At 43.3% G+C, this 144,179-nt stretch overlaps 1 protein-coding gene across 1 annotated transcript; it reads left to right on the top strand.

The window, feature by feature from the left end:
• The first annotated feature begins 32,728 nt into the window (after nt 1-32,728).
• LOC124790774 (tensin-4-like) lies at nt 32,729-122,853 on the top strand. The gene is made up of 6 exons (XM_047257813.1): nt 32,729-32,749; nt 32,804-32,935; nt 33,002-33,204; nt 84,605-84,721; nt 113,506-113,677; nt 121,737-122,853. The coding sequence occupies exons 1-6, from the start codon at nt 32,729-32,731 to the stop codon at nt 121,944-121,946; spliced, it is 855 nt and encodes a 284-aa protein (XP_047113769.1). The 3' UTR covers nt 121,947-122,853.
• The last annotated feature ends 21,326 nt before the right edge of the window (nt 122,854-144,179 follow it).

Raw genomic sequence — 144,179 nt, 5'->3', positions numbered from 1 at the left:
ACACGTACATCTCAAGAGGTGAGATAGACTTAAGACCAACAATGGAGAGAGGTCACAATATATCCTCATGTAGTTCCGACTGGCTCTATAAACCATGAAAGTGTATCACTGAAATGCACTTGCTTCTACGGTAATTAACGCTGTAAGTGGGTGGAGGTGTATGATAATCTAGATTAAACTATCTCTGCGCAACGTGCCTGAGATTTACTGGATCAGTTCTACAAAAGCTGTTCCTATAATATTAAGAATGTGTCCCTCAGTTTTAATTCCCAAAATATTACGATCATATCCCTTAGACCTTCTGACCAGGATGAAGGGAGTATACTGCTTGTTTCGAAGAAGTCACACGGAAAGTAGGATAGAAATGTTCGGGCAAAGTTCAGAAGCCAAGAAGGAAATCACTTCATGTAAAAAGCATGGCAGAGATGCAGGGACAATAGAACTCAGAATGAGATTTGCACTCTGCAGCGGGGTGTGCGCTGATATGAAACTTCCTGGCAGATTAAAACTGTGTGCCCGACCGAGACTCGAACTCGGGACCTTTGCCTTTCGCGGGCAAGTGCTCTACCATCTTTTTATTTTTTTTATTGCATTTTGTTCGTTTTCTTTCGTTGTATATGATCGGGGCGGACGTCGTAAGACACCCTTTTAAGTTCGTTGTTGATCCATTAACTCAGTTTTCTTATTACAGAGGGCGGCTAACCCTCTGACCGAGCACGCTGGGCTACCGTGCCGGCAACCATCTGAGCTACCGAAGCACGACTCAGACCCGGCACTCACAGCTTTACTTCTGCCAGTATCTCGTCTCCTACCTTCCAAAACTTTACATATCAGCGCACACTCCGCTGCAGAGTGAAAATCTCATTCTGGAAACATCCCCCAGGCTGTGGCTAAGCCATGTCTCCGCAATATCTTTTCTTTCAGGAGTGCTAGTTCTGCATGGTTCGCAGGAGAGCTTCTGTAAAGTTTGGAAGGTAGGAGACGATATACTGGCAGAAGTAAAGCAGTGAGTACCGGGCGTGAGTCGTGCTTCGGTAGATCAGATGGTAGAGCACTTGCCCGCGAAAGGCAAAGGTCTCGAGTTCGAGTCTCGGTCGGGCACACAGTTTTAATCAGCCAGGAAGTTTAACAATAGAACTGTTTGATTTTTTTCCTACTGTGAGGGAAAAACTTCAAATGATGTACATCCCACCTACGATGCGTATGATCCATTTTATTAGAAGACGTCAACAGAATAGGACGTCGTCTTAATGGTGATCCTATTGTTCAGCACTGTATTGATTTCACAGGCGTCAGCTATTATTTCTGCTGAAATAATAGATGAAACAGCATACAACATACTGGACGGATAAAAGTGGTGTATATTATACAACACGAAAGAGACTGCGTCCAGGAGATATTTGGAACACTATCTCCAAAGACAAGAGAGGAATAACACTAACACCCAATAAAGAAATCTATATAGGTGAGGATCGCATTCTGGACGTATTTTGAGCCGCATGTGGCGATGTGAATAGGGATGGAGTGTGGCCTGAGTTACTTCTGCGGCCTCCGGAGTAGCCATTCTCGATTTGTTGCTGTACAGCGACTAAAGGAAAACAAGATGGGAGCACTCACCACTGTTGCAACAAACGCCATTACTGGAGTCATGGGGGCAACTGCAGCCACGGAGGACTACGGAGTTGATAGCAGCACAAAACGTTTCACGTATCCTAGGAAACTTTTAAAAGTGCAGAGGTTGCCACATTTGATTCAGCCTGATCTTGACTTACGTCCTACCAGATTGCAGAAAATCTTTACTAGTGCCACCGGGCGTAAACCTGCTGGTATCTATTTTTGAATTACGGGAGGGGTCAAATGAAAACCAAATACCCGCCACGAAGGGATCGTGAAAGCGTTCTAGTCAAACGCAATCACCATAATGTTTAAGATATGCACCCCACTAGGAGACTAGATCAATGCCTGTTTCCTAGAACGTGGTCACTGGCTGTTCCACAACTGCACCCATTTTTACACGCCTTCATCCGACTGAAACCGACGTCAGCGACTTATTTTCTTCAGATCGCCGTAAATGTGAAACCCACACCTTGAAATATGGTGGATGAACAGAGGAGGTTGCAGTGTTTCCGAACGAGATCGCTGAAGCGTAGCCTTCGTGCTACTGGCAGCGTGGGGGCGGGCGTCATCGTGCAACAGGATGCTTCCTCTGCTCGTTGAGTTCCTCGTGCGTGGAACTACAATCAAAGCAGCGCGCTATGAAGACACTTCGCAGAAACGGTGACGCGCCATAGAGCAAAACGCCCAGGAATGATGCCGGATGGACTTGAAGGCAGACACACGTAGGCGCCGGGTTTCAATCGGACGATGAAGTGCAGGACTGGGTGTGGATGTGGGTTCGTCAGCGGCCGACGGCTTTCTACGAAACAGGAACCGATCGTATCGTCTCCCGGTGTAATAAGTGTCTTAATGCATGTGGTGGTTACTTTTGAACGGAACCGTTCGATGATACCACTGTGGCGGGAGTTCGGTATTCATCTGACTACCCACTATAATTGCTGTTCAGGTAGGACCGAAACTTACACCTGAGATGAAAAAGGTCGTGGGATACCTCTCAATATCGTGACGAATCTCCTTTTGCCACGCGTAGTGTAGCAACTGAACAAGTCGTCGGAAGTCCTCTGCAGAAATATTGAGCCATGATTCCTCTATAGCTATCCATAATTACGAAAGTATTGCCGGTGCAGGGTGTAGTCCACGATCTGAACTCTCGATTATGTCCCATAAATGTTCGAGTGGACATCCGGGTACCTGGATGACTACATCATTCGCTCGTATTGTTCAGACTGTTCCACAGATCAATCACGAACATGTTTGGGAACATGAAGTCCAGGAATGGCGGCAAATGGTCTCCATATAGCCGGACACAACGATTTAAATGATCGGTTGAATCTGACCAGAGAACCCAGTCCATTTCCTGGAAACACAGCCTACACCATCATGGAGGCAGCACTAACCTGCATAACGCCTTGTTGACAACTTGGGTCTATGGTTTCCCGAGGTCTGTCCCACCCTCGAACCCTATTACCAACTCTTACAAACTGAAATTGGTGCTCATCTGACCAGCTCACGGTTTTCCAGTCGTCTAGGACCCAACCGATACGATCACAAGCCCAGGAGAAGCGCTGCAGGCGATTTCGTGCTGTTAGCAAAGGGACTCGATTCGGTCGTCTAATGCGATAGCCCATTAACGGCAAATTTCGCCGCACTGTCCTAACCGATACGTTCGTTGTTCGTCCCACATTGATTTCTGCGTTTATTTCACTCAGTTTTGCTGGTCTATTAGTACTGGCAACTCTATGCGAGTGCCGCCGATCTCTGTCGTTAAGTAAAGGCCGCCTACCAGTGCGTTGTCGGTGGCTGAATAAAATGCCTAAAATTTGGTATTCTCGGCACACTTCGACGCTGCATCTTGGAGTACTGAATTTCTTAACGACATCCGAAATGGAAAGTTCCATGCGTCTAGCTCCAACTACCATTTCGTGTTCAAAGTCTGTTAATTACCGTCGTGCGGCAATGCTCTCACCGGAAACCTTTACACCTGTATGGCCTTACTGCAAATAACAGCTCACCCGCCCGGCTATCCGCGCAGTGTAACGCGCTGCTTCCCGAGCGCGAAGACGCGCCGGTCGCTGGCACGAATCCGCCCGGCGGATTAGTGCCGAGGTCCGGTGTGCTGCGCAGCCTGTAAATGATTATTAAGGAGGTCTTCCATCTACTTCGACGAATGCGGCCTGATTCCACTTATTCCGCGTCAGTTACACTATGTCGGTGATTATTGCGCAAACACTGTCGTGACGTACGCGTACATCATACTTATTCTACCACGCAAACATATGGGGCTACACTCGTCTGGTATGAGACGTTCCCTGGGGGAGGGGGGGCGGGTGGGCGTTCTACTGGGGCCGAACCGCGTAATAACCCTGGGTTCGGGGTGGGGCGGCGGTGGGGTAAGTGGACTGCTGGGGTCTGTTGTGGGGTTGTGAACTACTGAGGGCTACGGCGGGACGAAGCCTCTCTGTCGTTTCTAGGTTTAATACACAAATGATAGGTCTGCCTACGGACTGCCTTTAATACCTTCTGTAAGTGATACCACCGCCATCTGTATATGTGGACATTGCTGTGTAATGAATAGTGAATCAGAATTTACACTACAGCCATTAAAATTGCTACACCAAGAAGAAATGCAGGTGATAGACGGGTATTCATTGCACAAATATATTAAACTAGAACTGACATATGATTACATTTTCACGCAATTTGGGTGCATAGATCCTGACAAATCAGTGACCCAGAACAACCACCTCTGGCCGTAATAACGGCCTTGATGCGCCTCGGCATTGAATCAAACAGAGCTTGGATGGCGTGTACAGGTACAGCTGCCCATGCAGCTTCAACACGATACCACAGTTCATCAAGGGTAGTGACCGGCGTATTGTGACACGCCAGATGCTCGGCCCCCATTGACCAGACGTTTTCTATTGGTGAGAGATCTGGAGAATGTGCTGGCCAGGGCAGCAGCTGAACATTTTCTGTATCCAGAAAGGCCCGTACAGGACCTACATGCGGTCGTGCATTATCCTCCTGAAATGTAGGGTTTCGCAGGGATCGAATGAAGTGTAGAGCCACAGGCCGTAACACATCTGAAATGCAACGTACACTGTTCACAGTGCCGTCAATGCGAATAATAGGAGACCGAGATGTGTAGCCAATGGCAGCCCATAACATCACGCCGGGTGATACGCCAGTATGGCGATGACGAATACACGCTTCCAACGTGCGTTCACCGCGATGTCGCCAAAAACGGATGCCACCATCATGATGCTGTAAACAGAACCTGGACTCATCAGAAAAAATGACGTTTTGCCATTCGTGCATCCAGGTTCGTCGTTGAGTACACCATCGCATGCGCTCCTGTCTGTGATGCTGCGTCAAGGGTAACCGCAGCCATGGTCACCGAGCTGATAGTTCATACTACTGTAAACGTCGTCGAGCTGTTCGTGCAGATGGTTGTTGTCTTGCAAACGTCCCCATCTGTTGGCTCAGGGATCGAGACGTGGCTGCAAGATCCGTTACAGCCATGCGGATAAGATGCCTGTCATCTCGACTGCTAGTGATACGAGGCCGTTAGGATCCAGCACGGCGTTCCGTATTACCCTCCTGAACCCACAGATTCCATATTCTGCTAACAGTCATTGGATCTCGACCAACGCGAGCGGCAATGTCGCGATACGATAAATCGCAATCGCGATAGGCTACAATCCGACCTTTACCAAGTCGGAAACGTGATGGTATGCGTTTCTGCTCCTTGCACGAGGCATCACAACAACGTTTCACCAGGCAACACTGGTCAATTGCTGTTTGTGTATGAGAAATCGGTTGGAAACTTTCCTCGTGTCAGCACGTTGTAGGTGTCGCCACCGGCGCTAACCTTGCGTGAATGCTCTGAAAAGCTAGTCATTTGCTTATCACAGCATCTTCTTCCTGTCGGTTAAATTTCGCGTCTGTAGCACGTCATCTTCGTGGTGTAGCAATTTTTATGGCCAGTAGTTTAGAAAGTAAGGATTGTTGTCTTAGTAATTAATGCTCATTTTTTTCCGATACCAAACGAAATAATAGTCATTAAACAAAATTAAATGTTACAGCCTTGCTTAGGTTTCAGGTAACAGATTTACACGTAGATCAGTTGTAAATAAAGTAGAGCAGGTCAGATGCGCAGTAATGTAAAGAGAGTAAAAAGGAATCTTTCGCGGAGTACCATTCTAGCGCGGCCACTGTTCGCCGCGTGAGCTGTTGTCCCGTACAGAGCAGGGCACTGGTGGCGGATCAGCTGTGAGCGACAGTCGGCTGTCACCCTCTTTCTGCGCATGCGCGCCCCGCCGCCGCCACGTGGTGGCAGCCCCGCGGGTTCGCGGCCACGTCAGTAGCGCCCCAGCGCCCGCCGACGCCGGACGTCGTCTGCGAGAGCAGCGCAGCGTCTACGTCACGCGTCGTCGGCGCTCGCTGACGTCATGTAGTGCTTCAGTACCTATGTGACGGGTAGCTGTGGCGAGGGTATTTTGATTCGGGGCCAAGAGAATAGCAGGAAGCAACAACTTGCCTGTTATCAGCTTCGTGAATTACCGTAGTTGTCAGGAGAATCTGTTGCGTGAATGTACTGAAATCGACGTCGGGTGCAGAGAAGCTTTTAACCTTTCACCGGTCGCAGTGATTGCCCCGTATAAGATGCGCTAAAGTGGTAAGTATAAATGCTGTCACTAATAACAAATATTTACACGGGTACAGTTCTGTTTTATGTGAAAAATCTCGCTAAGAAAATAGACACATTTCATAACTTACTCGATATCTCCTACCTTATTTTCAGAATGTAATTCCCGTGTTTAAGGGAATGAACCAAGTTTATCACATATAAATAATGACTGAAATATTTGTGAGGTGATGCCCGATAAATGCTACTCATCACTTAAATTTAGTATGGTTGTGAAGAGCATTCAACGCACAGCAAACGTGCACACGAAATGTTTACGATAAAATATATTTTCATGGGCAGTTGCCATCGATACCGAATGTTCAAAGCAGTTTACGCGAATATCTGTGAAGTACGTACCGTTACGTTGCCATGAGCAATGTATGATGAAAGAAAACTCAACATCACCTCGTGGCACATAAGATTTTCGCCGGCCGCGGTGGTCTAGGCGCTCAGTCCGGAACCACGCGACTGCTACGGTTGCAGGTTCGAATCCTGCCTCGGGCATGGATGTTTGTGATGTCCTTAGGTTAGTTAGGTTTAAGTAGTTCTAGGTTCTAGGGGACTGATGACCACAGATGTTAAGTCCCATAGTGCTCAGAGCCATTTGAACCATAAGATTTTCACTAACAATTTTTGAATGAGGGACTCGCAGACACTTGTTGATATCCGTCATGTATAGTCCAGCATTACTAGAGTTTTAGTAATACACGCACCACTGCTCCGTGCGAAAAACGCACAGAGGAAATTCGAGGAATGAACAGTTATCACTGGACAATGGAAGGGTTTGTAATTTACGCTACCGCCTAATACGTGCACGTGTACCTGTATCGACGTATGAGCGGCGCATGACTTTACTATCAACAAACACTGTGCGTATTATTTGTTTTTACGACTTTCGTTGTAATTATTCGCAACTGTGCACGTATGACCTATCGTTTTGCTCCTTGATGCTGAAATATATTCGTGGATTTTGTCCCTTTGCCCTAAGAGTTGTATGTATAGGCCGGTCTTTATTGGGCGTTTAAGATTATACCAAAAGAAATACGGGTCGATGTGCAGAACTCATTTGTTACCAATTTCACTTTCATGACTCTATTGGTCGTAGGAGAGTGCTTTTAAATTACGTCACCGTCTTTCATGTATCGTCTCATAAATTATGTTGACAGCAGCCAAGCACAAATGTCCTGCTCGTGGTAGCTGCTAGAGATTCGAAGATTGCACCCAGCGCTGATCTGAACGTAGTAAAAACATTTGAAGCAACTGAATGCTCCACTGAGAGCCGACAACATCAAACGAATTGTCTGCATGTGTACCGTTAGTATGTCACGAGATCTGTTTGATATGTTCTTAACAGATTTAAGTGACTTGTTAAATCACTTTTAAGGAACACTGGGGTGTCAATATACCAACACCGCCTAAGACAATTCTCTTGTATCATTAGCAAATGAGAACTGACAGTTAATCGCTGTCTAAGTAAGTTTAGCTTTAGGATTAGCGTAATGACTGTTGCATTAATAAATACAACTTTAAAACTGCCGTCACTAAGAAACGACCTGATAGTAAGATTCTCTTATCAGACATCTTCATAGTAGATGTACAGAAATTATTCGCATTGTTATGCATACTGCTACAATAGAAAGCATCACGCTCTGCTCAACGTCGATACCTAAAGTTCTACCGCCTTCGAGAATACAAGTGAGACTGTAAGGAAACAGTAATGATAAATTTGAAGTCCCAAAACGTGCAATGTCTAGCTTTTATTCGAGAAATCAGGCATTGCATTGTGGGCGCCGTTTAAGTGTAGAAAGTACCTATCGACAAAGGTTAATGATACTCTACTAAGTGGGTTGCACGCATGTTGAACCTCTCGCTTCATATTCAAGGGGTCGGGTTTCGTACCTGGCCAGAGATTCTGTTAAAGTTGTCTCTGGTTACGCCGGATCACCCTTTAACAACGTTCAGGCGTTTGCCCATATTTTCAATGTTTACTTGTACAATAACGACTCTCCTGTTCCATCATTGCAACAGACACTAACCTTCCTTCGCTCGTTCCTGTCTTGAAAGGGTTTGCGATAAGTCTATAAGAAACAAAAAATAAAACCCGAATAATTCAGCAATAAGTCACCAATTACCGCGAACAATTAATGTATACATATTTGCAATACGATAATCTTAAAACAATTCATGATTTTTATATGCTAAGACTCCCATCTGATGAAGGTTTTTTTTTTTTATCTCACGCTGTAATGAGACGATAATTTACGATACTTACAGAAATCAGTAGATAACCTACACCACACTTTAATGATAATAATATAGTTCTACTGAAAAGAACGCGAAAGGAGCAGAGACAACTGTGAATACCCATTCGAAACCCTCGTAATTAATGCGAATTTGCCGCTCCGGAAGACAAAAAGTGGCTGTGATCATGCGCCAGAAAAGCGGCTGGTAACGCAATAACGGGGCCTATTTGCAGGTAGTTTGTCGATTATGGAAATTACGAGCAATTGAACTCTAATTTCGCTCGCAACGCAGCGAATTAAAAGCTAATCGCGTTCGGGGACAGTGATCTTCATCATGTAACGCGGTCATTACTTTGTACTCATCTGGTACCGACACCACGTCATTATTATTCAGTGCTCTCGTTTTTAAAAGAAATATCTAACTTTACAATAAATTTGACTTTAATTGTGAAGAAAATTTACATTTTCTCTGAGAATAGTGATTTTACAATTCCTTTTGATAACAAGCAGCAACAGTAAATGTGTAGTAGCTACGTGTGTGTGTGTGTGTGTGTGTGTGTGTGTGTGAGAGAGAGAGAGAGAGAGAGACAGACAGACAGACAGACAGTAGCCGCAATGATAAATCACAATTACATTTCATTGCCTTCTTCAGTATGTCATTATGATCGTGAAAGAAACGTTGTCGGATCACAGGCAAGCGATTTTTTCTTTAGTCATGTGGTGCTGAATACTAGTAACAACGTCACCTGAAGGGCCCTTCAAAGTGTTTCCGTTTGAGGGCGTGCCTGCAGCATATATGCAGGGTAGCGCGACACTGATACGGGTATATAAGCACCGACATGTAGGCAAGGAATTAGGGTGACATTCGTGTCTTTCCGAAGTGCGGTAAATGCTGAAACGTGAAGACGACGTTGTTACCAGATGTGTCCAAAGGGAACCAACGAGATGTTCTTCTTTTCTCGGTAGTCGAAGGACAAACACCGGCAGATAATTGGGTAATGAAGAATGTGTATGGGGTACACAACTGTCGAAAACCACCGTTGTGCAGTGGTGCGCTACAAGGGGTTCTACCGCTTCATGGTAACGCACGTCCCCATGTCGCAAACGTTTTAACCCAGAAGTTGCGTCATCTAAAGGAGGAGACATTCGAGCACTCGCCCTATGACTGTTTCCCCATGCGATCGTCACGTCTTACAGCACTTAATTAGCACTTGGAAGGGTTGACGAATCCTGTCGGGGTAGGACAGGCAGCAGGCAGTAATGGACTTCCTCTCGCAGCATGACATGGTATTTTACCAAAAGAAAATCTTCAATTTGGTGCGTCAATGGGATGAGTGCCTCAGCGCTCACGGCAGATTTACCTGATTCGCGTACCAATTCTCGACTGTATTACTTTCGAACGGAAATTTTGTCGCCCCGTTATATTTTTAGGGCAGCGGTTACAAATGTTATTCTTCACATTACTCGACGTAGTTGGAACCCGACTGCTGAACTGAACGCATATGATAGGGAGAAATGTGATACGGGCGTATTACAGAACCACCATGTGGAGCAGACTATAACCTGCTCTGTCCATCTGTTCTTACTCAAAAGCGAAGCTTTAAGCTATTCTTTCTTCAAGACGCGGTTTCAGTGTAATAGTGAATAAAAAATTTCTTGAGAACACAAACCTAGTCATTCAGTTGCAGTGAGCTATTTATTCTGCTAGTAACTGCAGTGTCACTATGCTTAATTTTTTCGCTTTCTTAATTAGTAAAACATGATGGCGCACTTTCTACAGCAGAGCGGTAACCAATCAAGTGACATGACAATGGGATTCTAGGCATTTTGTTACCACTGTTTACATAATTGAATACGGAAGCTGGGAACAGAAAATGTTTTATGCGAAATTAACGTGTTTAGATTACCTTCACAGTCAAATTGACCTTCCAGTTACATACACTGATGAGCAGCTCAAGACTGCATGCCATATGACGACGTTTCCTGCATACGTCACGATAAGGAAAGAACATTGGCGGAGTACAGACGAATGAGGAATCAGTCTAGCTACTAAACCGACCGCAAATGAGGAAGTACACTATTGGTCATTAAAATTGCTACACCACGAAGATGACATGCTACAGACGTGAAATTTAACCGACAGGAAGAAGATGCTGTGCTATGCAAACTATTAGCTTTTCAGAGCATTCACACAAGGTTGGCGCCGGTGGTGACACCTACAACGTGCTGCCATGAGGAAACTTTCCAACCCATTTCTCATACACAAACAACGTTTGACCAGCGTTGCCTGGTGAAACGTTGATGTGATGCCTCGTGTAAAGAGGAGAAATGCGTACCATCACGTTTCCGACTTTGATAAAGGTCGGATAGTAGCCTATCGCGATTGCGGTTTATCGTATCGCGACATTGCTGCACGCGTTGGTCGAGATCCAATGACTGTTAGCAGAATATGGAATCGGTGGGTGCAGGAGGGTAATACGGAACGCCGTGCTGGATCCCAACGGCCTCGTATCACTAGCAGTTGAGATGACAGGCATCTTATCCGCATGGCTGTAACGGATCGTGCAGCCACGTCTCGATCCCTGAGTCAACAGATGGGGACGTTTGCAAGACAAGAACCATCTGCACCAACAGTTCGACGACGTTTGCAGCAGCATGGACTATCAGCTCGGAGACCATGGCTACGGTTACCCTTGAAGCTGCATCACAGACAGGAGCACCTGCGATGGTGTACTCAACGACGAACCTGGGCGCACGAATGGCAAAACGTCATTTTTTCGGATGAATTCAGGTTCTTTTTACAGCGTCATGATGGTTGCATCCGTGTTTGGCGACATCGCGGTGAACGCACATTGGAAGCGTGTATTCGTCATCACCATACTGGTGTATCACCAAGCATGATGGTATGGGGTGCCATTGGTTACACGTCTCGGTCTTCTCTTGTTCGCTTTGACGCCACTTTGGACGTTACATTTCAGATGTGCTACGACCCGTGGCTCTACCCTTCATTCGATCCCTGCGAAACCCTACATTTCAGCAGGATAATTCACGACCGCATGTTGCAGGTCCTGTACGGGCCTTTCTGGATACAGAAAATGTTCGACTGCTGCCCTGGCCAGCGCATTCTCCAGATCTCTCACCAATTGAAAATGTCTGGTCTATGATAGCCGAGCAACTGGCTCGCCACAATACGCCAGTCACTACTCATGATGAACTGTTGTATCGCGCTGAAGCTGCATGGGCAGCTGTAGCTGTACACGCCATCCAAGCTCTGTTTGACTCAATGCCCGTTATTACGGCCAGAGGTGGTTGTTCTGGGTACTGATTTCTCAGGATCTATGCACCAAAAGTGCGTGAAAATGTAATCACATGTCAGTTCTAGTATAATATATCTGTCCAATAATACCCATTTATAATCTGCATTTCTTCTTGGTGTAGCAATTTTGATGGCCAGTAGTGTATAATGACGCAGGCTACTTTCACAAACGGCGGAGTCTTATGGCCTGGGCAACAGAAAATAAGCATGTCGAGAAGGACGAAGATATTAATGTGTTCACGCACAGTTATTGTGAGCATCTGTGGAAAGTGGTAGGGGGATACTGAAACCACGAGTAGGCAACAAGGTGTTAGAGTTCCACGCCTCATCATGGAAAGTCGAAGTTAGTGGCTTGCCCGCTCTATAAAGGAGGATAAGCGGCAATCTGTCGCACATATGACTACAGAGCACAGTAATGGTGCAAGCAGAACTGTTCCGCGATAGATAACCCCTACGTGTTCACTTGCTGACCGGACAGCATCTTCAGTTGTAATGGGCAAGGGATGATCAAAATTTAAGAAGGAGCAAGGGAAACATGTCACCTGGCAGGGTGAATCATGCTTTTGTTACATCACGTCCACGATACTATTTGGATACGCTGTCATCGGGGCGGTCACAAAACACACGCAACGCCACGGACGAAGGCTTCTTGGAGCAGTATTATGAGATGCGTCTAGGGTCCTATGTAATCCTGTTGTAGTAAATGAAGGCACTACAACACTTGTGGCCTACGTGAACTTCATTACGGATCACGTACATCCCTTCATGATTAATGTTTTCCCCAACGGTGATGGAATCTTCGAGCAGGATATTTGCCCGAGTAAAAAGACTAGTTTGGTGTTACATTGGTTTGAAGATCATGATGAAGAACTCAAGGTGATGTCCTGACCAGAAATTTTGCCTGATATGACCTCGCCTTCTACTAATTTAAGGGAACTGCCTGACCTGTACGTAGACATGTAGTGGCACATATCACTGGACGCCTACTCAGAACTTATAGAAACCGTGCGATGCAGAATCCCTATTGTATTCCATTGTAATGGAAGCACGGAGACAAATAATTTTGCCTCATCAATGAGACAATGAGAGAGTTGGAGAGTAAGGGAGAGTGAGACAGATATGAGGAATGCAAATTATGAGTCAAACAGATCTCACATTTACTTCAGAAATTTTCTCTACCTACCTTTCGTTGTCTCGTAACGAGAAGTTAAGAGTGCTGCGTGAACATATCTCTTGTTTTGGTGTAACAATTGCAGTTTTTCCCGGTTTTGCTGTAAATGAACGTCTTCCTAAAGACTGGAAAGTAGCACAGGTCACACCAATATTTGAGAAAGGAAATAGGAGTAACCCATTGAATTACAGACCCATATCACTGACCTCAATTTGCAGTAGGACTTTGGAGCATGCGGCCAGGTCACGATAGACATAATATCGCAGCCTTTCAGAAGGAACAGTTCCCCCTCGAGCAATTTAAGTAAAACCCCGAAATTTACGGTATCCTTAAAAAGTATGAACCCAGATCATCTCCAACACGAGCACACTCTAGTTCTCTCTTGTTTTTGCCGTCGAAAACATAAATAAACGTGGATCCTCTTAGGGCCAAGAGGTATCCAGCTGAAGCAGATTGATTTATTGAACGAGAAGTTCTTTAACTAACTTGGCAGCAGTTGAACTACTTCCGACCAGTGTCATTCTGTCAATATGCACTGGAATTTCCGCTTGAAGTCGAAGAGGAGAAATACTGTACGCACGTCACATTGTCACTTCATATGCAGGATATCTGCTGCGATACAGTCCTCGCCGTCGTACTTTAGAGGTTAGTGGTAGTCACGCAGCGATTACTCCGGAGGCGGAAGTTTCGCGTTATTTCTGTCGGAAATTCGAAAACGCTCCGATTTAATATGGAGTGTGGGTATTTCAAACAGCATGTCTCCCTGGGTCTGGGGTAGCACCTCTTCCTCGAATATACTGCTTAGAGTGAGGCATCACCTTCTGTTTAGTTTTTTGATATGCCTAAGATGTGGATAATTCACGAGTATTTTAACTTTGACAGCTGCTTCGACGTCATAATATATCGAACATCGTATTATCGTACCTTATTAACCACACAAGTACACGTACCTTTTTCGTAATAGTAGTTTTCCTTGAATTTTTTTTTTTTTTTTTTTTTTTTTTTTTTTTGTTTATGCATTCTACATATGTTCGTACATTCTACATTTACAGAAAGAGCATAAGGCGTTTCCCTGATTCCAAAAATTATTTCGAAGGAACTAATCTCAACACATTTATGCGATTTGATGGATATGATAGCTTAACTTGTAAAAGCTTTTTATAGATACACTTCTACATGTGCTCCGTGTGTTGTCTATGATGACGATACTCGATTTCTCCCCATGTGCTTGCCAACATCTCTGCCGTTGCCATCTGTAGAGCGTCTCGTATTCGTGGAGCAAGAGCTTTACCATCACGAACTGCTGAACCGAGCATTTTATCCGTTACGTAACCACACACAAAAATCGAGAGGGGTATGTCTGGTGAACGTGGTGACCACGTTTGTCCGGAAAGTTTTCAACCAAGAACTGGCGAACAGATAACTCTAGTGTGGTGGCGCACTATATTGTTGAAAGTCTATCCATAGTCAAACTTGCCGTGAATGAGATTCAACGTAATGTTCCAGCATGTTCGGGTGAAATATAGCCTTAATGGTAAGCTCGGTTAAAATTAATTGTCCAATAGTTGTGTTGTTCATTAAGCTGTCCATCTTCTGTAACACGATACGTAGTTTCTCCGTTACTCATATTTCGACATTATGCCTGTTTACCTTCTAGGAGATGTGAAAACTCGCTTCATTGGAAAAAAAAAATACTTGATAAAATTGGTCATTACCTGCATACATACGTTACGGCAGGTCCCTGGCAATCTCAGCAGGTTCAAAATGGTTCAAATGGCTCTGAGCACTATGGGACTTAACTGCTGTGGTCATCAGTCCCCTAGAACTTAGAACTACTTAAACCTAACTAACCTAAGGACATCACACACATCCATGCCCGAGGCTCCAGACTGTAGCGCCCAGAACCGCACGGCCACTCCGGCCGGCAATCTCAGCAGGTCTGGGCATATTGTTCGGCTGCAAACCCCGCAGGAGCTGCATTTTGTACGCATGCAAAAGCAACCGTTTATGTAAAATTTACACTTGAGTGTTCTGAGGTATGGGTGTTTCTCTCAAAACTATGGGAGAAAGGCCGAATCCCCACCTTACGTCCTTTTCTAATCATTTCTCTTTTGTTATCACATTTGTTTCCTCTCAGTTCTTATACATATTTCATTATATCCGTCTTTTCCTACAGCTCGTACCTATTTTTCTCACAATTTAATTCATTTTGCTCAACTGTACTCATTTTAAAAGAGCCCAAATATCTAATCAGTCGATGATATTCATACACGATGCGTAAAATTGATTATCTGTGATCAAAACTAAAGGTCTGGCTTGAAGTGGACAGGGATATCGGTCTTTCTGAAGTGAATATGCCAGAATTTCGTTTAAGCGATTTACAGCACCGGCTGACACGCAAAGAAAATATTCCAGATAGAGGTTTGAATCGCAATGCTCTCATTGTGTGCAGCACCATACGCGGTATCATTCACGTGTTGCGCACTGTTTTCCAAGATCGTCTCTGGTAAGCCTGTAAGAATGAAGCTGCATTTTGAAAAAGTGAAGCAGATGCAGCGGTATCTCTCTCATGAGACTACACAGCTTACGGGTCACGCTTTTTCACACGAGCAAGGTGGCGCTGAGAGGGATGTTTTCCATTTTTGTTGTTGTCCGAAGTTTGGTACTAACAGATAATTCTCGTAAGGGGAAAATCATCTCAGGATCATTCCTCATAAATCTCCGACGAGGGTACAGGAGATTTTTTTTATTTTAAATGAAATGTATTCTGAGATTGAATATGCAGATTGTCACGTCGTAATCATAATAAAATACGAGAGCAGGATTGTCAGTGGAGCGCTAACAGCACGTTTATTACGAACACCAGCGTATGTGTGGAAGAGAACTGATCTCCCAGACGGACCGTGCTGCAATTTGTACAGACATCGTATTTTCCAGAATACACAAACATAATAAATATCGATAACTTTAAAGATTACTGAATAACCAATAACTGCTCGTGGTTGGGTTTCAACTGGCGACAGCCAGCAATCTAGTCGCTACGCCACGTTCCCGTGCAGCACAGTTTGCAGCAATAGTATTGACGCGGGGTCGCTTTTATCTTGAATGTTGCGAAGTTTCATAGGGAACTCGTGTTCGCCAGAAAACATGAGCGCAAAAAGCGACAGACACCTGGTGGTAGCGAAATTTTAAGTTGCGACGCCACCAGTTGTGCGTGTAGCTCCTACACCTATGTGGATAGATAAGTGGGTGACGTTAGCGTAGCGAGAGTGATGTCACACAGGTTATCCGTTGGCTATGCCCGCTTAGTTCCCGCCCCTAGCACGTGTGTGGGGGTCGTCACACCCTTGTTAGTCCTTCATTCACCCCACAATTCCTTTAAATGCGAACTCTTTTCGTATTCAATAATGCCTTTGAAGTGTTCCCACCATGGTGGAGTATTTTTACGATGGTTGGTTGGTTTGGGGAAGGAGACCAGACAGCGTGGTCATCGGTCTCATCGGATTAGGGAAGGATTGGGAAGGAAGTCGGCCGTGCGCTTTCAGAGGAACCATCCCGGCATTTGCCTGGAGTGATTTAGGGAAATCACGGAAAACCTAAATCAGGATGGCCGGACGCGGGATTGAACCGTCGTCCTCCCGATTGCGAGTCCAGTGTCTAACCACTGCGCCACCCCGCTCGGTTTTTTACGGTGCAGTTAATGCTTTGTCTTCCAAAGGTATCAAACAATAATAAAGATAATCTGGCGATAATAGATTAGAACACAGGCAATTCTCTGCCATTAGAAGGAGTGTTGTCCCTCAGAAAATCCACACCAACTTTATCTCTACTTCATATCCTCTTGGGAGTTTCTAGAAGATCCTAGAACGCCAAATTCCCCTTCCAATCATTCCTAGAGGGCTGCATTGTGAAAAGAATTAGTTGCCTTGTCGGCAACTGCAAGACGATGTATGAGAGATATTAGTGAAGCAACGGCATTCTTTAATATGGTAGTGTAGTTCGAGTAAATAAATGGCTCAGAACCATGTAATTACCATTGGAAAAGGAAACATGTATATGGCCACGGAAATTATATCTGTGTGAAGTGCAAAGGATATCATTGCGAGGGATCACTTACAGAACGAAGAACTGAGAGGTGAGTAACGGATTTACAAGACACAAGGTGGTAAATGGCTAGAACATAGTGGTCGGATGTTAAAAGCTAGTGGCCCGAGCTCCATGTAAGCTAAATGGCCAATACGTGTATTTTGATTTTTGAACACTTACTTAAGGTGAATAATAACTGATTGTCCAGCTCGTGTCATCATTCGTTGCAGTCTGAATGGATCCGAACTACTATACAGTCGTATATTCCTGATCCTCCGATAGCTTATGCAGGCTGCATTTTCTTTAAATGTATCAAAGCAGTCAGTCGAGTATTGTTGTATCTGTTGCAGAGCAAATCAAAGTATATCTTAAACTTAGTGCTACTCACGAGAAGATGAGAAATTAGACAGTGTGCTTCACCTGTTGATGAACTAAGCAAAATTTTTTTACGATGACGAGATTGACAAATGTATCTCCTAATTGACTGAATGGCCTTACGTCACCGTTAAAAGATGGCACTTTCACGGTAGGCAGTTTGATGCTGGATTTCGATGCATTTGTCAGCTGCCTTGTCGTGATTCATCTGAAACGCTGATATTTATTTTATTTTCGTAATTATTTATTTATTTTTTGAGCGCTCGGAAACCATATTTTTGAAGGATTTGTCCTCACCATACATGTCTACACCTTCAAGCAATTCGGGTTGTGGCTGCACGTCCTCATACTTCTCCACGATCTTTTGCAACTTACAGTAACATCCAGAGTGACCGATTTACTTGCTACGCCGAATTCCTTTGCAAACTTTAACAACTGCGTGATACTTACTTTCGCCACCGAGCTTATAGTAACAAGTTTCTTTCTCAAAACTTCGGCCATCCTGGAAAGCTGTCGGTGGCAGGCAACAGCAGAAACATCATTACAATGAGAGGGAAGTACAGGAAGCAGGATAGTCGGACCAGGTACCTAGCTTTTAAATTAGTCGTGACTAAAACATAACCAGCTTTCTTGGATACATTTCAAATACTTAACTTGCTAATAATCGTCGACTTTGAGTAAGGTGAGTATCTCAGCTTTGTTGCATTTCCTCGACTTCAAACAGTATCCGAGTTCACTCAAAATATGCCAGGCTGCCTATGTCGCGTCAAATAAATGATTTATGCGTTAGTGCTTAAAACATGACGTAGGACTACGGTACCAGGGCTATTGCTGTTGCTGCTTATTTAGTATCCAACAATAGCAAAAATCTGTTGTGCACTATTTCAAGCAGTTATTTAAGTGTACTGCTAAAATTTCAAAACTTTTACGAAACTGATTATGGAATCTGGCTTTACAAATAGTTGCGAAGTTTTTTAATTAGTTACAATGTGGAAATATTACATTATTCAGAAAAAAATTACTTGAAATATGTATTCATAACAGTTTTTTAATTACTTTCATTAAACGTTCTATAAATACGTACTGGGTTTTGTTCTTAACGTAGATGCTGTGACTTCACAGTAGCTGTATCATAATTACTATTATTTTTCTTCTTACGAATTTTGTTGACGATTAATTGGACTTTTACTTACTTTACATTGATTTTGGCGTATTCTGAATTTGTGGTTCGATATATTTATAAATTAATTAAAATTCATCTTATTTGTCCTCGGTATATCTCAAGTTGACTTAATTTCGCTAATACAGTAATCTAATAATGTCACAATAAAAGCTCTTCCAATTACGTAATTTCGCGTAAACTTTACGACCTAGTATCGGGTTCATCGGAATCTTACTTTTCATTAAATATTGTCCTATTCTGCGACATTACATGTCGATGCTGTTCCTTGTGTATCCAGGGTGCTGGTTTGTTGTAATTCGTCGCTGCCGTTCCGCCGATGGATGGTTGCCACTGCACGTTACTTCATCAGACTCATCACAGTTCAGCCGGAAAACTAAAATTTTTGTGTCCACAGACGAAAATGGCGTGCGGGACATTAGCTAACGATTACTCACCATTATTCTGCCTCGCAGCGGCGAGAGTAGCCTTAGGCACCCTTAGAGGTGTAGTGTGCTAAGCATTGTCCCTCCGGTACAAATGGTTCAACAGACGGTAGTCTACAGTCTGGAACCGCACGACCGCTACGGTCGAAGGTTCGAATCCTGCCTCGGGCATGGATGTGTGTGATGTCCATAGGTTAGTTAGGTTTAAGTAGTTCTACGTTCTAGGGGACTTATGACCACAGCAGTTGAGTCCCATAGTGCTCAGAGCCATTTGAACCAGACGGTAGTCTTGTCCAGTGACTTGACTGAATGTTGCGAACAGACGAGGTGTTAGGACTGACAGAAGACAGGCTAACGAAACAGGTTTTAGTAGCGTAATACAAACAACAAAAAAATGATAGAGGTACCTATTGCTTAAAGTCTAGACGTTGAAAATATATATTTCTCATCATTTTCAAGCAATTAGATTAGACGCGTAATTGTTCGGCGTTAACGCCTGTGAGTTCATTTCAGCCGTCCTCATGACGCCGCCACGATGGAGATCAAAATAGCGACGCCCTGCTTTGATATCAGGCGGTTTTCCTCGGCTACTCATAAGAAAACAGCGTGATTGAAACGCCAGACGTCGAGGTCCTGACCTGCGTCACGGAGGTGTCAGAACAAGAGCTTAAATGTGAGTCGGAGTTAGTGTGGCGACATTCCCAACACCACCATGGCTTTGAGCGGAGCTGTGGAGCAGTTAGGGTACAATATGACATAATTAACCCACTACATGAACTACTAAACTCCGGCCTTTTTCTTTCGCGTGTAACGACACTTTGCTCTTTGAAGGGTCTTCACGCCCGACGATGACATCGTAGAACCCCAACCATTTCCAACATTGTACAGGACGACTGTAAGCACCTTTGAGCCACGTTTCAAACCTCGGCCACTCAATGGGAGACAATTACAGGGGTTTGGGAAATGTGATCCTTAACCCTTGCGACTAACAATTTTACTTCAAAAACGATGTGTGGTTACTTTAATTAATGACTCAGCCAGAAGTAACAATATGAAAAGAATACTTCCCGTCGTTTCGCTTTCCGAGGGCGATAGGGGCTCAGGACATAAAGGCCTATTCAGAAGTACCTCCAGCGTTTAAGGAAGATGACTACGCAGAAACTACAAGACATATTGAAAACAGACATACATCGAAGGGTAAAGCATGTCTCCAAGTATGTAAAACACGCTACAGGTACTCAATATGGGCTTCGTTTGTGGTATGGCAAGCGTCAATTCGTGGGTCCAAGTCATTGACGCGGTGTGTCCGGTAAGGCGCAAAGGCAACCCGCTTTGCGAGTCCGGTAATTGAGTTGCTTATCTGCAGCTGTGAACTACACTGTAGCACCAAAGAAACTGGTAGGCCTGCGTATTCAAATACAGAGATATGTAAACAGGTTGAACACAGAGCTGCGGTCGGCAACGCCTATATAAAGTAAGTGTGCGGGGCAGTTGCTAGATTGGTTACTGCTGCTACAATGGCTGGTTATCAACATTTGATTTGAATATGGTGTTACAGTCGGAGCACGCGCTATGGGACACAGCATCTCCTAAGTAGCGATGAAATGGGGATTTTCCCGTACGACCAATTCATCTCAGGAATCCGCTAAAACATCAAATCTCCGACATCGCAGCGACCCGAAAAAGATTATGGAAGAACGGGACCGACAATGACTGAAGAGAATCGTTCAGCGTGACAGAAGTGCAACTCTTACGCAAATTGCTGCAGACTTCAGTGGTGGCCCATCAGCAAGTGTCAGCGTGCAAACCATTCAACGAAACATCATCGATATGGGCTTTGAGAGCGGAAGGCCCACTAGTGGATCCTTGATGACTGCACGATACAAAGGTTTACGCTTCGCATGGGCCCGTCAACACCGACATTGGACTATTGATGACTGGAAACATGTTGTCTGGCCGGACGAGTCCTGTTTCAAACCGTATCGAGCGTATGGACGTGTACGGGTATGGAGACAACCTCATGAATCCATGGACTCTGCTTGTCAGCAGGGGAGTGTTCAAGCTGTTGGAGTCTCTGTAATAGTGTGGGGAATGTGTAGTTGCAGTGATATGGGGCTCCTGATACGTCTAGATACCACTCTGACAGGTGAAACGTGCGTAAGCATCCTGTCTGACCACCTGCATCCATTCACGTCCATTGAGCACTCCAATGGACTTGGGAAATTCCAGCAGGACACTGCGACACCCCAGACGTCCAAACCTGCTACAGGGTGGCTCCAGGAACTCTCTTCTGACTTTAAAGACTTCCGCTGTCCACCATACGCACCAGACATAAACGTTATTGAACATATCTGGGATGCTGTTCAAAAGAGATCTCCAGCCCATCGTACTATTACGGATTCGTGGATAGCCCTGCAGGGTTCATGGTGTCAGTTCCTTCCAGGACTATTTCTGACATTACTCGTGTCAAGGTCACGTCGTGTTGCGGCACTTCTGCGTGCCCCCCCCCCCCTGGGGGGGGGGGAAGGGGGATATTAGGCAGGTGTACCAGTTCCTTTGGCTCTTCAGTGTAATTGTATGTGGCAATACGCAGACGAGGGTTATCAATGGAGCTTGAGGAGAGTGATGCAGTCTTCTGCCAACCATTAGCGGGCTTCCATTTACCAGCGGGACAACGATACGTAGTAATAACATACAACGAATTCTCTGATGACCTACCGTTGGACACATACGTCGTTGTGGTAGTCACGGGGTTAATTCTGTTGTACAGTATACGTCTACAGTGTAAACTTTCGCGCATTGCTGCAGAATCTTCTGTGAGGTCTAGCGGGACCTGTGACGCTTTACGTGTGTGTGGCGCATACAACGAACAGTTGTCGCAGTTTCTCCCGCATTGAGTTAACGCAGCCGGGTGGCACATGCGCGCGTGTATACTTTGCTCACTGGCGCGTCGCTTTGCTGGCTCAGACGGCGACGAGCGGCCGCTAACTTCAAGCCCGAGTATCAACTGCAGGAGCCGCGTGGCTCTCAAGCAGACGCGGCCGCTGTGTGAGGGTCGCTCCCCTTTAAGCGGCAGAGGAGTTCGCGAACAGTCCGCGTGACTGCGCTGCCGAGCACCCGGCCCACAGCAACCGCCGCGAAAACATTCGTCAGCACAGCCGCGCCGGTGCGCTAGCGAATGCGACTTCGCCTGCGACGGCTGCAACCCGCGCAGCAAACTCAACCTGGTGTCTCGAGTATAAAGCAGAGAAGAATGACGGCGAAGGGCACCTCCACCCGTCGGATATGGTTTCACCGCCGCCCCCGAGATACGGTTTCACTCGGCCGAGAGAAACGAAGCCATTAGAATAAAGTATCCTCGGGCAAAGGCCTAATTAAGTCGCAACCATAAAGTGCAAGCCAAGTACGTCGTTAAATTAAGTAACGCTCAATTAAACGTCTGGTGTTTAATTAGCGCTAATGACTACAAATAAAGGAGTGTCGTGTTGTTTCTGGAAGCCCATGCCGCGTCCTGGTTTAAACTGGTAATCAAGTTGCCGTTGCTTGTAAACTCTGGCGAAACTTTGTGTTAGACGGCGATGATACTTTCAGGAGTTTAAGTTGGCGAAGCTCAGCATCAGGTTTGATTTGAGATACAACCGAAGATATTGATTCTCTTAATGCCCATTGATTTTAATTCAATCAACGGTACGCCCAGATTAAAGAGAAGTAATTAAGCATTATAGAGAGCTAAACCTCTGAAATTCAGGTGGCATAAATGATCTTCCTTACAATGTCCGGTATGTCATACTGATGTCTTGTTTACAACTGTAAATATTCTTCCTCAATTCATTCTACATAATAGACTAGTAGCAGTTATTGAGCATTGACTAAGAAAATACCAGGTCGATGGACTGTTTCTAGTCCACTTTTATTTATAAGGCCCTAATAATCACTTGCAACTGAGCAAAGATTGTAAATTTAAGTTTTGATTGGATATTGAAACTGTATTCTTTATTTCTTCATAGTCAGTAAAAAGTATACACGTTAATTACCTTTATTGGTATTTCTTATTTAATCATTCGCAAAACATCTTTTGTTGGCTTCAGTTTGTGACATCTGTGGGAACAGACACCAAAAACAATGCAGTTCTGGATTGCTTAAAGTAAAAGTGAGCTTCAGCTGAAACAATTTAATACGTGAATTTTCTATCCACAACACGAGTATTTCCAAGACGATACTAGTTACACGCACACACACACACACACACACACACACACACACACACACACACACACATATATATATATATATATATATATATATATATATATATATATATATATAATGATTAATTACAGAACTTCAACAATATATACAAAATATTACACCACTCCAAAATCCAACACAAAGGGGGCTCTTAAAACTCTCGTAAAATCCTCCAAAGAACAAGGAAGCGAGAGATGCCCCAATCAGACCCTTGGCCTGCAGCCAAGGCATCACAGATCGATAAAACCAAATCACAGTCGACTGAAAACCATCCAATGACATCACAATGAAAATTTCTAATGAATCTACATGCTTATTCATGCGGCCTCAATTCCACTTACAAAGCTTTTTTGCTTTTTTTTTTTTTTCTCGGCTCAGTTTCTTCCACTCTGAAAACAGCGCTTATAGCTTACACTCAAATAATCAAAATTAATCACATAATAATCAGAATAAATTATTTGCTTCATGTGTTACAGTCTGTGTCGTCCCTTTCAATTTTAGCAGTAGTACCAGGAAGTTGTCTGTCCCACAACCTCATTATTATTTTCTACATATCTGTTTAATCGCAGTTTCTGTGAAATGCCTGATTCCTTACCTTTCAAGTTAACTTAACTTTTAACACCCTTCGCATGCAGATCGATTCCCTTTTTTTCCAGTGTTATCACGGTTTATAATCCACTTCCATTCAGTGCTGTGCTCAGAGCGTAGCTTCGCAGAAATTTCTCAAATTAAGGCAGTTTGGCGATCAATTATGCTGCTACTCAGCAATTCCTCTTTCTTCTTTTTATAATTTTTTATGGTGACTGGAGCCGCCATCACAGTAAATTGTTTAAATGATACTGCCGCCACTTGACTGTAATAACTTAAGTTTTATTGTTGTATAATCCATATCTCACCTTAGGCCACTTTCAAATAAATAACTTAGTTATGAGTCCTTGTATGTCATACTAGTATGATGTCTTTTGTCGTATTACTAAGTTTTTGTACTTGGAAATGGTCTAAGGCCGAAATTTGATGGTAAAACAATAAAATAAGAGCTATTACAGTCAAATGGCGGCAGCATCATTATTCTAAACATTTCTTAGTTTTGCTCTCCGTGCACGTTTTACACTCAGTAGACATTTTATTCCATTCTTCCACTGATCGTATGACTATCACCGTCATATTTTATTACAGATATTCTTATACCCTAATCTTTAGTAACACTTCTGAACCATTATTAATTTCCTTCACTATTTTTTAAATGGACAAGTCCAACTGTAGGTGCAAAGGACCTTTGCCATACGCCATTTTTCATTGGAGCACCTCTTTCTTGGTCTTCCATTCTTACTGTTCGCTCTTGGTTCTTGTACGTGCTGTGTGTTACCTTTCATCAATATGGTGATAAATAAACTGCTCTGAAAACTGTTTGTAATCAACAGGATAACCAGTTCTTCAGAAGTAGTTGAATGTAATTAGCAAGCCCGAGGCTCCAAAACGTTTGTTGTCAATTACTTCATATTGCCTCCAACAAAGATTTGACCCTTTCACCAATATCTATTCCCGGTTAATAACTGAGCAAAGGTTGTAGTTGCAACAATCCACATGTTGACTAGATTTGAATTGTAAAGCAAGTAAATGCTAATTAACCGTGTGCTAACTTGCTCAGTCTGAAAGTGCGCCATGTGGAATGTAACATACTCGGTGTTACTTTTTCGTCAGTTGTATATATAAGATACTCGTTTCAGTAGATTCATCGCCTGAAGATCTTTTCTTTAAGTTGTACGTCTACTTGATCATAAAGTGTAGTTTTCCTGTTATTATTGATTTCTAACATACGTTTCATTCTGCTGGCACAAAACATGGTTTCAAAAATGTTGGTGTAAAATTATAGATTTTCATGTAGCGAACAAGTCCATCATACGTGACTATGACGTGTGTCATAATAACAATAATAATGATAACGAAAATAATTTTCTTTTCTGTGGATCAATGGCAGAGCTCAACTGTTTAAACTGCACGCTAATTGGGAAACTCGCTTGTTCCTAATCCAACACAGTTATCCAACCGAGGAAAGAGGACCTACGGTTTAACGTGGGATCCGAAACAAGTGTCATTCCTGGAGACTCTTCACATCATCGAGAGGTGAAGACTATTTTAAAGACGGACTGAAAGCTTCTGTGGTCCTACTGGGATTAGATCCCACGGCCTCTCCATCTCTCGACGTGCTCTTTACCACTAGAACACCAACCCGGTCTGCCAGTGCGTATCTAGGGCATATCACGCTGATTGAAATGTCGTTACTGAGATGATCTCGACTAAATATTAGTGTTCAGTCTATGGAACTGAGATTAACAATTTATCCTCTCCTGTCATTCAGTTTTAGCCCGCACTGTTTTTTTCTTGCGTGAGTAGATAGTGTCGGAAGTTCCATGCGGCTTTTCGCGGATGATGCTGTAGTATACAGAGAAATTGCAGCATTAGAAAATTGTAGCGAAATGCAGGAAGATCTGCAGCGGATAGGTACTTGGTGCAGGGAGTGGCAACTGACCCTTAACATAGACAAATGTAATGTATTGCGAATACATAGAAAGAAGGATCCTTTATTGTATGATTATATGATAGCGGAACAAACACTGGTAGCAGTTACTTCTGTAAAATATCTGGGAGTATGCGTGCGGAACGATTTGAAGTGGAATGATCATATAAAATTAATTGTTGGTAAGGCGGTTACCAGGTTGAGATTCATTGGCAGAGTGCTTAGAAAATGTAGTCCATCAACAAAGGAGGTGGCTTACAAAACACTCGTTCGACTTATACTTGAGTATTGCTCATCAGTGTGGGATCCGTACCAGATCGGTCTGACGGAGGAGATAGAGAAGATCCAAAGAAGAGCGGCGCGTTTCGTCACAGGGTTATTTGGTAACCGTGATAGCGTTACGGAGATGTTTAATAAACTCAAGTGGCAGACTCTGCAAGAGAGGCGCTCTGCATCGCGGTGTAGCTTGCTCGCCAGGTTTCGAGAGGGTGCGTTTCTGGATGAGGTATCGAATATATTGCTTCCCCCTACTTATACCTCCCGAGGAGATCACGAATGTAAAATTAGAGAGATTAGAGCGCGCACGGAGGCTTTCAGACAGTCGTTCTTCCCGCGAACCATACGCGGCTGGAACAGGAGAGGGAGGTAATGACAGTGGCACGTAAAGTGCCCTCCGCCACACACCGTTGGGTGGCTTGCGGAGTGTCAATGTAGATGTAGATGTAGAATATCTGACTCAGTGCATCTCAATTGAAAAATTGGCTGTTTCGCTAGAAATAATTACGATCACAGTAGCTGAGCGTTAACTATGAAGCTCATAAACTCTTGGTCTCATTTTGTTTTCATCGTAGTAAATAAACAGCACTTTTCTTGCCATGCGGATTGTCCAGACTGTTACCTACTGTAGGTTCATGACGCACACACAGAGTGGCCAGAGTTCATGGGATGGTAGTGGATCTGATTTCGGCCGTCGGTTGATGAAGCCTAAGCAGTGCATGTTTCTCCGTACCCTCGTGATGAAAGTAGGACTCTGATTTCCCACGTTCCAACCGGCGGCGATCTGCAGACTGTCATTCGCCCAATAAGGCTTTGCTTGAGGCTACGTGACTTCCATCCATCCATCTATCCATCCATCAATCACTCAAGGTCGTCCTGTTAATTGGTTGGTTACGTGTTACATATATAATTTGAAAGATTCTGTGTCAGTTTACAGGTCTATACACGATTGGTGTCAATGAAAATTTTATTTTTTGTCCTACTCATGCCATTAAACTTTCCCTTTTCTAAAAAGGCTAACAATTTTACACAGAAATTTGTTCAGGGGATAGGAGTTGTCCAAGAGGAATGATTTTACGTTAGATTTAAAACTTGCTTTGTCACCTGTCATACATTTTATAGTATGAGACAAATGACATAAAATTAAAACTTTAATAATAGGTCTATAGGTCATTTTTCCTGTAATGTTGTACGTATGGATACCACTTTTCTTCTCAAATTATATTGAGTTGATTATTATGGATTTTATCAGGGAAACGCGTGTTGACGTGGTGCAGTAAAAATGCTCAACTCATCGAAGAGGTACCTAAATGACGACCGCGGGTGAACATCACACATTTGTTCAATCGAACATGAATGCTGAGTTGCAGCAGAAACTTATTCCGCAAAAATTTAACGAGTCGAAACCCGCAAAATATGTCATGTGGTTGGTTAGTTTCTTTCAAAGGCTGTGTATTACACGAAGAGCAAAAACAACTGGGCTTAACTGTTTGAGCAGCTTAGTAATGTTTTTTTTTTCAGTTCAAGTTTTCATTTATACACCACGCAAAAATTTGGAGCATTCTGCCGTATTTATCGACTCTTGTTCATGTACCAAATCAGTTGTTGGTCTGACTATATTTGTGGGACAAAACTGAATATAACTTATTTCTCAAACTTTGGGTTAGTACATTTACAGAGAACCAGTTAACAGTTCTTTGTAAACTATTGTTAATAGTTTCTTCTCTTGCATCCTCTCTAACTATGACACAAGCATTGTCTGCAAAAAGTAGCAAATTTGTTTGTTGAATTTTAGGTGGAATGTTATTCACATATACATGAGACAGGACTGGACACAAAACTGAAGCCTGTTGGACTTCCCTAGTAATTCCCCCCCCCCCCCCACCCGCCCCCCACCCCCACCCAAAATTTATTACCTTTCCGACATTGTGGGAATTATTCAGCACCACTTTTCACATTCTTTTTCTTAAGTAAAAAGGCACTTTACGATGTGCTGACGCCGTCTGCGATAAACATTGTTGGCATTGGAATTCTCGTGGAAATTCTGATACGCTATAAGCCATGTGTCTTGCAGATTACTTTCGCACCTCTCATTAATATGGGGTGGGGTGATTATGGGAATGTCAGAGAAAGGGGGTGGAGGAAGTGGAGAGAGGGAAGGGGGTGGGACGGACGGATAGAAGGGGAGGAAGGAACGGACAGAGAAACGGAGGAGGAGACGGACGTAGAGAGAGGAGAGAGGGGCAGGACTAACAGAAGGTTGGAATAAATAAATATCTGGACAACGCCGGTTTCGTCAGCTCCAGTGCTTCACAGGCCAGGGTCATTATATCACAGGTCATGGTGTTTCAGTTTTCACGCTTCTGCAGCACTGTGATCGTTAGTTTGAGACGTCGTGAGAGACTGAAACTGTGTGCCTGATTAGGATTCGAATCTGCAACATCGCCAGTCCCACAAAGCACACAGGAAAATTACTGTGAAGTTCGGAAAGTAGGAGAGCTATATCCCAGAAGAAAATATGTGAGGTCGGATCGTGAGTCCGTACCTGGATAGCTAAGCGTGAACTTTAGTCTGCTAGGCTGTTTCATAAGAGACCACTTGCTGCTACAGAGTGAAATATTCATTCTGGCCGCTGCTTTCGGATGAGTTCCAGCCTGGAGAGTGGTTTGTGACATATGTCCATTGACATGTTCCAGTGACACAATTATTTCGACATCCTGGAACGGTACTGGTATACATCCGCATTTATGATTGTGTAGGCGTCATGTTAGTAATATATACGCTGCTACATACGTTATCTGAGGACCGTGTGACAACCGCAACCTATCGGGAGCTGCCCATTTATCATGATGCATATTGGCTGATCAATTTTAACGCTTGACAACACGATGCTAAGCAGGTCGACCAGTATATGTTGCATTAATCGTTGAGAACTTGAACTGACTCATCAGACACTCAGGACAGTATACTTCGCATACTGTTTCCGGAAAACTAAAGCCCTACCACTGCATTCATAAATCACTGATGTCGTACAGCGAGTGCCTGTAGGTTAATATGTGGCTTTTCCGCTTGATGTGATTCATGGCCTGATCCACAGATTGCGAAGCCGGTATGTTACTCGCACCAGATCCGGCAAACCATGCTTGCTGACTTGGAAGGTCACTAAATGAAAACAAAGTATATATTAGTCGCTTTAATTCATTTTTGTGTTTCTATATAACCAAACAGTTCAAACTGCATGTCTTGAAAAAATGATACTGGGGAAATTACGTACTTATTATTTCGAACACGGCGATAGATATGCGGGATATTCCTTATGAATATTCTCCTTCAAATTTGTAAAGTTCCTTGAACGATGGTGTCAACAATTAATATTCGATGTCCGTATAAAATTTGGTTGGATGAGGCTAAATAGGGCACGGAATATTTCCCCTCAAGGACATCGGTAACAAGTCGAAGTTTCCCGCCATCGTGGCGCTCTAGCGCTAAAGCTACACAACCTCTACATTAGTATGTTGAAAATCAGACAAAAAAAAGTTATCGGAATCCCCAGTTACAGGATGTTAGTTTCCCTGAAGAAAGAAAAGAAAGAAAGAAGCAATGCTCCTCACTCCAGACCATGTGGAATATGCACCAAACAGTTACACGTTCTGAATAAGGGGGAGGGGGCCGCGCTCACGCAGTTCTGTTTCTTGAAATAAGACAGTCTTGGTTACAAATTGTTTTATCAATTTATTGGCAATGATGCGTTTCGCCCTTGTGAGGCATCTTCAGAGTAACATAAGAAGTAATGTGGTGACTCAATATCCATTTTTTAATGCCAGCTTACGGCATTAAGATAAAAATGACAAAGAAACATAGCCATATCGTCATTAGGCAAATTAAAGCGCAAGGGACTTAAGCCAACCTGCGTACAGAGAATGGAGTGTTGCATACAGCGGACAAACTGTAAATATAATGAAGTGGAGAATCCAAAATACATCAGACATCGCAGCCGGCAGGTTCGCTTATTTACGCACTCAGGCAGATGAAGCTGTACCTCGTCACTAAACATCAGCGTGTCGTGTGGCAAGTGTCCAAGCAATACAAATCAGTTTTGGCGACCAACAAAGGTGCTGAACCGTGAATTTACATTCAACATCTTTTCTTAAGGAACTTACTTTATTTACTAGCTATTCATCAAGAATATTAACACATTTAATCACACTATGTGAGCGTTGAAGTAGTTGCCAGTGGTAACTGATGGAAACAAATTGCTTTCAACAAATGGAAATTTGATTCCTAATAACCATTTCCTTCCGTTAAAAAAGAAAAAAAAACAGATTTAAAATTATAATCAGAAAGCACCCTCTAAATATCAAGTTACAATTTATTCAGAGGCAGAAATAACAATTTTTTTTTTTTTTTGACAGTATGAGCTTCCGGGCTGAGAGCATTGCCGCTCCCTTTTAACACGGCGGTAGTCACGATCGCTCACAACAACCTGTGAAAGACTACACTGGTGCAAATCTGCAACACACCAGGTTACTTTAAACTAAAAATTTTAACAACTCACGCAAACATGTAAAACATGCACCCCGTAGGAGTGATGGAAATGGTACAAAACACTCACATAAAAAAAAAACTTGCCACCGAAAGTGCAACTTGTTTTTAAAGAAAACTCTTACGGTGGAAGGGTGGCAACTTTATATACTAAAATGACCATTTAAATAAAACCCATTAAATGTAGTCTTACGTAAAATGTACAAACATGTTCTACATTACACATATACCGCCTCTCCAGATGATAGGCAAGATAAAAACATATTTCAGGAATTCAGCCTTTACATCTTAAGCAATAAATTCATTAACACCGAATCCGACAGACATGACAGAGGCAGATATTAACGTATGGCAGATTGACAGGGGGATAACTGAACAACCCGAACCGCAGATTGCTCTAACCCGCCCCTACACCACAAGGGAAAAACGGACCACCCAATTCATAAATAAACACCTTCCCGCGGGTGGACAAACGGATTAGAATGGTGGGACGACCCCAAAACAAAGCGGCTGGTGACCTCACCAAGAAAACAAGTAGAATTTAACAAGTAAATGAAACAACATATCTCCAATCATTTACCTTCTAATAAACTGCGATTTCTGAAGAAGACCTGGCGCAGCACCCCCAACGCTCTCCCGAACCGTCCGCTGCCAGCCGCTTCAACGGACGCAGGAAGTCGCGCCCATCTCCCGTCTCACGGCGTCGCAGCTCGCACCGGCCAGCCCGATGTCGTGGTTTGACTCCTGTTGCTCTCGTGTCGACCGCGAAGCCACTACCCTTTTTCTATACGGCGCGGCCCTCTGGACTCACGTGGGGACCTCACATGCGCCGACGCTCTAGGCGGACAAGTCATCTTGTATCTCAGTAACCAACCGATGGATCCAACCGCCAATGACCATTGCCTGAACAAACTCGAGCAGACTGGCGGCCTAACGCGCACTAGCACTCCGGACGACAGCAGACACTGACTACTCCACACTGACCCGGCTGACCAACTGACCAGACTCGCCCCGACTGACCAACCGCCGAGCTCATAGCACCCCTTAAATTCACGTGAACAGGCAACCTTTCCCCTTTCCCACCAGAGAGAGACACCAAAGCTGCGATTTCCACAGCGGCGCCACCGCCAGAAACGGGGGGCTAATGCTTCACACAACGCGCTGCGGCGCGCTCTTCAAAACAGCAATTTTTACCACAGCTCAGGTGCATTCACGAGTTCTTGGATCGTATGTAGTGTTGGTGGAACGGAGGTCATCACGAAGAATTTGCGTCACACATCGATCAGAACTGTGAAGGGACAGACAACGATTTGAGATGTTACTTTCGTAGGAAGGCACTGGTTCTGTTGAGTAATTAGTGAGAACGGTTAATTGTCATAACACCACAAAGTATTATGAAGATTTTCGTGGATAAGATTATTTTTCTAATAGATCGTTAATTTCAGTTTGGCAATGTCATATTATACGGAATACGTAACTTGCGGCATCACGTATCGATACTCCCGCCTCCCTGTGCGTCGTTATATTGGTAACGCAGTTGCAAGTTTCCGTTCTACGCCGACAGCGGTCGCGCAGGTTCTGTCGGAACGAACGGTGCGCGCCGGCTGAGCCACGCCTCCTCCAGCGGCTCGGTACCTCGAGCGCTCTCTGCCCCCGCGACATAGGGAGGACCGGTGGCAGTGACTCAGCCCATTCGCGGTTCGAGCCACCTCACTAGGGGACACAATGCATACGCCGCCTAGTTCCGGCTCCGTCGCCATCGTTTTTGCCATTGTTTGAACTAGCGTCTGTTTCTTACTGTAATATTTCTAATGCCTTGTTTCGTTTGGATAAATGCAGGCAAAACTTCTCTTTCGGGTGTTACCTTCTGCTCCCGCCCAGCTTTCCTATGACGACAGTTGCCGCACCCCTCTCTAGCCCACCTGTCCTTACATTTGTACACAACGTAACTGAACAACCAGGTCACTGTATGCTACTGTATCGCTCGCACTTGTCCGACTGGAGACGTGTTGTGTTGTGTTGTCAGATCGGTCGACGCCCCATGGAGGCCCCCCAGCCGCAGGTGCAGCCGCAGGCGCAGGTGCCGCGGCCGGCGCACATGCCCGCGCCGCTGGAGCACGGCGCCGCCAGCAGCGACGAGGACAACTCGCCCACCGAGCTCAACTCTTGCCGCCGCCTCGCCGACAAGCCGCCGCTCGTCAAGCGCCTCGACTGCCTGCCCACCCCCAACGACGGCGGAGGCGGGGACGCGCCGGGGGGCGGCGGGGGCGACGTGGGCGGCGTGGTGGGCGGCGGACCGCTCATCTCGCGCAAGCTACCACTCGACGACGACCCGCCCTGCTGGAACGCCGCGCCTCACCCCGCGCCGCCCTCCGCCCCCGCGCCCGCCTCTCCCGCATTGCCGACTGCGCCCCCCGCCCCACACGACACGAGTCAGCCGCCCCTGCCTCCGCTACCTCAGTCGCCACCGCCTCAACCGCCACCGCGAACCGGCACGCCACCTGTTGACAAGACGGGGTAAGTCGCAGCACTTTCGTAACACGCTTTACACTGGCGAGCCAATTTTGACTGCCTATACGACATACCTATACCAGCTGTAGGAGTATGAAACCGGAATTTCCCTATAAATCGCGCTATCCAGTGCAGGGCCCGTTACACCGCGCCTGCAGCGCTATCTGCTTCCTATAACGGCTGATGGCGAATTTCAACACACTGTAATCGAAGTTCCGCGCATCAGTATGTTTCAAACCCGTAGACAAGTCGTGTTTTTGTCTACGAACTACAATTTGCGGGCAGCTTTGGCTTTTTTAACTGCTGCAGAATCACATCGAATGCTTGTCCAAGCTTTCGGCGAACATGGTCTTGGGGAAACAAGTGTTTCGAGTGCTTCAAAAAATTCAAAGTGGTGATTTTGACGTGAGAAAAAGACGAGCGCGGGAAACTACGTATAAAGTTTGAAGGCAACGTACTGCAGGCCTTATTGGATGAAGATGATACTCAAACTCAACAGGAACTCGGACAAATGACATGACGAAAAAGCTATGGGAAAGGTGCAGAAAGTGGGAAAAAGGATTCCGCATGAACGGAATGAAAGACAGAAAACAAATTGAAAGACCACTTGTGAAATGCTGCTCACCAGATACAAAGGAAAGACATTTCTTCATCTAATAGTGACAGGTGATGGAAAATGGATATCTTTTGAGAATCCTAAGCGTTGTAAATCATGGCTGAATGCAGGCAAACCATCGACATCCACCGCAAGGCCAAATCGCTAAGGAAAGAAAACAATGCTCTGTCTGATGGGATCAGAAGGGTGCTAAAACCTGGTGAAACCGTTAATAGTCAACGCTACCAACAACAAATGATCGATTTAAATCGTTCATAACACGAAAAACGACCCTAATATGGAAAAAGGCAACACAGTCACATTCTCCATGATAACGTCCTACCACACACAGCAATAAGGGTCAGGGAAACGATCGATGCATTCAGTTGGAAGATACTAGGGCATATGGCTTATTCTCCAGACTTGGCTCCGTCCGATTATCATCTGTTAATACTAAGTCCGCCGCGTAATGGCGGCCAATTGTTGCCAGTTAGCGATCACTGTTTTCGTCTTCTTGATAGCTGAAAAATACTAATTATTCTCTTTTTTCAATTAAAACGTTGCGGTTAGTGGGTGGCATGTTCTTGAAATAATACAATGAACTCACTTTTACACATATATTTCCATCAATAACCTGATACGTACCTTTTTTATCGTGTAGTCGAAAGAACAAAGAGAACATCTGCTCGCGTTCAACGCCACATACAATATCTATCTAATAATAATAACATGAGAATCAGAAACAACAGAACAGCGAGTAATAACTTTCCTTTTCCATCTTCTATAGTTATACAAAGATATAAATGTTTTATTTCACCCTATTCATTACTGCTATATTCTTTATCATCGATATTGGTTTTCCCTACCGTAGTATCGACGTTATATTTTTTGTAAATAATTGTATATTTTTTTTACAATTGACTTTCAGTCTGGCCTGTTTGGTCTTATTCATTATTTTTATGCACACTTCACACGAATTATTCTTAAACATCGCAAAAGGGACACTACACCTCGGGAATAGAAAGGAGTCGCAGGGAGGCATGTACGGCTGTGCGGTTTCTGAGGCAACACACCAAGCTTTGCTTTTTGCCAAAAAAATCAGGACAAGGATTCAGGTGTGAGCGCTAACATTGACGTGATGTAATTCAACGAGTAATTGTCTGATCGTTTTCTTCGAATTGCTTCATGCAGATGGCGCATGCCTTCCAGATGGTATTCCTTACCGACGGTCGACCGTAAGGCAGGAACTCATCGTGCACAATCCCATTCTGATCGAAGAAAACAATGAGAAGAACCTTCAATGTGATCGAACTTGAAGATTTCCTTTTCGCTTTTGGTCCTTCAGGCAGTTTCCGTTGGGATGATTGGGACTTCGTTTCGACATGATACCCGCATTCCCTAGTTTCGTCACCTGTTATAACCGTCTTCGGACGTTCTCGAACGTTATTGACTCGATTCAGATATTCCTGAATGATGTCTACGCGACGTCGTTTTTGGTCGAAATTCAACAATTTTAGAACAAACTGCTACAAGTTTAATGAGCAATACATCCGAAAAAATTCGTAGGCATGAGCCAGAGTATATGCCGACTTCATCAGCAACCTCTCTGGCGGTGATTCGACGACTTTCCAGTACCATTTTCTTTTCTTCTTCCATATTGTCGTCAGAAAATGATCTAGGTAGTCCAGGGTCGACGTTGTCCCCTTCAGCGTTTTTGCGGCCCTCTTGGAAACGTTTAAACCACTCGTAAACTCTTGTCTTACGCATAGTAGATTCGTTACAAGCCACAGCCTACATTTCGAATGCAGTGCTGCAATTTATTCTACTTTTCAAGCGAAATTTAATGGAAATTCTTCGATTCGTCTTTCTCAAAAGTAAAAATTCGCCTAGCACTCGGAAGCACGTATAACCATTTCGACAATCAACAATAAACTAAATAATCACTCAGCTGAAAATGCAAACATACAGTAGGAACGTGTATACCAAAAAGAAAGGGAAAGTTTGAAAATGAGATGATTAAAGCCAGTAAAATTAAAAAAATTTCCTTACGTTTGTGTCTCACCTCGTATATGGCATTGGGGAGGCTCTTTCACGGGACTTTATAAATTTTTATAATCCTAAAAAACTGGATAGAGGGGATGTTAAGGACACTGAAGAGCAAAGTGGACTCTGAAACGGAAGAACTTGTACCGCCAAAAATTTTGTATTATGATAACTAATGGCAAAGACATTGGAAAGGAATATGAGTAGCCATTCAGAGCTCATAGATCTCGAGAAGTATGACAGTGCCATTGAAGAACCTGTTCGAAGTCTTGAGGGAAGAGGAAGACGTATGTTAAATGTATCTGCAATCTATACGAGTCTGTAGAGTTTCCAGTCGAAGAGGGGAATAAAATTTCTTCTCAGCCTTGCAAAATTACAGAAGGATTGAAGCTGCTTGCCTCATACATTGTTTAATATATACATCCAGGAAACCTTAGCCTTATGGAGTACGAAATGCGCAGGAGTGGGCATTCAGATAACAAAGGATCAACGAACGTTCGCCTTGCTGTTCCCTGATGATCAGGTGTAGGTGGCTAGTTAAAAGCAAGATATCTGCTTTATGGTAACAAAATTATTATAAGAATGTGATAAGTGACAACTGAGAGTAAATTTTCAAAAGAGTGAATACCTATGCATTGGAGAAAATGTAGCAGAGATAATACACAAAAGAAATTTTGAATCACCTCGGTTCCGAGGCTTCCGGAACCTGTACAGAAAATTGGACTAGAGATCAACAAAAACATCATTTCCGCCCTTTCTATTGCTCATGAAAACCACACATTGCATGTTGTACCACCATACAGCGAGACCTTCAGAGGTGGTGGTCCAGACTGCTGTACACACCGGTACCTCTAACACCCAGTAGCACGTCTTCTTGCATTGATGCATGCCTGTATTCATCGTGGCATACTAACCACAAGTTCATCAAGGCATTGTTGGCCTAGATTGTCCCGCTCCTCAACGGCGATTCGGCGTAGAACCCTCAATGGTTGGTGGGTCACGTCGTCCATAAACAGCTCTTTTCAATCTATCCCAGGCATGTTCGATAGGGTTGATGTCTGGAGAACATACTGGCTACTCTAATCGAGTTATCCTAAAGGAAGTTATTCACGAGGTGTGTACGATGGGGGCGCGAATTGTCGTCCTTGAAGACGAATGCTCGCCAATATGCTGCCGACATGGTTGCACTATCGGTCGGCGGACGGCATTCACGTATCGTAGAGCCGTTACGGCGCCTTCCATGACCACCAGCGGCGTATGTCGGCCCCACACAATGCCACCCCAAAACAGCAAGGAACCTCCACCTTGATGTACTCCCTGGACACAGTGTCTAAAGCTTTCAGCCTGACTAGGTTTCCTCCAAACACGTCTCCGACGATTGTCTGCTTGAAGGCGTACACGACACTCATCGGTGAAGAGAACGTGATGCCAATCCTGAGCGGACCATTCGACATGTTGTTGGGCCAATCTGTACCACACTGCATGGTGTCGTGGTTGCAAGGATGGTCCTCGCCATGGTCGTCGGGAGTGAAGTTGCGCGTCATGCAGCCTATTGGAGTCGTAAAAGACGTCCTGTGGCAGCACGAAAAGCATTATTCGACATGGTGGCGTTGCTGCCAGGGTTCCTCCTAGCCATAATCCTTAGGTAGCCATCATCCACTGCAGTAGTAGCCCTTGGGCGGCCTGGGTGAGGCATGTCATCGATAGTTCCTGCCTCTATGTATCTCCTCCATACCTGAACAACATGGATTTGGTTCACTCCTAGACGCCTGGACACTTCCCTTAATGAGAGCCCTTCCTGGCACAAAGTAACAATGCGGACGCGATCGAACCGCGATAATGATCGTCTAGACATGGCAGACAAGACGATCCATGAACCTCCTTTCTGGTGGAATGACTGGAACTGATCGGCTGTCGAACCGCCTCCATCTCAGAGGCGCTGCTCAATCATGGTTATTTACATCTTTGGGCTGCTTTAGTGACATCTCTGAACAGTCAAAGGGACTGTGTCTGAGATACAGTATACACAGTCAACTTCAGAAGTTATGGCAACCGGGGTAATGCAAAACTTTTTTTGATGTGCGAAAACATCAAACGATAAGCTATATATTCAGTTATGGTCTTCTAAGATAAGGGGGTATGTGAAGAGAATGCTCGATAGAAGTGCTGTAGAACCTATAACAACCTAGGGATCAGAGTTCTGGAAGCTTACTGTAAAAATAAAAAAGATAACATGAAATAAAATGATAGTTTTAGAAATGTACTGTCTCATGATACAGTGCAGAATACAGGATGTATCATAAAGAAGCACCCTATTTAAAAAAGAAATCGTAACTATTATGTGCGTGAACAACGTACTGTTGGAAACAGCAAACGCTTGAGTTTTACATGATTTTGGCTAGGTAGCAGCAGTAAGCGCCCACTTCAGTTCGAGAAAAATGGTGACGGGACAACAGAAAGCGTTTTGTGTTCTACGTTTTGCCTAGTGCGGGTCAGTAATAATTGTTCGGTGTGACTTTTGTAATGGGTATGGTTTGGAACTTCCTACAGCAGAGAGCATTAGAGGACGATGATGATGTTTGGTTTGTGGGGCGCTCAACCGCGCGGTCATCAGCGCCTGTACAAAGTCCCAATTCTTTCACAGTCCAGTTTTTTCACAATCCATTCGAGCCACCGTCAAGAATGATGTCGACGAGGATGAAATGACGAGGACAACACGAACACGCAGTCCCCGGGCTGAGAAACTCCCCAACCCGGCTGGGAATCGAACCCAGGACCCCGTGATCGGCATTAGACGATGGCATGAACAATTCCGAGAAACAGGTTGTTTGTGTAATGGCAAATCGCGGGGCCTTCTCGTCCCTGAGTGTCTCAATCAGACGTCTAACGGATCCGCCATAGTTTCACAAGGAGTCCGCAGAAATCCGTGTGCCGTGCAACGCGACAGCTCAACAGGCCTCTGACACCGTCTGGAGTGTCTTGCGTCGAACTTTACACATGGAACCATACAAAAATCCAGCTACTGAAAGCTCTTCGTGAAGGTGACAAACAACAGTGCGTGGTGGTCTGTAATTTCGATCGTAGCTAGATGGAAGATGACAGTTTTCTTCCACGCTTAGTGTTTAGTGATGAGGCAACATTCCATTTAAATGCGAAGGTGAACCGTCATAATGTGAGAATATGGGATACGGAACAACCACATGAAGTTGTACAACTTGAGAGGGACTCTCCAAAATTTAATATGTTTTGTGCAGTTTCACTGGAAAAGGTGATTGGTCCATTTTTCTTTGCCGATAACACTGTAACAGGAAACGCATATCTCGATATGCCACCACACTGACATCTGGAAGCGCGCGAATTTTTGAATCAAAGGGTTACTGAACGATGGATAGGTCGCACTGGATCAACTGATTGAGCGTTATATTACTGGCCGCCAAGGTCACTGGCCTGACTGTATGTAATTACTTCTTGTAGGGTTTTATCAAAGTGTCTTTATGTGCCTCCGTTACTAACAACTATGAATGAACTGAGACATCGCATATCAGCCGCTGTGAACGCTGTAACTCAAGACAGTCTCGGTGCACTGTGAAACAGTTTGAATACCGCATTGACATATGCCGTGCATCTCAAGGGAGTCATATTGAACAGCTTTGAAAAGCCAAGAAAAAAGCTTTGTGAGTTTCCTGTTCGTCAACAATAAAATTCATTGTATATGTGTTTTATAGTTGAATTCTTTTATCTTGGCGGCTCGCGCATGCCCGGCCAGACGCGGGAGAGTGCTGCGTTGCCAGTTGCACACGACGCACGCGCCAATAGAAGCAGCGCCATAGTATAGCTAGTTTGCAAGCTTACGTTCAGGTGGGAGCGCGCAGTTCATGAAGTAAAGCCACCGCGGCCGCATTAACCCTTTCGCCGTTACAAAGACGTGCTCCCTGCATTCCGCGCCGTGCGCGATTTTGTCACTGCACTGCTCGCCTGTGCAGACACATTGTGTTCCCACTGCTTTGACACTCTTTATCATTCGATTCCACAAAAACTATTTGGCCCAAAAATTAGATTTTTACATGTCTTCTTGACTGATACCTTCCCCCCATAAATGATTTAATTTTGTTTCGATGTTCAACGCAGTTATTATGCAGCATTAAATGTAGTAAACCACTGCATGAAATTTTGAAGAGTTTGCAGAGGTAGAAGTCCATAGCGTATATTTCCGTATGGTCGATTTTAGTTGCCACAATGTTGAGAGTGAAATGTGGACAAGATACCTAAATTTCATATAAAATTTACTGTATAACAATATCTCATTTAATTCTTTAGTGCGAAGAAGCAGTTCGTGAGATTGATACAAACACCTTTCCTTCCTATCGCCTGAATTACGAGTCGTATTGCTTGTTTGGTTTAATTAATTAATAGAATATGAAGCAATTGGTATAAAGAACGCTTTTTCCAAACTTTCTATAAAAGAAAGTCTGCTATCAAGACATTGCTTTTGTTCTATTACTTTATTTATGACTGAACGTTTCTAATACTGAAGACACTCGTCCATGCTATGCACTGGAGTCGAGATCTGGCAACGTCGTTCTCTGTTCATTGGCTGACTGTGTTTTGTGACGTCAGATGCGCAGAACGAACCTAAACTCGGCCGCCAACATAAATGACGCGCACTTTAGTTTCTGAAATATGGACGTGCCAAATCGAATGCTTCTTTTTGATACAGCCTATGTATTTCGTAGAGACCACGTAACAAATGACAAAAACCTAAGAAAGTTTCATAGATGGAATAGGAAAACGGCAGCTTGCCTGGTATGGACATGTAATGTGACTGATGACAGGTGGTCATAGATCTTGATGTATCATTCCCATCGAAGAAGGACAAGAGGGAATTGGAGGTCGCCTGGTTAGATGGTAAAGGAGGTCATAAGGAAAAAGAAATACAAGAACACGAGGTAGCATTGGAAGACAGGTACCTAAGGCGACCAGTACAGGTAGGTTGTTCACTACAGCCTGCTAAAATGAGTGCGTTCTCGTGCCACAGATCGTACTGACTGGGTGACGTGACGGCTGAAGAGTGTGCAGAGCGGCTGAAGCGAGACTATTAATCACTCAACTCGGGTCACCCTAACGACCTTCCACATTCGAGAGAAGGCGACATTTGTAGCTGAATAAGGAACTGTTACCACAAAATATTAAATTTACATCTTTTATCCGTATTTCATGTGTTGACAGGACACCTGCCTCTCGAGATGGCGAGATGTAGCGCAAGTAATCCCGGCTGGAAAAAAAAGGGCCGAAGCCGACCTGAACTGCACTTCCAGAAACCTTAATTTAGAATAATAGATTCAGCTTCGTTTTACAAAATATCGTATCCAATTTTGTTTTCACTGTAGGTGATCGATATCTAATTCTTGCCAGCCGAAGTGGCCGTGCGGTTAAAGGCGCTGCAGTCTGGAACCGCAAGACCGCTACCGTCACAGGTTCGAATCCTGCCTCGGGCATGGTTGTTTGTGATGTCCTTAGGTTAGTTAGGTTTAACTAGTTCTAAGTTCTAGGGGACTAATGACCTCAGCAGTTGAGTCCCATAGTGCTCAGAGCTATTTGAACCATTTTTTTGAACCATCTAATTCTTAACATATTTTATCGTTAGACGTTGCTAATAGCTCAGATACAAAAAAACACACAATAAAATGTAGTAAAGCCTTGAACTCATGTATTCCGAGCTTCGAACAGTTTCTCCAAATCTATCCAGTTAGTTACGTTAGTAGCTTCAACTAACCTACTGTGTTTTGCTAAACAGAATATGTACGAGGTGCTCCTATAAAGTAATGAGACTGATTTTCTTTCCAAGATGTGGCAACCCTGCAGGCTTGTGTAGGCACAATATCTTTGACCTTGGGCTATAAGCTGCTTCTAGTCCAAGCGGCACATCGACGCAACTGCTCAGTGGTGAGTTGTGCTGTAATAATTTAACACGTGTTTGTGTCTCTCTCGTCTTGGAAATGGTTCAAATGGCTCTGAGCACTATGGGACTTAACATCTATGGTCATCAGTCCCCAAGAACTTAGAAGTACTGAAACCTAACTAACCTAAGGACAGCACACAACACCCAGTCATCACAAGGCAGAGAAAATCCCTGACCCCGCCGGGAATCGAACCCGGGAACCCGGGCGTGGGAAGCGAGACCGCTACCGCACGACCACGAGCTACGGACTCTTGGAAATGGAACCGCATAATATTGCGCAACGGTATGCCATTTCTTTTTGAGTTAAATTGGGTGAAAACTTTGCGACGACTTACAGTAAGCTTCAGAAGGCTTTTGGAGAGGATATTAAGGCAAGATGTCAAATTTTTCGATAGCATAAAATGTTTCGTGAAGGCAGAACGAATGTTGAAGATGAAGACCACAGTGGATGACCATCAACCTCACGGACGGATGCCAGCTTGGCCAGGGTGCGTGAAGTACGATTTGATCGAATATTATCCATGAAAATGATTTCAGAAGAACTGTACATCAATCGAGAAATGATTCGTCTAATAATAACTGAAGATCTTTGTATGAGAAAGATTTGTGCAAAAATGGTCCCAAAAAGTCTCACTTCACAACAGCGAGAAACACGGAAAAATGTGGCAGCCGATCTGGTAGAACTAACTGAAATCAACCCAGAATTGTTGAGCGATGTTATCACTGGTGATGAAAGTTGATTTTTTCAGTACGATACAGAGACAAAACGCCAAAGTCCGCAATGGTGCTCAAAGGGATCACCCAGAACGAAAAAGGCTCGCATGTCAAAGTCAAAAGTGAAATGCATGCTTGTGTGCTCCTTTGATTCCAAGGGAATTGTTCATAAAGAGTGGGTGCTTCTTGAGCAAACAGTTAACCAATAGTACTACAAAGAAATTTTAGAAAGACTTCGTAAAAGAGTTCTCCGGGTCCTTGCCAACATTGCTGATAATTGGATTCTGTATCATGATAATGCGCCGTCCAATACTACTGTCGGTACAGCAATTTTTAACCTCAAAACAAATTTCAGTACTACCACAGCCTCCATATTCACCAGATATCGCTCCGTGCTCCTTTTTTCTATTACCAAGAGTCAAAACGGCGGTCAAGAGACACCATTTTCAAACAACACAAGATGTCCAAAAAACCGTGACGAGCGTCTTGGAGGATTTTACAGAAGATGAGTTCCAGAAATGTTACCATCAATGGCAGAAACGCTGGAAAATGTGTGTGCAATGAGAAGGGAAGTACTTTGAAGGGGACAACACTAAACTTCACTAAAACGGTAAGAAAATTTTTTTTCACATTAGTCTCATTACTTTATTATCGCACCTAGTTTATCGGCTCTTTCCAGTACACATACGCCATAGAGCAGAAGTAGAATTTTAACAACAAGAACCGGCTATCTAATAATTAATAGCGGTATTATGATTTTCAATCGGCCCTTGTGGCTCAAAAAGTTCTTGTTAGCATAAAGACAAATACAGAAGTAAAGTGAGTGAGCACTTTGTGTTTCTAAACATGAAATATGAGAGATGCAAAAGAACAAACGTGATGCATAAGCTTGCCGGGAAGTTCGGAAGTTAAGAACCTATAAGATGAGAACACCAGTCGTATAAATGAAATTAAAGGCACCAAACAAAGACGGAGATTAAAAACATCTACAAAGTTGTCGAAGTTGTTGGTGTTAACCTGATGCTGTTCATTTCATTTAATAAACGAAAAGATATTCAGTTTGCTAGGAAAAAGTGGCATTTTTGACGCAGTACATGCTACTGCTGTGAATGTTGTTTTTACAGCAATGAAGACGAGCCTATTTTATCAGTCAGTGTCTGGCTTTGAAAAAACTGAAAAACAAATTATAGTGCATGTCTCTTAAATATGTAGCCTTAGCGTTTTGATCCTAATTTGACATAAGAACTAAAAATGACAGTGTCGTTAACTTCTTTGACGACGTCAAATTTGTAACTTTAAGGGAGGAATTTCGAACACCTGCTCTAAGAACTGTGATTTGAGAAAGAAAGTGTTTCAAATTTATTTACGATTTCTCTTACATCATTTTTTCCAGTGATGCTCTCTCTACAATAGGAGAGGTTAATTTAAAAGCCTCATGTTTCAATTTATGCTAAAGTACAGAGGGCACGAATGACCTTTTATTCTAACATGCATAGTGGAACAGTAAACATCAGCTCGGACTACAGTGAGAAAGAAAAATTAAACTGTTTCTACAGTTGAACTTGTTATCTTAACAAATTAACTGCATTACGCTGCTTTTAACGTAGTTGAATTAATAATCAAACATCACAGGAAATTCACGTCTAACGTAACCAGCCATGGACAGGAATGTAAAGTTTGCCCACCTTTGACCGTTCTGCTCAAACCAGCTAATTTGATAAGTGACTATGCTCTTTAGCATATCTGGTAATGGCCAGGGCGAGATAGCTTAACTGCACATACTTCCACACGCCCGTCTCTGAGAGTCGTTTTGCCACCGTAGTTCCAAATGTGCACTTGTTTTTTACCTAAGGTTATCTGGAAAATTAGGCTCATTCAGACGACGTGCACCGTGCTCTCACACTGTCTCGTATTGCGGAAATACGATGTGTGGAAAAAGAGGCATCCAGAAAAAGAAGAAAAAATGAAGTGAAACTTCACAGGTCCAGACAGTGATGTTACACTACTGGCCATTAAAATTGCCACACCAAGAAGATGACGTGTTAAAGACGCGAAATTTAACCGACAGGAAGAAGATGCTGTGATATGCAAATGATTAGCTTTTCAGGGCATTCACACAAGGCTGGCGCCGGTGGCGACACCTATAACGTGCTGACATGAAGAAAGTTTCGAGCCGATTTCTCATACACAAACAGCAGTTGACCGGCATTGCCGGGTGAAACGTTGTTGTGATTCCTCGTGTAAGGGAGAGAAATGCGTACCATCACGTTTCCGATGTAGCCTATCGCGATTGCGGTTTATTGTATCGCGACATTGCCGCTCGCCTTGGTCGAGATCCAATGACTGTTAGCAGAATATGGAATCGGTGGGTTCAGGAGCGTAATACGGAACGCCGTGCTGGATCCCAACGGCCTCGTATCACTAGCAGTCGAAGTGACAGGCATCTTACCCGCATGGCTGTAACGGATCGTGCAGCCACGTCTCGATCCCTGAGCCAACAGATAGGAAAGTTTGGAAGACGACAACCATCTGCATGAACAGTCCGACGACGTTTGCAGCAGCATGGACTATCAGCTCTGAGACCATGGCTGCGGTTACCTTTGACGTTGCATCACAGACAGGAGCGCCTGCGATGGTGTACTAAACGACGAATCTGGGTCCACGAATGGCAAAACGTCATTTTTTCGGATGAATTAATTTACGTCATCATGATGGTCGCATCCTTGTTTGGCGACATCGCGGTGAACCCACATTGGAAGTGTGTATCCGTCATCGCCATATTGGCATATCACCCGGCGTGACTGTATGGGGTGCCATTGGTTACACGCCTCAGTGACCTCTTGTTCGCTTTGACGGCACTTTGAACAGTGGACGTTACATTTCAGATGTGTTACGACATTTGACTTTACCCTTCATTCAACCTTTGTGAAACCCTACATTTCAGCAGGATAATGCACGACGACATGTTGCAGGTCTTGTACGGGCCTTTCTGGATACGGGAAATGTTCGACTGCTGCCCTGGCCAGTACATTCTCCAGATCCCTCACCAACTGAAAACGTCTGGTCAATGGTGGCCGAGCAACTGGCTCGTCACAGAACGCCAGTCACTACTCTTGATGAACTGAGGTATAGTGTTGAAGCTGCATGGGCAGCTGTACCTGTGCACGCCATCCAAGCTCTGCTTGACTCAATGCCCAGGCGTATCAAGGCCGTTATTACGGCCAGAGGTGGTTGTTCTGGGTACTGATTTCTCAGGATCTATGCACCCAAATTGCGTGAAAATGTAATCACATGACAGTTTTAGTATAATATATTTGTCCAATGAATACCCGTTTATCATCTGCATTTCTTCTTGGTCTAGCAATTTTAAAGGCCGGTAGTGTATTTCAATATCGACTTGAAGTTACAAAAAATTTGATTGTTTGAGCCTACATATCGGAATGGCACTGCACCCCTTCTGGCCTGGATGGATGCGCTGGTGATATTCTGACGTAACCACAAGCGCCGGAACGAGGAGGTAGAATGAAAGACCAGAGGAGGCGGTACGGCGACGTCAGCCGATAGCCCACTGACAAGGACCGCGCCACGGCAGGAGCGACCTCTGCAAGAAGTGAATACTCGTATAAGCTCCGCTCCTGCCAGCCTCGGCCGGACATTAGTGGAGTATTAGCACGGCCTGGCAGTGTTGCTACGATATCAGTTTTTTGTGATCCATATCCACTGCATGTTTGGATTTTGTCTATAGCAAAGTATTGTCAATCTGCTTTACTGAAGTAAAACTAATCACATTATTTGCTTGAACTGTTGTATAGCATTCCAAGAACGCAGCATCCATGAGGCACGCTATACGAGACGAGTGGGCAAGACCGCCACAGATAAAGTTTGGAAGTAAGTCGTTGTGTTCTCTCTTGATGCAGTCTCGTCCTACGCCTGCCCCATCTGGAATCTTGCTGGAAGTGGAAATACCTCAAATTCATGCAGACAGCTCAAAGTCACGTGTCCTATGTGAACGAGCACTGTCCAGTTGAATAAGGGGTAGCACGTTGGCAGACTTCCTGCACTAAACTTGGGATCCACTTAGCAACTAATAAATACACGAAACACTCCGTTGCCAAATTTACCTTTATTGTAATTTTAATGAACGTGGAAGGCATAATAACACAAAACATGGTGGCAAAATACCCGCATATAAGGGCTACTTCAAAAAGGAATAAAATCACTTAAATTTGTTTCCACAAGAGGGGATTACAATGTCGCAATTCGGACCTCGCTAACACTTACATTTTACTGACATCAAATATAACAAGATAAAGAAAAATACATGTGACGAGAACAAATGAATAACACTATCAATCTTTACAGATGAGAATACGACTATATCCACGAGGGGAGATACTTAACTTCAACATATAAGGTGATTACAGTAAGCCCTAATTCCACTCGACAAACGTAGTAACGATATAAGCGAGACAAATGTACTGAAGGAGGATAGCCGGATGTGCCGTAGTAAAAAGGGCCTCTATCAACCCCGTCAGGACGCGACCCCCGTGAACACGTCAGTTTCAGCTACCTGCAACATACAACGAGTCATTTGTAGCTTCTTAAAAACAATTAACATGAAAAGGCACAACGCGTATCACACTAACAAAATATAAACGACTACTTCACAGAACTATCTAACCTATTACAAACTAAGGTACCACGTAATAGAATATCGTCTTGAGCTCATAGAATACTCAGTTGGACTTACCTGTTTATAGGTCTTACAACTCAACAGTGTCAGCTTAAGCAAACCCGCGAATACAAAACTCGAAATACGACAGGGATAATGATAGAAGCCCCTGACAATGCTAGGTTACCACACAGAGGAGAGAATAGTAATTTACAGCGGCACACAACCGACCTTACATCTCCAGTTTAGTACAATCAGAATAAACAATTTTGTCTATAATAATTACTTACAGTACCATGACAACCTCAGAATAACACTTATTACCCAAGGTAGGTGCTGGTATCGAAAGGCACCTTTAGTAATACAGAGTTCGAATGTATTCACTTATCGGAAGGGTTTCAACTTTACATCCCTTTCCACATAGTTCTCTGTTTACACACTTCTATAACTTCTGCAACTAAAAAAAGGGCATACAAATGTACATATAACTGACACAGATTTAAGCAGAATAAAACAGTACCTTAGTTTGGCGCAAATGGCTTCATTTGCTTCACACGTGGGATATCTTCACCATTCAGTAATTCCGAAATATATTCAACAACGCGTGAGAGCAAGACGTCGCCGTGGTATCAGCTATTTCCTGCAGAGACACAAGCCAGACGAAGCGTTTTCACATTCAACAGCGGCGAGCATCACACATTTCCTCCGTCACGCCATAGACACATCTCAATTTCAATGGCCAGTAACAAGAACCTATACATGCCCTCGCATCAGAAAAACCCCAAAACACAACAGTGCACCACCGCGATACCAAACCCGAGGTCCCATCAAGTCACTGCCGGGATCTCTTGCTGACCCTGCGCATAGCGTACAGGCGTCGTACCATAGCCTCACGGTAAAGTTTCAATAATCCACCTCTGACCCTGCGAATATCGACTCCGCTGTCTCTGTTCTCTCCTCGTTAACCACCCGACCACCGGCCTTAATCGCGGAAGGCAAAGATTGTGACCCTATAATCGATGGCAGCGATGCCATTCTAAGTGCGAGAACACTGGCGCCAGTCACGCCACGGCTCACACGTGATGAGTCAGAATATCCGTGACATACCACTATCCCGTCAGAGTTTCCTTAATCAATTCCTGCCGTAACATCAAGTAATACCCGATGGGTACCCACTCTATGACGCCAGGAGTAACACTACGGTGCCTCTCCAAAACATTCAAACACTTGGAACTCTCCCGGGGTCACTGCCATACTGATCAACGATGCTAATCCAGAACTGTGGTTCATTGCTGAACACAATACTTTGCCACCTGTCAGCAGTCCACGCCTCCCAGTATCGGTACTACTCCAAACCCAGCCGACTGTGTTCTCGTGTTAACGGCAGCGTACGCATGGGACGGTGATTGCCTGGTGCAGCTGTTGCTAGTCTCAGACTAATGATCTGCGATGACACAGGACGTAGCAGGAAGTCCATTACTTGTTCTCAGCTGACAGCTGTAAATGTGAATGGGTTCCGAAGTGCTTGGTGCACAATATGGTGATGCTCCCTGATAAGGTCGGCCAGAAGCTTGATGCTGAGTAGACCTGGCTTCACATTATCGAGCAGTACGGTATCAGGCCACTGCACATTCAAATGCCGCACAAATTTGGATACTGCACGCATCTGCTAGCGAGCCAAATGCGGACCCACTATGACGTCCCTTGTAAACACAGTTGACAACGTTGTCTCAACAAGTGCGAGGTGCTATCCAAAATTTTTGGGACTGGTGCTGCCATCTGTTGAAAATCTTACCTTTGGACTAATGGTCACCATCACCCTCGAAGGAGTTCCCATCCGCACATACACACCGGTCCCACCGCTTCTGCCACTGGTCAAACGTTTGCTGGAAGTTCTGTTCTTTGAGGGAGTTTATCACCACCAACGATACTTCTTGAATCGTCTCTAGAGTGTCGAACCGACGGCCTTTCAACTTAAGTTTCAGTTTTTGGAAGTCACAAGGTGACAAATCTGACAAGTACAGTGGGTGGGGTACAGCCGCCATGTTTTTTTGCCAAAAAGGTCCTGGTGAGCAAGGACATGTGAGAGGGCGCGTTGTCGTGATGCAGCAGCCTGTTCCCTTGACGCCAAAGTTCGGGCCGTCGTCGCCTCACGTTTTCAGGGAGGCGTCACAAAAGTCACAGTAGTACGTGGAATTCACTGTCTGGTTGGGTGGGAGGAATTCTTTGTGCTCAATTCCCATGGTATCAAAGAAAACGATGATCATGCTCTTCACTTTGCTCTTCACCTGTCTCGCTTTTTTGGGTCTTGGAGAGTCCAGGCTCTTCCACTGGGACGATTGTTGCTTTGTCTCTGCGTCATAACCGTAAATCCAGCTCTTGACAAGAAGGTTGGTTCATCAGATGTGGTCTGACGAAGGTCGGTGCACAATTCATTACGCTGTGCCTTCTGATCGGCAGTCACGATCCTTGGTACAAATTTTGCGGCGACATGATGCATGCCGAATTCGTCAACATTCGTTGACATGTCCCATAACCAATACCCACTTCATCTGCAAGGTCTTGAATGGTTCGTCGATCCGCACGAACCAATTGTTGAAGTTTGGCGACAATGTGCGGCTAATGGGCCTTCTAGTGTGAGCATCATCTTTGACATCTGTACGGCTGGCCCTGAACCGAGCATGCCACTCAAACATACGTGTGCGTCGCACACTTGTTGAATCATTGCAACGGTCTCGGTAGCACTTTTCCCGAGATGCGCACAGAATTTGATATACACGCACTGTTCTGTTCGCGGCTCCATGATAAAAACGCCACACACGTAACACAGAGTATTACGGAAATCACTGTGGACACGCAACACATCCTCCCAGCTGAATGCCACTCCGCACTCCGCATATGCAGCTCTCGCCACCTACCGGTGCAAAGATCTACTACTCCTACTTTCCAGATGGCAGCACCAGTCCCGAAAATTTTGGAATCCACCTTGTATGTGGCGTCTCCATGTCCTCCACTGTGCTCACTCAATATCTCACGCTGTTAACGCCTCTTGTGTACCCTGCCAGGCCTGGTAACAAAGCTAATGTCATCTGGTGGCAATTCTACCTGCCGATGGTATCTACATGTGAGATGTTACATTGACATGCGACCTTGTCTTCAGCGTGCTTCGCTTTTCTTTATGGGGCACTGTATATAGGGTCAGTCACGTAAATTGTAAATTGGACACCAAAAGAACTTCGTTAATTTTAGAATGGACAGTAATGGCAGGAGGAAGGGGGTGGAATACTGTAGAGGTATAACTAGGCTTGTTACTAGTAAACAGGGTCCAACGAATGTATATTGGTATACGTATGCAGTTACGGAAACGCATGTTGACAGTAGCAGAAAAACAGTCTTCATACTGATAACAACAACGACGACGATGTTGTTACAAAAATACGATTAGTAATAATGTACCATTTGCTGCTGTAAACGTATTGGAGTATGAGGTCGTGATCCACAAAACTCATCTGTTTCGAACGTTTCGTACAGAAATACGCTGGACATCTTCAGAGACGTTACTATTCCGTTACGTCTTGTCGATTAACTAGTTGGCAACGCCTCTGAAGATACCCATCGCGGTTCTGGACGAAACGTTAGGAAAAGGAGAGTTTCGTGGACCACAGTCTTATACCCCGAAAGATTTACCAGCAGTTGTATCATCCGGTCGTAAAAGCCTTCTTTCTCTAATCTACCCTTTTTTTTACCAACCGTATGTTACTACTTCTGCGTCATCCTCTTTGGGTGTTATTTACTCAGTAACATGTAAAAATTGTAGATGTTGTTTTTCAGATGTGTTACGCCTTAAGTACTTACTTAACTGTACCTTTTTCGTTTTGATACAATTAATTGTAGCAGTGTTACACCTGTTGTCAAATTCGTGTTGCACCGCAGCATATAGTCGTCAAGTACACGTATTTATTGAAGAAACTTTGAAGGGAAGATTGCCAAATCAACATATCAGGGAAAAAGTAAATTTCGACATACCAGGAAATCTGTCACCCATTATCTGTGAAAAGGAGTAAGTGAGGAGAAAATCTTAGATAGTTAAAAGTTATCCGGCCGATGTGGCCGAGTGGTTCTAGGCGCTTCAGTCCGGAACCGCGCGAATGCTACGGTCGCAGGTTCGAATCCTGCCTCGGGCATGGATGTGTGTGATGTCATTAGGTTGGTTAGGTTTAAGTAGTTCTAAGTTCTAGGGGACTGATGACCTCAGCAGTTAAGTTCCACAGTGCTCAGAGCCATTTGAACCATTTTTGAAAGTTACTAATGCCTTGTTTGAGTAAAAAGATGATTTGTTAAATCCTGGTTTGTCAGTTTCCATACTTGTATTGTTTACCGTTTAGCTGGATCAATTCAGTTCTTTAATTTTCTTTGAAGCCTTCGAATTTTCTTTCAAACCACCTTCTGAAACCACCATCTCTTTACCTCAGTATTAATGTCATTTAGAATTCAGACAGAAATCACGACGTAGCGTACTAGAAGAAATCAGTTTTCACATTATAAGTACTGTCTTTTTAATAAAAGATTCTCATTTGTTTATTGTGCTGGTCGATTTAACAATGACGATAAACTTGTTTGTAGTAACTACTATTACCAAGAAGAGGGGGTCCTTAAAATAGTTACTCGTGGAATGACAGTAACACACAGCTCAGAAGGCTGTTTGAGGTCGTTGTGTCTCGATGATATTCTCCCATGCAGTTTCCTCTTTCGCAGCATGAGCGTCCTAAGTGATGGATAACGATTCCTAGGAATCTTAACACTGGAAGACGGCGGTGTGACCGCAATTCGCGGAGAGTTCTGTGAATTATTGCAGAATGGAGCAGCTCCCGGTAGGCCCACATCTTAAGGCGAAGCGGAAAGGAATGGCTACTGAATCAGCTGCATTCACAATGCCTGTCTGCACTCTGATGGATGGACTGTGGCGAGGTAGGCTCCTTTCCTGTCAGTGAGTTGCGAAATAAATGGCACTCAAGCCGTCTGCGAGTAAATCGCGAGGAGGTAGCCCTTCAAATAAAAGTACATACTGAAGGATCGCTGTCAACAGCTCGCAGAAGTATGAGTGCTGTGCTTTGAAATAACCTCTATTAGTATGATTTTTCGCGGCTTCTATACTCAAAACGTAGGCGGTTTATTTAAGTGAATTTCAATGCCAATCAAGCTTATTTACATCAATAGAGGACGTTTCAAGCTCTGAAGTGGCATACAAAATTAAGTTCAAGGGGTTAAAATTACCTGTAAGTCAAGGAACTCGTCCCCAGCTTACATGATGAAAGGAAATAATATAAATTTCCCTCAACATAAACAGAGCGAAGTGGTACATATACCAGAGAGAGAGAGAAAGAGGGGATGGAAAAACTGACAAAAGTCATAGGGTAGCGATTTCTACGTGTACAGGAGGCGGTGTAGGGCGTAGCTTAACATTTATCCACGATTACTCTCCTTTACACTGCTAATTGCTCTCCTCACCTCAACCAGTCCTTCTCCATCAGTAGGCTAATGACACCGCTTTCCTCGCTCTTTATCCTACTCTCCAGACATCCCAGCGATCCCTCCAAATCCACCTCAGTCAGTTTACCCCCTGGTGCAACCAATGGCTCCTGAAGGTCTTTACTTCTAAAACTCAGGCGATATTTATGGGACGCACCACCATCACGTTCCGCTCTATGACTTCTTCCTCGCCATTTACAATCGTGTTCAGTAAACTGAACCATCTCAGCATTCGTATTAAACGATCTTTGGAAATCACTTAAAAACTACACGGCCCAGTTACATTAATGTGATCACAGCCTATGTACGATAACAACGTACAATAACCATTGACTAACGGTAAATGGCAGCACTAGCAGTGGACGGAATATAGAGCGTGCCAAGGGAACGCGATCAACCGTGCAGTCATGGTCGTAGTGCGGAAACGGAGCTATTTATCTGGCGTCCATATCATTGCCTTTCGGGCCAAGGGTGGAACCATTTCCAAACCCGCTAAGTTTGTAATCTGTTGGCGTGACACCGTAGTTAAAGGATACCTTGCAAGGCGATGACGCTATCCAAAACCGGCTCTGAGGCAACTGTTGTGCACCACAGGCCATAGATGACAGGAGTGAACAACGGCGGTGGAGATGTCTACGGGCGAATAGAAGTGCGACTGTTGACCAACTGACCACCCAGATAAACAATGAGCCTACCAACAGTGTCTATTCAACGACCATATTGCGAGCGTTGCGGCGTATGGGCTTCTGTAGCAGGCGCGTTGTTCATACACCCACACTGACTGCTGTTCATAAGCGACGAAGGCTGGAGTTTGCATGCCAGTACCACAACTGCACGCCCACTTAGTGACGACAGGTGGGCTTTTCATAAGAATTACGTTTTATGCTCCATCGGCCTGAAATGTCTGAATGCAAACACCCTGCAACGATCGCCGGAAGGTTCTAGGACGGAACAGGCGGAAAAGCATGGGGAGCTGACGGGTCACGGTTCCTCCCGTTTTATAGGGTATTTGTTAGATCACGCCTAGACTACGGCAGTGTGGTCGACGGATCGGCCCGTCCTTCCTACCTCCGGATGTTAGATGCTGTCCACGATGAGGGCATTCGGATATCGACTGGAGCCTTTCGGACCAACCCAGTTCAGCGTGCAGAGGCTGGTGAATCACCCCTCTGGATGCGGCGACGTATCCTTTTGGCTCGACAAGCGCTGAAAATCTCAGCGTCACCACAGTCATTGGCATTTAGTTAAGTGATCAAACCCACCTTTCAACGACTGTTCAGGAATGGGTCCCAAGCGACCCAGCCATTTGGTATACGTGCTATAGACTGTCTCAAGGATCTGGATCTCTCGGGCATAAAAATACACGCCCACGGATGGAATGCACTGCCGCCTCGTTGTCTTCAGAGGCCCAAAGTGATTTTAAGCTTGATGCAGTACACGAAAAATTGTACTCCAGAAGTGGTTTTTACGACATTGTTTTCGTCTATTTTAAGTATGTACTATAGTTTTATGGTTATTGATACAGATGGATCCCAACAGGAGAATGCTCTCGGTTGTTCTGTGCGTCTTCCCGAACAATTTACAAATTATGATGTGGAGTTATATGGAATTCTGATGGCACTGTAGAGGGTTCACAGACATCACCATAGGAGTTCTCTTGTCTGTTAGTACTCTCTTAGTGCACTGCAAGCACTTCACCAGATGTATCCGGTAGACCCGCTAATTCAGCTCATCCATAACTCCCTACAGCGGCTCCAACACCGTGGCAAGGAGGTGATCTCTGGCTGGGTACCTGACCACGTTGGGATACAGGGTAACGACATGGCTGACAAGGCTGCCAAGGAAGCATGTTGAGGTGGTGCTGTTCATCAATGTCCCATCGCGTTGCACCCCATTATTATTATTTTTTTTATTTACTTATTGTTCCGTGGGACCAAATTAAGGAGAAGTCTCCATGGTCATGGAACGAGTCAATACATGGAATTATAACACGATAGTAGAAACAGATAAAATGAAATATAAAAAACATGTTCAGGCGATAAGTCTTAAGTTTAAATAAAGAAAATCAACAATGTAACACTGGAACCCGCTTAATTTTTAGCTCTTCCAGGAGCTCCTAGACAGAATAGATGGAGTGAGCCATGAGGAAACTCTTCAGTTTAGACTTAAAAGAGTTTGGGCTACTGCTAAAATTTTTGAGTTCTTGTGGTTGCTTATTGAAAATGGATGCAACAGAATACTGCACTCCTTTCTGCACAAGAGTCATGGAAGTGCATTCCACATGCAGATTTGATTTCTGTCTAGTATTAACTGAGTGAAAGCTGCTAACTCTTGGGAATAGGCTAATATTGCTAACAGCAAACGACATTAAAGAAAATATATACTGTGAGGGCAGTGTCAGAATTCCCAGGCTATTGAATAGGGGTCGACAAGAGGTTCTCGAACTTGTACCACATATAGCTCGAAAATCCCGTTTTTGAGCCAAAAATAACCTTTTTGAATCAGAAGAATTACTCCAAAAAATAATACCATACAAGTCCCCTCCCCCCCCCCCCCCACCCCCCCATGAACCATGGACCTTGCCGTCGGTGGGGCGGCTTGCGTACCTCAACGATACAGATAGCCGTACCGTAGGTGCAACCACAACGGAGGGGTATCTGTTGAGAGGCGAGACAAACGTGTGGTTCCTGAAGAGGGGTAGCAGCCTTTTCAGTAGTTGCAGGGGCAACAGTCTGGATGATTGACTGATCTGGCCTTGTAACACTAACCAAAATGGTCTTGCTGTGCTGGTACTGCGAACGGCTGAAAGCAAGGGGAAACTACAGCCGTAATTTTTCCCGAGAGCATGCAGCTTTACTGTATGATTAAATGATGATGGCTTCCTCTTGGGTAAAATATTCCGGAGGTAAAATAGTCCCCCATTCGGATCTCCGGGCGCGGACTACTCAAGAGGACGTCGTTATCAGGAAAAAGAAAACTGGCGTTCTAAGGATCGGAGCGTGGAACGTCAGATCCCTTAATCGGGCAGGTAGGTTAGAAAATTTAAAAAGGGAAATGGATAGGTTAAAGTTAGATATAGTGGGAATTAGTGAAGTTCGGTGGCAGGAGGAACAAGCCTTGGGCAGGTGAATACAGGGTTATAAATACAAGATCAAATAGGGGTAATGCAGGAGTAGGTTTAATGATGAATAAAAAAATAGGTGTAAGGGTAAGCTACTACAAACAGCATAGTGAACGCATTATTGTGGTCAAGATAGACACGAAGTCCACGCCTACTACAGTAGTACAAGTTTATATGCCAACTAGCTCTGCAGCTGGTGAAGAAATTGATAAAATGTATGATGAGATAAAAGAAACTATTCAGGTAGTGAAGGGAGATGAAAATTTAATAGTCATGGGTGACTGGAATTCGGTAGTAGGAAAAGGGAGAGAAGGAAACATAGTAGGTAAATATGGATTGGGGCTAAGAAATGAAAGAGGAAGCCGCCTGGTAGAATTTTTCACAGAGCATAACTTAATCATAGCTAATACATGGTTTAAGAATCATGAAAGAAGCAGGCAGAAAGGAATACAAACGCCTCAAAAATGATATCGACAGGAAGTGCAAAATGGCTAAGCAGGGATGGCTAGAGGACAAATGTAAGGATGTAGAGGCTAATCTCACTAGGGGTAAGATAGATACTGCCTACAGGAAAATTAAAGAGACCTTTGGAGAAAGGAGAACCACTTGCATGAATATCAAGAGCTTTGATGGAAACCCAGTTCTAAGCAAAGAAGGGAAAGCAGAAAGGTGGAAGGAGTTTATAGAGGGCCTATACAAGGGCGATGTACTTGAGGACAATATTATGGAAATGGAAGAGGATGTAGATGTAGATGAAATGAGAGATATGATATTGCGTGAAGACTTTGACAGAGCAGTGAAAGTCGAGCACTGAAAGTCGAAACAAGGCCCCCTGAGTAGACAACATTCCATTAGAACTACTGACAACCTTGGGAGAGGCGGTCCTGACAAAACTCTACCATCTGGTGAGCAAGATGTATGAGACAGGCGAAATACCCTCAGACTTCAAGAAGAATATAATAATCACAATCCCAAAGAAAGCAGGTGTTGACAGATGTGAAAATTACCGAACTATCAGTTTAATGAGTCACAGCTGGAAAATACTAACGCGAATTGTTTACACAAGAATGGAAAAAACTGATAGAAGCCAACCACGGGGAAGATCAGTTTGGATTCCGTAGAAATTTTGGAACACGTGAGGCAATACTGACCCTACGACTTATCTTAGAAGAAAGATTAAGGAAAGTCAAACCTACGTTTCTAGCATTTGTAGACTTAGAAAAAGCTTTTGACAATGTTGACTGGAATACTCTCTTTCAAATTCTGAACGTGGCAGGGGTAAAATACAGAGACCGAAAGGCTATTTACAATTTGTACAGAAAGCAGATGGCAATTATAAGAGTCGAGGGGTATGAAAGGGAAACAGTGGTTAGGAAGGGAGTGAGACAGGGTTGTAGCCTATCCCCGATGTTATTCAATCTGTATATTTAGCAAGCAATAAAGGAAACAAAAGAAAAGTTCGGAGTAGGTATTAAAATCCATGGAGAAAAATTAAAAACTTTGAGGTTCGCCGATGACATTGTAATTCTGTCAGAGACAGTAAAGGACTTGGAAGAGCAGTTGAACGGAATGGGCAGTGTCTTGAAAGGAGGGTATAAGATGAACATCAACAAAAGCAAAACGAGGATAATGGAATGTAGTCGAATTAAGTCGGGTGATGCTGAGGGAATTAGATTAGGAAATGAGACACTTAAAGTAGTAAAGGAGTTTTGCTATTTGGGGAGCAAAATAACTGATGATGGTCGAAGTAGAGAGGATATAAAATGTAGACTGTCAATGGCAAGGAAATCGTTTCTTAAGAAGAGAAATTTGTTAACATCGAGTATTGATTTAAGTGTCAGGAAGTCGTTTCTCAAAGTATTTGTATGGAGTGTAGCCATGTATGGAAGTGAAACGTGGACGATAAATAGTTTAGACAAGAAGAGAATAGAAGCTTTCGAAATGTGGTGCTGCAGAAGAATGCTGAAGATTGGATGGGTTGATCACATAACTAATGAGGAGATATTGAATAGAATTGAGGAGAAGAGGAGCTTGTGGTACAACTTGGCTAGAAGAAGGGATCGGTTGGTAGGACATGTTCTGAGACATCGAGGGCAGCGTGGAGGGTAAAAATCGTAGAGGGAGACCAAGAGATGAATACACTAAGCAGATTCAGAAGGATGTAGGTTGCAGCAGGTACTGGGAGATGAAGAAGCTTGCACAGGATAGGGTAGCATGGAGAGCTGCATCAAACCAGTCTCAGGACTGAAGACCACAACAACAACAACAACGACATAAGTGTATTAAAATATGCGAAGTAGACTACTTTTAGTGTTGAACTGTCACTTACTTCAGATACTGTTCTTATGGTAAATAAAGCAGAATTTAGTTTCTGAACAAGATCCTGGACATGGGCTTTCCACAACAGCTTACTATCTATCCGAACGCCCAGGAACTTGAACTGTTCCGTTCGCTTATAATTTGCCCATTCTGTCTGATCAAAATATCGGTTCTTGTTGAATTGTGAGTTAGAGACTGTAAAAACTGAGTCTTACTGTGATTTGGCATCAAATTATTTTCCCACAAGCCACGAACTTATTTCATGAACTACATTATTTGATACTGTTTCAGTATTACACACAAGACCCTTCACTACCAAGCTGGTGTCATCAGCAAACACAAATATTTTTGAATCACCTGTAATACTAGAAGGCATATCATTTATATAAATAAGAAACGGCAGTGGCCCCAGCACCGACCCTTGGGGAACGCCCCACTTAACAGTGCCCCATTGGGACTGAACATCACTACCACTCTCAATATTGCGGAGAATTACCTTCTCCTTTCTGTTCTTAAAGTAAGAGGCGAACCAATTATAAGCTACTCCCCTTACTCCATAATGGTCCATTTTCTGCAGTAATATTTTGTGATACACAGTCTCATTTTCTGACAGATATATCATGCGTCAGTGGGAGACTGAATGGTTGCAGGTTTCAAACCGCGTTCGCTCAAATCGACCATAAAGCCTTGGCGGACTTCGTTTCAGCCTCGCCGCTGGAAGGAGGTTTTTCTTATCAGACTGTGCATCGGGGATAGCCCTTTCACACACGGCTTCCTCCTCCGGCGGGGGGATCCACCATTCTGTGAAATTTGTGGCGTGTTGCTTTCAGATCAGCATATTGTGGCTCTGTATGTCCTGTATACTGATATTAGGGCAGCCCTCGGTCTCGCTGGAGATCTGCCCACCATCCTCGCAGTTACTGATACCAGTGTTACAGTAGTGATGAAATTTCGTGAACTATCAGGCCTCATCCCTAAACTGGTAGGAAACGGCGGCAGACTTTAGTGCGTTATAAACTGCTCCGCATGTGGGGACAGGCTTCGTCCCCACGCATGAGAGTTCATGTTGACTTTCGTCAGGACGCTGATAACCATGATGTCGAGCGCCCCCTCAACTAAATCATCATCATCATCTAGGACGGAAGATGAAATGTTTTCCTGACGTTTCCTGGGTGATTTCGTCATTCTGAAAGGCACAGTAGATCGAAAGATGTATGTATCGATCCTTAGGAACCATGTCCGGCCCTACATGCAATTTATATTTCCTCGGCAGAAGGATACTACCAACGTCAACGCATCGTGTAACTCAGCCCACAGTGTACATACGTGGTTCGAAGCGCACCAGAAAGAACTTACTGTACCCCTTGGCCACCTAACTCCTCGAATCTAAATCCAATCAAGATTATCCCCACGGATCCTCAACTGATAAACCTAGAACTCCTGGCCACGGCACTAGAGCCGGCATATTCAAAGCAGCACCATCCAGAACCTCACTGACTTCCTTCTTGCACGTATCGCGGCGGTCCGCGCTGCAAAAGGTGGTTATTAAGGCTTGTGGCAGGGAATCACATTAATGTGATGGGACAGTGTATGTCTGGGTCGTCGAAAGGGCATTTGAAACGCCGCCCATCCGTACTTGGCTCCGCTAAGTAGATTCGATGCAATTCCCTACGCTGTGGGGGGCGAAATTTTTCCTCTCCAGACAACAACTGCGCAGTCCATTTTTTTACCATTTTTCCGTAAAACCACATATCAACAGCTTACGTTCTCTTGTAGACTGATTTATTTATAGTTACAGTTTCACGTCACAACAAAAGTCCTCTTCTCCCAAAAATCTTCATAAAAGTGCTACTAACACCTAAATTTTTATTCGATGGTAACCATTTCTCTTTTTCAGAAACGCTTATCTCGCTATTGCAAATCTGCATTTTGTATCCTCTATTCTTCGGCCTTCGTCATTTATTTTGCTGCCCAGACAGCAACACATCTATTACTCTTAGGATCTCATTCCATAGTCTCATTCCCTCAGCACCACATAAAATCCGAATACATTCCATTACCCTTCTTTTACTTTTACCTATCTTCATCTTATTGTTTCTTCCAGAACACTGTGAATTTCACGTAACTGCTCTTCCAGGACCTTTTCAGTCTTAGACAGAACTGCAATGTAATCTTCAGATTTTAGGCGTATTCCAGTCAACAGTGTCAGAAGGTTCCTCTTAATCGACAAAATAATTCTACAGGGGTTGTATAAAAATTTGGAAAGACCAAAAAAATAATACATTACCTTGTCTAATACATTGTAGGAAGCCCGTTGGCATTCAGAACATCTTCCAGTCGTCTCTGAATGGATAATACAGATCCTGTAGGGTTTTCAAGGGAATTTTATAGCGTTCTGCCTGCTGTATAGTGATAAATTCACGTAACGATGATTGAGGTGAATAGCGATGACGCACTCTTCTCTACAGCGTAGATCAGGAAAGCTCAATAATATTGTAATCTAGTGACTGTGGCTGCCAGGGGAGAAGTCATCGTGCTCACAAAACCACTCGTGGACTGTGCGAACTCTGTGAACAGTACCTGTGACCATTGGGGAAAAATATTATACTCTTGGATGGACCTGGTCAACCACAAAGAGTCGCATAATCCTTGGTAGTAATGCGGCCTTACAAAGCAACTGTGGGGCCCACGGAATATGGCTGTCCAAATAGTCACAGGACACCCACCATACTCACTCTTGTGACGTCAGATAGTTAGTAACAGTGTGAAACAAGACTCAAATGATTTTCTTCCATTTCTCCATAGCTCATGTTTATCGCACGACGTTTCCTATCACTGGTTTATGCATCAGTGATAAGTGTTTCGGAAATCCAGCTCACCCTACTCTTCCCTGCTTACTGAACTCCCTTCGTTTTGTTTAGGTGGTGATAGGGTTCGCGAGTGCGACATTCACTTCAGCAGTGACCTTAGCAGCTGTCGTCCTCTCATTTTTCGTCACAATACTATACAATGACCGTCTGTCACGGTCAACCGACAAACACTTTGGTCCTCCTCGTGACTTAGCGGATGATACTTTTTCGCCTTCGTGTATGTGGTATAAATCTTCTATACCGTGCTCTCTTGAATCACAGACGGGTGTCCTTGGTTACGGATTAACTAACCATAAGAGCACCATCAATTTGATGATATTCGAATGCACTTGCCTTCGACATGTCCATCCCAACTGTCTGAATGGTCAGCGCAACGGAATGTCATAAGTAACGGCCCGGGTTCGATTCCCGGCTGGGTCGGAGAGTTTCTCCGCTCAGGGACTAGGAGTTGTGTTGTCCTTATTATCATCATCATTTCGTCCCCATCGACACGCAAGTCGCCGAAGTGCCGCCAGCTCGAAAGACTTGCACCAGGCGAACGATCTACCCGACGGGAGGCCCTAGCCACACGGCATTTCCATTTTTACCTCCGACATAACTACACAGAACATGTTGTGACCACGACCGACACTTTCCACATACTGAGGACGCTGCTAAGTTTCTGCTCGTGGTCAGATAAAACAGCGCAACATGCGGACTTGGCTACCATATGCTTTTATGTTCAAGCATGCATTTCTCGCAATATTTTCATATTTCTGTCTAACTCCTGTGTAAGTCCAGGTCTGCATTTCTTCTGCCCATTGCCAGAATTTCCTTGTGTATTATTACTTTTTTTCAGAATTCAAAGTGATCTTTTCAGAGGTCGGCTTCTAACAACCTTTCCATTCTTATGTACATAATTTGTGTTAGTATGTATATTACCAGCTATAAATTGACAATATCAGTAATTTGGTGAATCCAGTTTGTTACTGCGCGGGGTAGCCGAGCTCTCTGTGGCGCCTTGCCACGGTAGGAGCGGGTCCACCCGTCGGAGATTCGAGTCCTCCTTGGACATGGGTGTGTGTGTGTTGTCCTTAGCGTAAGTTAAAGTTAGATTAAGTAGTGACCCCAGCAATTTGATCCCGTAGGAACATTTTTTTCCAGTTTCTCGTTTGGCGACGTATGAAAATTTAAAATTCTATGCATCTTTCACTTTCACCTAGACCGTAAAATTTTGCTTCAAAAACTTTGTTTCAGGGTGCGTGTAGGGTTGAGTGATTGTATTACGTTTTCTTTCAGTGGAATTATAAGGCTGAACATAAAGCATATTACGGCTACTGCCTTCACCCATTCCCTGCTCTTATTTTTTGTAACAGTTTTTTTTCTTTTCAGTCCCATACGATTAGGTAGGAAGTGAGAAAAACTGGTTCCCAAGTACAGGGTGTACATAAAGTCCGGGAACACCTTCAATTATTTATTGCACAAGAACTAAACATTATATGGATGTCATACATATTGCGCTACAGTCTGGAACCGCGCGACGGCAACGGTCGCAGGTTCGAATCCTGCCTCGGGCATGGATGTGTGTGTGATCTCATTAGGTTAGTTAGGTTTAAGTAGTTCTAAGTTCTAGGGGACTGATGACCTCAGCAGTTAAGTCCCATAGTGCTCAGAGCCATTTGAACCAATCTGACAATTAGAATAACACTTCAGATCATTCAAGTAAAATTTAAGATTTTACTCGCGTGAGCTTTTTATATTTCATAAAGAAAAAGAAAATGAATATTAAGGAAGTTTACAATTTACAAAATAATAAATCACAAAAGAGCTGAGAACGAAAGTATTTGATTAGTAATGGACTGTTGACATAAGGCTACCAGGTTGACTGTAGCTCAAACATCCCTTGCTTCCTTCAGATCTAAAACATACGCAGGGTAATCATTAAAAGTGCATAACAACAAATCACACGCCAGAAGATCTTACAAAACCCTGTGAAACTTTCACTAAAAAACGCAATTTTGCATACTTTGGCACAGTAAGCCTGAATTTAATAAAAATTATAGCAACGTGAAAGGAAACAAACAATTTAAATATTATTACGCTACACAGTAAGAGTTATAGCTTGTGATATCATTGCCTTCACAAAAGACTCCAAAACCGCACAGGCATATTCCGGTAGAGCGAACTGCTGACGCACGTAGAGGACTAAAACAAAAATGAGGAGAGCAGGCAGCGATGTACACAAGCAAAATTCAGTTTCGGTCAACGAACAAGGGCTGTCATGAATGACAACCAGCCCTTTAGTTAATGTAACAAAATATGCTCACAGTGGTCTGGGTTAGCCCATCTTTGACTATAAATACCAACTTCATAACACCCACAGCGAAAGCAGCCGACAAGAGAAGCGTGTTAAACCTGAAGACGCAAACCTCCGCGGAGGCAGACACATGCAATAATTCTTCAGTTGTCAATGCGCACCATTTTGTTTATAGGCTAATCCTTACGCGCAAGTTAATATCGGCACCACGACATCCACAACCGTGGCAGAAAAATAAAAAAATACTGACGCTGAAGATGCAAATCTGTGACCGTGAAGCCAGAGGGAAGAGTGTTTCTTCAGATATGATAGCTAAAATTTGCACAGCCATCGACAGAATGACGAACGGAATCTGTCAGTGGTGAGCGACGCCAGTTATTGTGCAGGAGAGAAGGTTAACATTCACATCAGGAAGTAGAACGCATGGGGTTAATTCAGATCGATGAGTGCCTATGCTCCCACTCACGAGATGCCCACTAACCCTTGGCTAGGAAACGAGTAGCTCAGAGTTTTAATGAGGGGCATATTGTGTGCTCAGTGTACTGGGTATTATAAACGAAATATTTACTGTATACTCAAATCCGAAGACGACTGTAGGGTCCGAGGAAAAGTATGAGGCTGTTTTCGGAAATAGTAATTCTGTACAGGCAAGCAGCTAAGGAAGGCCACCAAAAATTGATCCAGAACGAATAAATAAATGGAGCACAGGGTTTTTCCAAGTTATAGAAGACAATAACACGAGTTTTCTGATGCGCACAAGTGATTTTTAGCATTTGTTGCTGAAACTGACATCTCTTTAAATGAACATAGATATCTTTTGTTATAGCATTACATAGAACCTGCTAGGTGGACTTCAAGACACATGTCCGGAACTAAATAAAACTGTAACAAGACAACATCAAAATCGTTGTTCTGCCCTTGGGAGAAATGGTTTGGTGGACGTATTTTCTGCTTCGCACTTATGGTTCTTGTTTTCGCGCCTGCACTCACATGAAGTCCGAAGTACTTTAAATTGGTATAAGCGACGTGCGTAAGTAAATGCTATATATCTACATGATGCTTCATCTAAGGGTGCTTGCCTGAAGTATGCATCTGAGGCAACAGAAGTTATATATTTGACACCATAGAATGTTTATATTTGTTCTTCAGTATACTCTGGTAATATTGTCAAAGATGTAACTAGCTAGTTAAGAGCCCTAGCGTCTATCACCAGTCGGATGTTGCCTGCAGCTGTCGTTGGAGCTAACAGTGGGCTGTAATGTGGACTCATAGATGGTTCTATAATGGGGTAAGATGGGTGGCCAAACAGATCATGAGGAGTTACTTTTAGGTGGCATTTCTATCCTTCTATTACTCCTATTTTATCCTCAGACACGTAGTTGTACTGTAGCAAAATACATACTTAACAAATCTGCGTGTTGATTCTCATTTAAATAATAGGTTTCTGCTACATTGTTTGTAATTTTCATGTCTAAATTAAGGCCAGTTGCTGTGACTTTTTTTTATGATCCTCCTTCCCTATGAATTCAGTTCTTCCTGCCCAAACTTTGTTTTGACAATTTCACGTACTACCTTTCTTCTATCAGTTGTACTGTTTCCTCTGGAGAGGTCTATTTGTGTCTTACCAAGCACAATATCAAATCCGAGAGTACAGTCCACAATCAAGGAATTAGCTATTATGAATGTGCAAAATGTTGCTATACTTCATATTATCAGAGGTATATGGACCTGCTATTCACGTTCCTTGGTCTGATGCCAGTTGTTCTCAACAGGTGGCAATTACTGATAAGTAGGATGGACACGTCTATAGTGTCACATACCTTACTGTACAGGCTATTAGATATCATGCTCACTGCATTCCCTGTGTCTAAAATAACGACAGTGGAAATATTTCCTATTTATGTATTCACTGTGTTTGGTGATACAATACTGTTCATGTTCTGAAAGTTCGAGGTGTTGGAGCATAGCATTCCTCCCTAATGCCGCACCCATTGTCATATCTTACTAACTGAACTAATTGTTGTCGGATCCTACCCCATTCCTCGACAACTCGTTTGGGGCTGTGTGCAGCTGAAATCAGATTTTCTGGTTATAAACGGTCTGTCGAATTCCATTGTTCGTCGCTTTCATATCCTCACTCACACCTTGGCACTTCAAGTTGGAATTAAATCCCTTGGGTTGATTTTGCCACCGAAGATTGTTATCCAGGTTCAAATGACATGGTGATCGTACCTTGTATACTTTCTACGGTTAAATGATTTTTGTTGTGATTCCTATTGCTATTATCACTGCTACAGGCTTCCCCATTCATACTCTGCTGACCGTGGTGTTTCGCTTGATATGTATTGCTACAATTGTGATCCTTACGAATTGTGTTATTATATTTCTCATTCTGCGGCGACACTTTTGCATCTTTTCATATTAGAACAAATCAATTTAAGACAGAATGAATTACTTTGTTGGATTCAGAAATGTTTTCGCAGTTTGTCGTGAATATGACTAGGCAGTTTTACTTTTAAGATCCTCATAACGTTGTGTTGTGACACCGGATTGTCCCAACTCCTAGTGCTACTGAAATATTTTTCGAGGTATTTCTGGAGACTCCTCTCGTATAACTGGAATTGTTTGCCATTGAAAACTTTTTTGTGTAATCGTTCTTGCACACCCACCAACCAGTATTTGACCAATAATGCTTCTCAAACTTGCCATACGTTCAAGCAATATTCAGCTACTTCCATTGCCCATAGGACACCTTCTCGTCGGATGAAGCCTATTACGAATACAAATATCTGTACATACGATCACGGTATATGTCGAAATAACAGGATGCACATTTTTCTCATCTGTCTCGAAAACTGGAAACTGTGGATGTTTTATTAGGTTTTCCTTCATCATCCTCATTGTAAAGAGTAGCGCCAGTCCCGCATTATATGGCGAACTGCATGATACAACACCTGGCGCATTTGTTGGCACATTCAACATTTTGCTCTGTGTCAGCTAGGAAAGATCATCTACTTGCGAACGTGGTGTCCCCGATCTGTCATCCTGCATGATATCCTTCAGTTTGGCTAGTTCTTTAATCATTTCTCCAAACTGTTCACAGCCGGTACTATACCATAGCTAAAGGTCATTATTTTGCCTCTCATTTCCTTTTCGCAGCTTACTATAGACTTCCTTTTCTCTGGTCTCTGTCTTCTTGTCCTATGTCGTCTGTCGTCTTTGTCATTGTTCCTTTTTATTCTGTGTGGGTGTTTGAAATTTTGGAACAAGGGACCGATGACCGTAGCAGTCTGATCCCTTTAATCCCCCCAAACCAACCAACCATATAAGTCTAAAATGGTTTTGTGATTCTCAGCATCAGTGATGTGAAATTTGTTCATCTTTGGTCGATGTCTAAGCAGCAAATTCGTCCGCTGGCAAATTTCTCTTTAATATAAATTGATCGTTTATCATATCTTTATCAGCAGCAGATAATTTACTTACACTGACAACTCGTGAACTCTCTCCAACAACTCCGTCTGTTTCTGTTTAACTTCTTCTTCTTCTCCTTCTTCTTCTTCTAAGTCGTCAGTAGGTAGTCTTAGTACCGTTTTTGGTATACCACAAAGTGGCTATCTCATCCAATAGCTCCTTACCTAATGTTCGTGTTTAGATGAAAGTTCGTTAATGCCAGATGCAATAGCGTCTTGCTTGTTCGATATTTCATTATGCCAAATTATCGTGTATTTTCGTAAATTTCCCAACACCTATAAGTACCGTGGACATCATTGCGGATACCGTTTCTAGCTTTCTACATAAGGAGGCTAACGAACTGGACGGCTGACTAGTAAATGCCACATTTCCGTTTGTCTGTCGGATTGTTTCTGCTATCAGATCAATGTTGGGATCCGTGTTTAACTTCTGAGTTCTGGTCTTTACCATCTCCTAATCTGATTAAAATTCCCAAAATCAGCACTTATTCTCAAATGAACAATTAATTATAGCACTGAAATACTATTTATCGTCTCTGAGTAATAACTGGTATGTCAGTAATTGATTCAGAAAAAAATCTTGGATCGCTTAGCATGTTTGTTACGCTACACCATGTTACAGTCTCAAACTATTCAAAATCCTAACTACAGCGACACTACTAGCAAACTCATTTAAAATTACAGTATAGAACTGTGAGATATTCTAACTGAACTAGGCACAAGTAACCCTTTCAATTACATGGAACTGCTCCACTGACAGAATCTCCTTTTCTTGGCGTCCGGTTATTGGACTTTTAACAACTTTCCCTCTCCGCCTGGGTTGAAATTATTGCGTTTTCGTGAAACATAAATTACATGCACTTAGTACACATACAGTAAGCGATATATCAATGTTTCACGTTCGCGAGTGGGAACCAGTTATAGTGTGCATTTGCGTTAGCAGAACAGGATATGTGTATAACATTGTATGCTGTTAGTCCTTTGTGTAGGATTTCCTTAGTAAATACGATCACCGACGAAAACTCTTATCCAAAGTACAGGTTCTACGTTGCTTAAAGAAAGTTATAATTAATGACTGTCAAAACTAAATATCCCCAGATAGAATTATAATACACAACAGACTTCAAGGTTACCTCTGTTTTCTCTTTAGATCTTTAACTATGTAGAACTCATCACATGATAAGTTGAATAACATCAGTATGAGTTTCGTCAATTTATTTTCATGGACACTACAAGTTCACTTCAGTGATATTTTGTCACCTCGTAACAAATAAAGTATTCGTATCTTATTGAGACAAGCAGTAAAGATAAAATGAAACATGATCAAAATGGGCTTTTTCATACGTGTTTCTCCACTTTATTAATTCACGAAGTCAGTGAGTGGATACGAGAAGTGACAAAGAGCCCTCAAAACCACTGAACATAACAAATTTGGATCTGGTAAGTGCGCAAAATACGCACTCGTAAACGATCCATTCCACAAATATTGTAACACTCGTGACAACGTAGTTTCATGAGGCGGCATTCCTGAATGAATATCTCCGAGTTCATTCCGCGTCAGATTTGTGTTCAGTCTAAACGTTTCTACTACTTACTCTGTCGTCGTCTTCAGATGATTTTAGTAATCTTTAGTTACTTCATTTATTTTTTAATGAACACACCGCCATTTGACTATATTGTTGTTTATTTAATTACGAGATGGGTTTAGGCCTTCTACGCAATTTTCAACTGATTGTGTTTATGTCATTAACATATATCGTAGAACATCAAGCTCAAAATTGGCCACAAATTAAGAAAAATATTTGCTCTCCACGAAATTCCAGATGTAAAATCATCATTTTGAAAAAGGTCAATAAATAATAGTGGGAGAACGTCATATTTAGTAAAAACAGGTTTACGTAGTATATAAAAGATCAACACACGTTCTTGAGTCGTAACGACAGTGAAATCAAAGAGTGTTATCGGAACACATGTCCTTGAGTCGTAATGATAGTGAAATCAGAGAGTACATACTTTTTCATTTCACCATCAATGCGACTCAGGGACATGTGTTCCTCTTTTATATACTAAAGAAATCTGTTTTTACTAAATATACCGTGATTGGACAAGTATTTATTGATATTTTTACAAGATGATAATTTTACATCTGGCATTTCGTGGGGTGCCAATATGTGTCTTAATTTATGGCCAATTTTGAGCTTGATATCCTGCAATGTATGTTACTGACATAAACTCACTCACCTGACACTAGCACAAACCTAAGTCGTAATTAAATAAACAATAATACAGTCAAATGACTGCGTGATCATTTAAAAATACTTCTCTGTCTGTTGCTCAACAACAACAAAAATTGTTTATTTACTTCATTTAGCTGGTCAATTGGTTCTTCAGTCATACACATCAACATAATATCTGGTAGCATGTGGAACCTTCGTGACGGAGGTAAATAGAGTACCTAACGGCTTACTGTAATCTCGTGACGATGGCGACAGAGGAAGTCGTTGAATTTGAATACAAAGCTGACGGGGAAATACCTTCTGGAAGCCTTTATTCAAGATGGAATAAGTTCCGAAAACGAACAATATCAGATACACAACAATCAGCCAATAATCGTAAACTCCTTTGAAGTCTTGTCACGCAAGAGAACAATAAACAGTTAGAAAAAGAAAAAAGGACAGTGTTTTGGCATAATTTTTCAGCTATAAACGTTAAATATTACTTGTACACGACAGAAAATACGTGATATTTTCTAAATCTTTGCGAAAACCACACCTAGACTCTTTTGCTTATCCTAAATGTACTTGGGACGAGATAATTTAGCATAAGGAATGATGCTGGACGCATAACATACGGTAATTTCAATATGCAACAAAAGTGTGAGGTACAATTTGTAAAAAAAAAAAAAAAAAGCCATTGGAACCTGATGTACGAAATACCGATTTTACTCTGAATGGCGGCGTGAGATGTCAGTATTCTTAATGAAGCGAGATCCAATGCAGAAGTACAACAGTAGTTTTGCGCTGTTGTTACCTGATGATAGCCGTATGGAAAACGTGGAGATTACGTTTTGCGCCAGTCGCACAACTGCATGTAATACGACGTTACTGACTGTGAGAGCCATTATATTGTATTGTATGGTATTGAACTGGGGACCTAGAAACGACGGAAAGGCTTCGTTCCCGACCTACCCCCCTACCCCCCTCCATGGAACGTCACACACCAAACGAGTGTAACCCCAACGTTTGCGTGGTGGAGTAATTATGGTGTAAGTGTACGTGGAGAAAGTGTTTGCGCAGCAATCGCCGACATACTGTAACTGATGCGGAATAAGGGGAACCAGACCGCATTCGCCTAGACAGATGAAAAACCGCCTTAAAAACCAACTAAAGACTGGCCGGCACACCGGACCTCGACACTAATCCGCCGGGCGGATTCGTGCCGGGGACCGGCACGCCTACCCGTCCGGAAAGCAGTGCGTTCAACCGCACGGCTAATCAGGCGGGCGTGGGAGCCATAGTGTTCACTCCCATACCTCGCTTAGTAATTAATAAAGCTTAATTTTAGCTGATGGAACGAGGTAGGGACAGTTCTCATTTATTAACATTCTTTCATATCTAAATTTTTATTTAACTGACAACCAACATAGTGACACTCAATTTTTTATTGTAAGAGTTCATACGCAACATTCGAATTCTTTGCATTACATTGTTGTAATTACGGTAGCACTATGACGCAATGCAAAGTAATTCATGCACACACGGTGCGCTAACAGCAAGAACCGAACGAAGCATTTCGGGTTGTGATAGGTGAAGTTGAGTGTGGGACGTGAACGGGTGAGCGAGCCGTCAGCAACGGCTACGCGTTTCAGTGTAGGCAGTGCCGCAGAGATAAGATGGTATTTGCTCATAAACTATATAAATATTAATGTACCGCGACTCTGCATACAATGAAGAGCAGATTGCGTGGGTAGGAGTTGTTTGGTTATATGCTGTATATAAATATTTGTGAAATGTATCAGAATTGTTAACTGTGAACAATACAACATGTGAGTCTGTAGTCGAACATTTGTTATTTTGGTAGTAAGACACATTTAGCTATGTCCGCTAATTGATTCCGTTGTGTTAAAGCTGTTGGCATCCCTGAATTTTAAGCTCGTCTTGTAATGCGATAGTGTCTCAGCCCACCACCTAGTACCTTTCGTTACATCCTCACATCAAGAGAGCAGGAGACTACGACCTGAGTTCTGCTTCTGCACTGTGACGTCATAATCATCATCATCAAGTCACCAGGTTAGGGAAGGTTTAGAACTTCCGTGTGCCCCACCTTCACGCGGTAACACAAAATTACGGCCCATTACACGCTTTGCACTGAAAGTAAAAATATGAAAACACTCGTGAAATCTTAGGAAATCAGACTAGGGAATAAGAAGCACTTTAATTGTACAGAACGTTAACAGTTGTTCCTGTGAGGCTGCAAAGGTTAATAAGTTTCCAAAACAATTAGTGCCCAGCACAATAGCTGCTCCCTGTCACTATTGTTCTGCTGTAGTAATGTCAGCACGTGATAAATCTGTGCATACACGTTGCACACTGTTCCAGTATGGATGCTCTGTCAGCCTTCCTAGGGATCCACAGTAGTGGTGTTTTCATGGAATGATAGGAGAGACGAGGGTTCTGCAGGAGCTGCGAGGAAAGGAATACATTGCAAAACGCAAGTGGATCATGGAATAGGATACATGATAAGAGATCAGAAAGTAGCTTTCGCGATACTAGACGACGCTGTAGACGGCAAATATTGAGGGGGAGCAGACTGATTAGAATACGAGTATACACGAGGGCGAGTCAAATGAAAACTTTAAATATTTTTTTAAATATTATTTATTGTGCAGAAGTGGTACAAAGCTGTATCACTTTTCAACATTACCTCCCCCACGCTCAATGCAAGTCCTCCAGCGCTTACAAAGTGCATAAATTCCATTAAAAAAATTCTTTTGGTAGTCCGCGCAACCACTCATGCACCGCGTGGCGTACCTCTTCATCAGAACGGAACTTCTTTCCTCCCATTTCGTCTTTGAGTGGTCCAAACATATGGAAATCACTCGGGGCAAGGTCTGGTGAGTATGGTGCATGAGGAAGACACTCAAAATGCAGGTCTGTGATTTTGCAACAGTTGTACGGGCAGTGTGAAGCCTTGCGTTGTCATGTTGCAAAAGGACACCTGCTGACAGCAATCCACGTCGCTTTGATTTGATTACAGGCCGCAGATGATTTTTTAGGAGATCTGTGTATGATGCACTGGTGACAGTGGTCCAAATGACGCATTTTTCGTTCCAAAAGAGAGTCAGCATAACCTTCCCTGCTGATGGTTCTGTTAGAAACTTCTTTGGTTTTGGTGATGAGGAATGGCGCCATTCCTTGCTAGCTCTCTTCGTTTCCGATTGGTGGAAGTGAACCCAGGTTTCGTCCCTAATAAAGATTCTTGCAAGGAAGCCAACACCTTCTCGTTCAAAGGGCGAAGAAGTTCTTCACAAGCATCAACACGTCGTTCTCTCCTTTCAGGAGTCAGCTGCTGTGGCACCCATCTTGCAGACACTTTGTGAAACTGGAGCACATCATGCACAGTGTGGTGTGCTGACCCATGACCAGTCTGTAAACATGCTACAATGTCATTCAGTGTCACTCAGTGGTTTTCCTTCACTATGGCTTCAGCTGCTGCAATATTCTGTGGAGTCATCTCGTTGTGCCTGACCTGGACGAGGACAATGTTCAGCTGGAGTCACACCATTTGCGAAGTTCATACTCCATTCGTAGACTTGCTGCTGTGACAAACATGTATCACCGTACTGAACCTTGATTCGTCGATGAATTTCCATAGGTTTCACACCTTCACTACGCAAAAACCGAATAACAGGACGCTGTTCTTCCCTGGTGTAAGTCGAAAGTTGGGCGGCCATCTTTATACTGATACTGCGACGGTCTGTGTGTATCTGCACTATGCTGGCACCTACAGTACATTCTGCACGCTGTTTGTAGCACGCTTACCAACTTACAGGATATCGGCGCGAAATTTTGATTTGTTATTACAAATTTAAGGTTTTCATTTGACTCATCCTCGTACTACAACTAACTGCCTACTTAGAGTGTATGTGCTACTCCACGACTGGTTCGAGAGGATAAATAGTGTCGGGTTGTATCAAAAGGTGATTGTTGTTAGGCTTCCGTGTGAACTCAAATCTTTTTAATTTTGTCCTCATGGTCTTTTTTTAAGATAAACGCAGAAGGAAGCAATATGTTGTTTTGTTGTTTGATTCTGCTTAGAACGTACGCTCTCGGAATTTCAACAGTAGCAGAAACCAAGTTTCACGATACTTCACACGCAGTCAGCGTCTGCCACTGCAAATGGGAGAGTATTTCCGCCACGTGTTGGCACTTAGTAGACGAACCTATGATGAAAATTGCTGCTCTTCTCTTGATATTCTCTATTCCCTCTATCAGTCTGACCTAGGTAATAATCTGATCAGCCCCCTTAAATGTTTGCAGAGGGTGCTGTAATTTACCGTCTAGTAGAATCTTCAGACGATGAAATCCAATTGCAAAAAGATCTAGAGAGAATTTATGTATGGTGCGAAAAGTGGCAATTGGCACCACACAAAGAGAAGTGCGAGGTCATCCACACGGGTACTAAAAGAAATCCGATAAATTTTGGGTATACGATAAATCGCACAAATCTAAGGGCTGTCAATTCGACTAAATACCTAGGAATTACAATTACGACCATCTTAAATTAGAAACACCACATAGATAATATTGTGGGGAAGAACAAAGAAAGACTGCGTTTTGTTGGCAGAACACTTAGAAGATGAGACAAACCCACTAAAGAGACAGCCTACATTACACTTGTCCGTCCTCTGCTGGAATATTGGAGCGCGGTGTGGGATCCTTACCAGGTAGGGTTGACGCAGGACATCGAAAAAGTGCAAAGAAGGGCAGCTCGTTTCGTGTTATCGCGAAATAGGGGTGAGAGTGTCACTGATATGATACGCGATTTGGGGTGGCAGTCACTGAAACAAAGGCGGTTTTCTTTGCGGCGAGATATGTTTACGAAATTTCAGTCACCACCTTTCTCTTCCGAATACGAAAATATTTTGTTGACACCCACCTACGTAGGGACAAATGATCATTATAATAAAATAAGAGAAATCAGAGCTCGAACGGAAAGATTTAAGTGTTCCCTTTTCCCACGCGCCATTCTAGAGTGGAATGGTAGAGAAGTATTACGAAAATGTTTCGATGAAACCTCTGCCACGCACTTACGTGTGAATTCCATAGTAATCACATAGATGGTTCACGTCCCAGACTATCGAGGATCTCTCAAGTATCGGTAAAACGATGGCTCTAAGCACTATGGGACTTAACATCTGAGGTTATCAGTCCCCTAGACTTAGAATTATTAAAACCTAAGGACATGACACACATCCATGACCGAGGCAGGGTTCGAACCTGTGACCGTAGCAACAGCGCGGTTCCGGACTGAAGCGCCTAGAACCGCTGGGCCGCAACGGCCGGCGAAGGTTTTGGAAGTAACCTTTCAAATGAATATATCTTCTTCCTTCCCTACAAATTGTTTTGTTTGTACGATAGTTTCACAGTAAATCGCCCTGTAGGTATAAACCCAGTTTTATGAATGGGAATGTCATTGCATTTATTTGGCAATCTCGTAATCAGACAATAACGTTTCTTTCTCAATATTTACATGCGATACGTTACATAAGGGGGATAGTCACAAATTCCTAATTATCCCCTCGACAAGAAAATAAATAAATGATAAATGAAAAGCACTAGTTTGCTTTTGTTCTACAATATTACTTTTATTGTTAACCGGTTTCCGGCTTACAAGGCCATCTTCAGACATTTACTGAGTATTATTACCAAAGAAGTTAAATGTTAGCAGACAACATTGGAAGAGAAGTAACGCATCTAGACTGAAGTAGAAACACACAGTAAGTAACATCTTTGCAATGAAAGAGTAAAAACTTAACAGTACATAAGTAACAATGGAGTAGACAGGAAAACCTTTAGCACAAAATAGGAATAGCATGCCTACATAACAGTTTCTTTTAATAAACAAAACTAATAAAATAAAATAAAATTAGTACTAGATAAGGCTGCATCAGGAGGTATGACACATGGAGAGTGATACACAACCAATTAAAAGAAGAGACAGTTATCAATGTAAATACAGAATACATAAGGAACTTAAGCAATACCAATAAGAAAAACAGAAATTAATAAATGCAGGAAAATGGAGGTGTTTGAGGGAACATACAGTTTGAGAGTGTGGTGGTACTGCAATTTAACATTAACATTATAATCAAAGCAGCGGCTGTGTACCAGTTTTCATTAAATAAATGAGCAAAGTAAAATATGAACAGTATTTGATGAGACAACTATAAGGGGTGTTAAACATGGATAGTAATACAAGTACCAGATAAAAGAAAGCCTTAACTATTGAAACTACAGTCTATGAGAAATACAAAGACAACTTCAACAAACAAAACAACTTAATGAATACAGGAAAGGGGAAGTGTTGAGCTGTGTCTGGTCATTTAGGATGAGATCTGGACTGTGAGCAAGATATTTGTTAATTTCCAGGGCTTCCAGCAGGTTGAGTTTATGGCCTTTGTTTGCTAAGTGAAGTACATGGGACACTGGCTGGTAGGTGTGACCCTCACTCAGTACATGCTCAGCAAATGCGGAGTCTGAATTCTGCAACCTCCAGCTGCTTTCATGTTCAGCCAGCCTGGTTGATATGTCTCTGCCTGACTGACCAATGTAAACTTTGTCACAAACAGAACAGGTGATTTTGTATACCCCACTGTTGGCTAATAACTGGATCTTGTCTTTACTATTAAAAAAACACTGGGCTGTCGTGTTCCTGACGTAGTAGGAAACCCCATACTTGCAGGATTTCAGTGCTTTGGCTACAATCTGTGACATCTGACCTAGAAATGGTAGTGTACATCATTTCTTGCAGACAGTGGATGGGGAAGCAGGTGGGGCATAGAGGAGGGGTATAATTTTCCGCTTTTGTTTCCTGTGCAAGATGTGGTCAATAAGAACTGGATTGTAGCCATTGGCTGTGGCAATAAATTTAATTGTCTCTCACTCTGCTTTAAAATCATCTCTGGACATGGGGATGGATATGAGACGGTGTACCATTCAATGAAAAGCTGCATGTTTGTGAGCTATGGGGTGTTATGAGCATGAAGGTATTACTGTGTCTGTAGTTGTTGTTTTTCTGTAAATTTTGAAACAATGTGTGTGTATACTGATGTCAATGGTGAGATCTAAGAAGTTTATCGATTTGTTGCCAATTTCCATAGTGAAATGGATATTTTTATGTTGACTATTCAGGTTTTTCAAGAATGTGTTGAGTTCTCTTGTAGTACCAGTAATGAATAAATAAAACTTCGCGATTGTTAGTCCTTCCCAACATATTCATCCTTCAATGCGATACATTTTTTTTACAAAGAGGTATTATTTGGTGGAGACCTTGATTGCGGATGACTGCATTTTGAACCTTTACGAAAAGTTCCACCGCGAAAATCATCTTGTCGCCATTCAGGAAATGCCTGCCATGCAAACTGAGGAACATGTGATGTCATGTCATCTCCTGTGAATACAGATGGACAGGCAAAACGTCATAGTCCAAGGAAGCAGCACTTGTGACGATGTTCTGTTCAAAATGAGAGTGAAAGCACCTCCCGTGAAGGGCTTTTCATGACACTTTGGCGTACCGTATCTATGTCTGGAGATTTTGGTAGTCTGGCCCCGTGATAATTTGCCTTTCATGAGCATGAACTGTTTGCGCTCACCTAGGAAGTCCCAAAAATCTTTTAACATCAGTTTTCCCAGTGATGGTTGGAACATACGTGGGCTATTGCGTTTCCAGCTTCGGATCCGTCGCGAAATTGAGGCCACGGTGAAAATCTGGTGAAACTTTGCGTAAGTGTGTTGCACAATGTCTCTAATCTGTCTGTTTAACACTTCAGGTGGCATTTTTCAGTTCTGAGCGCGCAGTGAGCACATAAAGATGCCTTGAACAATAAAGTCTCTCTCCAAATGCGAAGTGCCAGCTGAGGAGTTCCGTCTGATCTTATGCAGCCCACATAACATAACTGTAAAGCACTTCCTTCTTTGTAAATATCAGGAAGGGGCTCCTGCAGCGTTTTTGATGGAAACTGTTTCATCACCCAGCATACATACCGGAAATGGTCCTCTCCGATTTCCAAACCTTTGCTCACATGACCGGCTGGCTGTGACGTCGGCATTTTACCACAGATAAGGAGCTGCAGATAAGTGTAGGGAATGGGTGGAAATTGCAAGTGGCTGCTTCCTACGGTGAGGGTATTGAAAAGGTTGTACCTCGCCACTATAAATGTCAAAGTCGGAGCGGCGACTATGTACAAAAGTAGTTGGAAGATGCACGTAAACGTCACAAATAAAATATTTTTAATATTTTTTATTTTCACTGTGGTTTCCATTCGGCGACCGACGGGAGGTTGGAATAAAAACCTTCATATTTCGGCTACTTGCCATAAACTTTTGTCTCGGAGTCATAGAAGTACAGCTGTTTGTGGTAACTAGGTGGCCAAAGAAGACACCTGATTTGGCTTGAGACAGCTTCAGCTATTGCACTGCTCCTTCTGTTCGGTAGTATTTCTGAACAGCTGTGAGCGGTCACGGAACTCAGCGGGCTAAGACATCTCTCACTTTTAAAATGTTGTGCAAGATGTTGAAAACTGATTCATACTTTTCACCAACGCCTCTGTTGTTGTACACCGATCTGAGTGCGCCAAGGCTCCCATTCTTCATGCGATTCCCGATTCTTGATGGAGAGACGGACTGCCACATGGCCCTTCGTCATTGAGTTTTATCTGACCGTAATGGAGGCGTCTGCGCCACTTGTGTCATATGACAGCGCAGCTCTGGTTGTTGTTGCGTTGGTTTCGTTGGAACGAAGAGGACAAATTACCACATCATACTCCTTCTTATCAAATGAATTGCCGTTTCGACTATTCCTGTAGTCGCTAGGCGCTTATCTGGCAGAGATTTTTGCTCGGAATGTGTGCAGGGTAAACATTAGACTATTATTCCTGCTGAATCTGGACGTGCTGTTTATCTGACTTCCTGGCTTGGCATGAGGTGATGTGCATCTGCTTGTTCTCCAGCTGCTGTAGAGAAAATCATTGTAACAACAAGGTTGGCTTCTGGTAATGTGGAGGTGGGTTGTCCTAGGTTCCTGCAGGGAATATTATTCTCGCAGCAGGTCCGGCCAATGTGTTCTCGGGCAGCGGTGTTGTTGGTGGCCTAGTTTCAGGACGAGCAGATTGCGGGGTTGACTAGACTTCTCGTAGAGGGCGCGAGCGGTCAGCCGAATTCTGCCCCACAGGTGCGGGATGCACGTCTCTTTGAGTAGCAGACGAGGTGAATACAAATTCAGGAACCGCAGAGCTAGTTTCATAACTTGCTTATGAACTCTCTGCAGCAGCCTTTCCGAACACCACAGCCGCGTATTCTGGCACTGGTCTGACCGGTGTCATGTAGCGCGTACGGGTATAGAGCGCGGAGACGCCTTACTCTGCTTCTACTGTCACTTATATGCTTAAACAATGTCAGCCTCTGGTCGAGGGTCACACCGAGGTGTTTTGCGGTCTTCCTCCAAGGGATGAGGGCTCCCATGATGTTGACAGGCAGCAGATATGGCGGCAGCGTCCTTCGGGTAAAGACTACTGCTTGGCTCTTTGGGGCACTGTATTTATGTCGCCACTTCGTCGCCCAGGCCCCCAGTGCGTCGCACCCGAGTTGTAACCGGCGCCTCATTGTCTCCACGTTCATGCTGTGGCTGAACATACACTACGTGATCAAAAGTATCCGGACACCCCTAATACATCTGCCACCTGCTGCCAGGTACTCCATATCAACGACCTCAGTAGTCATTAGACATCGTGAGGGAGCAGAATGAGGCGCTCCGCGGAACTAATGGACTTCGAACGTGGTCAGGTGATTGCAAGTCACTTGTGTCATACGTCTATACGCGAGATTTCCACAGTCCTAAACATCACTAGGTCCACAGATTCCGATGTGATAGTGAAGTGGAAACGTGAAGCGACACGTACAGCACAAAAGTGTACAGGCCGACCTCGTCTGTTGACCGACAGACTGCCGATAGTTGAAGAGGGTCGTAATGTGTAATAGGCAGACATCTAACCAGACGATCAGACAGGAATTTCAAACTACATCACGATCCGCTGCAAGTACTGTGACAGTTAAACGGGAGGATTTCATGGTCGAGCGGCTGCTCATAAGCCACCCGCCGGTAAATGCCAAACGAAGCCTCGCTTGGTGTAAGTAGCGTAACATTGGATGATCGAACAGTGGAAAAACGTTGTGTGGAGTGACGAATTCACGATACACAATGTATCGATCCGATGGCAGGGTGTGGATGTGGCGAATGACCGGTGAAAGTCGTCTGCCAACATGTGTAGTGCCAACAGTAAAATTCGGAAACGATGGTGTAATGGTGTGGTCGTGTTTATCATGGCGGGGCCCTTCACCCCTTGTTGTTTTGCGTGGCACTATCACAGCACAGGCCTACACTGCTGTATTAAGCACCTCTTTGCTTCCCATTGTTTAAGAGAAATTCGGGCTATTGTATCAATCTACACGATCGAGCACCTATTCATAATGCACGGCCTGTGGCTAAGTGGTTACACGACAATAACATATCTGTAATGGACAGGACTGCACAGAGTCCCGATCTGTATCCTACAGAACACCTTTAGGGTGTTTCGGAACGCTGAGTTCGTGCCAGATCTCACCGAAGCCGGCCGAAGTGGCCGTGCGGTTCTAGGCGCTGCAGTCTGGAACCGCGAGACCGCTACGGCCGCAGGTTCGAGTCCTGCCTCGGGCATGGATGTGTGTGATGTCCTTAGGTTAGTTAGGTTTAGCTAGTTCTAAGTTCTAGGGGACTAATGATCTCAGAAGTTGACTCCCATAGTGCTCAGAGCCATTTGAACCATATTGAACCTCACCGACCGACATCGATACCTCTCCTCAGTGCAGCACTCCGTGAAGAATGGGCTGCCATTCCCCAAGAAACCTTCCAGCTCCTGATTGAACGTATGCCTGTGAGAGTGGAAGCTGTTATCAAGGCTAAGACTAGGCCAACACAATATTGAAATCCAGCGTTATCGAAGGAGAGTGGCACGAAGCTGTAAGTTGTTTACAGCCAGGCGTCCGGATGTTTTTGATCACATAGTGTAGCAGTATCGTTGGCGTAAGGCGCCAATTCTACGCTCGCCACACGTGGTGCATCTTCAGTGTACAGGGAGTACAGCAAGGGGCCGTGCACCGACCCTTGCGGCACCCCTGCGAGTATCCCCCGCTATGTGGACGACGTGTCGTCGGCTCTCGTACGGAAGCTCCTCCAAGCGAGGTAGAAGCGAAATATGTCCCCCGTGTGATATTGGTATCTTGAGTACAAACAGCTCACGAGGTCATCGTTCCACACGGAGTCAAATGCCCTGGTCACGTCGAGATTCACCGCTTCTTCTTTCGCAGCAGCTGGCGAGAGGTGTAGTGGCCGCTCCGCACTCCAAATTGTTCGTCTTGTATGACACTTAATTAAGGGACATGTTGCATCAGCATCTTCACGTACAGCCCCTCGAACACCTTCGATAGGGACAGCCAACAAGCTGATGGGCCTATAGTTGACTGCCTGACGTGGGTCCTTTCCGATTTCCGGGATAACCACCATTTCCGCATGTTTCCATGCGGAGGAATAGACCTCCGACCGAAGTATCTGATTGAAGATATCGGCTAGTGGACGATGGGGACCTGTGGTACGTTCTTCAGCTTGTGGTTGTTGATCCCATCACTGCTTACTGCTCACTTGGCGTCCAGAGACGGGATTTTCGCAGCTACTTCTTCATCTGCAATCGGTTGAATATCTTCTTCTGACCTGGCTGCCAGGTCATCCTCTGCAGTCGATTGAATATCCTCTTCTGATCTGGCTGCCAGGAATGTGGGCAGGTGCTTTTAGAATCGGCAGATGCGATTCTCGTCCACAGTGTGGGTCTCCGGCGTGAAGTTGACCACGGTGTGTCGGCCAGCACGTTTGTCTTGGCATCTGGCTCGCGAATGCTGGCCGACGTGCAACGACAGGATGCGATGCCGGCGGCGATGCAGGAAGCTTTTGAGAACCCTCTAGGCACTGCCGTCTTCGAGAAAGACAGGCTATTTACATCTTGTACAGAAACCAGACGACTATTGTTAGTCGAGGAACTTGAAAGGGAAGCAGTGGTAAAGAAGAGAGTGAGACAGGGTTCGCAGGCTGTCACCGATGTTACTCAATCTGTACACTGAGCTAGCAATGAAGGAAGGCAAAGAAAAATTTATTGTAGGATCTAAAATGCAGGGAGAAGAAATGGAAACTTTGAGGCTTCTGATCACATTGGAATTCTGTCAGAGACAGCAAATGACGAAAAAGTAGTTGAACGGAACGACAGCTTCCTGAACTAATGATGTAAGATGAACATCGACAAAACCAAAACAAGAATAATGGAATGTAATCTCATTAAATCAGGTGACGCTGACGGAATCATTTTATAAAACGAGACACTTAAAGTAGTAGATGAGTTTCCTTGTCTGAGCAGCAAAATGTGTGATGATGGCCAAAGTAGAGAGGGTATAAAAGGTAGGTTGCCAATAACAAGAAAACGTTTCTGAAGAAAAGAAATTTCTTAACATCGAATATAGATTTAAGTATTAGTAAGTTTTTCCTGAAAATATTTGTATGGAGTGTAACCATTTATGGAAGTGAAACATGGTTAATAAACAGTTTAGAGACAAAAGGAGAATAGAAACTATCGAAATGTGGCGCTGGAAATTAGGTGTGTAGATCACGTAACTAATGAAGAGTAATGAATACAATTAGGGAGAAAAAAATTGTGGCTGCAAGAAGGACACGTCAAGGGGTCGCCAGTGTACTAGAGGGGGGGAGAGGGGTAAAAATTGTAGGGGGAGACCAAGAGAGGAATACAGTAAGCAGATTCAGAAGGGTTTAAGTTGCAGCAGCTATTCGGAGATACAGGCTCGCACAGGATAGAGCAGCATGGAGAGCTGCATCAAACCAGCCTTCGGAATGACGACTCAACAGCAACGAGCAAGGTTTACCGGGAATCACACTATCTGCCTCAAACAAAGGGTGAGCCGGAACCACACCGACGAACTCTCATAGGTTGCTCAGGTACATCATCTTAGTATTTTCATATAAGGGCAGCTCGTTACAGAGATATGCCATTTCGTTTGGTTTCTTGCCCCGCTTAGTTTCGTATCTACTACACTGAAAAAGAGGCCAATATTGAAAATGTCTACCGTATTTATTGTTTGTTTTCATTCTCTCTCGGTATCTGCTGTCGACAACAGTAATATCCTCTTGAATTCATTACCCTCAGGTTTGCGTTTCTTGCTGCTCGGTTCTGTCTGAGTTTGTTTTCCAGATTACAGTGGATAGGTTTACTTACGAAGATTTGGCCGATATGCAGCGCCTGTGTGGCTTCACAGAAAGTAATGGAAGAGGTGCGGAATGGCACTGTGCTGACCATTCCCCGCACAGACAGTAACCACATCACAGTATTTATTCAACTGATGGATTTTGTATTACTCTGTTCGTTGAGTTGTATATTTTCATTATTGCATATTACAGGGCTCTTCACTGTTGTGAAGGTATTTTCACAGAAACAAGAGTGATTGCGGTAACAAACTGAATGATTCTTAATTCATCATTAATCTGTAACCAGTCGCTGATGACCAAGTTTCCCTTACACCAAACTACTAGAGGTATCAGTTAACAACCTCTAGAAGTTTCTCGTTGAAGTTCTGGTTCATTTTGTATACCAGATTTTATCAGGTAGCCTGTGTGATAGGTTATTCTTATATTTAATATTTCATTAATCATTTTATTGACGTTACACGTAATTTAATAAAATCCTTAAGAGCTTTACATGTCACTGCAGATGTCAGAAACTATATGAGGTATAGATTGGCATTCTGTAACTGTCCATTGACGTAAGCTGTTTGCGACATATGAAAATTTGTGGTGGACCAGGTCTCGAACCCGAATTGCCCGCTTATCGCGAGCTGTCACACAATCACTTTGGCTATCTGAGGATGCCTGCAGTCCCGATCCAGAACTCCTTGTGTCACGTATTCACAACCCTTATGCTCGGACAATTTGTGATTCTCGCACAGGGAGCATTTTAGCCCGTCGAGGTATAGATTCGTCATTGACCGCTACATTATCTTCGAATCTGCTGCAATCGTCAGTGACAATCCATGTTCCTTCAGATACACATGCATGTCCAAAGGACATTGCACTGTAAAGACACATACAATGTATAAACACATTGTAAACATCAGTGGTGTATACAACACATATTGAAATGTACAACAATCAATAATGTAAATGTCTCCAGTTGTTGATAAATAGACTTTGAAAGCTATGTTGATCGTCAGTAATTAATATTCTGCTTTTAAATTTCTTCCTCACTTATAATGAGAAGCAGAGAAAAGAGTCAGCCGCTAAATATTAAAAATTTCGCAGTAATGCTAAAGAAACCAGGAGTTGTAATTCGGTGCTAAGTGCATGTCACGCTGAACATACGAATCCAGACACTCGAATTCTTAGTTTTCTACGTCATTTTGCCAACTTTGTCAAAAATAGCGCACTCACCACGTAAACTAATCCTATCAAAATATCGAAATTTTGTATCGTAGCTGTAACGGGCAGTTAAATGAAAACGAGACAAATGTAAAAAGGTATGTTAACTCTTTATTATTTCGAAAGCAGTCACCATGACTGTGACACAAGACGCTCGATGCATGGGAAAATTTTGCGGTTGCCTACAGAACCACGGTTTTTCGCTGGCGTGCACCTCTTCGTCCGAGGCAAATCGGTAACCATGGATGTCTTTTTTCAGGGCTTCAAAAATATGGAAATCGCATTGGGAGACAACCTACCCTCAAAATAGTGGCTCATATTTTGCTATGGATGTTTCGAATGAGCTACAGAAGTTTCACTGGGACGCCCCCTATACATCCTCCATACAATTCCGATCTCTCCCCGTGTGATTTTCATATTTTTGGAGCCCTGAAGAAACACATTCGTAGCTGTCGGTTTACTTCGGACGAAGAGATGCACGCCTGAGTTGAATCGTGGTTCCGTAGGCATCTGCAAACATTTTTTCAACAGTGCACTGACCATGTTGTCTCACAGTTGAATGAATGTATTAGGAGTTCTGGAGACTGCTTAAGAATTAATAGAGAGTGTACTTCCTTGTGACTCGTTTTCATTCGACTGCCCCTTATATATGTGTTGTATCCTGGGTGCCGATCATTAGCGGCAAAAGACAGTAACTTAGACTCCATAGGCTACGCTATTTGTCCCGTTTCACTTCCGTTGCTCTAGCGTGCACGCGTGCTCGTAGACACAAGCAAGTGGTAGTCAGCATTGTCGAATTGTCTGCGAATGCCCGTTCGCTTGTGTCGGTTTCCATTCGCTCCAGTTTAAGCCAGATTTAAAAGATATATGACTGCAAGCAAACAAATAATCGATTACATAGCTTTATTTCTTTGACGTGATAATCAAAACTTTGATTCTTCGTGGTAGTGAGAGCACTACGCGCCCGCTAACTGCAGTACTCCACCTTTCACAGCGTGACGTCTTCGCCGAAGCGACCGTGTGCGACTTCCCGCAGCGGTAGCGTCTGCCCCTGCCATGCAGACTGCACGCCGGACAAGGGGACGCCCGCCACCTCGCCGCGCCACCAGCCCCTGGAGATGAGGGAGCCCTGGTTCCGCACCGGCATGCCCAGGTAAGACTTTCTCGCAATATTCTCTCACTTCACACCAAATCGGTACATACATCTCTGGTGAAGAACTATCTTAAACTACACAACTAACCCTCATCTCTTGACTCAAGTGCTCAAAAAATATTTTCAAGGAAAGGAAAAGTCCTGTGGTAAAACTGCTTGAATTGAAAAATTCGGTGACAATGGATAAAATTTCGAGTGCAACGAAAATTTCACTGACGTATTTTTGAGGGAAACAATCGGACATCAGACATCAAATGCAGACTAACACGGGCAAAAAGGGCATTCGTGGGCAAGAGGAACCTACTAGTATCAAACGCTGGCCTTAATTTGAGGAAGAAATTTCTGAGACTGCACGTCTGGAGCACGGCATTGTATGATAGTGAAACATGAACTATGGGAAAACCGAAACAGAAGAGAATCGTAGCATTTGAGATGTGGTGCTACAGACGAAAATTAGGTGGGCTGATAAGGTAAGAAATGAAGAGGTTCTGCACAGAATCGGAGAGGAAAGGGATATGTGGAAAACACTGACAAGGACAAGGATGATAGAACATGTTAAGACATGATGGAATGAAAAAAAAGGAAAGACATCCGTGGTATTATAGGGAGCTCTAGAGGCTAACAACTGTAGAGGAAGACAGAGATTGGATCCAGCACATACTTGAGGACGTACGTTGCAACTCCTACTCTGAGATGACGTATTAGCACAGAGAGGAATTCGTGCTGGATCGCATCAAATCAGTCAGAGGACTTATGACACCCCTCCCCCAAAAAAATTTATTATTCTTGTTAGATTAGCAAGTAATTCTACAAAGCTAATGAATAGTTGATGTAGTGCCGCCCGTCTTGTAGATGAACACTCACGTGATGTATGGTACATGTACGTCATTTTTACGATATGAAGCTAAGCATCCGAAAAAATAGAATTTTGAACCCCTCTGATAAAAAGGCAGAATTACATAGAACAGTGTTCTGAAGATGTTGCTGGCGGCGGGACTGGATTCAGTCTTCAACCCCGACGTCAATGGTTACTGTGAGGCAGAAAAAAGTACGTAAGACAAAAGAATAATGTATGATGGTACAAAGTGATTGCATTGCTTGATGAACTGGGCCCTTAAATTGGCTAAAGATTCATGAGGTGTTGAGTAGTAGTCAGATATATGCACGATCACGTGGGTACGTGAACACACAATGAAATTTTAATATTATGAATTGTCACATGCTCATACTTTCGTAAGAGTGATCCAATATTCAAGAAAGAGAGAGAGGGGACAGATGGAGTGGCCGGGAGGGACAGAGAAAAAGAGGGTGATACTCTTTGATCTTCTCCATATTGGCAATTGTATTCAGTGCCTGGACATCAATTTCTCAAATTACAATAACCAACTGCCATAAAAAAGAGAAATATTCTCTGATGGTCGGATTTTCGATCGCTTTTAAGTTTATCATCGGTTCATATTTTAGTTGCTAATATTTTAATAAAAATAACATCTTTTTGATTTCAGTTACTATCAGCTTTAAAAATTATATTTCAGTATAATTACGGTAACTTTCCTGTTTATCAAGAAACAATGAATTTAAATGAAAGGAAAAAGAACCGGACAAGTCTGTGACTCACGTTCTGAGGTTTACGTGCAAACATGATTAGGGGGACAGATACTTCATCCACAGGTGTTAGTGTGTTTGTGGGTATCGAATTATAAGACTTAAATGTATCTATTGACTGAACTGAATTAGAAGTGATCATAAACCTTACTGCTTGACATAAATATCAATACCTGCACGTATTCCTGGGAAAGGGTCTTAACAGACGGACTGACAGACAGCTAGACAGAGAATATATTTTAATGGTTCCGTTTTTACCAATTGATATACAGAACCTTAAAAAACGTTGGTAGTGGACAGAATCAAACCGGAACTTTTAATTATCAGACTTGCACCCCTGTCATTAGCTACTAACACGCATGAGAGTAAATTTGTTGTTGTTGTCTTCAGTCCTGAGACTGGTTTGATGCAGCTCTCCATGCTACTCTATCCTGTGCAAGCTTCTTCATCTCCCAGTACCTACTGCAACCTACATCCTTCTGAATCTGCTTCGTGTATTTATCTCCTGGTCTTCCTCTACGATTTTTACCCTCCACGCTGCCCTCCAATGTTAAATTTGTGATCCCTCGATGCCTCAGAACATGTCCTACCAACCGGTCCCTTCTTCTTGTCAAGTTGTGCCACAAACTCCTCTTCTACCCAATTCTATTCAATACCTCCTCATTATTTACGTGATCTACCCATCTAATCTTCAGCATTCTTCTGTAGCACCACATTTCGAAAGCTTCTATTCTCTTCTTGTCTAAACTATTTATCGTCAATGTTTCACTTCCATACATGGCTTCACTCCATTACCCCTATTTGATTTTGTATTTATAACCCTGTATTCACCTGACTAAAAGTCTTGTTCCTCCTGCCACCGAACTTCACTAATTCCCACTATATCTAACTTCAACCTACCCATTTCCCTTTTTAAATTTTCTAACCTACCCGCCGATTAAGGGATCTGACATTTCACGCTCCGATCCGTAGAACAGCAATTTTCCTTCTCCTGATAATGACGTCCTCTTGAGTAGTCCCCGCCCGGAGATCGGAATGGGGGACTATTTCACCTCCGGAATATTTTACTGAAAAGGTCGCCGTCGTCATTAAACCATACAGTAAAGCTGCATGTCCTCGGGAAAAATTATGGCTGTAGTTTCCCCTTGCTTTCAGCCGTTCGCAGTACACTGAAAAGCTTTTCAGACACACATTTTCCATCGCAGAAACTCAGAAGGAAGCAGACAGTAGACGCATGTGTGATAAAATCCAATGGGCGCTCTGTCATCAGTAAGGGAAAGGACGGCAGTCTAAAAGCAGGAACTTGGCCCCCTATGAAACATATGAGTGGGAGTGAGGTATACTATATTGTGGAACACCACAGGGCTGCGTGCTAGGTCCAATATTTTCCTGCATATACAACTAGATATACTTCCCCCGTGGTGTTTAAAACAAATGTTCAGCATACTAAGAAATAGTGCTGGCCAAAGCTAGAGAAAATGCTATAAACATATATACAGAAATAAATAACGAGTTATGGGCCATGCTGTCTTACGATGTACATTTGTCTATTAAGACTACAGTTGTTGTTCAACTTCGTTAACACTCTGTATTACACATCACACAGAACTTCAGCTGTATAACGAACTTGTGTGAATACACTGGCGGCTCTCTGGTTGCTCACATGCCCTTCACATGCTCTTGTAAACTGTACATGTTATATATGAGTGTAGAATACACCAATTCTGTGACATATCCATGGCCAGAAATGTAACTGATCGATGGCAGCTGCGTTAACCACCTACAGGGGATAGGCAAAATAATGTGAACACCTGTACTTACTTGTGAATGGTTTATTAACAAGGGGTTGAACCCCAATTTGCCCGTAATAAAGCGGCGATTACTCTCGGAATACTGCCATATACCATATGGTGCCCTTGATCTCCTAAAACGTTCACACAATCGTCGGCTGTAACAGGGCCTCTGAGAGTAATGATGGGATCATCAGAATACCATGATGTGGCTGCTCGTACAATCACACTTCCACCTCCATGATTAACTGTTGGAATCAAGTAATCAGTATTGTAAGCTTCTTTTGGCGTTCTCCAGATGTAAACCTGGCCCGATGTTGACTCGCACCATATGGGGTGTTCCCATTGATCAGCCGTCCCGGATTTACGCTCCTGACACCATGTTTTAAGCCTTTTTTGCGTTGGTTGTCATCAAGAATGGTTTCGGAATATCAGCTCGTCCATGAATAGTCGCTTTATGGAGTTCTAGGCGGACTGTCGATAGGAATGGGATCTCGAAGATGCAGCAGCCAATTTAGCTGCTGTAGTTTTGTGTTGTTTTGACACAGTTCGTGTCAGCATACAATCCCTGTCACTTGGTTTTGACTTTCGCCCACTATTACGTTTACACGATGATGTCTTTCCATGTTTTGTGTAGGCTGTCACGACTATTGAAACAGTTGCTTTTGAAACATTCAGTAAGTGGGATGTCTCGGTTACTGATGCTCCTCCTAATCGAGTCCCCACAATCTACCCTCTTCGCAACTGTGTTAGGTCTTTCATTGCACGTCGACCTCGGTCTCTGAACGCAAATACGAAGTGTGCACTACTCGTAAACAAACTGCACTGACGCCTAGTCTATACTGAACACGCACAGTCCAGCGCGACACCTGCCTTACCTGCGTTATTGATCGTGAAAAACAACCATCCCATTACTACCACAGTTCACATTATTTTACCTATCCACAGCACTTTTCTGCAACGATAACATTTTCATATAGCACAGTTCATTTGTCATGCAGGCATTGATGATAACCGGCTCGTGATGGGTCGTTGGGTAAAATATTTCGCCCTATAAATCACCCAGAATTCCTGCCCAGACACTGACACTAAAACAAACTTTTTTATATGCAAAGCGTACATGACTGATCTATCGACCTGTCCATGTATCTCACAGTGCAATGCGCTATTCTACGAGGCGGAGAAGTGAGCCAGACCCGGATCGAACTCGTGGGGCGAATTAATGACAATTATTCTAGTACATTGACTAGTCTACTTGGGGGTTTTAAGCGTTTTTTCATCTTTGTGTAGCCATTTACCTCGTTGTTCCCCCATTTATTGCTTCAAGGTATACGTTCCAGAGTTAAAATTGATAACACAAAGCGAAGTATGCACCATTCAAAGTCATAAGCTGCACACAGCATCCCTCCCTTAGATTAACTGATGACTGATATAAAGTGAAACACAGACCTCGAGAGACTAGTAGAGTGCAAAATCATCTTCGGGTTGTTTGGACAAGCATGTGGTCGATGTCAATGCTTGCTTGGAAACAAACAGATTTCTGAAGATATCGCCTTTTCCTAAATATAGTGCTCAAGATAATCTCCCACATTAACACACACACCATGTACATACTGTTGGAAAAAAGTTAATAAACGCTTTTAGAGGTTCCCAAATCGCTGAACATTTATTATTGCAAGAGTGCATATCAGGTACATGAAATGATTATATTTACAGATAAATAGCAAAAGTAGTTCTGAGGTACCACGTATCACTTCATGCTGAAATACACGTATTTGTACGTGGTGTAGCCTCCATAGCTGGCAATGCTGGCTCTGACTTCGGCATCCAGTCGATCGTACCGATGGTGAATACTGTCCTGGGTACGTTACGCCACGCTTGCTCGACTTTTCAAGTAGTTCTGTAGGAGTTGTTGGTTGACGAGTCGCCCGAATCACTTCTCTTCCGATCAAATCCCACACGTGGTACATTAGAGGAAAGTACTAGGATCGTGCTGGCCAGGGAAACCGTTACACGTCTTGGAGACCACGTTGAGTTTCACCGGCGGTATGTGGGCGAGCGTTATTCTATTGCAACAACACATCGTTTTCCTGTTACAAGAACTCCTAAACAACGGGTCTAACAACATTCTGCACATACCGAGCGCTGGTTAGCGTCCACTCCAGAAACACCAGAGTCGAACGAGAGCTGTAGCTTATGGCAGCTCAGACTGTAAGTCCTGAGATGGGACCAATGCGTCTCGGGCGAATGAACTCTTCGAGACAGGGCCCACAAGGTATCTATCGTATGCACAAACGATGTAGGCTGCATCTGCTTTCATCGCTGAAGACCAGGGCTTGCCACTGAATCTTCCAAGTGATGTCAAGCGGAAATGATTTGACTGTACTAATGTTTTAGCTTCACCCTAAAGAGGCGGTTTCGAATAATTCCCGTCAACATTGTGGCTGAAACGGTGCTGATGAGCTGCTGTCACCATGCCTTGAGGATTCTCTGTAGCCCACAGGTGTATGTTGTGAAGGTTCACTATACCGCCGCTCTTGAAGGTAGCTTCATCTGTGAGTAGGAGAGATGACAGAAATTCCAGCATCGTGATGGCCTGTGCGTTGAACCATCGACAAATCCGTCGTTGCGGAGGAAGGTGCGTGGATAATAAGGCGTTGTAAGTTACGGACATCGTGGCAGTTGTGGAGAATGTTCCACACGATTGTCTTCGTGGCAGGCCATCAGGGTCAAGTAATAAAATGTTCAACACATTGTATCCAACTTCAAGTGGTTTTTAATTTTAAAAAACTGTCATTTCTTAGTTTGTCACTGAAAAATATGTGTGAAACACAGAAACGTGCACGGAAATATAATGAAATTTACTGAAACAATACTTACTTTATATTAAAAGGTAGCTTATACTATTTCAATAAAAGCATTTTACAATTATTTAAGTCGCGTTTTCTGAAGTTTTTCTCTTTTCAGTTGAGTCCTGTACTTTTCTGGTCGCTATATGACACTTTTTGCTCCTTACAATTTGAGACATGTAGTTTGTTCACATCTAGCAAACTCACGCCGTGTATTTGAAACCAATTCAGAACACTGCAACGAAACTGCACCTAAGAATTCATAATGCACACGCTCTACAAATTATACAAAGCTCCACGTAGGCAGCACAATTACAACAGTAAAAGAGAAAAAAATATTGGGATGAATTCTTGTCTTGCCTCTACTTGGAGAACAGAAATCTCATATTCAGTACTGAAAAACACAAAGTGCACATAGTCGTAGTATACTGGAGACACTACAGGTTCGTGTTTGTCATTGACAAAAAAGCGGTCTTGTTTTGCTCAAGGTCATGATGGAAAAAAATATTCGAGTTAAGAAAACTCGATCGATATGAAAACTATATAATTTTAAAATCCGTTACACAGATAAAGCATCAAATGAACGTGTAATCGAAAGAATTTAGGAAGAATAAGTATGTTGGCAACTCTTATCACATGTAATGACGCCTATGTCACGATATACTATGAAACGCATTTACTATCAGGAACAACAGTGAAAGCAGCAAAAGAAAAGAAACATTGATGCAAGGAAATAGCTGCAAATGATTAATAGAAGGGATACATGACCATTTTACTGTAGAGCTACTTGGAGGAGACGAAATCATAGTTCTCTAAATGTTGTTGATTTGCATGGTCTTAAAATGGGCTACTGCGTTATTCAAACATTCCATTCTCTTTAAATCACACATGTTTAGGTTTTCTTATCCCTGCGCAGTTTGCTGTAATGGAAAGCCAGAAACCGATGTATACTACTGGCCATTAAAATAGCTACACCAAGAAGAAATGCAGATGATAAACGGGTATTCATTGGACAAATATATTATACTAGAACTGACATGTGATTACGTTTTCACGCAATCTGGGTGCATAGATCCTGAGAAATCAGTACCCAGAACAACCACCTCTGGCCGTAATAACGGCCTTGATACTGCTGGGCATTGAGTCAAACAGAGCTTGGATGGAGTGTACAGGTACAGCTGCCCATACAGCTTCAACACGATGCCACAGTTCATCAAGATTAGTGACTGTCGTATTGTGACGAGCCAGTTGCTCGGCTACCATTGACCAGACTTTTTCAATTGGTGAGAGATCTGGAGAATGTACTGGCCAGGGCAGCAGTCGAACATTTTATGTATCCAGAAAGGCCCGTACAGGATCTGCAACATACGGACATGAATTATCCTGCTGAAATGAATGGTTTCGCAGGGATCGAATGAAGGGTAGAGCCACAGGTCATAACACATCTGAAATGTAACGTCCGCTGTTCAAAGTGCTGTCAATGCGAACAAGAGGTGACCGAGACGTGTAACCAATAACACCTCATACCATCACGCCGGGTGATACGCCAGTATGGCGATGAAGAATACACGCTTCCAATGTGCGTTCACCGCCTTGTCGCCAAACACGTCAAGGGTAAACGCAGCCATGGTCTCAGAGCTGATAGTCCATGCTGCTGCAAACGTCGTCGAACTGTTCGTGCAAATGGTTGTTGTCTTGCAAACGTCCCCATCTGTTGACTCACGGATCGAGACGTGGCTGCACGATCCGTTACAGCCATGCAGATAAGACGCCTGTCATCTCGACTGCTAGTGATACGAGGCCGTTGGGATCCAGCAAGGCGTTCGGTATTACCCTCCTGAACCCACCGATTCCATATTCTGCTAACAGTGATTGGATCTCGACCAATGCGAGCAGCAATATCGCGATAAGATAAACCGCAATCGTGATGGGCTACAATCCGACCTTTTATCAAAGTCGGAAACATGAGGATACGCGTTTCTCCTCCTTACACGAGGCATCACAACAACGTTTCACCGGGTAACGCCGGTCAACTGCTGTTTGTGTATGAGAAATCTGTTGGAAACTTTCCTCATGTCAGCACGTTGTAGGTGTCGCTTCCGGCGCCAACCTTGTGTGAATGCTAATCATTTGCATATCACAGCATCTTCTTCCTGTCGGTTAAATTTCGCGTCTGTAACACGTAATCTTCGTGGCGTAGGAATGTTAATGGCCAGTAGTGTACTTTATGTAGCTCTGAAAAATGTGTTCGGAACCAAACTATTATCATATTTTTTCCCTAGAATCTTGTTTCTTCCGAATTCGCGATTAAAGTTGGAGAGCTCTCTAACTTGCGAAAGAACTGTCAGTATTTACGTTCGCCTTTCGCGTTTTGTCTTACACCGCAAAGACGTAAACGGTAGAGGTTGGAAACGAAGAAGTTATATTGACATTGTGTTACGATGGAAGCACGCCCTTTTCAAGATTGCATCCTGGCAATGAAGACCTTGTTTCGCCACCAAATTTAAAACCAGCGTACAACTTCGACACTGCGTGCGGCCGGCAAGTGCGAGCACATTCGTGTCCTGACCTGAGGTACCCCTACACGCGACCGACTCCGCACTGCCTCGGGTGCGCCGGTTTTATTTACGCCCTTTGCTCACGCCGTGCACCGCACGCCACTCCCCTCACAGCCGCGCTGCATTATTCCGGCGGTATAACACCGCGTCTCTCGCCATGTTGTATGTCATGCGTTATGCAGGCTGCATCAGCTAGTCTGGTCTTGGCCATCGTGTGTAGCGCCCAGAACAGCACTGCGCTGCAGTGCCGAAGTTGCATCTCGCTTTCAACCTTCGGTAATTGCAGTGACCGAATACCACGCCATATAGGAGACAACTCGACACCATATTCAACATTGCCTACAAATCACTCGCATGTGTAACATGCGAGGCTTAAAGTTAGTAAAGAGAAGGGACTTACGTCAATAAAAACCTCATACATTTTAGAGATGATACAGTTATCTATACACAAGTACTGTCTGAAAAAGGCTAAACGAACTACAAAATTTTTTGCAGTTGTTTCAAAGGAAATGCCTTTTTTGCATGCTGCACATCGAAATTTTAATTTTTATTTATGCAACCAGACGCGTTTCGCCTTTTTTACAAGTCATCTTCAGTGGGTGTCCTGAAATATTCCATGATTTGTCCTTTTTACACATATATAGTGGTTTCACATCTAGGTTATAGATTTAAAAAGAGTTCCTTAACTTTTTTTATGAAATGGAAAGGTACTTACAGGTAACTTCTAATTCACTGCCTCTAAGCAAACTGATCTTTCTCATCTGGCAACCAGGTGGACATCTGAGAGTTCACTTTCAGTCCACTGTTTACGTTACACATCACCGTAACTGCCATCTTTTTAATACTGAGATTCATTTGTTTTTCTAAGTGTTACCAACATTCTCAGTTTTCTGCATTCAACTGTTTTATGAATTGTGTGTGTGTGTGTGTGTGTGTGTGTGTGTGTGTGTGTGTGTATTAGAGGGAGAGAGAGATTTCTTTCTTTCTTATTTTTGAATAAAATTTATTTATTTTACTTTTATTACTATTTTTATTCATTTATTTATTCTTAATAGTAATAATAATGTTTTCCTGTATATACTTATGAGAGGAATCAGATGTGTAATCATTTGTTGGGATTTCTACATCTACATCTACATCTACGTCCATACTCCGCAAGCCACCTGACGGTGTGTGGCGGAGGGTACCTTCAGTACCTCTATCGGTTCTCCCTTCTATTCCAGTCTCGTATTGTTCGTGGAAAGAAGGACTGTCGGTATGCCTCTGTGTGGGCTCTAATCTCTCTGGTTTTATCCTCATGGTCTCTTCGCGAGATATACGTAGGAGGGAGCAATATACTGCTTGACTCTTCGGTGAAGGTATGTTCTCGAAACTTCAATAAAAGCCCGTACCGAGCTACTGAGCGTCTCTCCTGCAGAGTCTTCCACTGGAGTTTATCTATCATCTCCGTAACGCTTTCGCGATTACTAAATGATCCTGTAACGAAGCGCGCTGCTCTCCGTTGGATCTTCTCTATCTCTTCTATCAACCCTATCTGGTACGGATCCCACACTGCTGAGCAGTATTCAAGCAGTGGGCGAACAAGCGTACTGTAACCTACTTCCTTTGTTTCCGGATTGCATTTCCTTAGGATTCTTCCAATGAATCTCAGTCTGGCATCTGCTTTACCGACGATCAACATTATATGATCATTCCATTTTAAATCACTCCTAATGCGTACTCCCAGATAATTTATGGTATTAACTGCTTCCAGTTGCTGACCTGCTATTTTGTAGCTAAATGATAAAGGATCTATCTTTCTGTATATTCGCAGCACATTACACTTGCCTACATTGAGATTCAATTGCCATTCCCTGCACCATGCGTCAATTCGCTGCAGATCCTCCTGCATTTCAATACAATTTTCCATTGTTACAACCTCTCGGTACACCACAGCATCATCTGCAAAAAGCCTCAGTGAACTTCCGATGTCATCCACCAGGTCATTTATGTATATTGTGAATAGCAACGGTCCTATGACACTCCCCTGCGGCACACCTGAAATCACTCTTACTTCGGAAGACTTCTCTCCACTGAGAATAACATGCTGCGTCCTGTTATCTAGGAACTCCTCAATCCAATCACACAATTGGTCTGATAGTCCATATGCTCTTACTTTGTTCATTAAACGACTGTGGGGAACTGTATCGAACGCCTTGCGGAAGTCAAGAAACACGGCATCTACCTGTGAACCCGTGTCTATGGCCCTCTGAGTCTCGTGGACGAATAGCGCGAGCTGGGTTTCACATGACCGTCTTTTTCGAAACCCATGCTGATTCCTACAGAGTAGATTTCTATTCTCCAGAAAAGTCATTATACTCGAACACAATACGTGTTCCAAAATTCTGCAACTGATCGACGTTAGAGATATAGGTCTATAGTTCTGCACATCTGTTCGACGTCCCTTCTTGAAAACGGGGATGACGTGTGCCCTTTTCCAATCCTTTGGAACGCTACGCTCTTCTAGAGACCTACGGTACACCGCTGCAAGAAGGGGGGCAAGTTCCTTCGCGTACTCTGTGTAAAATTGAACTGGTCTATTATATGATCAATCTTTGTAAACAGTGAGTTGTTAGTCATATTTACTTGGTCATTCAGTAGTTGTTCCTTTTCAACCTTTGTTGATAATTTTCCTGTTGTGTTAGGAACATGCAAATATTGTATGAGCCGCTCAACTTTTGCAGAACATTTGAAAGAAAATAACCACAAAATCTAAAAGACATCTAACAGTACAGGAAAATTATCATACATACAAAACAAAGGCTGAAAAGAAACAACTACTGAATGACCAAGTAAATATGACTAACAACTCACTGTTTACACTGATTGATCATATAATAGACAGAAATCCCAATAAATTATTACACATCTGATTCCTCTCAGAAGTATATACAGGAAAATAATAATGATAATAACAATATTAATAATAAAACCCGTGGAGTCCTGGGAAAAGAATAGGCCTCCGGTATATTCTGCCAGTCGTAAAAGGCGACGAAAAGAACAAACCACTAATACGGCTAACCCCCCTTTTAGTGTGATTAGTAGGTTCAGGACAGAACTAATGAAGCCTCGGACAAGCACTGTCATGGTTGGGGACGACGCTTGAGCCCTATGCCCCTCCACAATGGAAACGACACTGCTAGCCACACGGAAAAGGATTTAAATCCAAATAGAGGTGGTTTGCAGGATATGCTTCCTGCAACCGCTCTATAAGGAAAACAAAGACAGAGGATGAGATGGTCAGATGAAGTTAACCGACACCTAATGTTCTGTTATTACCAAGCAACAAACTTAGGAACCAACACAACTGGATACAGATCATAAGTATGCACAACATTCATTACCAGATACCCAGAATCAAAATTTTTAACAGAACAGCGACTAGCTGATCAGATCCGTGTAATAATCAAAAATAACAGGATAATCCAGTCAGAATTAGAAAACATCAAACAACAAGTACAACAAATACTGGAACAAAATAATGAAGAAGAAGAAAATACAGTAATGGACTCACACATCCCAGAGCAAACAAACAAAGAACAACACGCATCAATTAAACAATCAGAGGAAAACGAAATCTTAAGACAGCCACCAGAAAAACTACAAATAGAACACGAAGTGACACACATGTTAGATATAGAAGAAAAATTTCAGCTGACATACATTGAATACAAAGACACAAATACAGACATTAAACCATTCTTGCATAGACCACCAAATAACCCACAAGTCGAAACAACAATAACAACTATCAGCACAATCATACACAACAAAATAAATGAAAATACAACTATGGAAGAGTTAGAATTACTGGTTTCTATAGGAGCACTCACTACGCTAAATATACGCACTAGGCAGAGATCAGAACCAACCAACACACAGAAGAAACCCACAAAACCATCATGGCAACACAGGCTACAGATCAGAATAGAAAAACTGTGAAAAGACATCAGACAGCTAACACAATTTATAAGAAATGAAATATCGGACAAAAAACGAAAAAGGTTAGGTAAAATCTCACAACAAGAAGCGATTGAGCAATTAGATGAAAAGAAGCAGAAATTACAAGCATTGGCCAAACGACTTAGAAGATACAAAAAGTGAAAATAGAAGGAAACAAAACCAAACATTCAACATAAACCAAAAGAAATTTTACCAGACAATAGATAACACACACATTAAAATAGACAATTCACCAAACATAACAGACATAGAACACTTCTGGAGCAACATATGGTCAAACCCGGTACAACATAACAGGCATTCACGACGGATACAAGCAGAAACAGACACATACAAGATGATACCACAAATCCCTGAAGTGATAATTTTGCAACATGAAGTCACTCAAGCAATTAATTCTACTCACAATTGGAATGCCCCTGGAAAAGATAAAATAGCAAATTTCTGGCTAAAGAAGTTCACCTGAACACATTCACATCTAACTAAATTATTTAACAGTTACTTTGCAGACCCATACACGTTCCCTGATACACTTACACATGGAATAACTTAGCTGAAACCTAAAGATCAAGCAGACACAGCAAACCCAGCTAAATGTCGCCCCATGACATGCCTACCAACAATATACAAAATATTAACTTCAGTCGTTACACAGAAACTAATGACACATACAACACAGAACAAAATTATAAATGAAGAACCAAAAGGCTGTTGCAAAGGAGCACGAGGATGTAAAGAGCAACTGATAATAGATGCAGAGGTGACATATAAAGCTAGAACTAAACAAAGGTCGCTACACTACACATTCATTGATTGCCAAAAACCTTTTGATAGTGTACCCCACTCAGGGTTACTACAAATATTGGAAATATACAAAGTAGATCCTAAATTGATACAGTTCCTAAACATAGTAATGAAGAATTGGAAAACCACACTTAATATCCAAACTGATTCAAATAATATCACATCACATCATATCCAATACAGATTAAGTGTGGAATATACCAAGGAGACTCATTAAGTCCTTTCTGGTTCTGCCTTCCTCTGAACCCTTTATCCAACATGCTAAATAATACAAATTATGGATACAATATTACTGGAACATACCAACACAAAATCACACATTTGCTATACACGGATGATCTAAAACTACTGGCAGCAACAAATCAACAACTCAACCAATTACTAAAGACAACAGAAGTATTCAGCAATGATATAAATATGGCCTTTGTAACAGACAAATGTAAGAAAAATTGTATAGTCAACGGAAAACACACTAAACAAGAAGATTACATATTGGATAACCACAGCGACTGCATAGAAGCGATGGAAAAATCAGATGCCTATAAATATCTAGGATACAGACAAAAAATAGGAATAGATAATACAAATATTAAAGAAGAACTAAAAGAAAAATATAGACAAAGACTAACAATAATACTGAAAACAGAATTGACAGCAAGAAACAAGACAAAAGCTATAAATACTTATGCTATACCAATATTGACCTACTCATTTGGAGTAGTGAAACGGAGTAACACAGACTTAGAAGCACTCAATACACTTACACGATCACAATGCACAAATATAGAACACATCACATACATTCAGCAACGGAAAGATTCACATTAAGCAGAAAGGAAGGAGGAAGGGGATTTATCGACGTAAAAGACCTACATTATGGACAGGTAGACAATTTAAGAAAATTCTTTATAGAACGAGCAGAAACTAGCAAAATACACAAAGCAATCACTCATATAAATACATCGGCTACATCAATGCAATTTCATAACCACTTCTACAACTCTTTAGATCACATAACATCAACAGAGACAAAGAAAGTAAATTGGAAAAAGAAAACACTACATGGCAAGCACCCATATCATCTAACACAACCACACATCGACCAAGACGCATCCAACACATGGCTAAGAAAAGGCAATATATACAGTGAGACAGAAGGATTCATTATTGCAATACAGGATCAAACAATAAACACCAGATATTACAGCAAGCATATTATTAAAGATCCCAATACCACAGCAGATAAATGCAGACTTTGCAAACAACAAATAGAAACAGTAGATCACATCACAAGCGGATGTACAATACTAGCAAATAGAGAATACCCCAGAAGACATGACAATGTAGCAAAAATAATACATCAACAACTTGCCATACAACATAAACTAATAAAACAACACTTTCCCACATATAAGTATGGACCACAAAATGTACTGGAGAGTGATGAATACAAATTATACTGGAACAGAACCATTATAACAGATAAAAAACAGCACACAACAAACCTGACATCATACTCACCAATAAAAAGAAGAAATTAACACAACTAATCGAAATATACATACCCCATACAACAAATATACAGAAGAAATCAGGAGAAAACATTGAAAAATACATTCAACTGGCTGAGGAAGTCAAGCACATGTGGCATCAGGATAAAGTTGACATTATACCAGTTATACTATCAACTACAGGAGTCATACCACACAATATCCACCAGTCCATCAAAGCAATACAGCTACATCCAAACTTATATATACAACTACAGAAATCTGTAATTATTGATACATGTTCAATTACCCAAAAGTTCCTAAATGCAATGTAACATATACCATACAGTTAAAAGGAAGTCACAGTTAATCAAGGTCTGCATCACTTTCCATTGTTAACCAGACATAAAGTCTGAGAAAGGAAAGAAATAATAATAATAATAATAATGATAATAATAATTATTATTAAGAATAAATAAATGAAAAAATAGTAATAAAAGTAAAATAATAAATTTTATTAAAAAAAGGAAAGAAATCTCTCTCCGCCTCTCATACACAAGCACGCGCGCGCGCGCACACACACACACACACACACACACACACACACACACACACACACACAATTCACAAAACACTCGAATGCAGAAAACTGAGAATGTTGGTAACATTTAGAAAAACAAATGAATCTCTGTATTAAAAAGATGGCAGTTACAGTGATGTGTAACGTAAACATTGAACTGAATGTGAACTGTAAGATGTCCAACTGGTTGCCAGATGAGAAAAAGCAGTTTACTTAGATGCAGTGAATTACAAGTTACCTGTAAGTATCTTTCCATTTCATAAAAAAACGTTAGGGAACTGTTTTTAAATCTATAACCTAGATGTGAAACCATAACCAATAAAAGGACAAATAATGTAACATTTCAGGACACCCACTGAAGATGGATTGTAAAAAGGCGAAGCGCGTCTGGGTGCATAAATAAAAATAAAAATTTCTATGTGCAGCATGCAGTTGTTTCTTTGAAACAACTGCAATTTATATACAGCTGCTGCGAAAATGGCCACTACAAGAAACGCGTTACAAAATTTTTGCATGTTAACGGACATTAGTCATTTCTTGGTAGCACAACGTCATATTCAGAGTGACTGACCTGTCGCTACTGCTATGTTTCATGCAACCTTCACTACTGTCAAAGGCCACATGCCAGATTTTCACGTTCTGTTACTCATTATGTGCAAACTGTTAGTCCTACAGAAAAAGTAATCAGGTTTTCTTGAAGAAAATGTAATGTAATTAATTTTTTTATTGGGATACGTTTTCGGTAGAACGTGTAGTTTTCGAATAATTCAAGAGAAATGTACAGAAGTGACAAGCATGTATGTTTTTCTTGAATAACACGAAAACCGTGGTCTCCAGCAAAACGTAACTCAGCACAAAATTTAACTACACTAAATTTCCTACAGGGAGGTCGTGTTCATTTTTTCTGTGAGACTAATACTTTGCGTGAGGTAAGCGAGAAAATATGAAAATTTCGTTCATGCTATTTGTAGGCGCTGCAGGTAGCGGCTAGTGGTAGGTGCAGTTGAATGTGAATGAATGAAAAGCGTAAAACTGTGTATGTTCCACAGTATTAATTTATTTTGTGGACCTGTTCCGGGTTTGCAAGACTATTGTAAGACATACCCTCTCTTCGTCAAAGAGGTTACAATACTGATGAGCAGCATTTAAAAAGATACTGTAAATAGATAGGTGCAAACATAGAGTAAATTTAAACGTCCCCTTAGAAAAATTAATGAATTACTCTGCTGATGAACCTCTTACGTTATTTGCTTTTCAAACAGCTGAGCAAAACTGAACGTTCTCAGACATTACTCTCTTTACTTATTCTGATCAACACTAAACTGACACACAATATTTTTAGCGCAACGCAATCTGACTTTTAATAATCCCTACAAAAGAATGGCCCTGACTAACATTAAACTATACCTTTCACAAATCACTTACCTCACAAACATTTTCGTTACTCGAACTACTGCAATACAGCGAGCGCCACTACTGCCAGCTAAACAAAAGATTCAAACTACTGAAGGCACTAACTACTGATAGGCATAGTTAGCAAATGAAAGATTTTGATAGAGAACAAACAATGTATTTACCTTAATAGTGTTCAAAAGTCATAATATATAGCAGTTCATGACATCCAGTCTTACAAATGTACTGTCTCTGATGGACACACGTCCAGATCATCCGCTCCCAAAATTCCGCCATCTCTCTCCCCACATCCACCACTGCTGGCGGCTCACCTCCAACTGTGCAACGCTACGCACTGTTAACAGCCAACTGCCCAACACTACAGTAGCCAACAACAATGGAAACCAGCCACAGACTGCAAGCAGCACAGCCAGCGATTTTCATACAGAGCGCTACGTGGCGGTGGCGTTACCAATAAAAAAACCTATACAGACTCTTACAAAATATCAACTCTGGCAATGTTATAGTTATTGAGTAAATAAACAGAAAGGGAGCAAATCAGAAAAAACGTCAACACTAAACAGGGCAAAAAGCGCACATGCGTGTTTCTACTCAGCGAAAGACAGGTGTACATATGACAAAACAAATAAATTGTTTGTATATCAATTTAAATTAACAAACAATAAATGGAAAAAATTGCAGGATAATAGTATTAAAGAGAGAGGTACCACATATGGAGGATGACGCAATATTAGAGTAAAGGAATGAATTGGCTACTGTAAAAGAAAATACGTACAAAAAAGTATGTAATAGTGGTATGAACAACTGTTCCACTGTAGGGAAGATATACATAAATAAAATAATTTATGGAGAACATAGACAGTCAAAATAACATTAATACAGGAAAAAAGAACCGATATAGTGGAATCGACAGTCTTGGAGTAACTGAAGCAATGTGAGGCCAAGTGCAGTTTAGGAGAAGGGAGCTGTGTTTGCTCATCTGTTTTTATACACTCCTGGAAATTGAAATAAGAACACCGTGAATTCATTGTCCCAGGTAGGGGAAACTTTATTGACACATTCCTGGGGTCAGATACATCACATGATCACACTGACAGAACCACAGGCACATAGACGCAGGCAACAGAGCATGCACAATGTCGGCACTAGTACAGTGTATATCCACCTTTCGCAGCAATGCAGGCTGCTATTCTCCCATGGAGACGATCGTAGAGATGCTGGATGTAGTCCTGTGGAACGGCTTGCCATGCCATTTCCACCTGGCGCCTCAGTTGGACCAGCGTTCGTGCTGGACGTGCAGACCGCGTGAGACGACGCTTCATCCAGTCCCAAACATGCTCAATGGGGGACAGATCCGGAGATCTTGCTGGCCAGGGTAGTTGACTTACACCGTCTAGAGCACGTTGGGTGGCACGGGATACATGCGGACGTGCATTGTCCTGTTGGAACAGCAAGTTACCTTGCCGGTCTAGGAATGGTAGAACGATGGGTTCGATGACGGTTTGGATGTACCGTGCACTATTCAGTGTCCCCTCGACGATCACCAGTGGTGTACGGCCAGTGTAGGAGATCGCTCCCCACACCATGATGCCGGGTGTTGGCCCTGTGTGCCTCGGTCGTATGCAGTCCTGATTGTGGCGCTCACCTGCACGGCGCCAAACACGCATACGACCATCATTGGCACCAAGGCAGAAGCGACTCTCATCGCTGAAGACGACACGTCTCCATTCGTCCCTCCATTCACGCCTGTCGCGACACCACTGGAGGCGGGCTGCACGATGTTGGGGCGTGAGCGGAAGACGGCCTAACGGTGTGCGGGACCGTAGCCCCGCTTCATGGAGACGGTTGCGAATGGTCCTCGCCGATACCCCAGGAGCAACAGTGTCCCTAATTTGCTGGGAAGTGGCAGTGCGGTCCCCTACGGCACTGCGTAGGATCCTACGGTCTTGGCGTGCATCCGTGCGTCGCTGCGGTCCGGTCCCAGGTCGACGGGCACGTGCACCTTCCGCCGACCACTGGCGACAACATCGATGTACTGTGGAGACCTCACGCCCCACGTGTTGAGCAATTCGGCGGTACGTCCACCCGGCCTCCCGCATGCCCACTATACGCCCTCGCTCAAAGTCCGTCAACTGCACATACGGTTTACGTCCACGCTGTCGCGGCATGCTACCAGTGTTAAAGACTGCGATGGAGCTCCGTATGCCACGGCAAACTGGCTGACACTGACGGCGGCGGTGCACAAATGCTGCGCAGCTAGCGCCATTGGAGGGCCAACACCGCGGTTCCTGGTGTGTCCGCTGTGCCGTGCGTGTGATCATTGCTTGTACAGCCCTCTCGCAGTGTCCGGAGCAAGTATGGTGGGTCTGACACACCGGTGTCAATGTGTTCTTTTTTCCATTTCCAGGAGTGTATATACGACTAATTTAAAGTCCACTGTCGCGTTTTTCTCTCTATAGCTGTAGCCTAATAAAAGGAACTACAAATGGGATATCGATACTGTTTTCGCTGATACATGCTCTGATTCACATGGAATGTTTGTGAATATAATCTGTAAATATTTCGTGCATATTGCATGACCTTAAACGAGAAAAGGCCTGCCACTTTTTTCTGGTAATATGTGATGACTTTTTCAGGAACTACTGTAGGGATTTTCATAAGTTTTTAACTAACAGTGTGATTCATTAGAAAGGTTTGCCTGTGTAAAACATCACTACTATTCCACAGATGTGCAGCCATATATACGGCTGCGAAGCTAGGGTGCGCCATAGTTTAATATTAAATCAGGACTGTGAACTAGATGTTTATTATTTTCCGGACCAACCAGAAAGACTAAGTTCAGTTCGTTGTTTATTAAGCGAAGGACATGGTCCATGGCTGATAGCTGTGCTTCTCACTCACTAAGTAATTAGTTAACGTTTTAAACTGAATGGCAGTTAACGAAATAATTTAATACTGCAGAACGTCCGCAATTTTGTTCACTTCACTTATAACGGTAAATTTTTGCACTTTAGAAAGCGCATTAAATTAATATCCTATTATAGTAACAACAATGGGTCAAAGTTCAGTCAGGGAGCTTACAGAAATATCTAGGTTTAACGTTTTGTTCGCATATAAAATTGAGTGATCACAGTGTCAATTGTAGGTAAATTTCATGGTAGAATACTAGCAAAATGCAGTCACCCTACAAATCCGGTTGCTTACAGAACAATGTTAAACACATATTGGACTGTTGTTCAAATGTGTGGGGTCTGTACCAAACAGAAATAACGGGGGATATTAAATGTAAACGAACGAGGGCAGCAAAAATAGCCTAGTTTTGTTGGACTCACAGCAGGGAATTACGGAAATGACGAAACCCTGAACTAGAGGGTGCCTGTGGTTAGGCACAGATTATCAAATAAAAGCTTACATGTAAAGTTTCAAGTGCTAGTGCTTTAAGGATCGAGCAATTTAACACAAACCCGTACGTATCCCTCCCATAGAGGTGGCAGATAGAGGGTAAGATTAATTACAGTATGCACAGAGACACTTCAGTTACAATTCTTTCCATGCTACATACGCAGATAGTACGAGAAGAAACCTCAACATCTGATACAAATGGTCATATACTTCGCCGTGGTTTGTAACTTACATATGTAGATAGAAATAATACACCATTATTGAGAGAGTATCATACCTGAGTATTTAAATACATTTGACAGAAATCGTAGAAAATCGGATTTGAATTAACACCTAGGCATAAGTAGCTAATAATTTACTTTAGTCTATCACTTGCTTCATCTACAACAATAGCTACGTGATCACTCTATTTCATGACCGCAGTTATTCTTACTCTGTTTTACGTATTAGTTAACTGAATCCATTCGTGATTCACTTGTGTTACAGTCATGTCATAGTAAGGTTTTATGTTTGGTGGAGTACAAAATTTGTTAATTATGAACGTTAAACGAGTTGTAAATCTCTGCATAAAATTTCTATCAAGGTCTGACTAAATAATGGCGCAGATCTCTTAGCGACAGTAGTACTAGAGTAGTATCTACAGTAGGTTTGAGGTTACTATTAATACCGTATGCCTCGTGATAAACTTAAACAACAAGCGCCCCAACATGCTTTCTTGGGACGCACTTAAACATATTTTTGTATCTGTCAGTGCCATTCCATCGAAGAAAAGATACTAAGTTCTTCGTACCACTAAATTCTGAATCCAATCAGAAATAACTATTGGTACAATATATGAGAAAAATTTCTGAGGATAGACGTCAGGAGCACTGGATTGCAGGGTAACGAATCATGGACATTGAGACAACCGGAACAGAAGAGAATCGAAGCATCTGAGATGCGCTGCAATGCAAGAATTTTGAAAATTAGTTACACGGATGAGTAATGAGTAGATTCGCAGTAGAATCGTCGAAGAAAGGAATATATCGAAAACGCAGACAAGATGAAGAGCATGATAGGAGATTTGTTAAGATATCGGGGAATAACCTCCATGGTACAAGAGAAAATTGTCATATGTAAAAGGCGAAAGAGAGAGAGAGAGAGAGAGAGTGAGAGAGAGAGAGAGAGAGAGAGAGAGACGTTGTTATGCAGCACACAATTAACGACGTACGGTGAAAGTGCTACTCTGAGACAAAGAGTTTGGTGCAGGAGAATTATGACTAAACAGAAGAAAAAGAACCATGAGCCTAGTTTCGTTAGTAAGTGTTAGAGTGCTGTGTGTGTGTGTGTGTGTGTGTGTGTGTGTGTGTAATTGCTTGTCATTGATGACAGATTTTTAGCTTCAACAGCGTAGTACGGTGTTTCCTTGTTCATGGGATATCGGAAACTAAAGTACTACCTGACATACGAATCACCAACAACACTGCCACGTCTGTCAACTTTATCAATATAATGTAGCGTTTATTTCACCCAGGTTACTGGTGCACTCATCAAGAATTATAGGAAACATCGCTCCTCCCTTCGGCTGCTTGTTGTATTGTGTTTGCTGTAGCTCTCCACTCTAATCTACCCAGTGCAAGTCTCTTTATCTCTGTACAACTACTGCAACTTACAACCGTTTGAACCTGATTACTACAGTAATCAGGTCCTTTGTCTCCCTCTACCATTATTAACCCTCGTGCTTAAGAACCAACTTAATATTACTCCTTGACACATCAAGATCTATCAACTGGTTGCTTTTCTAGTCAAATTTGATTTTATGGTCATTAGGTAGTGGGTTCCAGCTGTTGGCATCACTCCGTAGAGTGAGCAGTGATGTGGTGGGTCTATGGTGCCCAGTGACAGTTTGGTGGTCGAGCGAACTAGTTTATTAGGCTTCAGTTACACATCCTGTCATTGATAATGTCAGGGGGACACGCCTTATAATAGCATGGCAGGTCGGCGATGGCTAATGGATGGCTGGCTTCTACCGTCGTGTAGAGGTTCACACACCAGCACCCAGCGATACTGATGTCAGGCCACAAGCAGCATAGTGGCTCGTAAGTCAGTCAAGGCCCAGAGATAAGCGACACGCGTCTTCTCGTGATGCGACGGAGTTCCGCTGTGAAATGCCTGCGCCCAGGCGACTGAGGCCCGCCTGATGTCCACTGCAATGGTGATGGAAGACTGAGAGTATTGAACACGAAACGGTGCTACCTAGCAGCATCTGGCGGCATCAGGTGCAGATGACAGGACCGAGGCGCTGTGGCACCAAGTCCCACAGCATCGACTTAGTGGGTGAGGCAGATGCCTTGCCCCAGTCTTGAACCCATGACTGCAACTGGCGGTGCCCAGTCGAAACATCCTCTAGCATAGCAGTCCGCCTCAAAATTCACAGTTACACTACTGGCCATTAAAATTGCTACACCAATTAGAAATGCAGATGATAAACAGGTATTCTTTGGAAAAATATATTATACTAGAACTGACATGTAATTACATTTTCACGGAGTTTGGGTGCATAGATCCTGAGAAATCAATACCCAGAACAACCACCTCTGGCCGCTATAACGGCCTTGATACGCCTGGGAATTAAGTCAAACAGAGCTTGAATGGCGTGTACAGGTGCAGCTGCCCATGCAGCTTCAACACGATACTACAGTTCATCAAGACCAGCGACTGACATATTATATCGAGCCAGTTGCTCGACCACCATTGGCCAGACGTTTTCAATTGGTGAGAGATCTGGAGAATGTGCTGGCCAGGGCAGCAGTTAAACATTTTCTGTATCCAGAAAGGCCCGTACAGGACCTGCAACATTCCGCCGAGCATTATCCTGCTGAAATGTAGGGTTTCGCAGGGATCGAACGAAGGGTAGAGCCACGGGTCGTAACACATCTGAAATGTAACGTCCACTGTTCAAAAAAAAAAAAAAATGTTCAAATGTGTGTGAAACCTTATGGGACTTAACTGCTAAGGTCATCAGTCCCTAAGCTTACACACTACTTAACCTAAATTATCCTAAGGACAAACACACACACCCATGCCCGAGGGAGACTCGAACCTCCGCCGGAACCAGCCGCACAGTCCATGACTGCAGCGCCTTAGACCGCTCGGCTAATCCTACGCGGCTCCACTGTTCAAAGGGCCGTCAATGCGAACAAGAGGTGACCGAGGCGTGTAACCAAAGGCACCCCATACCATGACACCGAGTGATACGCCAGTATGGCGATGACGAATACACGCTTCTAATGTGCGTTCACTGCCATGTCGCCAAACACGGATGCGACCATCATGATGCTGTAAACAGAACCTGGATTCATCCGAAAATATGACGTTTTGCCATTCATGCACCCAGGTTCGTCGTTGAGTACACCATCGCAGGCGCTCCTGTCTGTGATGCAGCGTCAAGGGTAACCGCAGCCACGGTCTCCGAGCTGGTAGTCCATGCTGCTGCAAACGTCGTCGAGCTGTTCGTGCAGATGACTGTTGTCTTGCAAACGTCCCCATCTGTTGAGTCATGGATCGAGGCGTGGCTGCGCGATCCTTTACAGCCATGCGGATAAGATGCCTGTCATCTCGACTGCTAGTGATACGAGGCCGTTTGGATCCAGCACGGCGTTCCGTATCAGCCTCCTGAACCCACCCATTCCATATTCTGGTAACAGTCATTGGAATGCGACCAACGCGAGCAGCAATGTCGCGATACGGTAAACCGAAATCGCGATAGGCTAATCCGACCTTTACCAAAGACGGAAACGTGATGGTACGCATTTCTCCTCCTTACACAAGCCATCACAACAACGTTTCACCAGGCAACGCCGGTCAACTGCTGTTTGTATGAAAAATCGGTTGGAAACTTTCCTCATGTCAGCACCTTGTAGGTGTCGCCATCGGCGCCAACCTTGTGTGAATGCTCTGAAAAGCTAATCATTTGCATATCACAGCATCTTCTCCCTGTCGGCTAAATTTACCGTCTGTAGCACGTCATCTTCGTGGTGTAGCAATTTTAATGCCCAGTAGTGTATATAAAAAACGCTCCAGGACGTATGGTTTACTATTATGCAGCCCCCCCCCCCCCCCCCCGGTCCCGTAGTTCATAATATGATATTTGCCCTGGCGTGATGACACCGTCCTGTCCATTTGGACTGTCGCCGCTGCACAGTGCACCTTCCGGTGAGCAAGGCCAGGCCGTCTCACAATACTTTTGTGTACATGTGGAACTGTTCACATGACCTGTATGTTACCACACAAGGCCTACCTATCAGCGGTAGCTGCTTCAGCGCTACACAGCGGCTTTCTTAGAAATTCCTACTAGTTTTACTTAATATGATGTAGTCACACAACAATTAGGTATCCATTCTTGCCATAAACTCTAGTAATTTTTTGTGACAGCACATTTCAAAGTCTGCTGTGTTCTTGTCGTCTGTACTATTCATCAACCGCATTTCGCCGGCCGAAGTGTCCGGGCGGTTCTAGGTGCTACAGTCTGGAAGCGAGCTACCGCTACGGTCGCAGGTTCGAATCCTGCCTCGGACATGGATGTGTGATGTCCTTAGGTTAGTTAGGTTTAAGTAGTTCTAAGTTCTAGGGGACTGATGACCGCCGGCCGAAGTGGCCGTGCGGTTAAAGGCGCTGCAGTCTGGAACCGCAAGACCGCTACGGTCGCAGGTTCGAATCCTGCCTCGGGCATGGACGTTTGTGATGTCCTTAGGTTAGTTAGGTATAACTAGTTCTAAGTTCTAGGGGACTAATGACCTCAGCAGTTGAGTCCCATAGTGCTCAGAGCCATTTGAACCATTTGACTGATGACCTCTGAAGTTAAGTCCCATAGTGCTCAGAGCCAACCGCATTTCATTTCTGTGCAAGACTACACTACAGACATATATCTTCAAAATGACTTCCTAACTCTTAAATTTATATTCACCATTACACATTTTCTCCCTCAGAAATGCTTTACGTTCTTTTCCTAATCTGCACTCTCTACATAGGCCACCTGCTGTTTCTGATATATCCCAGTCTAGTTCTCTCAGAATCACCTGATTTAATTCGACAGCTTTCCAGTATCCTTGCATTGGATTTGTTGATTTTCACAAGACACGTTTCCATTCCATTCAACTGATCCTCAGAGCCCTTTGCCATCTCTGATAGAACTGAAATGTCGTCTACATACCGGAAAGTATTCATTTATTCACCCTTAACTAATTCCCTTTTCAAATTTCTCCTCCGTTTCCTCGCTCAACGTACAAATGGAATAACAAGGCGAACAGGCTATAATCCTACGTTACTTATTTCTCAAACACTGCTTCCACTGCATGTCCTTCTACTCTAACAACTCAGTCTGATTTCTGTACAAGTTGTGGGTGACCTATTGCTCTCTCACTTTATTCGTTCTCTGCCTCATTATTTGAAATAGTTTAGTCCATATTATAATGTGAAAATGTAGGGTCAGCATTGCCACAGGTGTTCCTATAAATCCCTGAAACCCAAACTGATTCGTATCACTAAATTGATGGTTATTCACATCTGTCGGCTTCTGACTTATGTGGACTTCGAATTATTAAAAATGGTTCAAATGGCTCTAAGCACTATGAAAATTAACATTTGAGGTCATCAGTCCCCTAGACTTAGAAATACATAAACCTAACTAACCTAAGGACACCACACACATCCATGCCCGAGGCAGGCTTCGAACCTTCGACTGTAGTCGAGTTACTACATTCCTTTTGAAGCCTGAGGCTATTTTGCCTGTCTCATGTATCTTCCCTACCAGGTGAGATACCTTGTTACAGCAGGCTTTCCGAAGGATCCCAGTCATTCTGAGGGAATTTCGTTTACTAAAGGCGTCCTATTTGTACGGAAGTTTAACAGTGTTCTGTAAAATTCCTTATGGAGAATCTTATCCTTTTCAATTACGGATTTAGAAAGCACCGCTCGTTTGGAACTCCCTTGATATCCTAATGCATGAAGGGCAACAGGCAGATGTATATACCGAGATTTCGTGAAAGCGTCTGACACAGTGCCCCACTGCCGACTGTTGACGAACGTCCGAAGATATGGATTAGGTTCGCAGATGTAAGAGTGACTGGAATACTATGAGTGCGTAGAATACTTCTTAATAGACCCCAGACCAGACGTTGTCATCCACGGCGAGTGTTCATCAGAAACAAAAGGGTCGTCAGGCGTTCCCCAGGGAAGTGTGATAAGACACTCCTGTTATCTGTACACATAAATGATCTAACAGACGGGGTAAGCAGCAATTTATGACCGTTTGCTGATGATGCCGAGGTGTACAGGAACGAACCGTCATTCAGTGACTGTAGGAGGATAAAGTGTGACATATAAAGAATTTATAGTGGGTATAATGAATTACAGCTTGCCCTAAATAGAAAAAAAATTTGCGAGGATGAGTATGAAAATGTTCCTGTAACGTTAGACTATCGTTTTAGTGGTGTGGTGCTTCACACAGTCACATCATTTAAATACCTATCGTAACGCTGAAAAGGGATATGAAATGGAAGGAGCACATCAGGCCTATAGTAGGGAAGGCGAATAGCCAACTTCTTTTTATTGGCAGAGATTTGGAGAAGTAAAGCTCATCTGTAAATGAGATGGCATAAAGAACACTAGTGCGACCCATTCGTGAGTGCTGCGCGCTGTTTGGGATCCCTACCAGGTCCGATTAAAGGAAGATATCCAAGAACTTCCGAAGCGTGCTGATAGATTTGTTACCAGTTGGTTCGATCAGCGCGCAAGTATTATGTACCTGCTTCGTGAACTCTAAGTGTGGATCCTTGGGGGAAGGAGAACGTTCTTATTGCGAGGCACTATTTCGGAAATTTAGAAAACCGGCATTTGAGACCGACTTCAAATCGATTCTACTGCCATCAATGTACACGTAAAGCAAAAACCAAGAAAAAAAGTGAATCTACGAGTGCTGGGACTTTAATAGTGAGAACTTTTTATTTACAGCTCGTACAAAATATACATGTTTAAAAGTTTTACCGACCTTCAAAGTAGTCACCAGCATTGTGTATAAACCGTTGACAGTGATGTGGAAGTCGTAGGTTACCTTAGCAGAGCCAGTTGTGTTGACATATCGAGCGGCGCGGTCCATTGCCAGACGAATTTGTAGCAGTTCTGAAGCGTATGCCGTGAAGTGTTTCCTTCAGTTTAGAAATCGAGTTGAACTCAAAAGGGCTGAAGTCAGAGGAGTGCAGTAGGTGGTACAGTTCTTAGCAGCCCCATCAGTCAAACAAATCAGTAACAGCTTGCACTGTACGTGCTTGAGCACTGTCCTATAAAATGATGGTCAGGTCCAGCAGAAAGTGTCATCACTTCTGGCTCTGTGCTGTTCATTTTTGGAATACAACCTACGACCAGCTTAGAGACAGAAGTGATGATACTTTCTGCAGGACCTGACCATCATTTTGCAGGACAGTGCTCAAGTATGTACAGCGCTAGCTGTTACTGATTTGTTTGACTGATGGGGTTGCTAAGTGCTATACCACCTATTACACTCCCCTGACTTAAGCCCTTGTGAGTTCAACTTCATTTATAAACTGAAGGAAATACTTGACGGCATTCGCTTCAGAACTGCTATAAATTCGTCGGGAAATAGAACGCCCCGCTCGAACTGGCTACACAACTGGCTCTGCTAAGGTTCAAAATGGTTCAAATGGCTCTGAGCACTATGGGACTTAACATCTATGGTCATCAGTCCCCTAGAACTTAGAACTACTTAAACCTAACTAACCTAAGGACATCACACAACACCCAGCCACCACGAGGCAGAGAAAATCCCTGACACCGCCGGGAATCGAACCCGGGAACCCGGGCGCGGGTAGCGAGAACGCTACCGCACGACCACGAGCTGCGGGCGCTCTGCTAAGGGTATCCTACGAGTTCCACATCGCTGGCAACGGGCTATACACAATGCAGGTGACTACTTTGAAGGTCAGTAAAACTTTTAAACACGTATCTATTTTGTACGAGCTGGAAATAAATAGTTGCCACTATTAAAGTCCCAACCCTCGTAGAACTCGAAAGGAGGCTTGTAGAATATCGCTTCTCCTTCCCTCTGTTTACGAGTAGAACACGGAAGGAAATGTCTAACAGTGCTACGTGATACCCTGCACCATTCACCACACAATGGCTTCCGGAATATTTATGTACATGTAGATACAGATTTACTTCCTTTCCCGTTCTCTAATATGGTTTAGGGACTGCGGTGAAGAATTTATCCACTAGTGACGAAATTTTTGTTTCTCCAGGGAGACTGCCCTTGAGGTGCTGGACCACGAACCGGAGGGCGCGTTCATGGTGCGCGAGAGCACCAGCAAGCCCGGCTGCTACGCGCTGTCGTTGCGCGTCCCCAGGGACTTCCAGCCGTCCGGCATCGCGCACTACCTCATCCTGCGCACCGCCAAGGGGTACAAGATCAAGGTGGGTCAACAGTCACTCATTGACACCGTACTCTCATCCTCGTGTATTGTGAGGGAATTACACTAGCGTCTGTGAAAGCTGCCATACCCAGAGAGAGTGTAATAATTAGTCGTAACTGAGAAGTCGTACTGAAGAGTGCTGAAAACTAAGTTGACTGATAAGATAAAGAACGAAAAGGTCTTTTTTAGAATCGGTGAGGAAAGGTATGTGTGGAAAACACTGAGTAGAGCGAGGGGCAGGATGGTAGGACCTGTCTTAAAAAGTCAGGTAATAGCTCCCACGGTATTAGAGCTAGTAGTAGAGGGGAAAAAGACATAGGGGAGGACAGAGAATGGACTGTATCCAACTAATAACTGAGGAAGTTGGACGTAAGTGAAAGTCTGAGATAAAGAGCTAGACGTAGAAGTGGTAGTCCTGGCGGGCCTCACCGAACGACTCAGAAAACTAATGATGTAAATACAAAAAGAGACATCTATTGCGAACGGGAAGGGCCAGAAAAAATGGTGCAAGGTGGCACTCGGGATGGTACCTGGATAAATTGCGTCACATTATTTCCAGCGACAGGTACAGTAGACGTATGATGCCTGGTGATGGTGGTACAAGTGTTTGCAGATGGCCAGGTACCGATGCATGTGTCACGCATCCAGTTTCACAGCTTCAGCAGGGAAGTAGGTCAGCATATTTTGGGCCCATTTCATATTCGCATATCGAACTCCTCTCCGCCTTCAGGGGTAATTTGAAGGTAGCATACTATTCGGAAAGGGTCGTCCAAGCTTTTGTGAAGCCCCCCAGTCAACATTTCGGCAGACGTTTGGGTTTTCAAGACGATAGTGCACGATTACATCGCACCCACCTGGTGAACATCTTTTTGCAAGAGTCAGGAACGAACGAATGGCCTGCTAGTGTCTGGCAAATGTGTTTGACCACGGTTAGGAACAGTTGAAACTACGAGTAGATCGCAGTAGGTGTCGTCGTCACAGACTGGCCCTGTCGAAGAGTGTGACAGACTAAAACAGCACCATTTTCATTAACGTATGGCATATAATCGAATATACATCGGCATTCACGCTCAAATTTCCAACTCCTGAGGATATACAGGGTGGGTAAAATAAAAGGGGCACAGAAAATTATGTATGCTATGGCACTGAACCTTGTTAATGAATAGGAGAACCGTCGATGAAAGAAAATGCTCGAAATCATTATTGCAGTGCATAAATCCGTTGCTGTCCCATATCTGCAGCTGGTGCATTTCCCAAATGCTCCGTCCCATGTACTTTCTGCGTCATTACTTTTGAGTATCGGGAGTAGATGTGTTTATGACCAGTTGTATGAAACAAAAATTGGAAATCCTATAAAACAGTGCATGTCTGTTGTCAAATGCTATATGATATACAATTCGTCAAAGACGTGTGCAGAAAAGATTGTGAAATAGTTTAAAACTGCAAGTATTTTGTCGAAATCTCAGTCTTAAATGCTAAACTTAGGGCAAAACGTCGAACGGACTTTGTAACAAATAAGAACCATTATGCTGATCAATGAGGGTGAGTACCACATCATAATCTTAACACCTTAACCTTAATATGTAATAAAAATGGATGTGTGTGTGTATTTATGTATATTCAACATCCTCTCCTAAACGACTTAATCTATTTCAACCAATCTTGGTACACATATCACTAAATGTCTGGAGAGAAACTCTATGGGATTAAACCCCCCCCCCCCCCCCCCCGATTAGGAGTGACGGTGGTAGTGAATAAAGTAGTTTTCCCTTACTGTGATGTACGCAGAGCACCGCGGCATCGCCTGTCCTGTTTGATTTCCAGCTGGACGGTCGTGCTCGGCAGACGTCATCACAGCCCCTGCAGGTGCAACATACTTTCACGTTATAGAAAGTGCCACGATAACATCCAACCTGGAAGAAAATTACTATAAGCCGCAAAGCACACGTCCAGCTGTGTTTGGTGGTGAGAAGGAGTGGCATTTATGTGTAACTCAGGGAAGCCTGGAGGAATTTCAACCAAATTTGGTATCAAAGAAGACTAATTTTTAGGTTTCCGTACCGCTGGCGGTAAAAGCGGGACTTCCATAGGATTGCTTTGTTGCTCGTCTGTCTTTCCGTCTGTCTACCCCCTTTCTCAGAGAGAGGAGGATGTGTAAAGTTGAATTTATATCAAATACAGTCGAAGTACAACCATTTATGTCACATATTTTCACACTCGCAGACTCACTCATCAAAACCTACAGATGAACTATACGTGGTCCCGGCGGAGGTTAGAGTCCTCCCTCGGACGTGGGTGGGAGTGTTTGTCCTTAGGATAATTCAGATTAAGTAGTGTGTAAGCTTAGGGTTCAAAATGGCTCTGAGCACTATGGGACTCAACTGCTGAGGTCATTAGTCCCCTAGAACTTAGAACTAGTTAAACCTAACTAACCTAAGGACATCACAAACATCCATGCCCGAGGCAGGATTCGAACCTGCGACCGTAGCGGTCTTGCGGTTCCAGACTGCAGCGCCGTTAACCGCACGGCCACTTCGGCCGGCTGTAAGCTTAGGGACTGATGAACTTAGCAGTTAAGTCCCATAAGATTTCACACACATTTGAACATTTTTTGAACTATACAGGGTGAAGCGAAATTCCGCACTCGGGCTTCGCAGCGCAACTCCTCACATGCTAGCGATAAAAAGATCTCTCAAAATTTCGTCCGGCGAGTACATCGGGCCGAAAAATGAAGTTAAAGCTTGGCAAAATGGTTCAAATGCCTCTGAGCACTATGAGACTTAACATCTGAGGTCATCAGTCCCCTATAACTTAGAACTACTTAAACCTAACTAGCCTAAGGACATCACACACATCCATGCCCGAGGCAGGATTCGAACCTGCGACCGTAGCGGTCGCGCGTTTCCAGACTGTAGCGCCTAGAACCGCTCGGCCACTCCGGCCGGCTAAAGCTTTGCAATCTGGCAACGCATTAACCACATGTATGGTAACTACCTGAGTCAGCACACAACCTTCGTGCTGTAAAGTTGGTGCAGTGGATAGAGTTTTGGGTTAGTATGCAGCAGGTCGATGATTCGATCGGGTCGATGATTCGATCCTGGGTAGAGGCCCGTTTTTTTGCTAAATGTAGTGCAGGTGGTCCGGTATCTGGCATCTTAATCGCCAACAGAGATTGCAGTGAGTCCTCTAGAAAACACTTGCACCACATAGAACAATCGTAGGAATGGAAGACTGGTCAGCTTTGAAAGAAGCCCTTTTCATGTCATGTAATTTAACAATTGCCCCATCCACTAGATGTGAAATCTGTTTTCTTTGTATCCTCCTCCAATGGTCCCAGAGACCAGTAGAATCTATTATTCTTGCCTCGTTCAGGTCCATACATTTCGTTAGGGCCTTCCGTTACCAATAGGACTACCCAGGTGCTTTGCGAATAATGTCCAAACTCGGTTACTTTTTCTATTTGTTATCACCATGGTCCAATGCCTTTCAAGACTAAGTCTGGTTGCCGCATGCTATTTAGTACGTATTCCAATGCTTTATTATTATTGTTATTATTATTATTATTCTATCTATGAAACTGTGGAAACATCACCTCTATTACCTTTAGGGACACAGTGTAATTCCAAACAGAACAGTTCACAATTAGCGATGTCGGTAGGAATCTGTCAAAGGGGTAATGCACATTACATGGAACAGGAGCATTTTTATCATCTCAAAATTGATATTGTTTTTGTGGTTATTCTGTCCTATGACAGGTCATTTGCTTCAACTGTCTATTTCTTATTTGTCTAACCATGTATTTGTTACGTTCAGAGCTACAAAAAGTTGTAAATTTAGGATACATGTGACGTAAGAAATGGCGTATACTACAGTATGAAACGTCAGAATGAAATTAGCAAATAAAAAAAAAGTGCCCCAATCCAGGATCGAACCCACGCCCTCCTGCATGCTGACCCAAAACTCTATCCTCTGCACCAACTGTGTAGCATAGTTTACATGTGCTGACAAAGGTAATTACCATACATTGTTGCAGATTGCCAGTTTTTAACGTCCTTTTTCTGCCGGATGCACTCGCCGGACGAAATTTTGCGAGAGACACTTTTTTTATCGTTGGCGTGTGAGGGGTCGCGCTGCGAAGCCCGAGTGAGCGAATTTTACTTCACCCTGTATACATAATTAAGTTTGTCTGAACCTAAGTTCATGAGACCTAAATAAAAAGTTAAACATATGCAAATATTCATTGAAAAGAGGTAAACACTTCAAGAAGATATCTACAGAAGGCATGTAAGTTGTCCGACAGTTAGATGTGGATAACTGCGAAAACTATTGGTCTCGGTATTGACCGTTGTCGGTCAGCGTCATAGGGGGTGGCCTTTAGCTTCCCCGCAGTTAGCAATTTCGCGTCCACGATAAGTAGGTCACAGAAGGACTTGTGACCAGCCACTTCCATTCACTGCTCTAACCCAGCTGAGAGAGGGGGAGAAAGCACAGCGGGTATCTGCAGAGCATAGACGTACGACGAGCGTTCAATAAGTAATGCAACTCATTTTTTTCTGAAACAAGGTTGTTTTTATTTACGATTATGATACACCTTTTATCCCACTCCTTTGGTACAAAACCCTAATTTTCAACATAATCTCCATTCAGTACGATAGCCTTACGCCATCTTATTTGGAGAGCCTCTGTGCCCGCATGGAACCACTGGACTGGTCGAAGTCGCAGCTAACATCGAAGTGCATCAGTAACCTCACCATCACCCACTCACTGATTCCCGCCGAGTGCATCCTTCACAGATGGAAGTCGGAAGGTGCGAAATCGGGGCTGTAGGTTGGATGAAGAAGAACAGTCCAATGAAGTTTAGTGAGTTCCATTCTGGTGCGCAAACACATCTGAGGGCATGCATTGTCACGGAGAAGGAGAAGTTCGTTCGCACTTTTGTGGTGATGAACACAATAAAATCGTTTCTTTAACTTACTGAGGGTATCAAAATAAGTGGTGTGGTGCCACTTCATGGATTGGCGTTCATCGCCTGTGACGACGTTCGACAAAAATTGTCTTATTCAGCTTCGTAGCGCGCAACCAATTCCGTCATAGCGCTTTATGTCATTTTGTAAGGGGGCAAGTAACCTAACGGGTACACGCCTTTGAGTACGCCAAATGACGGACCGATGTCTTAGCAGTACCAACAAGACGTCCAGTTGAGCAGCGTGGTGTTTGATTGTTCCATGCTTGGTCCACTACTGTTTCATGTATATGTTAATGACCTGTCATCTGTTACCTTACCAGATGCCAAGTTTGTCTTATTTGTAGATGATACAAACATTGCAATAACTAGTAAATCAAATATAAATTTAGAAAGGGCAGCTAATCAAATTTTTACTGACATTAATAAGTGGTTAATAGCCAATTCACTGACAGTAAACTTTGAAAAAACCCACTATATGCAGTTCATAACTTCCAAGAGATTTCCTTCTGGTGTGTATATAAAATATGATGACATGGAAATAGAAGAAGTTGTGAGTGTAAAATTCTTGGGATTACAACTTGATAATAAATTCAATGGGAGCAACATACTAACGAACTGCTAAAGCGCTTAAACAAGTCTGTGTTTGCAATGCGAATGATATCAGACATAGGCGATACAAATATAAGAAACTGGCATATTTTGCTTATTTTCACTCCATTATGTCATATGGTATCATATTTTGGGGTAACTCCACAAACAGAGAAAAAATTTTTAGAGTACAGAAGCGTATAATAAGAGTAATGAGCAGTGTAAATCCTAGAACATCATGTCGAAACCTATTCAAAGAATTGGGCATATTAGCCACAGTTTCTCAGTATATTTATTCCTTAATGAAGTTTGTTGTAAATAATACATCTCTTTTTCCAACTAACTGCTTAGTACACAGTATCAATACTAGGAATAAGAACAATGTACATACAGATTTAAAATCACTTACTCTTGCCCAGAAAGGAGTCCAGTATTCAGCAACGCATATTTTCAATAAGTTACCAGCAACCATTAAGAGTTTAGTTTCAGACAAGGCACAATTTAAACATAATTTAAAAGAATTTTTGGTGGCCAACTCCTTCTATTCCATCCATGAGTTTCTCAACAAGTGCAGTAGAACATTTTAATGAAAATTTATTATACTTTAATTTTTGATAATTCTTCGTTGTAACAGCCAAGTAACTACCTACTGTGTGAATGATGGATGTATGGAAAGCAGATGTAAGTCATAAGTGTGTAAATAGTAGAAGATTAATTTTAAATCTTGTACATAATCTGACTGTTCTTAACTGAGGATCACTGAAATCAATAATTTACTTTAATTTTTGACAATACTTGGTTGTAATAGCCAAGAAACCAGCAAATATCTGAATGATGGATTTAATGAAAGCAGATGTAAGTATTAAACCTGTAAATATTAGAAGTTTAAATTTAATGCATGTACATAATTTTACTGTTTATTGACTGAGTATCATTAAAATTAATGAAACTCAGGTTTTTCTTATTACATTTTTGTAATGTGTGTATCTGACATGTTACACACCCAGGAGGATTCCCTCTTTTATGGGTCTATGGAACCAGTAATTAATCTAATCTAACCAGCTCGAATGAAAATGTCCGCACGTTCCAACATTGCAGGAGTCACAACTGTGTGCGGACGGCTGGCACACTGGAGATCGGACATGTTTGCGCTACCTTGTTGCGCTAAAGATACATGCTTCGCCCAATGACTCACCGTGCTTTCGTTCATTGCCACATCTCCGTAGACATTCTGCAAACGTCCATCAGTATCTGAGATTCAATGGTTTTGAACCAGAAGAAACTCAATGACAGCTCTCTGCTTGGAACGCAACTACCGTTACGTCCGCCATTTCTAAGGCTACGTATTGCGACGCCACCATTAGGAATTTCATGAAACTCAAGCGGATCAATTGTGAATGCCTCTGCAAAACACTGCACTCGATGCAAAGAACTAGTGCTAGTCTTCACCGAATGTCCATGATACACATAAGTTTTTATCATACGCTGTACGTCCTCCCTTTATACACTATTGGCCATTAAAATTGCTACACAATGAAGATAACGTGCTACAGATGCGAAATTTAACCGACAAGAAAAGATGCTGTGATATGCAAATGATTAGCTTTTCAGAGCATTCACACAAGGTTGGCGCCGGTGGTGACACCTACAACGTGCTGACATGAGGAAAGTTTCCAACCGATTTCTCATACACAAACAGCAGTTGACCGGCGTTGCCTGGTGAAACGTCGTTGTGATGCTTCGTGCAAGGAGGAGAAATGCGTACCATCACGTTTCCGACTTTGAAAAAGGTCGGATTGTAGCCTATCGCGATTGCGGTTTATTGTAACGCGACATTGCTGCTCGCGTTGGTCGCGATCCAATGACTGTTACCAGAATATGGAATCAGTAAGTTCAGGAGCGTAGTGCGGAACGCCGTGCTGGATCCCAACGGGCTCGTATTACTTGCAGTCGAAATGACTGGCATCTTATCCGCATGACTGTAACGGATCGTGCAGCCACGTCTCGATCCCTGAGTCAACAGATGGGGACGTTTGCAAGAGAACAACCATCTGCACTAACATATCGACGACGTTATCCAGAAAATGTTCGACTGGTGCCGTGGCCAGCACATTCTCAAGATCTCTCACCAATTGAAAACGTGTGGTCAATGGTGGCCGAGCAACTGGCTCGTCACAATACGCCAGTCACTGATCTTGAACTGTGGTATCGTGTTGAAGCTGCATGGGCAGCTGTACATGTATACTCCATCCAAGCTCTGTTTGACTCAATGCACAGGCGTATCAACGCCGTTATTACGGCCAGAGGTTGTTTGTTTGGGGTACTGATTTCTCAAGATCTATGCACCCAAATTGCGTGAAAATGTAATCACATATCAATTCTAGTATAATATATTTGTCCAATGAATACCCGTTTATCACCTGCATTTCTTCCTGCAGTAGCAATTTTAATAGCCAGTAGTGTATGTAAGGACCAACCTGTAAGTTGTGTCGCTGCTGTTTTGCAGGGCTTCACGAAGGAGTTCTCGAGCCTGGCGTCGCTGATCACGCACCACTCGGTGATGCCCGAGCTGCTCCCCGTGCCGCTGGCCCTCAGCAGGTACCGCCCCGCGCTGGGCAAGTCCGACTCGAGCCGAGACTTCTCGGACGGCGACTGCGACCGCGACTACAACACGCTGGCCGACCTGCGGCAGATGCTGGCCGAGCTCAAGATGTAGCCGCCGTGGCTGCTTCGGAGCATCTGTTCCACGTCCGCTACGACGCAGTTCTCTTCATATCCGCTTGTGTCTGACAGCCAAAGTCGCTAATATACCACGAGCTCTACCAGCTCTGGAAACCGAGAAGGAAAGAAAGATTTTTCAGGACGTAATCTTGAAGGTGTGGGGCTCTACAACTGCACTCTATTGTTTTGCTGTGTCGTTTTACGAAAATATATCAACGTTTGACCACGGACGTCGGCCCTGCAGATGTGTAACTTAATTTATTTGACGTTGCACAGACCATCTGATCAGAATTATCCTGAAACGTCCTATCAGGAACAGTACCCCTTCGTTTGACATTTAACGACGAGTATCATCCTAGCCCTTCAGCTCAACTATCTATGCAAGCAGACTTCGCACCACACTTCTAAATCTTTCAGGAACATTATGCCGTTTAAACTAACGTAAGTCCAAGCTAGTTACAAAAAAAAGGACTGAAATTTTTGTTTAACTGATTTGTTGTTTTTGTGGCTAACTCTCGTAAATGCTGAAGTTGAGACGCATAGCTTCCTTCCTTTGGCACTCTGTGTACCGTGTGGGACGACACTAACCCCAGCACTCTGGATACAGATGTCTGCCTGCAGATACTTGTTAGGATACGTAAGCTTACTGTAGACATTGAGCCATAGGGACCCGACTACCTTCCGTGTTACCAGGAATTCAAAGAAAAGTATCTGACTGTACTGTTTGAAACTCCATGATGTATCAAATACTAGGATGGCATGAATTCATATGAATAAGGAACTCGTTACTTTGCTCAATCAGCGGAAATTACGTGTCATATGCATAGCGGAGAAATGTACTATTCCTACGCATTTTCGTTCCAAGACTCAATTCCCCATCACTGGTTAGTATCGAACCCGAACCGAAGGTTGTGAGCAGTCTCGTGCACTGTCATCAGCGTTGTCAGAGCAACTGACACAAACTGTATCTCGTAAGCCTCTTGAATCTGCATGAACAACGGTCTGAGTGGTTAAGTTCAATGGTTACTAATTCGGAAACGGCGCAGCGTATAGAAATTTTTCATAACAATCGTTTTTAGCATAACATGTCTTTCAAATCCCTTACAACCTTTTCAGACTGTTTCTAACTACCCTGTATGACAGCATCTCCCGCGAGGGGCTGCGTTGAGCTTCCGAAGTTATACGCCAGGTAGCACTTTAATGCGCCACGGTAAATAGCACTGTGAGATGTCTCCCTCTCTTCAGACAGATTTAGCAGATAAATTGTTTCACGCAAATTTCCGATAAGCTAATATTTTACTGTGGAGGGGTGTCAGCGCTAAGATTCATCGAAGACATTAATTACGTCAATCAAAAAGCGACTGAAGGTTTGCAATTGAGTGGACAGTAACATTAAGATAGCAGACGCGAGACTGTGTAGGCAAAGACTAGTATTCTTTAATAGCTGTGAATTCTACCTTGTACATACGTACACATACTTTAAGGCCTTGCCATATGTACATCTGCATAGTATATAGCTGTGGCCCGAATGACTGGATGACGAATTGGCGAAACGCCGGAATCGTACGCAGGAGGACGACAGTTCAAATCCTCGTCCGGCCTCCTAGATGAAGGTTTTTCTCGGTTCCCTCTTAATTGCCAAAGATAATTTCCGAGCCTCCTTGCTGATTCCCTTCCTTTGATTCTAATGATCCTCATGTTACCGGAACGATAGACCCTATTTGTGTTTCCTTTCTTCTTACAGACTCAGGACTCGGTGAAGTATATCTGAAACGTGTGCCTGGAAGGATAGTGAGGGAAAATTTTAAGTTCTTGATATAAACAGCGCATTTCATATCTTACTGCTTCTCTGGCAAAGAGAATTTATTTATTCGGATGGCTAGGGTCCCCCGTCGGGCAGACCGTTCGCCGGGTGCTGGTCTTTCAATATGACGCCACTTCGGCGACCTGCAGTCGATGAGGATGAAAGTATGATGATGAGGACAGCACAACACACAGTTCCTGGGTTGACAGAATTCCCCGACCCAGCTGGGAATCGAACCCGAACAAAGAGATTAATACGTTGGGAAACGTTAAACCTGGTAGTCGACAATCCTATTGACACTGATTTCGCTAATTCCTCCAATTCCTTGCTTCCCATAGTGCTGTCATAAAAGCCAGGGGTCTGCCTCTCCTGGTCGAGCTAAAGAAGCTGTTCCTCCTTCGAAACACAAAACTGTCCTCCGTTCTTTTCTTCAGATCATCCCAGAAAAGGATTTACAGTATTTATATGCAGTAAGGACCGTCCTATCTGTATTATCAACTGGCACAGAGCATTGTTCACCACTCATTCCGTATGACTTGCTCCCCTGCAAGCTTTCTCAGATGCCGTCACGCTTTAGAGCAGAGCCAGTATGTGCGCAATTCACAGCTGAAACTTCTCGCATAGTATTGCTGCTACTTCCCCCAGTGAAATGCCATTTCTATTAATGTACGAACGCGCTGGGTGGTTCAGAAATGCGGGTGACGTTACATTCTGTGTTACAGGATTTTCTTTCAAGTGTTTCTTTGGGCCTCGACAAGAGAAACCCAGTACTAGTTCTCTGCAATCGTGCTTGCAATGTGCAGTGATTCATTTCGCAAAGAAATGTTACTTTACGCAATGCTCTTCAACTAGCACCGCCGCTACCTCTAGGAACCAGCCACCTCTTACCAGTTTTTACCCCATGAGCTAGTTTCAATATCATTGATGTTGTTTACAAGTTACAAGTTGAATGTAGTTCAGCATACTTCTGATCAGAATGAAAAATCATCTTTTTTTTTTTTTTTTTTTTTTTTTTTTTTTTTTTTTTTAACCAGAAGACAGAACAATTTAAACAGATAACTGATTAACAGGTGGTTTGAAAAGTGTATCTTCCTTCGACAATGTTTGTTGCACTTCCAAAACAAACTTACATTGCAAAAAGAAAAACACTAAAATAGGGTATCCATTAAATGAGGTCTACGGGATAGCCGTATTCAGGGAAGAAAACTTAACTTACATGGACAACTTCGTATGTCAGTTCGTAAATCAACAAGCACAGTAACTCTATAAGCGCAGCGCTCTTTCCATCAGTAAACAATGTCTGTTGTTTGCAAGAAACCATCATATTGCCACCCGGGCGTAGACGGAGTCGTGTACTGTTACCATCGTGTTTGAATGTAATATGATGTGATTATATGTATTCGAAAATAATGTGATAATTTGATGTAATCGTGTGTGAAATTTTTCACGTTTGTCGTATGACAGGGTACCCCCATTTACTTCCCATTCCCATGTTTTCTTAAAATCCACGAAAATAACTCATGTGTATTCAGTGTTACTTCTTCCATGCCGAAAGCTGGCACACACAAACAACCCCAAGCTGATAATATCTGTGTATTTGTTGTTGTGAAACCGTAACTGTACAATATTGTGTCATATGTAATGATTGTCGTTCTTAACAAATATTAGCATGTAAGATTAATGTGCGATTAATGTATCAGCCAGTATTAACAATCACTTCCAGTTGACATAATCAGTGTGCTCTTACCATTTGTAATAAGGTTTCGTGTTTTCCTCCTGGAGTTTATGTGGTTAATGTGTTCATACGTTTAAAAGAACTCTTGAACGACATCTTAAAGAAAACAATGTTACAAAAGGAAACTCAGATTGTCAGTACGTTTGCTTTGCTAATGTTCGTATAACTTCTTCGCCCTGACTTGCAAGCATGTCACAAGTACTTCAGCAGGTGCTTTTAAACAAATCGGCATAGTTTACTGCAATCGCTATTGCTTAAATTACTAAAAATTGGGTATAGCGCGCAGAACATAATGTATGTGAGTAACAAAATTATTGCGTCTCGTAACGTACTGCTTCGGATTTTTATTTGCAACAGTCGTGTTTTATTGCCTTCTTCAGAGTGGAAGATAACGAGAAGAGTATACAAAATTCGGTCGTATAGATAAATAGATTGGCGATGTACAAAGTACTTCACAGGTAGTGATTACCAAATGTGCCGGAAGAAACGGTTCATGGAACGCGTTACAAAAATACGGAAATATTCGCGCAAGAAAGTATATAGATATATTTTATTTATTTCGGAGTCGAACAGATAGCTCTAGAATTTATAGCCCAAGATCGACAAACAGGTGAATGAAATTGTTTAACTTTTGTATATGACATGATACTGTTTGTTTAAACTTGTAAAATGTTTGTAGCATTGTTTAACAGATGTAATAAACGTATGTTTTTGTGGACATGTGCGTACTTTCTTTCCTACCAAACTAACCATTTCTAAACTAGAAATATAAAACATATACGAAAATATGTAAATTATTGAAAGCATTTTCATTGATGGAGTTTACAAAATGGAAAAACCAATGATACAAAGTGTTTTTAAACTACAGGTCCATCATCACTATCACTATGTAGGAGTTGCTATGACGTTTTCCCTATTAGTTCCCCAGTAGTTTGTTTTGCAACGAGAGTACGGTAGACACGGTCTTCGCAACATTCTCAGAGTGGCACCATTGCACCAGTGCGGGTCTTTGCCGTCTTTTATTACTTTATTTTGTGCTGATGTACGGAGACCGCGGATTACGACGTCTTTCAGATTCAAGTACAAGTTTTATGCGTAATCGGATCTAAGCTAGACCTTTGAACTTGCCCAACGTCACATACTGTGATATATTTCTTTATGACGTTTTGCATATGGGGACCATTGTTTCTTAATAATATCACATCGCTATTCCCTTTCTGGTGACATTCTCGAGAAGATAGAGTCTGTCTGTAGCCGGGAGGTACACGATATTTTTTAGATTTGCGTTGTCGAATTAGTTGTCCGGAAAATTTGGCAAACAATGAAGCCGTATTACTTCGCAAGGTCATTAATTGTTACAGCCGTACAGCCTATATAACATGAGTAGGTTTTCAAGTCGGTAGTGGAAAGTCAAAAACACTATCAGCTACTGCCCTATACTCGTGCCATACCGAACTACCGAATTTAGGTTATATTTAAATGACTCGACTGCCGAGGTGCGTGAATCTGACGATGTAAGGAAAATATGATCACTCATTGACATTCACCGATATGGGTTGCTCGTGTCCCTGCCAGTTCGCATTAGGATTCGTTTTGGACCTCTATGGAACTAATTTCTGTTGGAGTCTAATCTATCTTTCGGATACACGTTTTACGTGTTGACGAAATAATCAAGATACTGTTGAGGAAGGAAACGGAGATAAACTTCTCAAGAATTTTGTTGTGGTAAATACAATTTTTTATTGTAAGTGATTGAATATTGTAACTCCACCATAGCTACGAAGTTGATCATCTCGAAGAAATTACGAGCTCTTCCGCTAGAGTATTCCTATCGTGTTGAGAATGATTATTGTGACCGCTACAATTCTTGTGCCTAGCTTTTCAAGAAGCTAATTTTCACATGCACGTTGCTTCAAAATGCTGTTTCGTGGCCGTAACTCCAGAAAGGGACATTTAGAGAAACGCTAGTACGAATAATCAGTGAGTAGAAAAAAGTCAGGCTTATACATTTGAGATTTATATGAGAAACTTTCATCTGATATCTTCCACAGGTTTGTGTGTGTGTGTGTGTGTGAGTGTGTGTGTGTGTGTGTGTGTGTCTCTGTGTGTGTGTGTGTGTGTGTGTGTGTGTGTGTGTGTGAGAGAGAGAGAGAGAGAGAGAGAGAGAGAGAGAGAGAGAGAGAGAGACAGAGTGGTAATATTATCAATAAAGAAGCATTAACAGCAGAACAGTTTGATCAGGAGATCTCAATGGCTTTGAACAGGTACTTGTCGTACAGGAAGTCACCAGAGTGACAAATCCATCAGGGATATTGCACCCTTTGTAAAGCTACCCAAGTCGACTGTTGATAATGTGACTGTGAAGTGGAAACGCGACGGATTTACCAGCAGCTAAAGTTAGGAGAAGGCGTACCTAATGTACTGACCGACAGGGACTGTAGAACTTGCTGAGGGTCGATGGAAAAAGTGTCATGAAATCGACGGAACGAATATCTTGTGACTTCCAAATTGCTATCAGTAGTCCAGCTTGCACAATAACTGTGTTTATGGAGTTTAGAAGGTTGGGGTAGAACGTCAAGAAATGCAGTGGTGGTATGGTAATATGTTACTTGTGCGTGATTAATTTCTGCACAAGAATGACGACTGACACAGAACTACCCTTAAGATACTCTACGGTAACCTGTGTGTAGTTAAGCACCTACAAATTATAGTCATATAAGTACTGCTGATCGGTTGACGAAGTCGATGGGAAGGGTGGAATTCACTATACAGGGTGAAAACTATTTAAACCGACAAACTCTGGGAGGTTGTAGAGGACATCAAAACAAATATTTTTCCCTAATGTCATTTTTTCCTATGAGGAATATTTAAACCAGTAGAGGAAGATTTCTCTGGCGGCAAATTAACTAAACCAACAAACACTTTTTCATTTTTTATGGCCAAGAGACAACACATTAACACAACCCAATTTCATTTACAGTAGATTTTCGAAAATGCCTCCATTGACACGTAAACAAAGGTTACACCGTCGGATCATGTTTGTCTGACACGAACAAAAACCCCAGCAGTATTCTGAATTGTTCCTGCTGCTGCTACTATCCGGGCAACCAGTTCCTCTTCTAATGCAACAGGAGTTGCGTAAACAAGGTTGCGCATCTCTCCCCACACAAATAAGTCCAGAGCGGGCATATCTGGGGATCGAGCAGGCCATGGTACAGGACCACCTCTGCCCATCCACGTTTCTGGGAACGACGACTGAAATGTGCCAGCGCCCCGTCATGTTGGAACCACATGCATTGTCTTGTAGGGAGCGGGACGTCTTCCAGCAATTCTGGCAATGCTCTGGCGATAAAATTGTAATAGTGCCTGCCATTTAATAGCCTAGGTAGCAGATACAGCCCAATTAAAGTCTCCAGCAACACCGACCCACACATTAACGAAGAACCGCACTTGATGAGTGCTAGTAACTGTGGCATGTGGGTTATCCTCACTCCAAACATGCGCATTGTGCATGTTGAAGACTCCATCACGCCCGAACGTTGCTTCATTGCTAAACAACACAGAGGATGGAAATGTAGGATGCATTTCACACTGTTCCAGGTACCACTGCGAAAACTGTGCTCTGGGTGGATTATCAACTGGTTCCAGGTTGTGGACACGCTGTAAGCGAAATGAACGTAACAATTGCTCTCGAAGGACTGTTCTTACATTAGTCTAATTCGTCCCCATGTTACGTGCAATTGTACGAGTGCTGATTGAAGGATCTCGCTCCACATGCTGCAAGACAGCTTCCTCAAATTGCAGTGTTCTTACCGTGTGACGGCGTCCGTGTCCAGGTAATCTGCTAAATGACCCGGTCTCACGCAGACGTTGGTACACAGCAGCAAAGGTCGTTTGATGCGGGATACTGCGATTAGGATATTGTTGTTGATAAACCCGCTGTGCAGCTCGTCCGTTGCGGTGCGCTTCGTAGTACGCACCAACCATATCAGTGAACTCACTCCAGGTGTATCGCTCCGTCAGTAAACAGAGACAATGCACTACTACACTGACAGGCAACAGTTGTCTACAACTGAAGAGCGTAATACGGCCTCCACCGGTTTAAATACTCCTCATAGGAAAAAATGACATTAGGGAAAAATATTTGTTTTGATGTCCCCTACAACCTCCCAGAGTTTGTCGGTTTAAAGACTTTTCACCTGTATGAGGCCTCCAAGAAATGGCTCTGAGAACTATGGGACTTAACTTCTGAGGTCATCAGTCCCCTAGAACTTAGAACTACTTAAACCTAACTAACCTAAGGACATCACACACATCCATGCCCGAGGCAGGATTAGAACTTGCGACCGTAGCGGTCGCTCGGTTCCAGGCTGAAGCGCATAGAGCCGCTCGGCCACCGCGGCCGGCTATGTGGCCTCCCGCTTTACTGATAGTATCTTACGTGACAGGAAACTGTGCTACTACATTAACAGAACATTTGAAAACCGGCATGCACATACCGGCAATTCCGAAAAAAGTTTGTCCCGACGGGAAATAATTTCCAGGGCATCAGCACGTTGTTGGATAAAGTCTGAAAGTTGTTGCCCTGCAGCTAAGATTGGGAACAGCGCGTTGTAGTGCATGAACAGCTCTATACCGTCCGTTGCTGGGTGGCATGGGTCTTCCGCAGGCCTCCCCCGTGACGTGAAAGCAGTGACCGAACTCGCCATTGTACTTGTATTTGAGCCCTTCTGCCTTCCGAGAACTGCAGCCCATTAAGCCTGCCCTGTGGTAACTCTCCAAGCAGTGTGTGTGTCTCACCAGACAGCGGCAACACAAACAGCTCAACAGAGAGGAAGACCCGACACTTTTAACTACGCACTGCCGCCAGATGCCGAAGCAAGCAGTAAGCAGTCATTGTCAACCCGCTATATTAAACGGCGTAAGTCTACTGGTGCCTTCGTATTTGGACAATAATGCGTTACATGCGCCCGTATTAATGATTTGAATTAATTAGTGAAGGGTGGTAACCGATCATGATGTAATCCAAAGCTGTGCGACACTGAGAGTGGTGTAAAGAGCGGCACTATTTGACAATCGATTACTCGAAAGGAGAGTTTTTGAAAGAGAATCGCGCTGTATCCTACGTCAATCGGATGGAAGGGTTTGGCGTTGGTGAATACATTGACAACGTTACTTCGTCATGTGCAGTGCCGGAAGTGTGAAATACAGAGTAAATGGTGGAGCTATCCACCTTAAGGTGTCAACCCCTAAATGTGCTTAAGAATACACCAATCGTTGAAGGATATGAACTGACTTTATAGCATTGTACGCTGCGCATAGCACAGGAGCAGCTTGGTGACAATGTGAGTCTGTATCAGCACGACAATGCAACTGCCGTAAACCAGAAACTGCGAGGCGATGATTTGTGGACGGTATCGTTCCTAAAGTGGTGTCGAGACGTGAATCCAATGTAACACGGTTGGAATAGTTAGTTCCAGCCTTTAGCGTCCTACACCACTGTCTTCTCTGGTTTTTGCTCGTGGGAAAGAGTGGGCTATCATGTCTCCACAAGCATTGAAACACTTCACTGAAAATGTCCCCAGAAAAGCCATCATTAAGGCGAAGGATGGACACACCCAATATTAATGTCGACTAGTTCGTTTGATCAGATGCTGTATATCAGCTTTCGTAAGGAACGTAATCTCTGTGCGGCCATCTAAAGATCAGTTTCGGAAAGAACGTGGCTGATGTTCTTTCTCATTCTCGATCTGCACAAGCCTTTCTTTATTAATAACCTTGTGGTCGATGGAACTTTAAGCCCCAACTTTTTACCATTTCCTGGTTAATAGTGTGCAGGAGTTCTATATGTGTCTTTCACTTTTCTATTACTAGGAACCAAAACGATTCAGTATAAAAATGCTCCACTTCCAATGTGATCGAGCTGCTTTCAAGTACTAGTATGGCAATACTAGATATTCCCCTTCTCTTTAAGAGTGGCTTCTTCTATTAAATGTCACGCCTCGGACAACAGAAAAAATGCACCTAACGGCTCACCACTTTTACTTGCCTCTCGCACGGCAGTGGTGCAGATCTGTACTCAGAAGTAACAAATCCCACTCCAGACACGATGCGCCTCCCGAGAGTAGTGAAGAATATTCAAAGCCTTACGATCATATAAAACATCATACAAACATGGCAGCTGTCGAGCTGTAGTGATAGAGCAAGCAACTAAACAGAAAACTGCATGACTACTCGTCCAATGTTCCTGATTTTCCACAAAATACTTATCTCTTGTATCGCTACAACAAATCACACTTCTTCGGAAACTAGCAACAATAATCTTTACCAATGACAATAATAACAATAGCAATATAAGTGATTACACTTACAGTTCTTTTTCGTCATTGACAGCTGGACAGCATTTCGCCTGAAGTCTATCATATTATCGTGAAATAATTGCACTAATTTGCTCCAAGCACATTTTATGAGTGCCAGTTCCTGATGGATAAGTTTCATTATTAATAGTGTCAGCAGAAAAATTTCTGTAATTAACATTTAAAAAGATTGGCCGTTTAGGTTAACCATGCGTATTTCAACGTAGGTTCGAAAACAAGAAATGCGAGTGAAAAGGAATCCAATGTTCACGAGACGCAGAAGCATTTTGCATTTGTTTCAGGAAATTTTGATACTGGCCTCAGAAGAATACATCGCAAGGTAGAAACAATTATGTCACCATTCCTTATTATATATCGCGACGACTGTATCACTATGATTATAACTGTTATTACTGTTCCTTTACAAAGAAGTGTGATCAGCTGTAGCAATTAATGGTATCAGTGAAAGATAAAAAAAAAAAAAAAGCTTTGAACATCAATGTCACCGACAGCCTTTCAGAAGCAGCACATCGTAATAGAGCATCATTTATTACTTCCAAGTAAGTAACATGTAATACCATCGTGTGAAAAGTGTTGCAATCAGTTGACTCGTTGGGTGTAAACGTCTCTTGTATGACAGCAGAAAGTTTTCAACAATATATCTACCACTATGCACCAGACTAGGGAAACCAGATTTTGATTTTCACCTTTCTCGGGGATTTGTGTCAACATATGAACTTGTCTTAAGCGGGTATTTCATGACCCGTTTTCGGACTGTGCAGGTCAGGGGTGGTTGGCATCTGCAGTGGGTGGTGGAGGTGGATTGCCAGAGGTTCACCACCATTTCCAGGGTAACAGTGGAGCGGCGAGTCGACGCCTGGTTGTCGTCTGACCATTATTTGTCATATACACTGAGGCGATAAAAGTCATAGCATAGAAATATTGCCGGCCGGGGTGGCCGAGCGGCTCTAGGCGCTACAGTCTGGATCCACGCGACCTCTACGGTCGCAGGTTCGACCCCTGCCTCGGGCATGGATGTTTGTGATGTCCTTAGGTTAGTTAGGTTTAAGTAGTTCTAGGGGACTGATGACCTCAGAAGTTAAGTCCCATAGTGCTTAGAGCCATTTGAACCATAGAAATATTCATACATACAGATGTTGGTAGTATTACGTATTTTTTTTTTTTTTTTTTTTTTTTTTGGACGAGGAAGTTATCAAATATTACCGGTACAACACCGAAAACTTATAGCGTTACATTATACTCAGTGTCACAATTTTCTCTTATCAGTTTCCTAGAAATGGATCAGAAGGAAATTTTTTTTTTTTTTTTTTTTTTTTTTTGGTCATCAGTCTAGTGACTGGTTTGATGCGGCCCGCCACGAAATCCTTTCCTGTGCCAACCTCTTCATCTCAGAGTAGCACTTGCAACTTACGTCCTCAATTATTTGCTTGACGTATTCCAGTCTCTGTCTTCCTCTACAGTTTTTGCCCTTTACAGCTCCCTCTAGTACCACGGAAGTCTACCATGGAAGTCATTCCCTGACGTCTTAGCAGATGTCCTATCATCCTGTCCCATCTCCTTATCAGTGTTTTCCACATATTCCTTTCCTCTCCAATTCTGCGTAGAACCTCCTAATTCCTTACCTTATCAGTCCACCTAATTTTCAACATTCGTCTATAGCACCACATCTCAAATGCTTCGATTCTCTTCTGTTCCGGTTTTCCCACAGTCCATGTTTCACTACCATACAATGCTGTACTCCAGACTTACATCCTCAGAAATTTCTTCCTCAAATTAAGGCCGGTATTTGATGTTAGTAGACTTCTCTTGGCCAGAAATGCCTTTTTTGCCATAGCGAGTCTGCTTTTGATGTCCTCCTTGCTCCGTCCGTCATTGGTTATTTTACTGCCTAAGTAGCAGAATTCCTTAACTTCATTGACTTCGTGACCATCAATCGTGATGTTAAGTTTCTCGCTGTTCTCATTTCTACTACTTCTCATTACCTTCGTCTTTCTCCGATTTACTCTCAGACCATACTGTGTACTCATTAGACTGTTCATTCCGTTCAGCAAATCATTTAATTCTTCTTCACCTTCACTCGGGATAGCAATGTCATCAGCGAATCGTATCATTGATATCCTTTCACCTCGTATTTTAATTCCACTCCTGAACCTTTCTTTTATTTCCATCATTGCTTCCTCGATGTGCAGATTGAAGAGTAGTAGCGAAAGGCTACAGCCTTGTCTTACACCCTTCTTAATACGGGAACTTCGTTCTTGATCGTCCACTCTTATTATTCCCGCTTGGTTGTTGTACATATTGTATATGACCCGTCTCTCCCTATAGCTTACCCCTACTTTTTCCAGAATCTCGAACAGCTTGCACCATTTTATATTGTCGAACGCTTTTTCCAGGTCGACAAATCCTACGAAAGTGTCTTGAGTTTTCTTTAGCCTTGCTTCCATTTTTAGCCGTAACGTCAGAATTGCCTCTCTCGTCCCTTTCCTTTTCCTAAAGCCAAACTGATCGTCACGTATCGCATTCTCAATTTTCTTTTCCATTCTTCTGCATATTATTCTTGTAATCAGCTTCGATGCATGAGCTGTTAAGCTGATTTTGCGATAATTCTCGCACTTGTCAGCTCTTTCCGTCTTCGGAATTGTGTGGATGATTCTTTTCCGAAAGTCAGATGGTATGTCGCCAGACTCATGTATCCTACACACCAACATGAGTAGTCGTTTTGTTGCCACTTCCCCCAATGATTTTAGAAATTCTGATGTAATGTTATCTATCCCTTCTGCCTTATTTGGCCGTAAGTCCTCCAAAGCTCTTTTAAATTCCGATTCTAATACTGGATCCCCTATCTCTTCTAAATCGACTCCTGTTTCTTCTTCTATCTCATCAGACAAATCTTCACTCTCATAGAGGCTTTCAATGTATTCTTTCCACCTATCTGCTCTCTCCTCTGCATTTAACAGTGGAATTCCTGTTGCACTCTTAATGTTACCACCGTTGCTTTTAATGTCACCAAAGGTTGTTTTGACTTTCCTGTATGCTGAGTCTGTCCTTCCGACAATCATATCTTTTTCTATGTCTTCACATTTTTCCTGCAGCCATTTCGTCTTAGCTTCCCTGCACTTCCTATTTATTTCATTCCTCAGCGACTTGTATTTATGTATTCCTGATTTTCCTGGAACATGTTTGTAATTCCTCCTTTCATCAATCTACTGAAGCATTTCTTCTGTTACCCATGGTTTCTTCGCAGCTACCTTCTTTGTACCTATGTTTTCCTTCCCAACTTCTGTGATGGCCCTTTTTAAAGATGTCCATTCCTCTTCAACTGTACTGCCTACTGCGCTATTCCTTATTGCTGTATCTATAGCGTTAGAGAACTTCAAGCTATCTCGTCATTCCTTGGTACTTCCGTATCCCACTTCTTTGCGTATTGATTCTTCCTGACTAATGTCTTGAACTTCAGCCTACTCTTCATCACTACCATATCGTGATCTGAGTCTACATCTGCTCCTGGGTACGCCTTACAATCCAGTATCTGATTTCGGAATCTCTGTCTGACCATGATGTAATCTAATTGAAATCTTCACGTATCTCCCGGCCTTTTCCAAGTATACCTCTTCCTCTTGTGATTCTTGAACAGGGTATTCGCTATTACTAGCTCAAACTTGTTACAGAACTCAATTAGTCTTTCTCCCCTTTCATTCCTTGTCCCAAGCCCATATTCTCCTGTAACCTTTTCTTCTACTCCTTCCCCTACAACTGCATTCCAGTCGCCCATGACTATTAGATTTTCGTCCCCCTTTACATACTGCATTACCCTTTCAATATCCACATACACTTTCTCTATCTGTTCATCTTCATCTTGCGACGTCGGCATGTATACCTGAACTATCGTTGTTGGTGTTGGTCTGCTGTTGATTCTGATTAGAACAACCCGGTCACTGAACTGTTCACAGTAACACACCCTCTGCCCTACCTTCCTATTCATAACGAATCCTACACCTGTTATACCATTTTCTGCTGCTGTTGATATTACCCAATACTCATCCGACCAGAAATCCCTGTCTTCCTTCCACTTCACTTCACTGACCCCTAATATATATAGGTTGAGCCTTTGCATTTCCCTTATCAGATTTTCTAGTTTCCCTACCACGTTCAAGCTTCTGACATTCCACACCCCGACTCGTAGAACGTTATCCTTTCATTGATTATTCAATCTTTTTCTCGTGGTAACCTCCCCCTTGGCAGTCCCCTCCCGGAGATCCGAATGGGGGACTATTCCGGAATCCTTTGCCAATCGAGAGATCATCATGACACTTCTTCAATTACAGGCCCCATGTCCTGTGGATACACGTTACGTGTCTTTAATGCAGTGGTTTCCATTGCCCTCTGCATCCTCATGTCGTTGATCATTGCTGATTCTTCCGCCTTTAGGGGCAATTTCCCACCCCTAGGACAAGAGGGTGCCCTGAACCTCTATCCGCTCCTCCGCCCTCTTTGACAAGGCCGTTGGCAGAATGAGGCTGACATCTTATGCCGGAAGTCTTCGGCCGTCAATGCTGATTATTTATCAAAATTTAGGCAGTGGCAGGGATCGAAACCGGGACCGAAGACGTTTTGATTATGAATCAAAGACGCTACACCTAGACCAAGTATACAAGGTACAAAAAGGCAGTGCATTGGCGAAGCTATCATTTTTATTCAAGTGATTGGTTTGAAAAGGTTTCCGACGTGATTATAGCGGTACAACAGGAATTAACAGAATTTGTTTGCGGAATGGTAGATGGGGCTGGACGCATGGGAAATTCTGCTTCGGATATCGTTATGGAATTTAGTATCCGAGATTCATAGCGTCAAAAATGTGCCGAGAATGCCAAAATTCAGGCATTTCCTCTCACCACGGCAACACAGTAGCCGACGGCGTCCACTGAACGATTGAGAGCAACGGCGTTTGCTTGTAGTTGACAGTGCTAGAAGGCAAGCAACAATGTGTGAAATACACTACTGGCCATTAAAATAACTGTACCAAGAAGAAATGCAGATGATAAACGGGTATTCATTGGACAAATATATTATACTAAAATTGACATGTGATTACATTTTCACGCAATTTGGGTCCATAGTTCCAGAGAAATCAGTACCAAGAACAACCACCTCTGGCCGTAATAACGGCCTTGATACGCCTGGACATTGACTCAAACAGAGCTTTGATGGCGTGTACAGGTACAGCTGCCCATGCAGCTTCAACACTATTCCACAGTTCATCAGGAGTAGTGAATGGCGTATTGTGACGAGCCAGTTACTCGGCCACCATTGACCATATGTTTTCAGTTGGTGAGAGAATTGGAGAATGTGCTGGCCAGGGCAGCAATCGAACATTTTCTGTATCCAAAAAGGCCCGTACAGGACCTGCAACATACGGTCGTGCATTATCCTGCTGAAATGTAGGGTTTCGAATGAAGGGTACAGCTACGGGTCGTAACACATCTGGAATGTCGTCCACTGTTCAAACTGCCGTCAATGCGAACAAGAGGTGACCGAGACGTGTAATGAATGGCACCCCATACCATCACGCCGGGTGACACACCACTATAGCGATGACGAATACACGCTTCCAATGTGCGTTCACCGCGATGTCGCCAAACACGGATGCTGTAAACAGAACCTGGATTCATCCGAAAAATGACGTTTTGCCATTCGTGGCCCCAGGTTCGTCGTCGAGTACACCATCGCAAGCGCTCCTGTCTGTGATGCAGTGTCAAAGGTAACCGCAGCCATGGTCTCCGAGCGGATAGTCCATGCTGCTGCAAACGTCGTCTAACTGTTCGTGCAGATGGTTGTTGTCTTGCAAACGTCACCATCTGTTGACTCAGGGATCGAGACGTGGCTGCACGATTCGTTACAGCCATGCGGATAAGATGCCTGTCATCTCGACTGCTAGTGATACGAGGCCGTTGGGATCCAGCACGGCGTCCCTCCTGAACCCACAGATTCCATATTCTGCTAACAATCATTGGATCTCGACCAACGCGAGCAGCAATGTCGCGATACGATAAACCGCAATCGCGATAGGCTACAATCCGAGCTTTATCAAAGTCAGAAACGTTGTGGTACGCATTTCTCCTCCTTACACGAGGCATCACAACTTTTCACCAGGCAACGTCGGTCAACTGCTGTTTGTGTATGAGAAATCGGTTGGAAACTTTCCTCATGTCAGCACGTTGTAGGTGTCGCCACCGGCGCCAACCTTGTGTGAATGCTCTGAAAAGCTAATCATTTGCATATCACAGCATCGTCTTCCTGTCGGTTAAATTTCTCGTATAAAGCACGTCATCTTCGTGGTGTAGCAGAGTTAATGTCCAGTAGTGTAAAATCAGAAATTAATGTGGGTCTTACGGTGAACATATCTGTCAGGACTGTGCGTCGAAATTCGGCATTAATGGGCTATGGCAGCAGATCACCGACTGGAGGGCATCAGATTGAAATCGCCTGTAGTGAGTCTCCTGCTTTCGTGAGCATATCGGTTGGACTCTAAGGTCGTATCCTGGTCATGTGAGTCACTGTTTCAGGTGGCAAGAGCTGATGGAGGGGTTAGAGACGCAGATCCCATGAATCCGTGGACCCAACTAGTCAAGAAAGCGCTGTGAAATATAGTAGTAGCTCCACAATGGTGTAGGCTGTGTTTCCAAGTAATCGACTGGGTCCTCTGGTCTAACTGAAGCGACCACTGACTGCAAATGGTTATGTTCGGCTACACGAAGACCATTTTGCAGCCATTGATGGACTCCGTATGCCCAAACAACGATGTCATGTCACAGGGCCACACTTGTTCGCGATCGGTTTGAAGAACATTCTGGACAATTCGAGGAATGATTGGGCCACCCAGATCACCAGAAATGAATCCTATCCAAAATTTATGGGACATAATCGAGAGGTCGTTTCTTGCACAACGTCCTACAACGGGAACACTTTCGCAATTATGGAGGACTATGGAGGCTGCATGACTCAATATTTCTGCAGGGGACTTCCAACAATTTGGCCATGCCACATCGAATTGCTGAAATAAACCGAGCAAAAGAAGGTCCAACACGATATTAGGAGGCATCCCATGACTTTTTCCACCTCAGCTTCACCAGACTGGATGCTCACCGTGCACAAGAACACACATGAATTATCACTGTCAAGTTTGAAACGAAATCTTTAGTTGCCCATGATTCTATATTCACAACAATTAAGTTTATCCTAGAACAACAAACAACGTGACCGGTAGCCATGTTACTGGAAGTTTAAGCACTACTTAGAACACTGCATGTTATTTAAGCACTTAATGAATCTTTCAGAGGTTTCATACACAGAAACTATCTTTAACCAAGGCGCTAAGAACTAGTCTATCAACGTAGTATAACTTCTCGCCGCTATTCTGTCAATCTGAATATTATGGAATATGGTTTGAACATGACAGTTTCCTCTTACTGTAACTACCGAGGCGTCCAGAAATATGTAGACTCCCTTTGACAGTTCATATCTGTGGGACAAAATGCCACAACACTGCTACTTTTCGCCGTAGCGTAGTCCATTCTTTTCTCAACAGATCATGGCGCACGTTTTCCAGCAGTTGACAGTGCAGCAAAGAATGACTTTGGAACAAAGCAAGTGATACTGTCAGTACGAAAACATGATGGAGGTACAACGGCAGTGACGTAATGTGTACGGATCTGAGTCACTCACACGTGCAATAATTTTATCGCATTCGGGACAAATTAGAAGCCGACGGTAATGTTCAGGATGTGCATAAGGAAAGGTCTGGCCTATCAATATATCAGCTCTCTGCCCTCTACAGGAAAAGCTAAATATCGTAGTCGATCAAACCAAGGAGGCGGCCAACCGAGCGAGGTGGTGCGGTTGTGAGCATACTGGACTTGCATTCGGGAGAACGATGGTTCAAACCCACGTCCGGCAGTCCTGATTTACGCTTTCCGTGATTTTCCTAAATCATTTCTGACAAATTCCGGGTCGGGTACTTCGAAAGGGCACGACCAACTTTCTTCCCTATCCTTCCCTAACCAGACGAGGCCGATGACGTGGCTCTTTGGTACTCTGCCCCAAATCAGCCAACCAACGAACCAAGCGAAGAGGCAGCAAGATGCACCAACATCGACAAAGGCAACTGTAGACAAAGATTTCTGGCGCGCGGCTCTTACTAAGATAGAAAGGCATTAAGGACGTTAGTTGCCAGTGGTCACTGGTGAATGTCAAGGGAGCAAGCTTAAAATTTCTGCCGGACTGGGTTTCAAACCCGGGTCTCCTGCTTACAAGGCAGCTGCGCCGACCACGACGCCATCAGGACACCAAGGACACCACAACAGCACGGAAAAAACCTAGCACGCCTCTCGTCAGAACCAAATTTTCTATTTATATCATGCCCTACTGACGTACTGCCCATGCCCGTTAGACTCATTATTCGCGGTATCTCACTGATTCACATAACTGTTCCAGTTTGGTGTGTATCTGCACTGAAGGGATCATTTGCCGTAATCACCTGAATTATATATATGTGGAGTCTGTTCTATCGGACAACTGCATAGAACGCGGGAGGCCTGGATTCGTATCCCGGTCCGGCACAAATTTTCTACTTGCCCCATTACTATAAATCACTTCCCACTGGCAGCTGATTTCATGGATTCCTTTGTATCTTGATTCATAATGGCTTCCAGATCAAAATGATATCTGTTCTTTTGGACATGTTCGAAAGAACAGATACCACGTATACGTCAGTTATTACCGACGTAACTAAGATCCGACTACATGTCTGTACAGCTGACATGGGTGTTTTATTGAAACAGAAATGACCTGTTTCGTCTGTGTCCCTGCTCTAGTGCTTGTAGCTATAACTGTGTATGTAAAGTGATTGTGCGACATTCGTATCCTGTCCACGGAACCAATCAACACAGGAGCACGAAAAACATATTTTGATAAGATCACATAATGCCATAGACTCACACTCGTATTTTTGCACCAAGTTGCAGCGTGATTAAGACTGCGGAAATGTTTCACGTAAGGCGGTCTTTGTATTTAAGCAGCCAAGAGTGGCTAACGCCACCGACTGTTGCACAAGGAAGATAGAACATGAGGTACTAGCAGAAGTGAAGTTGTGAGGAGAGTCACGAGCCGTGCTCGGAAAGTTCAGTCGGCAGAGCACTTCTCTGCGAAATGCAAAGGTTCCAGACCCTAGTCCGGTTCGCCACACAGTTTTAATCTGCTAAGAAGTTCCATTTCCTTACTCTTTCTCATTACAGAGTAGTGTTTCGTACTTGGGAAAACACTGACTATTATCAATAGAGAGTGGCTGTTGTGCAGTTTCATTTCTTAAATATTTTGGGTCTTGCATCACGTCGTTGTACACACAACGTATCGTATACATTCTTAAAGAAGCAGATCATATGTAAAAGAAATTTGTTCTGGCATATGTTGTTTGGAATTTTCCCTCACTACATTTCCGGCTGATCGTTACGTTTATGTTTTTAGGTAGTAACAGGAGTCGCGTACGTATTTTTGGGCATCATCGGGGACTTGAGACAGGTGCAATTTGTTCTTGAGAGCCGGCCGGAGTGGCCGTGCGGTTCTAGGCGCAACAGTCTGGAGCCGAGCGACCGCTACGGTCGCAGGTTCGAATCCTGCCTCCGGCATGGATGTGTGTGATGTCCTTAGTTTAGTTAGGTTTAATTAGTTCTAAGTTCTAGGCGACTGATGACCTGAGAAGTTAAGTCGCATAGTGCTCAGAGCCATTTGAACCATTTTGTTCTTGAGATTCTGCGCTGAAAATAGAAACTTCGTAACTCCAGAATGAGTATTTCACCGTGCAACGGTGTTTGCTCTGATTTGAAATTTCCTGACAAACTCAAATTTTGTTCTCAACCGGGTCTCGAAGTCGGAAACTTACTTTTGACAGGCAATTCACTCGCCTATTGACCTATCCAGCCACGACTCATGACTTATTCTCACAACTTTATTTCTGCCGGTACCCCACTTTTAATGAGGTTTCGTATCCGAATACAAGGCTGGCGCTCACAGTATAATTTGGCAGAAAACTGTAGATGTCTTTCGTTGCCAATCTTTCTTCTACATCCACATCATACTACGCAAGTCACCTAATGGTGTGTGGCGGAGGGTACTTTTGTGCCACTAACTGAGCTCTACAACCCTGTTCCACTAGCGAATAGAGCTCGGGAAGAATGAATGTCGGTAAGTCACTGCACTGGCTCTAATTTCTCGAATTTTCTCCTCGAGGTCATTGCGTGAGACGTATTTTCTCCGACTCTTCCCAGAAAGTCCTCTCTCGAAATTTCAATAGTAGATCTCTCCGTGATCCAAAGGCCTCTCTTGTACCATCTGCCAATGGAGTTTGTTGACCGTTTCCGTAACGCTGTCGCTTCGGCTAAACGATCCCGAGACGAAACGCGCCGCTCCTTGTTGGACCTTCTCTGTCTCTTCTATCAGTCCTACCTTGCAGGGAATCCACATAGATGAACAATACACAAAAATCTGTCGAACAAGCCCCTTATAAGCCACTTCCTTCCTGGATGAGTTACATTTCCTGAAGACTCGTCCTGTGAACCTGTGTCTGGCATCTGACTTTGAGACTATTTCTTTTACGTTGTCATTCCATATAAGGTCGGCCTGGATAGTTACTCCTAGATATTTTATGGCGGATATTGTTTCCAGCAGCTCGTTCACCAATAGTGTAACTGTGCAGTATAGTATATCTTTTCGTATGTATGCGCAATATCTTACATTTATTAGAGTTCAGGCTCAGCTGACAGAGCCTGCACCATTTATCAATTGTCCGGAGGTCATTCTGCAAATCAGTACTATCTTCTGGCGTTGCTACTTTCTTACAGACAACAGCATCATCTGCGAACAGCCATCAAGAGGAGCCGACGATTTCTACGCGATTATTTATATATATTGTTAACGGTAATGGTCCTATCACAATCCCCTGAGGTACTCCGGAAATTACCTCTACATATGTCGACTTTGTTCCGTTAAGAGCGACGTGTCGAGTTCTTTCTACAAGGAACTCTTGAATCCAGTCGCAAATCTGCTCCGATATTCGACACGTTGATATTTTTTTCACTAAACGCCGGTGCGGGACGGCGTCAAAGGCCTTCCTGAAGCCAAGGAACACGGCATCAACCTGAGCGCCGTTGTCCACTGCGCTGTGGATCTGATGGAGGAACAGAGCGAGCTGAGTTTCGAAGGATCTCTGTTTTCGGAATCCATTTTGATTTTCATACAGGGGATCTTCATTTTCCAAAAACGTCATAATTCTTGAGCGCAGAACATGTTCCATAATTCTTTGTTGTATCCCTTCGGACGAGCCATTTATCGCTCTCTCTATTGGACGGTTTGGTACCACCACGCGTTGAGCACGTGGTCGGTGTGACAGAACTGTGATGACATCGTTGCCTATACTGTCTGAAGGAAGGCTTAGTGAATTTTAATATGGGGTGCCTCTACCTTTCACCTTTATGACGACTCCAGCTCTACAAGAGCACTTTCAGGGACGCGTGTGAATGTCTATGGAGGAATACCAGGCCATCAGCTCAGACCTCGGACAGGGAAGTCCACTGCATTGTCCACAGACCATTTCCTGACAAATTTTCTCATGCTGATACAATCATCCATCGTCTGAAATGTTCCGCTGCTATACGCAGTAAATAACGCTGTAAAATGTGGCCATCTCTTCCCGCATGTAGCGTTCTCACAAGCGCAGTAAGGACACAGCATGCTAATCACTAAAAAGACCCCCATACTGCAACACCACCTCCTCCGAAACTTCACATGTGGGCAGTTAATGTTCTCTAGCCATTTTCCAAATCGAAACTCTTCAATCTTGTAGTCACAGAATACAACGTAATTCGTCACTCCGAATCACTCGTTTCCAGTCACCTACAGTCTGCAGCGTCGCTCTTTGCACCAACTCAATCACTGGTTAGAACTGACTGCAGAAATGTGTGGCTTATCTGCTCGACCATTGCACCACATTCTTTTCGACTGAGCCGTTGTGCTAGATGTGGTAGCTGGGCTGCTGCTAGCACTTTGAAACTTGCGACTGATTCCGCCGCTGATTTCGTGGGGTTTTCTTACAACCACTTTCCACAGTGCACTATCATGTCTGCCAACACATGAAGTCCGCCTCGTTTTCGTTCATCTGTGACTATTGCTTCGCCTTTCCCTTTCACAGTCACGTTACCAAAAGTCGACTTCTGCAGCTATAGAAAGGTTGAAATATCCCTGTTGGATATGATACTTTGGTTA

The sequence above is a fragment of the Schistocerca piceifrons genome, chromosome 1, assembly GCF_021461385.2.
Source record: "Schistocerca piceifrons isolate TAMUIC-IGC-003096 chromosome 1, iqSchPice1.1, whole genome shotgun sequence".
NCBI classification, from domain to species: Eukaryota; Metazoa; Arthropoda; class Insecta; order Orthoptera; family Acrididae; genus Schistocerca; species Schistocerca piceifrons.
The sequence above is the reverse complement of the archived record's forward strand: the minus strand, read 5'-3'. Positions and strand labels throughout refer to the sequence as shown.

What these genes read in the sequence shown, in the direction of transcription:
- LOC124790774 (XM_047257813.1), top strand. Translation starts at nt 32,729, where the DNA reads ATGGAGGCCCCCCAGCCGCAG. An exon ending in TGGAGGCCCCCCAGCCGCAG is followed by an intron (nt 32,750 to 32,803) that starts GTGCAGCCGCAG and finishes GCGCCGCTGGAG; the next exon opens with CACGGCGCCGCCAGCAGCGA. An exon ending in CCAAGGGGTACAAGATCAAG is followed by an intron (nt 113,678 to 121,736) that starts GTGGGTCAACAG and finishes GCTGTTTTGCAG; the next exon opens with GGCTTCACGAAGGAGTTCTC.